A 131,170-nucleotide genomic window follows, 5' to 3' on the forward strand; every position below is an offset into this window, starting at 1 on the left:
CAATGATCTATATATGTCTGTTAGGTCTAATTCGTTTATGAAGTTATTTAACTTCTCTGTTTTCTTATTGATCTTCTGTCTGGTTGTTCTATCTATGGAGGAGAGTGGTGTACTGAAGTCTCTTACTATTATTGTTGAAACATCTATCACTCCCTTCAGTTTTGCCAATGTCTGTCTCATGTACTTTGGAGCACCTTGATTGGGAGCATATCCATTTATGATTGTTATACCTTCTTGGTGTCTTGTTCCTTAATATATACTGTCCTTCTTTGTCTCTTATAATGTCTTTACATTTAAAGTCTGTTTTGTCTGATATTAATATAGCTACTCCTGCTTTCTTTTGTTTGGAAACTCTTTTTCCCTTTCACTTTCAATCTATTTGTATCGTTGTGTCTAAGATGAGTCTTTTATAAGCAGCACATAGTTGGATTATATTTCTTAATCCATTCTGTCAATCTGTATCTTTTAATTGGCATGTTTACTCTATTAACATTCAAAGTTATTACTGAAAAGGCATTTCTTGAATCCACCATCTTATCATTTTTATTTTATTTGTCAGATCTATATATTCTTTTCCCTCTTTCTCTTTTTATCCTTTAAGTTGCCCTTACTGGTACTCTTCAGTTCTCTGCCCTCTTCCCCGACCTGCCTTTCCTGTTTTTTTTTAACTGGAAGAACCCCCTTAAGTATTTTTTATAAGGCTGGTTTCTTTCCGACACATTCTTTCAGGATGTGTTTGTCAGTGAATATTTTAATCTCCCCCTCAGTTTTGAAGGACAATTTGGCTGGGTACAGAATTCTTGGCTGGAAGTCTTTCTCTTTCAGGATCTTAAATATATAATACCATTGCCTTCTTGCCTCCATGATCCCAGGTGAGTAGTTGAACTCAGTCTTAAGTGGTTTCCCTTGTATGTAATAGATTGCTTTTCTCTTGCTTCTTTCAGAATTTTCTGCTTTTCTTCAGCATTTGACAGATTGATTAGTATGTGTCTTAGGGAAGGCCTATTTGGATTTATTCTGTTTGGGGTTTCTTGGGATTCTTTGACTTATGTATTTATGTCTTTATAAGGGTTGGGAAGTTCTCCCCCATTAGATCCTCAACTACTCTTCCTAGGCCTTTACTCCTCTCTTCTCTTTCTGGGACACCAATGAATCTTATATTTGTGTGCTTTGTTTTGTCTACCATGTCCCTGAGAACCAATTCAAATTTTTCCATCTTTTTTGCTATTTTGCTGTTTTGAGTGTTCAAAATAAGCTATCCTGTCCTCTATATCATTTATTCTTCCTTCTTTCTCTTCAAATCTGCTGTTTTGTGCCTTTAGTGTGTTTTTTATTTGATCAGCAGTATCTTTAATCTCTGTGATATCTGCTATTTTTCTATTGTTTCAAATTCCTCTTTATGCTCTTCTACTGTCTTCTTGATATTCTTTATGTCATTAGCCATCCCACTTATTTTATTAAGTAAAGTTATCTGAACATCTTTGATTATTTGTTCCAGCATCTGTGTCTCCTCTGGTGTTTTATTTTCATTGTTAGGCTGGGCTGTATCTGTCTGATTGTGATATGCTTAGTGATCTTCTGTTGTTTTCATCACATGTAAATTTCTTGATTGATTTACTCTAGGAGTTGATTTCCTTCAGTAGTCTAAAGCCTTCTGTTTGCAGCATGGGTATATAGCTGAAATCAGGGTATGGGGCATGGCACAACAGTGCAGTGATGAGTAACAGCACAGTTATAGGCACATGTTGGGGATGTTACATGGGTACATGTGAATATGGATGCCCAGTGGCCAAGGAGTATGTAGCTGTGTAAGTGCACAGGTCTGGGGGGCATAACCCTGGTGTGTACTGTTCTAGGGCATGGGGCCCTTAGTGCAAATGTGCAGAGCTATGGCAGCAGGTCAGTGTCATGCTTTCCTGGGTTGGGGTGGATGTGACCCGGCTGCACAGGTCAGTGCTTTCTCAGAGCTAGGAATGCACATGGTAGTCTCTTCTAGATTCTCTGGCTGCTCCCTGTGGCTTTTTCTCTGAGACCTTCAGTAGTAGGATTAAGACCCATTGTTAGACATTTGGGTCACACCCTGACGGAAGTAACCTCAGAATGTCCTATTTACAATGGGAATGGATTAAGTTTAAAAACATGCTTTTCTGGAGTACACAGATCCAAGTCACTACAATGTCCTCAAGATGTTCCTCCATATTTTTTTCTAAGTGATTCATAGTTTTAGGTCATGTATTTAGGTTTAGACCTATTTGAGTTAACTTTTGTGTAAGGTGTTTGAGGTATGGGCCCATATTCGTTCTTTTGCATATAAATATCCAGTTTTCCCAACACCTTTTGTTGAATAAATTATTATTTTCCTCATCAAAAAAATCAATTGGGTATAAATTGTAGATTTATTTCTCAACCTTCAATTCTATTCTGTTGACTATATATCTGTCCTTGTGTCAGTACCAATCAATTGGGTATAAATTGTAGATTTATTTCTCAACCTTCAATTCTATTCTGTTGACTATATATCTGTCCTTGTGTCAGTACCACACTCTTTTGATTATGTAGCTTTGTAATGAGTTTTGAAAGTGGGAAGTATGAGCCTACAAGCTTTGTTCTTTTTCTTCAAGATGGTTTTAGCTATTGTGGGCCCTTTGCCCTTGCACATGAATTTTATGATTAAGTTTTTCATTTCTTAAAAGAAGACTTTTAGAATTTTAACTGGATTGCATTGAAACCGAAGATTGCTTTGGGTAGTATTAGCATCTTAATGATATTAAGTCTGCCAAAATATATGAAGTAAATATTGACATATTTAGTGGAGAAATACATGGTTATTTATTAATAGCAGGAGCTTCAATATACCACTTTCAATAATGGGTAGATAATTTAGTGAGATGATCAATAAAAAGATTTAAATTATACTATAAACCAACTGGACCTATCATTAGCATGTATAACATTTTACCCAAACAGTAGCACAAGACATATCTACTCTAGCACACATGGGTTAATACTCAGAGTAGACCATAAGTTAGGTAACAAAACAAATTTCAGTAAATTTAAAAAATTGAAATTATGCTATATATCTTCTCCAGCCACAACAAAATGAAGCTAGAAATCAATAACAGATGGAAACTGGGAAATTCACAAATATGTGGAAATGAAACAATACACTATTAAAAACCAATGAATTGAAAAAGAAATCACAAGGGAAATTAGTTAATACCACAAGGTGAATGAAAATGAAAACAAAATATACCAAAACTTATGGGATGCATCAAAGGCAGTTCTGAGAAGGACGTTTATAATCCCAAATGCTCACATTAAAGAAAAAGAATGACCTAATCTGACAACCGGAGTATCTAGGAAAAGAAGAGCAAACAAAACCCAAAGGGAGCATAGAGAAGGAAATAAAGATTGGAGTGGAGATAAATGAAATACAGAAAAGAAAAACAATAGAGAGAATCAATAAAACCAAAAGTTTGTTCTGTGAAAAAATGAATATAATTGATGAATCTTTTGTAAGACTGACCAAAAAAAAAGCGAGAGTACATGAATAATTAAAATCAGTAATGAGAGAGGTTTATTGCTACCTACCCTACATAAATAAAAATAACAATTTAAGAAAGTACTATGAAAACCTTGATGAAATGGACAATTACTAGATGCGTGCAAACTATCTACACTTACACAAGAATACATAAATCTCAGTAGATCATTACATTAACAAATAAAGTGTTTGAAATCACTAATCAAAAACTTCCCAAGAAAGAAAGCCCAAGGACCAGATAACTTCACTTGTGAATTTTACCAAACATCCCAACAAGAATTAACACCAATTCTGATCAAAATCTTCCAAAAAAATTGAAGAGGCAGGAACACTTCCCAACTCATTCTATCAGTCCAACATCATCCTAACACCAAAGCCAGATAAAGATGCTGTAAGAAAAGAAAAGTAGCAACCAATAGCTCTTATGAATATAGATACAAAAATCCTCAGCAAAATCTTAACAGACAGAATCCAGCTGCACATAGAAGAATTATACAACATGATCAGTTGGGATTTATCTCAGATATGCAAGGGTGGTTTAACAAATGAAAATCAATTAAGTAAAACCCCACATTAATAAAATGAAGGAAGAAAGCCAACAGAATCATCTCAATTGATGCAAAAAAGTCATTTAAAAAATTCCTGCACCCTTCCTGATTAAAACACTCAGAAAACTAGGAATAGAAGGAAACATCCTCAACTTGATAAAGGGAATATATGAAAAACCCAGAGCTAATATCATTCTCAATGGTGAAAGAATGAAAACTTTTCCTCTAAGACCAGAAAAGATAAGGATGCCCACTATCACCACTGTTGTACAATATTGGACTGGAAGTTCTAGCCAGAACAATTAGACAAGAAAAAGACATAAAATTCATCCAAATTGGAAAAGAAGAAGTAAAACTCTTCCTATTTACAGATGATGTGATCCTATATATAGAATATCCAGAAAAATCAAATAAAGCTATTAGAACGAATGAACAAATTCAGTGAAGTACAAAGTTAAAAGATAAAAATGCAAAAATCAGTATTGTTTTTGTACATCAGTAATGAACAATTTGAATAGGATATCAAGAAAAATTCCATTTACAATATTAACTAAAAGAGTTAAATATCTAACCAAAGACGTAAGGAATCTGTAACAGAGAACTACAAAATGTTGCTAAAATATATCAAAGAAGATCTAAATAAATGTAACAATATTACATGATCATAGCTTGGAGACTAAATATTGTAAAGGTATCAGTTCTACCCAAAGTTACAGAGTCAGTGCAATCCCAATAAAAATTTCAGCAGCCTTCTTTACATAAATGGAGAAGTCAACCATCAAACTTACATGGAAGAATAAAGGGTCTCATCTAGCCAAAATGACCTTGAGAAAGGGAGGACATTAGAGAATTCACACTTCCTGTTTTTAAAAGTTATTACAAAGCTACAGACATCAAAACAACATGGTACTGGCACAAACAACTGTATATAGAACAATGGAATAAAATTAAAAGTTCATAAATAAACCCTCATATCTATGGCCAATTGTAATTTTTTAAAATTAATAATCTATTTTATTTAACCCAATATTATCATTTTAGTATGTTTTATATTCTTATTTTCCTGCTTTTGAAATCCTTTGGTATGCTTAGAGATGGCTCAGATTTGACCATCTACATTGCCAATGCTTAGATGGCACAAGATATCATTGGTGCTGACATGATTATTACTGTCATATTGGACACCACAGAGTTATATAGGACTGGATTTGAGCAAGATCATCTGGAAATCATGGGCTGTATCATTAAGTTACTTGTAAGACATGGCTTTGAGTAAGTCACCTTTGGTGGTCTAATGAGGTTTGGCCAAATACTTACCATTTTTTTTTCTTTCTTAGAGCAGTTATAAGTTTACAGAAACATTATGCAGAAATTACAGAGTTCTTATATACCCCACTCTAACACACACAGTTTTCCCTATTATTAACATTTTTCATTATTGTGGTACCTCTGTTAAAATTCATGAAACAATGTAATTATTATCATACTATATTGCTTATCAGAAGAAGCAAATTTATAGCATCAGAAACTAGAATTCAGGATACCAGGGGTCAGGGTAAGGATAGGGAATGGGGAGTTAATGCCTAATTGGAGAGGAATTTCTGTTTGTGGTGATGGAAAAGTTTGTAAATGTATGCTGGTGATAATAGCTCAACATTGAGAATGTAATTAGCAGCAATGAATTATATATTTGAATGTGGTTAAAAGGAGACATTTTAGGATGTATATATGTTAGTAGAAAACAAAATTTTTTTAAAGCCATAGGACTGTACAACACAAACGGTGAACCCTAATATAAACTATTTGACTACAATTAATAACAAAATACATCATATTGCTTTGTCAATTGTAACAAAAGTCAGAAACTAATGCAAAATGCTAATAATAGAGAAAACGGCATGTAAGGGGTTATAACAGAATTGTATTTTTACATGATTTTTCTGTGAACATACAATTTATCCAATAATAATAAAATAACAAAAAGTAAACATTCTGGATTTTATCAAATGCCTTTTTTTGTGTATGTCAGTTGATATGGTCACGTGGTTTATCCTTCCTTCTATGAATGTGGTGTATTACACTGATTGATTTTCTTATGCTAAACCACACTTGCATTCCTAGGATGCATCCCACTTTATCATGGTGCATAATTCTTTTAAAGTGCTGCTGAATTTGGTTTGATAGTATTTTCTTAGGCTTTTTAATCCATATTCATAAAGGTTATTTGTCTGTAATTTTCTTTTCCTTTGATATTGTCATTCTTGTATAAGGTGATGCAGCCCTCCTAGAATGAGTTATGAAATATTCCTTCCTCTTTAGTATTTGGATGAGTTGCAAATTCCTCTGGAATGTTTGGTAAAATTCATCAGAGGTTTTTGATTACTGAGTCAGTCTATTTCCTTGTTTTCATTGAAGTCTTCTGTTTCTTGTTGCCAAAGTAGATATTTGTATATTTCTAATAATTTGTCCTTTGATCTAGGCTATTTAATTTGTTGGCATACAGTTATTCATAGATTCCTATTTTAATCCTTTTTATTTCTGTATAGTCTGTAGTAATGTATTCTTCATTTCTGATTTAAGTTACACATGGCCTTGCTCTTTTTTTCTTTGCTAGTTAAAAAAAGTTTTGTCAGTATTATTCATCTTTTCAAAGAACCTACTTTTGGTCTTATTGATTCCTGAATTATTTTTCTTTTTCTGTAAATATTTTTATTAATAAAACAATATACAGACACACACATTCTTAACATACAAATATTCCATACATGGTATACAATCAATGCTTACAATAATCATCACATAGTTGTGTATTCATTGCCATGATCATTTTAAAAAAATATTTGCATCACTCCAGAAAAAGAAGTAAAAAAGTAAAAAGAAAAAACTCATACATTTCATACCCTTCACTCCTCCCTCTCATTGACCACTAATATTTCCATCTACCCAATTTATTTTAACCTTTGTTCCCCCTATTGTTTGTTTTTTTATCCATATATTTTACTTATCTGTCCATATTCTAGTTAAAAGGAGCATCAGACACAAGGTTTTCACAGTCACACAGTCACATTGTTAATGCTGTATCATTATACAATCATCTTCAAGAAACAAGGCTATTGAAAGACAGCTCTACAGTTCAGGTACTTCTCTCCAATACACCAGTACACTCCAATATACCATAAACTAAAAAGGGAATATTGATATAATGTATAAGAATAATATCCAGAATAACCTCTCACACTAACCTGGACCAACCAATAAAATCCCATGCCCTAACCAATATTCCATGTACTCATGGTATTAACTAAACTGACCATACAAGTTAAATTAGGAAATACACTACCTCAAATATAAATTTGTGCCAAATAAACATCTCTCCTTTTAGTCTCACGCAGAAGTTGAAGTTCTAAAACATGAATGATATCATACTTTACCCAGTCTTCTGATATACCTTAGTCCTACCTAGATCAGCTTCATTCATGTCTCTACTTGATGTCTGATCACTTTTGCACCTTTTAAAAGTTCCTGTATGGGGTAGTGCTGACTTTTGTAGCTTTAGAGCTCCAACTTTGAGTCTCAGGTGTCACATAAATACCCGAAGTTTTTGGGAAATATCATGTTGTATACAAACATCTCGGTATCTCAGAATTTAGAATTAACAGTTACGCCTCTTGAATATATGTGACTGCTATAAGAGCTTACAATCTAGGACTCTGCAATAAGCCCCAGCCTGATGACTCATGCTTTCAACTTTAGTTCACCAAATTTTGTTTGTCCATATGATTGAGGCATGATAATATTTGTCTTTTTGTTCCTGACATTTCATTCAATACGTGTCTTAAGGGTCATTCATCTAGTTGCATGCTTCATAACTTCATTTCTTCTCGTAGCCACTCAGTAGTCCATTGTATGTGTACACCATAGTTCTCCCTTCTAGTCCTCAGTCGTTGTACACTTAGGCTACCTCCATTCATTGTGGATCATGAACACTGCTGCCAAAACATTAGTGTGCAAATTTCCATTTGTGTCCTCACACTCAGTTTCTCCAGGTATACACCGAGCAACCGGTTTCAGGATCACATGGCAATCCCACCCCTAACCTCCTGTGGAACCACCGCATACCCTCCAAGGGGCTAGAACTCTTATTTTCCTACCGACAGTCAATCTCTCTCTCTCTTTTTCTCTCCAGCACTTGTTTCTCTCTGTTCATTTTTAAATAGTTTTATCCACACATCATACAATCCAGCCTAATTGTATAAACATGTCTTTGCTACCATATTCTATCTGCAGACGTTTCTTTTTCTTCCACACAGAATCCATACCCCTTTCCCAACCCCCCACCTGTTGACATTCAGTTTTTGCATAATGCCTTTGTTACATTCAGTGGAAGCAGTTACTGATGACACCACACCCTAGCTCACATTGATTTTACTTTTTTCTCATATACTCAACACCCTGCAGTACTGACATTCATTTGTTCTCACTCACGCAAAAATATTTTTTAATTTGTATATTTAATCACCATCATTGTACACTCTAGGTTTTCATGTGTTATACCATGTCAGTCTTTATCCTCTATCTTTCCGTTTGGTTTCATATATGCCCCCCGCCCTTCTCCTTCTATCATACTCACACTCAGCTTCCTTCATGTGCTTATGTTATTGTGCTATAATCAGGTAGTATTGTGCTATCCATTTCTGAATTTTTAGAAATCAGCCCTGTTTCACAATCTGTATTCCCTCAGCACCAATTGCCCAATCTCTACCCTATTTCTATCTGCTGATAATCTGTGTCCATAACTTGAATTCTCCAAGGTCACTTATTAATATTGGTTCATATTAGTGAGACAATACAGTATTTGTCCTTTTGTTTCTGGCGAATTTCACTCAGCATAAGATCCTCAAGGTTCATCCACATTGTTACATGCTTCATGACTTTCTTCTGTCTTACAGCTGCATAATATTCCGTTTTATATATATACCACAGCTTGTTTAGCCACTAATCCACTGATGAACATTTGGGCTGTTTCCATCTCTTGGCATAAACAATGCTATTATAAACATTGGCGTGCAAGTGTCTGTTTGTGTCCTTGCCCCCACGTCCTGTGAATAAATACTTAGCAATGGTATTGCTGGATCATATGGCAATTCTTTACTTGGCTTCCTGAGGAACTGCCAAACTGCCTTCCATAGCAGTTGTACCATTTTACATTCCCACCAACAGTGAATAAATGTGCCTCTTTCTTCACATCCTTTCCAGCACATGCCGTTTTCTGTTTTTTGATAATGGCCATTCTAGTGGGTGTCAGATGATATCTCATTGTTTTAATTTGCATTTTCCTAATAGCCAGTGAAGTAAAGCATCTTTTCATGTGCCTTTTATCATTTGTATTTCCTCTTCTGAGAAGTGTCTGCTCATGTCTTTTGCTCATTTTTTAATTGGATTGTTTGTCTTTTTGTTGTTGAGTTGAAGAATCTCTTTATATATTCTGGATACTAAACCCTTATCTGACATGTGGTTTCCAAATATTTTCTCCCTTTGTGTAGGCTGCCTTTTTACTTTCTTGACAAAGTTCTTTGATGTTCAAAAGTGTTTAATTTTGAGGAGTTCCCATTTATCTATTTCTTTCTTTAATGCTTGTGCTTTGGGTGTAAGATCTAGGAAACCACCTCCTATTACAAGTTTTATAAGAAATTTCCCTACATTTTCTTCTAAAAGTTTTATGGCCTTCGCTCTAATGTTTAGGTCTTTGATCCATTTTCAATTCATTTTTGTATAAGATGTGAGACATGGATCCTGTTTCATTCTATTGCATATGAATAGCCAGTTCTCCAAGCACCATTTATTGAAGAGGCCGTTCTGCCCAGGTGCGTTGGCTTGACTGCCTTAACAAAGATGAGTCATCCATAGATGAGAAGGTCTATATCTGAACACTCTATTCGATTCCATTGGTCAGTGTATCTGTCCTTATGCCAGTGCCATGCTGTTTTGACCATTGTAGCCTTGTGATATGCCTTAAAGTCAGGCTGTGTGAGACCTCCCACTTCGTTTTTCTTTCTGAAGGTATTTTAGCTATTCGGGGCACCCCGCCCTTCCAAATAAATTTGGTTATTGGTTTTTCTATTTCTGCAAAGTGAGTTTTTGGGATTTTAATTGGTATTGCATTGAATCTACAAATCAAATTTGAGTAGAATTGACATCTTAACTATATTTAGTCTTCCAATTCACGAACGTGGTATTCCCTTCCATTTATTCAGATCTCCCATGATTTCTTTTAGCAATTTATTATAGCTTTCTGTGTACAGGTTTTTTGTGTCCTTAGTTAAATTTATCCCTAAATATTTGATTTTTTGTTTGCTATTGTAATTGGAATATTTTTCTTAATTTCCTCCTCAGATTGGTCATTTCTAGAATATAGAAACCCTACTGATTTTTGGATGTTAATCTTGTATCTTGTCTTGTATCTTTGCTGTGCTTGTTTACCAGCTCTAGTAGTTCTGCTGTGGATTTTTTGACATATAGTATCATATCATTTCTGATCTTAGGGGGGAAGGCTTTCAGTCTTTCCCCATTGAGGATGATGTTAGCTGTGGGTTTCTCATATATTCCTTTTATCATGTTGAGAAAATTCCTTCGAAGTGTTTTCATCCAAAAAGGATGTTGAATTTTGTCAAATACCTTTTCTGCATCAATCGAGATGATCATGTGGTTTTTCTGCTTCGATTTGTTGATATGGTGTATTACATTAATCGATTGCCTTTTGTTGAACCATCCTAACATACCTGGAATAAATCCCACTTGGTCATGGTGTATAATTCTTTTAATGTGCTGCTGGATTCGATTTGCAAGTATTTTGCTGACGATTTTTGCATTTCTGTTCATTAGAGAGATTGGTTTGTGATTTTCTTTTCTTGTAGTATCTTTGTCTCGCTTTGGTATGAAGGTGATGTTGGCTTCATAGAATGAGTGAGGTAGCTTTCCCTCCTTCAAGTTTTTTGAAGAGTTTGAGGAGGATAGGTACTAATTCTTCTTGAATGCTTGGCAGAATTCACAGGCTGTATTGTTTTTCTATTCTTTATTTCACTTATCTATGTTGTAATCTTTGTTATTTATTTCCTTCTGTTCATTTTGGGTTTTAGTTTTCTTGTATTTTTCTAGATCCTCCAGTTTTAAGATAAGGTCTCTAATTTGAAATTGTTCTTCTTTTCACTTGTTAAATTGTTTCTTCTCTGTTATACTCATCCTTCTCTTTATACACAAAAGCAATACATTTCAAAGTACATCACAACAATTAGTTGTAGAACAGATTTCAGAGTTGGTAAGGGTTATAGTTCCATAATTTTAGGTTTTTCTTTCTAGCTGCTCTAAGGTACAGGAGGCTAAAAGAAATATCAGTATAATGATTCAGCACCTCTCTGTATAATTCCACCATTTCCTTTGATCTTTCTCCCACTCTTTAGGGGTATTTGTGTTATACCCATTCTAGCTTTTTCATGTTGGAAGGGGCTGTCAATCATATGGTATGGGGGATGGAAAAAATTGATATTCTGGAGAGGCTGGCCTCTCTGCCTTTCAGGACTTTTCTGGTCCAGGGACCCATCTGGAGGTTGTAGGTTTTGGAAAGTTATCCTAGTGCATGGAACCCTTGTAGAATCTTATATAATGCCCTAGGTATTCTTTAAGATTGGCAGGAATGGTTTTGGTTGGGGGTTAGCAAATTATGATAGTAGTAAAGTCTAACTGAAGCATGCAGAAGAGTGGCCTCCAGTATAGCCTCTCATCTCTATTTGAGCTCTCTCAGCCACTGTTACCTTGTTTGTTACACTTCTTTTCTCCCTTTTTATCAAAATGGCATTACTAATCCCACAGTGCCAGGGCCAGGCTTATCCCTGAGGGTTGTTCTTCTTTTTAATGTAAGCAATAAGAGCTGTACATTTCCATCTCAGGCCTCCCTTTGCTGCATCACATAAGTTTTAGGATATTTTGTTTTCATTTTCACACACCTAAACATAATTTCTAATTTCCTTCATAATTTTTTTTGACCAATTGGTTCTTTAATAGTGAATTGTTTAATTTCCATATATATGTGAATGTTTAATTTCTTCTCTGTTATCGATTTCTAGCTTCATTCCTTTGTGGTTGGAGAAGACGCACTGTATGATTTCAATATTTAAAAAATTTTGAGACTTTGTTATGACTTAACATATGATCGCTCCTGGAGCATAACTCATGCACATTAGAGAAGAATATGGATTCTGTTGTTGGATGTGCAAAATTTTATTGTATTATTTGAATGGTTTCAAGATAGTCTATAAGACTTTATTCACAAAAATTTCCATCTTTGTTTAAAGGGAGGAAATTTGGGGTTGTACTAAAATTAATTTTAAAAATTTCTATCCTTAGAATTTTATTCCACTTCATTTTTCTTTCTCCAAATTTTTATCATCCAGGCCAGGTTAGGCTCCCTTCACTATGAAATTAACATGAGCATCTCATCTTTCAGGAAATTCATCCTTCTCTAAACTTGCAGGCAAATCAAAGTTTGCATCACTTATTTGATCCATACCATTTATTTTCTTATAACATCCCTTGCTTTACCATGTCATTCTGCTATTAATCATTAAATGTTAGTCTCCTTATTGAATTTGCAAGTTTCCTATGGTCAAATATTCAATGCTATGTTTCTTTGAATTTTCTTAACTGTGTGACTGATTTTGATAGTTAGAATGAATGAGTAACTGAAGAATCTAGGAGAATAAAAATATATCAAATGGATTTATATTATGGAGAAAGAGGTTTGTACACAGTTCACGAAAAAGGCAGTTAAGTTCTCAAGTTAAGAAAGGAAAAATTATTTTTATCTTCAGTACCTTATTGAATTGGGCAATTCAAGTTGGACTATTCTCTTCAGCAGTCTGTGCTCCACTATTCTTAGTGAAATATCAATGGGGAACTTCAAAATTGCCCGAAGGACTGGAATGGTTAGACTATGGAAGTCATTAATTTTCTCTACTGGTGTTAAGTGCTCTTCTCCAAAAGCTCTAAGAAGGTGCTCCCATATCTGTTCATATGACGTTTATTCATGTAACTTGCAAGAATTCATAATGGGAAATGGTATACAGTGAAATAAGGGTTATTTATTCTCCTGTCTGGAGAAGTGTGTGTGTTTTGGTTAATGAGGGAGGTGGTGTACCATCTTAAATTGTTTTACTTATTTTAAAAATGAGGGGAAATACCATATTCCCAAGGAAAATTATTATGCATGTTTGCATGCAGGCCCATATGCATGCTGTGCTGATTTGAAACTGTTGTGTACCCCAAAAAAGACATGCTCTTTAATCCTGATTCACTATTGTTGGGTAGGGTCTTTTTAATTAAGTTGTTTCCATGGAGATGTGGACCCACCTGATTGTGTGGGAACTTTTGGTTAGGTAGGGTATTATCAGGGTTCTCTAGAAAAGCAGAAACAACTGGAAATATCTGTAAATATGAGATTTATAAAATATCTCACACAACCATGGGAAAAAAATCCATAGGGCAGGCTGTGAAGCTGGCATTTCTGATGAAAGGTCTGGACAAACTCCACAGGAGAGCTTGTTGGCTGAAAAAGTTATAGAAATTCTCTCTTCTCCCTTAAAAGTCTTCAACTGATTGGATCAAATCCAGCTGTTTGGATTATCTTATTTGTGGGAGACATGCTCTTATTGATAGTAGATGTAATCAGCCACAGTGGCAATCAGCTGACAGATGATGTAATACACCAGCCTTCTAGTTTATTAACCAGCCTGAAATATCTTTGCAGTAATAGTTAGGCCACTGCTTGTCTGACCAGACAACTGGGCACCATCACATGGCCAAGTTGACACCAGAAGCTAACCATCACTGCTTGTTGACTTGGCAGCTATACACATCAACTTAAAACATGCTTAATTTCTAAACAGAATACAATAACAGACATTTGTTTCACCTAACAATACTCAACTGTCCTGCGTACAACTAGAAATGCACTAAATCTCTCCAGAATAAGATGCAAGTCTTTAGATAACATTCACTCTTAAAATTGAGATCCTATAATTTAAATACTTTAACATGAACAATACTGCTTATGTCATATGATAAGAACAAAAGATATTTGCTTTATGTACAAACATAAGCGCTATACATAACAAAACAAGGGGGAAGTATTCATATTATCACAGTCGTAATTTCTGTAACTGGTCATATGGTCATAGTTCATATATATCACTACCTTCTTCCACTACTCATTCCATGTTTCCTATACCTTTAGCAAGCAGTTCAGCTGGCCATGGTTCTTTGCCATTAGGGTGACCCAAACTTTCATTGCTGAAGTTCCTGGGCCATTAATAGTCAAGCCCGGATTGGGTTGTTGCAGTTTTTCATGATGCCCTAGGAGATTCAGTATTCCAGGAAAACTCTCTATCTCAATTGTGTAGTTATAGTCCTATTTCCCCTTGATAGTCAGGATCAACCACCCCAGCCAGTACAGTAACCCCCTTCCTTGCCTCTTGATTCAGAAGCATGAGAAACCCAAAATGGCCAGGTGGTAATCTTAACTTCCAGTTCATTGGAGTCATTGTTGTATCTCCTGGTAGGAGTATTCCTCCTTTTGGAACTGGAACCTATAATCGAGCAGAGCTTAAGGTTTCAATCTAGCAGAGCTTAAGGTTTCAGGATCAGGAAGCAAAAATTTTTCTGGTGGATAACTAGGGGTGATAGTGAGTGGTGCCACCCCTATTTCAACTTGATTTCTGGACCCGGGAATCCTTACTATGGGAGAACAGCCCAATAAAGTGAACACTGATCAGAGCAAAAATAGCCACTTGAAGATCATTGCCCCAGCCTTGCAAGGTATTGCCACCTGGTTGACACAATCATTGGGTTTTCAAAAGCCTGTTTCCTTATTCTGTCAATCCAGCTGACTCTGGATGATAGGGAACATGGTAAGACCAGAGAATTCCATAAGCTTTTGCCCATTCCCACACTTTATTTGCTATGAAGTGTGTTCCTTGATCAGAATCAATGCTGTGTGGAATACCATGACAGTGTATATGGTATTCCATAAGTCCACAGATGGTAGTTTTGGTGGAAGTATCATGTGCAAGGAAAGCAAACTGATATCCAGTGTTTGTGTTCATTCCAGTAAGAACAAATCATTGCCCCTTCCATGATGGAAGTGGTCCAATGTAATCAACCTACCAACAGGTAGCAGGTTAATTACCTGGGGGAATGGTGCCATATCAGGGACTGAGTGTGGGTCTCTGCTGCTAGCAGATTGGGTACTCAGCAGTGACTTTAGCCAGGTTGGACCTAGTGAGTGGAAGTCCATGTTGCTGAGCCCAAGCACAACCTCCATCCCTACCAATATGCCCACTTTCTTCATGAGCTGTATTATTCAGGGATCACTAGAGAAACAGAACCAACAGGAGATATTTGTAAATGTGAGATTTATCAAAGTGTGTCACACAACTGGTAGGGATGGAAGAGTCCAAAATCCACAGGGCAGGCTGTGAAGCTGGTAGCTTTGAAGAACGGTCTGGACAAACTCTTCAGAAGAGGCTCACTGGCTGTAAAAGCAGTGAAAAAGTCTCTCTTCTTCCTTCAGTCACACATTGCAATCAACTGACTGATGGTTTAACACACCAGCCTTCCAGTTCGTCAACCAGCCACAAAATATCCTTGCAGCAATGGGCAGGCCAGTGCTTCCCTGACCAGACAACTGGGCATCAACACTTGGCCAAGCTGACACCAGAACCTAACCATTACATGAGCCCAATGGGCAATGGCAGGAGTGGCTAGGGAAAGACGATGACTTGTACCTACAAAATGGATCATCTTATCCACTTGATTATTAAAACTTTCCCCTACTAAAGTCACCCTCTGGTGAGAATTTATATGGGACACAAAGATCTTCATTTTTTTCCCACTCAGAAATATCTATCCACATACCTCTTCTCCAGACTATTTGTCACCAATTTTCCAATCATGCTCCTTCCAAGTCCCTGATGATCCAGCCAAACCATTAGCAACAGCTCATGAGTTAGTATACAAATGTACCTCTGACCAGTTCTGCTTCCATGCAAAGTGAACCACCAGGTACACTGCTCAAAGTTCCACCTACTGGGAGGATTTTCCCTCACCACTGTCCTTCAAGGACATCCCAGAAAGAGGCTATGGTGCTGCAGCTGTCCATATCTTGCAGAACCATCTGTAAATCAGGCCCAAGTTTTCTCTTCCTCAGTCAACTAACCATAAGGAACTCCCCAAGAGGTCATAGCTCTGGTTTGGGAAAGAGAAGGTAATGTGGTAGAAGTGGGAGCCATGGGCATTTGGGCCATTTCCTGGCATAATTTACTTGTGCCTTCAGGACCTGCTTGAGCCCTCTCTCTTATACACCATTTCCATTTTATGATAGAGTCCTGCTGTGCATGCCCAGTTTTATGGCTTGGTGGGTCAGACAACACACAGCTCATGATAGGCAACTCAGGTGTCATGGTAACCTGGTGACCCATGGCTAAGTAGTTAGTCTCTTTAAGGCTCAGTAGCAGGCTAAAAGCTGTTTCTCAAAAGGAGAGTAGTTATCTGCAGAGGATAAGGCTTTACTCCAAAACCCTAAGGACCTGCATTGTGATCTTCCTATAGAGGTCTGCCAAAGTCTCCAGACATCATCTTTATTTGCCACTGACACTTCCAGCACCATGAGATCTGTTGGATCATATGGCCCAAATGGCAAAGCACCTTTCATAGAAGCCTGGACCTGTCGAAGGCCTCCTCTTGTTCTGGTCCCCACTCAAAACTAGCAGTTTTTCTGGTCACTCAGTAAATGACCTGGAGTAGCAAATCCACATGAGGAATATGATGTTTCCAAAATCCAAAGATTTTGTGCCTCTTTTTCGGTTGTAGGAGGGGCATTGTGCCTCTTTTTTTCATCATAGGAGGGGCAAGATACAACAGCCTATTCTTCACCTTAGAAGGGATATCCAAACATGCCCCACACAACCGGACATCTAGAAATTTCACTGAGGTGAAATGCATTTGTATTTATGTAGCATATATCTCCCATCCTCTGATACACAAATGTTTCACCAATGAGTAGTTGCTATTTCTTGCTCACTAGGTCCAATAACCATGACATCATCACTGTAATGGGCCAGGATGATGTCTTTTTGGGGAGAGAAATGATCATGGTCTCTTCTATCAAGATTATGACATAGGGCTGGAGAGTTGATAAACTCCTGAGGTAGAACAGTGAAGGTATACTTCTGGCTTTGTCAGCTGAATGTAAACTGTTTCTGGTGGTTCTTACTAACAGCTAGTGAGAAAAAAGCATTTGCCAGATCTACCAGGTGCCAGGCAATGTGTTGATTTGCCCAAGAAATGATACCATAACTGGAACAGCAGTTGCAATTGGATTCACCACCTGGTTAAATTTATGATAATCCACTGTCATCCTACAAGACCCATCTGTTTTCTGCATAGGCCAAATAGGAGAGTTGAAAGGAGATGTGGTAGGACTCACTACCCCTGCATCCAGTGACCCAATCTCTGCAATCCCTCTGGGAATCCAGTATTGTTTCTGATTTACTATTTTGCTGAGTAGGGGCAGTTCTAGGGACTTCCACTTGGACTTTCCTACCAATATAGCCCTCACGCCACAAGTCAGGGAACTAACGTAGGGAAACTGCCAGCTTCTGAATATGTTGATTCCAATTATACATTCTGGAACTGAGAAATAACCACAGAATGCATCCAGGAACCCACTGGACTGACTAAGAGATGGGTATGAGCTAAAACTTCATCAATCACCTGATGTCCATAAACCCCTGGTGTGCCAGAGTGATGTTTTGGGTCTCCTAGAATTAGTGTCATTTCTGACCCAGTGTCTGATAATCCCCCAAATATCTGATCATTTCCTTTTCCCCAATGCATAGTCACCTGGTAAAAGACTATTGGTCTCCTTGGGGAAGGCTGGTAGGAAGGTTAATTGTAAATTTTGGGCAGTGAATATGGCTTTTCCCTCATTCAAGGAGCTCTGGGTCTATAAACTGTCTCAAGTCTGGGAATTAATTTAGGGGCCATGACTTTCTGTATTTGTAATTCAAGTTAGACTTCTGTTCAAAGGACCTAGAATTCTTCTGCGTATACAGCTCAAACAAGAATGTAGTTGACTGCCCATCTATTTTACTTCTAGGTACCCCATAATCTACCAGCTAACACCACAAGTTTCTGTGAGTCAGATTATTTTGACTGCTGCTTTGAGTCTGCTGTCCATTATGGTGGCCAAACTCACCTTGTTTATGTGATTAACTGTTGCCACATGGCTTCTGTCAACTTGGGATCCAAACATCCCCATTGTGTTTAAGGATTCCAGCTCAGTGATAGTAGTTCTTCCAGTAATATCTGACCTGCAGAGAAGGGCCACTTCAGAGCTCTTTAGGAATGATGGAGCTAATTTCACAAATTTATTCCTCAAATTACTGGTGAAAGGTGTATCTCTGGACATTCCTGGGGTATGTGAGTGGGTCTTCCATGATAAATCTACCCTAAAATTCCCATCTCTCTAAGCCTCTGGATTCCCTCATCTACATTATACCAGGGCAGTTCTGGTATTTCAACCAGGTAATGTTGCCAACTTTTGATACATGTTTCAGCCAACTATTCAAACTGTCAGTGCCCTTTCTAACCCCTTGAGCCACAACACTGAATGCAAAATCTCTGCTTAGTGGTCCATATCAATCAGCTTGACACAACTTTATATTCGCTCCACCATTACCCCACACCATTAATATCCATTCTCACACATATTCCCTTGATTTGTCTATATAGTTTGGAAAACTCATGCAGTTCTTTTGGAGTATAGTTATACCTCATCATGGGTCATATTTTACACCTCACCTTTCAGGGCCTGTTGGGACTTTATTCTAGTTATAGGTCTTGAAGAAAAGACAGGTGGTGGGGGTGGGTCACAAAAAGAATTAGAAGTGTCTTTCAAGTCAATTACCTCAGAGCATTCTGTTACAGTGTCATCTGGTGAAACAAGATCAATGACTCCAGACAGAGGAGTGTGGACTTTTTCTCCAATGGAGATGGTTACAGATTTAGCAGGCACTGAAGGGTTAATCCCTTTAGGTGGAGGTAGGATAGCAGACTCCTCTGGGCAGACTGGAGTCTGGGAAGCTCTTTCCTTGGGGCAGACTGGAAATTGGGTGGCTGCTTCCTCAGGGCAGGCTGCAGGTAGGGCAGCTGTTTCCCTGCAGGTAGGACAGACCATTGCAGGTCTATCTAGTAAAGACTCACCAGAATCCAGGCTTTCCATGTCCCCATTGCCATCATTATCAACCCATACGTCCCCATCCTATGTTTTAGGATCCCATTCTTATCTATAATCAAAGCCCTTACTTTGACAGCAGACACACTGCAAATTTGAGATTTTAGTTTATGTTATAAATCTGTTACTTGTACAATGAGGTTCTGTGTCTGGTTTTCAGAAATCCCAAGTCTGCTACCACAGGAAATAAGATTTCCTTTCATGGGACACTTGAAAACTTTTGCATCTTTCATAGGGCATTTAAGTTGCAAATATGAAGTCTTTAACTCATCCCTTTCCCTCATAATTGTATCCAGCATATTTAACAAAAAATCAGCCAACATCATTATACCTCTTAACTGCACAAAACTTGATTAAGGTGTCAAAAACACTCTCACCCAGAACCTTGCCACATATAAGCAAACAATTAGAGAGTCAAGTGGTGATATTTTACCTATCTGTATTGCTACCTTACACCATGGACTGTCAGTGCCATCTTGCTTATTGGAAAAAGAATCATTAGTGGCTTTGAGTCTAATTAGAGTAGAAAACCAGCTATAAACACCCTTCTTTAAGATTCTGTTTCTTAAGAAACACTCCAGATACTAAGCTTTATTAGTCAGGGTTCTCTAGAGAAACAGAACCAAAAGGAGATATGTAAATATGAGATTTATAAAAGTGTCTCACAGAACTATGGAAATTCAAGGGTCCACAATCCTTAGGGCAGACTATGAATCTGGCAACTCCGTTGAAGAATCTTGGTGAACTCCTCAGAAGAGGCTCAGTGGCTGAAGAAGAAATGAAAATTCTCTCTTCTCCCCTAAAAAACAGTATTCAACTGATTGGATCAGGTTCAACTGGTTAGATCATCTCATTTGTAGGGGGCACGCCCTTAACTGATAATAGATGTAATCAGCCATAGCTGCAATCAGTTGATTGAAGATTTAATAAACTAGCCTTCTGGATTATCAACTAGCCATGAAATATCCTTGCAGTGATGGTTAGGCTAGTGCTTGTCTGACCAGACAACTGGACACCATCACCTGGCCAAGCTAACACCAGAACCCAACCATCACAAGTGGTGATTTCCATGGAGATGTGTCTCCACCCATTTACAGTTTGGTTGCTTACTGAAGTCCTTTAAGGGGGAACCATTCGGGGAAAATCTTTGAACAGACACAGAGAAGAGACCTTTGGAGATACAGAAGGAAATTGCTCCTGGAGAAGACTTTTGAAATGAGAAGCTGGGAAAGAAAGCTAGCAGACTTCGCCATGTGCTTCCCAGCTGACATCGAAACCCTGTACATCATTGGTCTTTTCTTGAGTCAAGATATCTTTCTATGGATACCTTAGTTTGGACATTTTTATGGCCTTAGAACTGTAAATTTGTAACTTAACAAATTCCCTTTATTAAGCCAACCCATTTCTGTTATATTGCATTCTGGCAGCATTTAACAAATTAAAACACATGCTTACAGGCATCATGGAGATGGGAACTTGATATACTAAAATTCTAACTTAATTTCCTCCCTCACATTCCATCCTTTCAACTCTATGTATCCTGTGTCTGGCTCGTTCTCCTAGTAATGTTTCTTAAATTTTTAATTATTATGAAATATTGGGCAGGCCACAGTGGTTCAGCAGGCAGAGTTCTCGCCTTCCATGCCAGAGATTTGGGTTCGATTCCCGGTGCCTGCCCATGCAAAAAAAAAAAATTATGATTAAATACTTCAGTCATAGAAAATACATAAATGTTAATAATGAAATATTTAATTAAGAAATATTTTTAGGTATATAAAGGGTAAAATATTAAAAGTTATAAAAATAATTTAATTAACCCCTATCTACCACTCAGTTGAAGACCTCTGTGTATTCTTCCTCAATCCTGGATGTACCCCACAAACCCCTTCCTTGAATTTGGAGTGTATCATCCCTATGTATTTCTTAAAGTTTTATTTCCTATGTATGAATACCTAAACAGGATGATGTTGTTTTGCATACTTTAATCTTTGTATACATGGTATAATCTTTTTGTATTCTATAGCTACCTGATTTTTTCACTCCACATTATATTTGTGAAATTTATCCATGTTGATACAATAGGCCCAGTTCATTTTTCTTCACTGCTTTTAGAATTTCCTTATTTGACCATACCATAATTTCTTTTTGTATTCTAATATTGATTAATTATTTTCTATTTTTTGTAATTAAAATATAAGGCTGACTTTAATAATTTAAACTTTTCCCTATGTGCCATGTGCAAGATTTTTTTACCTAGAAGTGGAATTTATGAACTCATAGGAGGGCCACATCTTCAACTCCACTAGATTGCTTCTCAAGTGATTGTGACAATTTATACTCCCACCAACAGTTTATAAGATTTCTCCTGATTCTACATCTTTGCCAATACTCAGAATGATTAGATTTTGGCCAATAGGAGAGGTGAGGAGTTTGATTTTAATTTGGATTTCACTGTTTACTCATGATAGTGGGTGCCTTTTTATGTGATTTTGGATCTTTTGGGTTTGTTCTTCTTTGAAATACCTGTTAAAGTCTTTTGCTTACCTGAAATCCTTCATGTTTTTCATATCCTACATAGAAGAAAAATCTTTAGGTCCATTCTGGAATCTGACAGGGTATCTTGTGTGTGTGTGTGTGTGTGTGTGTGTGTGTGTGTGTGGTCCCCTATGAGAAAATTCATTCTGTCTTAATCATGCCCAGACCAGTTGAAGGAGAAAGAATGTGGTCTTGGCCTATAGCCTTGTGTACATTTTGAATAATCTGTCACCTCTCATAAGGCTGGATTGAGGTGACAGCTAAAGAAAATTTCACCATGATCCAAGGACTCTGAACAAGGCTGATAGAACTGGAATGGGCACTGTCTCTTAGGAGTGAAACCCAGGTGAAATGCTTCAATCTCCAGGATAAAACTAGATACTTAAGAAGACTCTGTACATTTTTACCTAGCACTTTTCAATTGAAAACCTCAAGGCATTCAGGAAAAATTAATTAATTAAGCTTTACAATAGCCTTCTGAAATGTGTAAGGCTATACAGGAATGTATCTCTAGGGAAAAAACATGGCAACTGTTTAACAACATACAGGAATACTAAGCAGCAGACAGTAAGGAGCTACAGACATATGCAATTAAAAAAATAACAAGAGCACTCAGAGGTTGGGTTCTATCTTGGAATCTGGCCTAGATGACAGCTCTAATGCTAGGAAAAGGGCTGATCCACAATTGAAAAAACACCTCATATAAATAAGATCCAGACAGTGAGTGCTACTGAAAGCCCAGGGAAGTCTGACTGAATCTAAGTGTAGTACCACAGTATTTCCTTAGGTGAGTTTATATTAGCTGCTCTTGCCTCAAAGAGCTAATGTAGAAAAACCAATAAAATACTGTTTTAGTTTGCTAAAGCTGATGAAATGCAATATACCAGAAATAGACTGACTTTTAACAATATGGATTTACTAGCGTACAATTATATAGTTCTGAGGCTGTGAAAATGTCCAAATCATGGCATCAGTAGGATGATACCTTCTTCCTGAAGAAAGGCTGCCGGTGATCCGGGACTCCTCCGTCTCATGGCAAGCCATGTAGTGGTGTCTGCTGGTCCTTCTTTCTTGGGTTCCACTGCTTTCAGCTTTTGGTTGCTCTGTTTGTGACTTTCTTTCTGAGCTTCACTGTTTTTCTCTTTTTTAGCTTCTGTCTCTTTTAGCTTCTCTGTGTGCGTCTCTGAATTTCATCTCTTACATAGGTTTTGAACAAGAGGATTAAGAACCACTTGGCACATGACTCAACTGAAATAACCTAATCTAAGTTTAAGTCTATACCACAGGAGGTCTGCACCCACGGGAATGGATCAGCTTTGGTGTACATACAGCTCCGAACCATCACAAATATGAACCCTTCTGAGAGAAAATTTCTATTTTGAAAATAAAAGGATTTCCCCTGAGGGTTTTTTTTTTTTTGTATCAAGATAGCTTAAGGGAGAAAAACCAATAAGAAATAAAAATCATAACAATACCATTATTTAGGATTAAAAGGAAAAATTTTAAATGTTTAAAAATCTAAAATTTAAATGTTAGTTCTAGTTAGTTAAGAAAAACTGTAGGTAGGATGACTTAATTGTCCTGACACTGAGTATTATGGCATTTAATTCCCCTAGAAAATTTCCATTTTAAGACCTTGAGTTATTCTTTTTCATCTGAAAACCTCAAGGCTTTGAGGAATTTTCCATTTTAAGACCCTGAGTTCACTTTTATGTCCACAAAGAACCAAAATTATGAGCTTAAATGAAATAGAATTTTGGTAGGAATTGTTTGGGAAGAATTATTGCCTCTCAGTATATGGGAAAATATGGAAAAATATAATATAAAAAGTAAAATATCTCCTCCCTCGTCTACTCTCTCTGCATTGCATATACTTCCAGAAAAAAAATTTTATGCATATACCTTTATTATGGAAATATATATACAGTGTGTTTTTGTGTGTGCATATATGTGTGTATAGATACATACTTTATACATATTATTAAAAAATGTGATTATATGTAACTTTAATTTGCATGAATGTGATCATATTATGCACACCATTGTCCACCTAGCTTTTCAAATGTGATAATATATATAAGAGCTCTTTGAATATAAATGCATATAAATCCACCTCACTATTTTTGTTGCCATTGTATTCTGTTGTATGAATGTACCAGAATATATTAACTTGTTCCTGTTGATAGATATTTAGATAGCCATGTTTCTGTTTAGATAGATGTTTCTGTACTTCAAATAGTTATAAGGTTGTATATATCTTTGCATACATATTTTTGAATGTACATGTTCATAGAAAAATTTCTAACAATGGGATTGTTGAGTGAAAGGATATGAGCATTTAAAATTTTGATTGATATGGGCAAATTGCTATCAAAACATAATACGTAAATTTAAACTTTTTCACCAATAGTGGATGTTTCAACAAGAGCTTTAAAGGTTGTTACTACCACACTGTATTGTGGCTTTTAAATTTTTTTGCCAAGTAGGTGAACAGTGGTATCTTCATTATTTTTATTTATATTTCTTTAAATTTGAGAGCGAACATATTTTCTTATGTCTACTGGCCCTTTGTATTAGTTTTCCTGTGAATTGCTTGTTTACACTTTGATCAATTTTCTATCGCATTGTCTTTTTAAACTTGATTTATATGAGGTTTTTTTAATTATGAAATTCGCTTTTGACATCCATACTGTACATGCTTTTTCCAAAATATTTTGACTTTTGAATTTATGAATTATTTTCTGTAAAGAAATGTGTATTCCTATGTAGACAATTTATCTTTTTTATATTGCTTCTGTGTTCTGCTTACAAAGATATTTCCAATTCCAAGGTCATCTGTGCTCCTTCTAGTGCTTTAATAGTTTATATTTTTATAGTTTTTTGGCTCATCTGGATTTCTTTTTGGCTTAAGAGGTGATAAAATCACCCATCTTTTTTCTCTCTCTTCACCCCTTCTCCTTCTATCTCTCCCTTCCTTCTCAGCAGCTAGCTAGATGTCTTTTGGCAACAGTGAATGATGCTTCTATGAACATTCGTGTGCAAATATTTGTTTGAGTCCCTGCTTTCAATTCTTCTGTGTGTATGTTTGTGTATATATACACACACACAGGGGTTGCCAGGTCATATGGTAATTCTGTACTCAGCTTTCTGATAACCACCAAGCTGTCTTCCACGGTGGCCATACTGTTTTACATTGCCACCAGCAATAAATAAGTGTTCTTATTTCTCCACATCCTCTCTAATACTTATTATTTTCCTTTTTTAAAAATCAGTCCTCCTGTATGTAACCAATCTCTTATTTTTGCTGCAGCTCTCTCTCTGTCTCACAGACACCTTTCTTACCCTGCTTTGACTATGACTCCCCATGACAGGTTGTCCCCTCCCTCTTTGGACAGCTACCTCACTCTGCTTGGGCTCTTCCACCCTGTGGTAGTTATGCTAAGGTATCAACTTGGCCAGGTGATGATAACCCATTGTTCTCTTGTTGTGGACTTAAATCATCAGTATGTGAAATTCATTTATGGCTGATTACATTTGTGGTCGTGTAAGGGGAGTGCATTCCACAATGAGTTAAATTTAATTTAATTAGCTGGAGGCTTAAAAAAGAGAAGTCAGAAGAGAGCTCAGCAGCTCAGCATACCTCATCTCAGCACTCACAGCCCAGCCCAGATGTTTGAAAATGCAGAAAGGAATCACCCCAGGGAAAGCCATTTGAACCCAGAAGCCAGCAGATATCACTTGCATGTGACAGAGAAACTCAGGTGAGAGCTAGCTGCCTTTCCTCTGAAGAACTATAAATTTTTAACTAATTAACCTCCCTATTAAAAGCTGATCTATCTCTGGTGTATTGGCTGCATTCTGGCAGCTTTGGCAAACTAAACACACCCTATGTCACAAGACCTCTATGTGAATCTTTAGGGAAGGAAAGGATAGGTAAGGGAAATGAAGGAAAGAGGAAATGGAAGACTGTATTAGACATTTAAAAATTCTCATAAACTAGCTGTGGTGTGGGACCCACACCTGTGTTCAGGTATTTAGCACAGCTTTCTGGGTGGCAAGAAGTAGTTGAGGTTGATGGCTGTTGTAGTGGCTTCCCAATCACTGGATTACCATTATGGTGGTATGTTCTTGAATTCAGAAGTTCCAGTGGCAGATTCTTGACCTATGCCTTGAAGCCCTTTCATTATTAGGTCCCTGTATTAAATTGCTTTCTGATGAATAAATCTGTCATGGTCAGGTTCATGTGTCAACTTGGCCAAGTTGTGGTACTTGTTTGTCTGGTTGGGCAAGTGCTGGCCTGTCTGTTGCAATGAGGACATTTCATAGAATTAGATCATGATCACGTCAGCTGCGTCCACAGCTGATTCCATTTGTAATCAACCAGGAGGGAGTGTCTTCTGCAATGAGTGATGCTTAATCTAATCACGGGAAGCCTTTTAAGGAGAATTCAGAAGAGACAGGCTCTCTTCCTGCTTTGTCTGGTGAGCCTCCCCTGCGGAGTTCGTCCAGACCCTCCATCGGAGTCGTTGGCTTCACAGCCTGCCCTGCAGATTTTGGATCTGCATTCCCGCGGTCACGTGAGACACTTTTATAAATTTTATATTTGCAAGTGTTCCCTGTTGATTCTGTTTCTCTAGAGAACCCTAACTAATACAATATCTATAGTGAATTTTTGTCTGGATCAGTTAGCCCTTGCCACAGTAATGACATATATTGGCGGCTTAAAACAATAATCATTTAATCTTACACTCAGGTTTTTGAGTTGTGTGTAATTATACTGGGCCAGACTAGGCTTCAGGTTTGCTTAGAGCTCTAGACTCCAGGCTGCAAATATGTTTCTCTGTATCTCATTCACTTTGGACAAGTAGCTTCCCAGGGCATGTCTTTTCTGGGGCCAGGATTGAAAGAGAAGCAGGTGGCTGGGTAATATTTGTTTATTGTTGGTGGATTACTAAAGTGGAAAAGGGTAGACTGAACCTTGCAAGCACATGTCAAATATTTTTCTAGTGTCATATCTATTAACATCCCTTTGGCCAAAGCAAGTTATATGGCCAAGGCCATAGTCAAGAGGCAGAGAAGTGTGCTTTTCCCACCCTGAGGCAGTGGCAAACGTGTGGATATATAATTTTATTTTAGGGAAGCAAAAAATAGGATCAATTGGTTAATCTCCACAGTTGTTCTGCATGAAACTGACAAATGCAGATATTAGACATCTGAAGTTTAGTTTAACTCCCACTATCATCCATGCATATTACCAAAGAATTATGGATATTGCCATGTGCTGTCCAGCCTTATCATGTAGTTGGGTCTGTGTTTTTTTAATCCAAGTTGACAATATTTATATTTTAATTGGTGTGTTTCATCCATGTACTTTTTTTTTTTTTTTTTTTACTTTTTAAAGCAGTTTTATTGAGATATATTCACATACTGTTCTAGTTTGCTAGCTGCTGATGCAATATACCAGAAATGGAGTGGCTTTTAAAAAGGGGAATTTAACAGGTTGCTAGTTTACAGTTCTAAGGCTGAGAAAATGTCCCAGTTACAACAAGTCTATAGAAATGTCCAATCAAAGGCATCCAGAGAAAGTCACCTTGGTTTGAGAAGGCTGATGAAGTTCACGGTTTCTTTCTCAAGTGGAAGGGCATATGGTGAACACAGTCAGGGTTCTTCTCTCATCTGGAAGGGCACATGGTGAACACGGTGTCATCTGCTAGCTTCTTCTCCTGGCTTCCTGTTTCATGAAGCTCCCCAGGAGGCGTTTTCCTTCTTCATCTCCAAAGGTTAGTAGCTGGTAAACAATCTGTTTCTTGTGGATATGTTGTTCTCTGCTCTCTTAGAACTCTCTAGCTTTCTCCAAAATGTTTCCTCTTTTATAGGACTTCAGAAACTAATCAAGACCCACCCAAATGGGTGGAGACACATCTCCCCTAATCCAGTTTAACAACCACGCTTGATTAGGTTACATCTCCAGGGAGATTATCTACTTACATACAGTATTGAATAGGGATTATTCTGCCTCTACGAAATGGGATTTTGATTAAAACATGGGTTTTCTAGGGTACATACATCCTTTCAAACCAGCACACATACCAAACAATCCATCTAAAGTGAACAATGTTTCATAGTATCATCACATAGTTGTGCATTCATCACCAACAATCCATTTTAGAACATTTTCATTACTCAAAAAAAAAAACTACACACAAAAACAAAACATCCCATACCTGTTCCACCCCACCCCCACCCCTGTTATTGACCCTTAGCATTGTTGTGGTACATTTGTTATTGTTAATGAAAGAATATTTCTGTTAACCATAGTCCGTAGTTAGCATGCCAGGGCCAGGCTCATCCCTAGGAGTTGAGTTCCACATTGCCAGAGAGAGATACAGCCCTGGGAGTCATATCCCATGTACGGGAAGGGGCACTGAGTTTACCTGAAGAATAAACTTCGAGAAAAAGGCCATATCTGAGCAACAAAAGAGGTTCTCTGGCTCAGTTATAAGGAGGCTCAGCTCCTCTTTTGCAGGAATAAGTTTCATAAGGACAAGCCCCAAGATCAAGGCTAAGCCTATTAAATTGATTGTCTCCAATGCTTGAAAGAATATCAGGAATTCCCCAGGTGGGGTAATGTAATATTTCCACATTTTCCCAGTCCCTTTAGGAGGCTTTGCTAATACTTTTTAAAATTCTGCTTAGAGTACTCTGGAATGTACTGGGGTATCACACTAACCTGTACAAACCAACAAGATCTAACTCCCTATTCAAGGTTCCATGTAATTATGGTGTCCAAATAAAATGACCATATAGGTTCAATTAATGTGCTACCAAAAAATACAAATTTTGCACCGAATAAACATCTCTTCCTTTGGTCTCACACAGAAATTGAAGTTTTCTCTTTTTCAGAGTAAGTAGGTAGAAAATTTATTGAGTACACATTCAAAGAGAAGGATCATGTGGGCACTCTCACAAAAGGATAGAGGCAAGAGGTCCCCAACATTGGGACCACCTGCTTTTATTGCTTCACTAACTTCCCTCTTCCTTCTTTGTTTGAGGTCATACCTCCTGCCCTTGCTTCTCTCCAGGGCAGTGCCTGGTGGTAGATAGTGCATCTGAGTGGCTTGGTTGGTTTACCCTTCTCTGTGGATGACTCACTTGCATGGGGGTCCTTTGGCTCCAGATAGTTTGGTTGCTGCCAGGTGTTTCCCATAAGTGGGTAGCCCCCAAGCAGGATGTCAGTGCCAGACACAGGTCCTCCTGACCTCAGTTAACTTTCTTCATCCAAGAGCTCCTTCACTTCTTTCCCTCTCTCCTCTCTCCCTCATCTAGCCTGCCTCAAATTCCCCTTCAGAGAGTTCTTGCCTTTTCATCATACGGGGTGCTGAGGGATAAGGCTCTGTCTTCTGTAGCTGCTTCTGGCTTGGTAAGGGGTATAGGCCCTGCCTGATGGGGTGTGGAATTTTCTGGCTATTTTAAGTTGACAGGAGAGGAGTTCGGAGGGGTGGTTGGAATAGTTGAAAATTCTCACATTAGCACTGGTCTGGTGTGAAAGGCTTTTAGTTTGGAAGAGATTAACTTGGTGAGCAGTTTAAAAAGGCAAGAGCTGATTAATAGCAAAGGGACGATAGAAGTGAGTGGGCTTGGAAGAGGCATTAGCCAAGAGAGACTGGGAAGAGGGAAGGGGACGACTGTTTTTTAGGTTTAAGAGTGAATTCTAGCTAGGAGGTTTATTTTTGCTTAATTGGAGGATAAAAGGACCAAGTTAAGAGCTGTGCTGAGTGAGGTTTGGAAGGGGTTTGATTGGGCTGCAGCTTTGGCTGCTGTGTCGGTATAGTTATTCCCCTGAGAAATGTTAGAATACTGTCTGATGGCCAGGACAATGACTTACCATTTTGTTGTTGTTGTTGTTGTTGGTAAGAGCGTGGCATTTAAGAAATTGAATATCTCTTGGTAGTGTTTAACTGGGAGTCAGCTTCATTCCTTTTACACTGCTGCACGGGCATGCACGACTAGAAAGGTGCAGCCTTTTCCTTTTGCCTGGTTTTAGAGCTCAGGTGAGGGAAATTCGTTTTGCTGCATGGCTAAAGTCCTTGGGGACAGAGCTTTTGCTTATTAAATTGGGAGCCCTTATTGCTTAAGAGAATAGAAGGAATTACCCATGTGGGGACATTTGATAGTTATTTTGTTTGTTTTTCAGTTTAAAGGTTTTTGCAAATATATATTATTTCATTTTTTATTTTTTCCTAAACGACTCTGGCTCCTCTTTGGTCTCACACAGAAGTTGCAGTTATAGAATACAGACAATATTATATTTATTTTTTACGTGTTGCTGTATGGAGTAATGCTGGCTGTCAGGGCTGGAGAACTTTAACTTTGGATCTTGGATGTTCCTTAAATATTTAACGTTTTAGGGAATTACTAGGTTATAAAAAGAGCAAAGCATTTCAGAATTTAGACATAACAGTTAATACCTAGGAGTCAGTGTGATTGCTATATGAGCTTACACTTTCAGCTTTAATTTTTTATAAGCATTTTTAATGAATACACTTTTAGAAATAAAAACACTTGATATTTGTTTTATATTGGGGCTATTAATTATTAATTATTACTGAAATTTTGTCTTGTTTTACCTTTACACACTTACTAGCATTAGGTTAACAGGTAGAAAATAGCAATCCCCCCCCCCCCCCTTTTTTTGTATGGTCAGGCACCAGGAATCGAACCTGGGTCTCTGGCATGGCAGGTGAGATCTCTGCTACTGAGCCACTGTTGCCTGCCCAGTATTTTCCCCCTTTTTTAAGAGTTCTTTTTATTGAGGATTCAATTCTGATTTATAGCTGACTACCTGTATTTTCCAGCCCAGCACAATCCTGAGACCAAAGAACATGCCAGACAGAAGATTAGCCATGGACTTTACTTGGGGGATTGCAAGCAGGAGGAAGACCCTTCCCAATGGCAGTTGGTTGGGAAATGAAAGCCAGCTTAGGACCAAGAGGGAAAAGGGAAGGAGCATGCCAAGATGGCAGCTTAAGAGTTTAAGAGTCCCGTGATATTTGGCTGCAATGAGGTTTCATCCGACTCTCATGAGATTTGGTTCAGCAGAGTCTCATGACAGTTGGTGAGCAGGGGACAGAGTTTTACAATCTTTGACCTTTAACATCTATCCTCAACATATAGACAGATGTGTGCAGTGACTTAATCTCAAAATGGGGGAGGGGGCAAGGCCTGGCCCCTGGGTCTTTACACTGCACTTTTAGAGAAGCCTTAGACTAAAATAGTGTAACTGATAAGCAAACTTCGTTGTTTATTATTATACAGGTTAGTGTGTATAGTGAGAATGTTATTAAGCTTTTAGGAATTTTATACTGTTTAAAAGTGTGTATGTAGCATTTTATTTATACAAATTTAATTTAACAGAAGAGTAGAAGTTGCAATATTTAATATGTTAAATTAATTTAGAACCTCCCTTTTACAAGGTGAGAGAACAAATCTTTTGTAATTGCTTTCCATTAAGAGTGAGAAGACTTGCTTTTTCAAATAAAGGATGGTAAAGTTAATATAAATATTAACAAGGATATTATTTTTGGTATGATATAAATGTTTTATCTTTTAGACAGAATACCAAGATGGTTAAGAAATTTTTTTTCATAACTTTTCATTAAGAGCAATTTAACAGAGAGCAGCATGGATAGGACAGACAGAATTTACTTTTATATACCATAACTTCTTGTAGTCAGCAGTGATTATGAATAAAATTTAAGTTTTAAAAATTTCCACAACTTTCAATATCCGTTCATAACTGTAGCCAATAATGACTGCAAAATTAACTTTCTTTATTTTTTTAACTTTTATTGTGGAAAATAACATATACACAAAAAAGCAATAAATTTCCAAGTACATTTTAACAAGTAGTTATAATAAACTGATTTTAAAGTTTGGTATGGGTTACATTTCCACAATTTTTCATTTTTTCTTCTAGCTACTCCAAGACACTGGAGACCAAAAGAAATATCAATATATTGATTCATCTGTCATATTCATTTGTTAAATCCTAACTTCTCTTATACTCTTCCTTCCCTTTTTTCTTTTGAAAAATGATATATATATATATAGAAAAAAGCAATAAATTTCAAAGTACATTGCAGCAATTAATTGTAGAACAGATTTCAGAGTTTGATATGGGGTCCAATCACAATTTTAGGTTTTTATTTCTAGCTGCTCTAAGGTACTAGAGACTAAACGAAACATCAATATACTGATTCAGCATTCATACGCATTTGTTAAACTTGACCTTCTCTGTGTAACTCCACCATCACCTTTGGTCTTTCTCCCACTCTTTAGGGGTATTTGGACTACTCCCATTCCAACTTTTTCATGTTAGAAGCAGCTGTTGATAATATAGGATAGGGGGATGGAACTAGCTGATGTTCTGGAAGGGCTGGCCCCTCTGCATTTCAGGACTTACCTGGTCCAGTGGCCCATCTGGAGGGTATAGGTTTTGGAAAGTTACCCTAGTGCATGGAACCTTTGTAGAATCTTATATAATGCCGTAGGCATTCTTTAGGATTGACAGGAATGGTTTTGGTTGGAGTTTGGCAAGTGGTGATAGTTGTAATGTCTAACTGAAGCTTGCATAAGAATGACCTCCATGGTAGCCTCTTGGTGCTATCGGAACTCTTTCAGCCACTGATACCTTATCTGTTACACTTCTTTTACTCCTTTTGGTCAGGATGGCATTTTTTGTTTTTTTCACATGGGCAGGCACCAGGAATTGAACCCGGGTCCTCTTGGCATGGCAGGCAAGCATTCTTGCCTGCTGAGCCACTGTGGCCCACCCTGGTCAGGATGGCATTTTATTGTTGATTGCATGGTGATCCCATGGTGCTAGGGCCAGGCTCATCGCTGGGAGTCATCTCCCACATTGCCAGGGAGACTTTCACCCCTGGATGTCATGTCCCACATAGGGGATAGGGCAATGATTTCAATTGCAGAGTTGGGCTTAGAGAAAGAAAGAGTCCACATCTGAGCAACACAAGAGGTCATCCTGAGGTGACTTTCAGACATACCTATAGATAAGCTAAGCTTCTCAACTACATACATAAGCTTTATAAGAGCAAACCTCAAGATCAACGGTTTGGTCTATTGATTTGAGTGTCCCTAATGTTTGACATAGCACCCGGGGTTTCCTTGGTGGTAAAGAGCTCTATATTGTTTCTCCCATCCCTCAAGGGACTTTGCCAATACTTTTTATCTGCTTCATATATGCTGGGGTGTATCCAGGCATTGGATTAAGCTATATGGGATTAAAGGCTCTCATTCTAATTCTGGGCTCCCTGTATTTGAATTGTTTAAATGATCTATCCAAACAGGGTGAGTTAGATTATGGGCTACTCAAAATTTAGGTTCTGGATAAAATAAACCTTTTTTCCTTTGGTCTCAAAGAGTAGATGAAGTTTTAAAATACAGGCATTGTCTTCTTTTACCCCTGCATTCTGAATTACCATAATCCTGACCTGATTGGCTTTGCTCTTATATCTAAATACCAGGTTATACGTATATAATACAGCCCCTCAAAATCCAGAAATAACAATTACCACTCCAGACTAGATGTTACTGCCAGAAGAGCTTATGGTCTAGGCCCCAGTTTTCTTCTAAGTGTTTTTGAAATGAGATCGTAGAGTATTTGCTCTTTTGTTTCTGTCCCACAGGTTCATTCACACCATTGCATGGCTCACAACTTCATTTTATTTTGTTGCAACACCATGTTCAATATGTTTACACCATTGTTCACCAATTTAATTTTCATTTAGTGCATCTTTCAGCCCCCTCCATCTATTGGGCCTTATGTGTAAAGTCCATAGTCAACAGTCCATCAACACTCTCAATTTTAGATAATTTCATTGTCCCCAAGAGAAGCACACCCTAACCAAGTAGAAAGTCCAAACCTTCCCCGTACTCTTGTCCCTCCCCTAATTGTGTACCCCTGGTATTGCCATGGTACTGTTGATGTCTTCCTGTTAAACATGGCCCATAGCGTGCAGTAACATTCTCCTCCTACACCAGGAAATTATGCTTTCTTTGTACACAATTCATACATTTGCAGTAGTTCATGCAAGAACTTATTTATATTTGTAGTGTTAATTGGTGAAAACACATGAACCTATACAACCCCTTTCAATCATGTTCACCTCCAACATGGTAATGTTACTTTTAGACCCACTAGTGAACTGCCTTCACTTCTATGTATTCCCTTACAATTAAGTTCAACCTCATTAGCGAACTGTTCACCCATCTTTTGTGTATCTATAGGTCCCCTATATTCTGTGTTATAAGCCTCTGATTTTACCTTTACCATGGTCATAAAAGTGGAATCATACAGTATTTATCCTTTTATGTCTAGCTTATTTCTTTCAGTGTTATGTCCTCAAAGGCTTATCCATCTTGTCATGTGGTTCAGGAAGGACATCATTTCATCTTATTGCTGCATAATATTCCATCATATTCATATACAGCATGTTGTTAATCCACTCACCTGTTGATGTGTACCTTGGATTGTTTCCATCTTTTGGCAATTACGAATAGTGTTGCTATGAACAATGGTGTGCAAATGTCTGTCTGTGTCACTGCTTTCAGCTCTTCTGGATATATACTGAGTACTGGTATTGCTGGGTCATAGGGCAACTTGGTATTTAGTTTTCTGAGGAACCACGAGACTGTCTTTCATAGTGGCTGTACCATTATACATTCCCACCAGTAGTGCATAAGTGTCCCAATTTCACCACATCCTCGCCAATATTTGTAGTTTCCTGTTTTTTTTTTAATCACTCTCATTCTTATAGGTGTGAGGTTGTATCTCATTATAGTCTTAATCTGCACTTCCCTTATAGCTAATGAGAATGAGCATCTCTTCATGTGCTTTTTAGCCATCTGTATTTGCTCTTCAGGAAAATGTCTATTCATATTTTTAGCCTGCTTTATAATTCAGTTGTTTGTTCTTTTGATGTTGAGTTGTGTGATTTCTTTATGTATGCAGGATATCAAGACTTAAACCAATGTGTAATTTCCAAATATTTTCTCACATTGAGTTGGCACCCTGTTCACCTTTTTGACAAAGTCTTTTGAGGTACAAAAGCATATGAGGAAAAAGCATTTTGAGGAATTCCCATTTATCTAATTTTATTTTTTTTGCTTCTGCTTTGCATGTAAAGTGTATGAAGCTACCTCCTATTGCTACGTCTTGAAGATGTTTCCCTACATTTTCCCTACATAGGAGACTTATGGTATTGGTTTTATATTTAGGTGTTTGATTCACTTCGAGTTAGTTTTTGTATAAGGTGTAGGGCAAGGGTCTTCTTTCATTAATCTAGCTCTTGATACCCAGTTCTCCCATGCCCATTTATTGAAAAGAATATTCTGTCCCAGTTCAGTGGATTTGGAGGCCTTGTTGAAGAGTGGTTTACCGTAGATTTGGTGATCTATTTCTGTACTCTTGATTTGATTCCATTGGTCAATACTTCTATCTCTGTGCAAGTATCATGCTGTTTTGACCATTGTGACTTTATAATGTTTTAAAATTAGGGAGTGTTAATCCTTCTATTTCATTTTTTTTTTTTAGGATGCTCTTTAGCTATTCGGGTTCTCTTTCCCTTCCAGATGAATTTCATAACTAGCTTTTCCAAGTCTTCAAATAGGTTGTTGGAATTTTGATTGGTACTGCATTGAATCCATAGATCAATTTGGATAGAATTGACATCTTAACTGCATTTAACCTTGCTATCCATGAGCAGGGAATGTCTTTTCACCTACTTAGATCTTGTTTGATTTCTTTTCACAAAGTTATGTAATTCTGTGTACAAGTCCTCTGCATCCTACTTAAGTTCATTCCTAGATACTTGATTCTTTCAGTTGCTATTTGAATAGAATTTTTCCATTCATTGCTTGCATAGAGAAACATTACTGATTTTTGCATTTTAATTTTATAACCTGCCAACTTGCTGAATTTGTTTATTAATGTAGGTAACTTTCTCAGGATTTTCCAAGTATAGTATCATGTCGTCTACAAATAATGAAAGTTTTACTTCTTCTTTTCCAATTCGGATGCCTTTTATTTGTTTTTCCTGTCTGATTACTCTAGCTAGAACTTCTAGTACAATGTTGAATAATAGTGGTGACAGAGGGCATCCTTGTCTCATTCCCAATCTTAGGGGGAAAGCTTTCAGCCTCTCATCATTGTGTATGATGCTGGCTATGGGTTTTTCAATATGGTTTTTATCATGTTGAGGAAGTTACCTTTGATTTTTACCTTTTGAAGTGTTTTCATCAGAAAAGGATGTTGAATTTTGTTGGATGCTTTTTCAGCATCAACCAAGATGATTATATAATTTCCCCCTTTCAATTTGTTAATATGCTGTATGACATTAACTGATTTTCTTGTGTTGAACCATCCTTGTGTTCCTGGTATAAACCCGAGTTGGTCATGGTATATAATTCTTTTAATATGCTGTTGGATTTGATTTGCTGATATTTTGTTGAGAATTTTTGCATCTATGTTCCTTAAGGAGATTGGTCTGTAGTTTTTCTTTCTTATAGCATCTTTGCCCAGTTTTGGTATTAAAATGATGTTAGCATCATAAAATGAATTAGGTAGTATTCCTTTTTCTTCAGTTTTTTTTTTTTGGGAAAAGTTTGAGCAGGATTGGTGTTTATTCTATATGAAATGTTTGAAAATTCCCCTGTGAAGCCATATGGCCCTGGGCTTTTCTTAGTAGGAAGATTTTTGTTGGCTGATTGAATCTCTTTACTTGTGATTGGTTTGTTGAGATTTTCCATTTCTTCCTGAGTCAATGTAGTTTATTTATGTGTTTCCAGTAATTCATCCATTTCATGTAAGTTGTCTAGTTTTTTGGGTAATAGTTGTTCATGGTATCTTCTTGTTACTTGCTTTTTATTTCTTCAGGGTCTGTGGTGATGACCCCCCCCCCATTTCTAATTTTATTTACTTGCATCCTCTCTCTTTTTTTCTTTGACAGCCTTCCTAGTGGCCCATCAATCTTATTGATTTTCTCAAAGAACCAACTTTTGGTTTTATTGATTCCTTCTATTGTTCTTTTGTTTTCCCTTTCATTTGACTCTGTTTAATCTATATCTCTCTTCTATTTGCTTTGGGGTTAGTTTGCTATTCTTTCTCAAGTTCCTCCAGGTGAGCAGTTAAGTCCTCAATTTTTTCTCTTTCTTCTTTTTTTAATATAGACATTTAGGGCAATAAATTTCCCTCTCAGCACAGCCTTTGCCACATCCCATAAGTTCTGACATATTGCATTCTACTTTTCATTTGTCTTCACATAGCTGCTGATTTCTCTAGCAATTTCTTCTTTGACCTACTCATTTTTTAAGAGTGTGTTATTTAATCTCCATACATTTGTGAAAGTTCTTGTTCTTTGTTGGTTATTGACATCCAGTTTCATTCCAGTGGACTGAGAGAAACTGCTTTAAATAATTTCAATGTTTTTAAATTTATATCGACTTGTTTTGTGCCCCAGAATATGGTCTATCCTGAGGAATGTTCCGTGAGCACTAGAGAAGAATATATATCTTGGTGTTTGGGGGGTGTTATAGGTATTAGACCTAGAAATATCTAGGTCTAATTCATTTATCAAATTGTTTAAGTTCTCTATTTCCTTGTTGATCCTCTGTCTGGTTTTTCTGCCTATAGAGGAGAGTGGTGTTTTGAAGACTCCTACTATTATTATTGAAACATCTATTACTCCCTTCAGTTTTTCTAATATCTGTCTCATGTGCTTTGGAGCTCCTTGATTGGGAGCATAAACATTTATAATTGATATTTCCTCTTGGTCAATTGTCTCTTTTATTAATATATAGTATCCTCCTTTGTCTCTTATAATGTCTTTACATTTAAAGTCTATTTTGTCTGATATTAGTATGGCTACTCCTGTTTTCTTTTGGTTACAACTTGTGTGTAATATCTTTTTCCATCTTTCACTTTCAATCTATTTGTATCTTTGTGTCTTAGATGAGTCTCTTATAAGCAGCTTATTGCTGGATTATATTTCTTAATCCATTTTGCCAATCTGTATCTTTTAATTGGTAAGTTTAGTCCATTAACACTCAAAGTTATTACTGTAAAGGTATTTCTTGAATCCACTGTCTTATTTTTTACTTCATGTAATTTGAAGCTCTGTTTTAGGTGCATGAATGTTTAGGATTTTTATTCTTAATGAATGCCCCTTTAATTATTATAAAAGAATCTTTTATACTCTTGGTCATATTCTTTCCTCTGAACTATACTTTGATATTAATGTAACACTTCAGTTTTTTGTTGATTAATGTTAACATGTTACATATATTTCCCCATTTTTCTGTTTTTAAACAATGAAGTTTTTATATTTGAAGTGATTTTCTTGTAAGCAGAATATAGCTAGGGCTAACTTTTCTTTTTTTACCTAATCTGACAACATCTGTCTTCTAATTTGGGATATTTAGATCATTTACATATAATGTGATTATGGTTATGGTTGGATTAAAATCTATTATCTTGCTACTAGTTTTTTTCTTCCATTTTTCCTCTTTTCGGCCTTTGTTTGGATTGAGTATTTTTTTATGATTTGATTTTATTCCCCTTTTTGGCTTGTGAATAATAATTTTGTTGTTTTATTTCAATGATTGCTTTAGAGATCCATCTTTAACTAATCAAAGTACACATTCAAGTAACATTGTACCACTTCACATATAGTATAAGACTAAAAAAAGTAAACTTCCATTTCTATGGTCCTAACCTTTAGGTTATGATTATTATACGTTACTACTGTAGTTGTTATAAGTTCCACAATGGGTTGTTATTATATTTGCTTTAAAAAATCATTTATATTTTAAGTGATTTTTAAAAATAAGAAAATATTTTCTATTACCCACATAGCCACCATTTATGGTGTTCTTTATTTCTTTGTGTAGCTTTAGGTTTCTATCTGCTATCATTTTACTTCTACATAAAGGACTTTCTTTAATAGTTCTTACAGTGCTGCTGGTGGTAAAATTCAACTTTTGTCTGTCTGAGAAAAATCCATTATTTCATGTTTTTTTTCGAATGATATTTTCAATTGGTATAGAATTCTAGGTTGAAATTTTTTAAATTTCAGTACTTTAAAAAAACTCTATTGTACTTTTGCTTACATTGTTTCTGATAAGAAGTCTGCTGTTATTTTATTTTTTTTCCTGTATTTTCCTCCCGGCTATAAAGACATTTTCTTTAATTTAATTTCTTTTAATTTAATTTAACTGGCTTTAACAGTTTGATTTTGATATGCCAGTATAATTTTCTTCATGTTTCTTGTGCTTGGGGTTTGCTGTGTTTCTTGGATCGCTGCATTTATAGTGTTCATCTAGTTAGAAAAATATTCAGCCATTGTTTCTTCAAGTAAATTTTTGTGTCCCTATCCCTCATACCTTTTAATGATTCCAATTACAACTAAATTAGGGTCAGTTGGAGTTGTCTCTTTTTATCCCTATATGTTTTTAAAAATATTTTCTATCGTTATATCTTCAAATACACTATTTTCTGCAATATTTGAACAGCTCTTATCCCATTCTGTGTATTTTTCATCTCAGAGGTTGTAATTTCTATTGCCAGAAGTTTGATTTGTTTTAAAAAAAATACTGCCATATCTCTACTTAATGTGCTCAATCTTTTTCTAGCTTTAAAAACATTTGAAATATAGTGATAGTAACTTTTTTTATCTACTAGCTCTGCCATCTGTGTCATTTCTTGGTTTTGATCAATTGCCTCTGCTCATTATGGGTCACATTTTCCTTCCTCTTTGAATGCCTAATAATGTGTGATTTGATGCCAAACTTTGTGACTTTTACCTTGCTCTGTGCTGAATATTTTTCTGTTCCTATAATAAATAATTAATCCTGCTTTTAATATGTGTGTGGCAAGATCAAAGCAGTGTATATTTGAAAGTACAATGTTACTACTTCTGAAGCAAAAGCCTTCTAAATACTGTACATAATGCTCTGTGAATTATTTGGTTTTTAGTCTGTCTAATGGAAACATGAACCATACCTGGCCTTGTGTGAGAACTGATTCCCTTTCATCTTTTTGAGTGGTTCTTTCTGCTGCCTTAGATGCTACCCTTACAACCATGCACTGATCAGTACTTAACTGATACCCAAGCAGTACCCTTTACAAACCTTCAGTCTCTCTGAAGATGTCTCTTTCTGCTTCTCTGTTTTGTTCTAGCCACTTGTATGCTCCCAAACTCCCAATTATTTCTCCTCAATTCAGGATGGTTTTGGGCTCTACCTAAATCCCTTTTCCTATACTACAGTCTGAAAATGTTCTTGAAGCGGTAAGTTGGAACAACCACAGCAACTCCTTTGTTGCTTGGTGTCCAGGATTTTGAAAACCATTGTTTCATACATTTCTTTCCAGCTTTAGTTTGTTTCTGGTGGGAGGGCAAATCCAGTCCCTATTTCTTCATCTTGATCAGAAGTAGAACTTTAATCACCCTCTATTAATTCACTAATTTTTTTTCCCTATAAATATCATGCATAAAATGGATGGTTTCTTCCACTATGTCTTCTGGCTAATTGTTTTTTTTGATATGTGAAAATCGTTTTATGTTTAATTTTGATTGCTGCTTCTTATTGAATTCTCTTATTGTTTGTTTAGTTTTTCAGTTGATCCCACTTGCCCTGAATGTGACATAAAAGTGAGAAATAAACTTCTGTGTATGAGGCCATTGAGATTTTGGGCTTGCTGTTAGTGAAGTTTTAAGTAGGTATCCTGATTGGTATACATGATCAATATGGGGCTCTCAACATTCAAGTATATTAGGGTAAAATTATTTGGGGGCTGTGGAAGATAAATATAAGGTAAAAAGAGAAAGAAACAATGATATTCTGTACTGTTATAGAACTTGTTCATGCGTTTTTCACATTAATGTTTGCATGGAATTTTTTTCAGCTTTTTATTTTCTCTCTATATTTATATGTTTTATATATATACATATAATTGATTGTTTTAGTTTCCTAGGCTGCTGAAAGCAAATACCATAAAAAGGGTTGACTTTAACAATGGGAATTTATTAGGTTACACTTTTGAGAACATGAAAATGCCCAAATCAAGGCATCATCAGGGTGATGCTTTCTTTCTAAAGACCGGCTACTGACAATCATTGGTTCTTCTGTTACATGGTGTCATGGTCGGGTTCATGTGTCAACTTGGTCAAGTGATGGTACCTGTTTGTCTGGTTGGGCAAGTGCTGGCCTGTCTGGTGCAATGAGGACATTTCATAGAATTAAATCATGATCACATCAGCTTCATCCACAGTTGATTCCATTTGTAATCAGCCAAGGGGAGTGTCTTCTGCAATGAGTGATGCTCAATCTAATCACTGGAAGCCTTTTAAGGAGGATTCAGAAGAGACAGGCTCTCTTCCTACTTCGGCTGGTGAGCCTCTCCTGTGGAGTTCGTCCAGACCCTTCATCGGAATCATCGGCCTCACAGCCTGCCCTGCAGATTTTAGACTCTGTATGTTCCCATATACATGTGAGACACTTTTATAAATTTTATATTTGTGAGTGTTCCCTGTTGATTCTGTTTCTTTAGAGAACCCTAATACACATGGCAAGACACATGGTAGCATTTGCTGTTCTCTCTTCTCTTCTGGGTTTCATTGCTTTTTTCAGTTCTTGCTTCTGTGGTTTTCTCTTCTCTGTATGAATTTTATTCTTTTTCTTTTTTTTGCTTGGGCAGGCACCGGGAATCGAACCTGGGTCACTGGCATGGCAGGCGAGAACTCTATCTCCTGAACCACTATGGTTCAGAATTCCATTCTTATTTAAAGGCCTCCAGTAATAGGATTAATACTCATTCTCAATGAGGTGGGTCAGTACTGAAGTAGCCTCATCAAAAGGTCCTCCTTACAATAGGTTTAACACCCACAAGAAAGGATTAGAATTAAGAACACGTTTTTCTGGTGCTTCATACAGATCCAAACCAAAACATTGATTTTTTTTTTCATTTTTTTCTACAATACTAATTTTAAAGTGAGTTTTTTAGTCACTGCATTTGCTTTTAAGTAATTACTGATACTTTAGAGTTTAAGTCTGCCATTTTATTATTTGTTTTTTGCTCGTTTCTTCTGTTTCTTTTTTTAAATTCTATCCTTATCTTTTTCATTTGATTTTTAAAAATCTTTTAATTAGACAAGTTGTGGGATTACAGAAAAATCATGTAAAAAATGCATGATTCCCATATACCCACCTCCCTATTAATAACACTTTGCATTAGTGTTACCTTTGTTACAATTGATGAAAGAATATTACAATTTTACTGTTAAATATAGTTTATAGTCTATATTATAGTGTGTTTTCCCCAATGTACTACCATATTATTAACACACTGCATTAGTATGGTAAATTTCTTATAATTCCTGAAAGAACGTTTTTATAACTCTACTATTAACTGTAGTTCATGATTTACAATAGGGTTCATGGTGTGTGTTAGGGTTCTCTAGAGAAACAGAACCAACAGGAGAGATCTGTAAATATGAGATTTATAAAGGTGTCTCATGCAACCGTGGGAATGGAAGAGTCCAAAATCCACAGAGCAGGTTTTGAAGCTGGTGGTTCTGATGAAGGGTCTGGATGAACTTCATAGGAGAGCCTTCCTGGCTGAAGAAACAGTGAAAGAGTCTCTCTTCTCCCTTAAGAGCCTTGAGTTTATTGGATTATCTCATTGTGAGAGACATGCCTTAGTTGATCGCAGATGTAATCAGCCACAGATGCAATCAACTGACTGATGATTTAATACACTAGCCTTCCTGTTTATCAGCCAGCCCCAAAATATCTTTGCTGCAATGGTCAGGTTAGTGCTTGCCTAACCAGACAACTGGGCATAATCACTTGGTCAAGTTGACACCAGAACCCAACCATCACTCTGTGTTATACAGTCCCATGTTTTATCTTCTGATTTTGTTCTAGTTATAGATATATCACTTAAAATTTCCCCCATATGTATATTTGGTGCTGTTAATTATACTAACAATGTTGTGCCACCATCACCACTATCCATTGCCAAAACTTTACAATCAACCCAAATAAAGATTCTGTACAAATTAAGCCTTAACTTGCCATATCTTACCTCCAACCCAGCCCCTAGAAACCTATTGTTTTAGTTTGCTAAAGCTGCCAGAATGAAATATACAAGAAACAGAATGGCTTTAAAAAGAGGAATTTATTAAGTTGCAAGCTTATAGTTCTAAGGCCAGGAAAATGTCCAAACTAAGGCATCCAGATAAAGATATCTTAATTCAAGAAAGGCCGATGGATCCAGAACACCTTTGTCAGCTGGTAAGGCACATGGCAAAGTCTTAGCTTTCTCTTCTCATTTCGTAAGGCTTCCTTGGGGACATTTTCTTTGGGCATCTCCAAAGATCTCTGGCTATATGGGCTCTGTTGGCTCTTAAACTTTTTCAAAAAAATGGTTCCTTTTTAAAGGGCTCCAGTCAGCAACCCTACCTTGAGTGAGTGGAGACATATTTCCATGAAATCTATCTAATCAAAAGTCACTACCCATAATTGGGTGGGTCACAGCTCCATGGAAACAATAAAAAGATCTCACTTGCAATATTTAATGAGGATAAAAGGACATGGCTTTTCTGGGGTACATAATAACTTCAAATCAGCACACCTATATTCTAGATTCTAACTCCATGAGTTTGCTTAACCTAATTATTTCATCTCAGTGAGATCTTACAATATTTGTCCTTTTGTGTGCTGCTTACTTCATTTAACATAATGGGTTCAAGGCTCCTTCATGTTGTTGCATGAACCAGAATTTCATTCCATTGTAATGCCAAATAATATTCCATTGCATGTATATACCACACTTTATTATCCATTCATCAGTTGATAGACACTTGAGTTACTTCCATCTTTTGGCAATTGTGATTAATACAGCAGTGAATATCAGTGTGCAAGTATCTGTTTAAGTCCCTCCTTTCAGTTCTTTTGGGTATATATACAGTAGTGGAATTGTGGGTTATATGGTAATTCTATACTTAGCTTTCTGAGGAAATGTCAAACTGTCTTCTACAGCAGCTGCACCATTTTACATAATCACCAGCAATGAATGAGAGTTCCTATTTCTCCACATCCTTTCCAACTCTTATAATTTTCCATTCTTTAATAGTAACCATTTTAGTGCATGTGAGGTGGTATCTCATTGTGGTTTTGATTTGCATTTCCCTGATGGCTAATGATGTTGAGCATCTTTTCATTTGCTTCTTGGTTAACTGTATATCTTTTGTGGAAAAGTGTCTATTTAATATTTTTGCCCATTTTCAAATCGGGTTGTTTGTATTTTATTGTTGATGTGTAGGATTTCTTTATATACTCTGGATTTTAAGCTCTTATTGGATATTTGGTTTCCAAATATGTTCTACCGTTGTATATTTTGTCATTTTATTTTTGTGATAAAGTCTTTTGAGGCACAAAGTTTTAAATTTTGGTGAATTTCCATTTGTCTATTTTTTCTTTTGTTGCTTATGCTTTGGGTATAAAGTCTAGGAAATCATTTTCTAAACAAGGTCCTAAAGATGCTTCCCTATATTTCTTCTAAGAGTTTTAAAATCCTGGTTCTTAGATTTAGATCTTTGATCCATTTTGAGTTTATTTTTGTGTTTAGTGTCAAGTAGGGGTCCTCCTTCATTCTTTTGTAAATGGAGATCCAGTTTTCTCAGCACTATATATTGAAAAGACTATTCTTTCTCAATTCAGTGGTCTTTGCCCTTTTGTCAAAAATCAGATAACCATAATTGTGGAGGCTGATTTTTTTTTTAAATTTTTTTATTAATCAAAAAAAAAGAAAAGAAATTAACACAACATTTAGAAATCATTCCATTCTACACATGCACTCAGTAATTCTTAGTATCATCACATAGATGTATGATCATCATTTCTTAGTACATTTGCATCAATTTAGGAAAAGAACTAGCAAAACAGCAGAAAAAGATATAGAATGTTAATATAGAGAAGAGAATTAAAATAATAATACTAATAAAAAATATATATAAAGGAAAAAGAAAAAAAACAAAAACAAAAGATACAAACACACAAACAAACAAACAAAAAACCATATTTCAGGTGCAGCTTCATTCAGTGTTCCAACCTAGTTACATTACACTTAGGTATTATTGTGCTGTCCATTTTTGAGTTTTTGTATCTAGTCCTGTTGCACAGTCTGTATCCCTTCAGCTCCAATTACCCATTATCTTACCCTGTTTCTAACTCCTGCTGGTCTCTGTTACCAATGATATATTCCAAGCTGATTCTCGAATGTCGATTCACATCAGTGGGACCATACAGTATTTGTCCTTTAGTTTTTGGCTAGACTCACTCAGCATAATGTTCTCCAGGTCCATCCATGTTATTACATGCTTCATAAGTTTAGTCTGTCTTAAAGCTGCATAATATTCCATCGTAGGTATACGCCACAGTTTGTTTAGCCACTCGTCTGTTGATGGACATTTTGGCTGTTTCCATCTCTTTGCAATTGTAGATAATGCTGTTATAAACACTGGTGTGCAAATGTCCGTCTGTGTCTTTGCCCTTAAGTCCTTTGAGTAGATACCTAGCAGTGGTATTGCTGGGTCGTAATCCATTCTGCCATTCTATGTCTTTTGATTGGGAAATTCAGTCCATTAACTTTTAGTATTATTACTGTTTGGATAATATTTTCCTCTACCATTTTGGCTTTTGTATTATATATATCATATCTGATTTTCCTTCTTTCTACACTTTACTCCATACCTCTCTCTTCTGTCTTTTCGTATCTGACTCTAGTGCTCCCTTTAGTATTTCTTGCAGAGCTGGTCTCTTGGTCACAAATTCTCTCAGTGACTTTTTGTCTATAAATGTTTTAATTTCTCCTTCATTTTTGAAGGACAATTTTGCTGGATATAGGAGTCTTGGTTGGCAGTTTTTCTCTTTTAGTAACTTAAATATATCATCCCACTGTCTTCTAGCTTCCATGGTTTCTGCTGAGAAATCTACACATAGTCTTATTGGGTTTCCCTTGTATGCGACAGATTGTTTTTCTCTTGCTGCTTTCAAGATCCTCTCTTTCTCTTTGACCTCTGACATTCTAACTAGTAAATGTCTTGGAGAACGCCTATTTGGGTCTATTCTCTTTGGGGTGCGCTGCACTTCTTGGATCTGTATATTTAGGTCTTTCATAAGAGTTGGGAAATTTTCAGTGATAATTTCTTCCATTAGTTTTTCTCCTCCTTTTCCCTTCTCTTCTCCTTCTGGGACACCCACAACACGTATATTTGTGCGCTTCATATTGTCATTCAGTTCCCTGATTCCCTGCTCAAGTTTTTCCATTCTTTTCCCTATAGTTTCTGTTTCTTTTTGGAATTCAGATGTTCCATCCTCCAGTTCACTATTTCTAGCTTCTGTCTCTTTAGATCTACCATTGTAGGTATCCATTGTTTTTTCCATTTTTTCTTCTTTGTCCTTCACTCCCATAAGTTCTGTGATTTGTTTTTTCAGATTTTCTATTTCTTCTTTTTGTTCAGTCCATGTCTTCTTCATGTCCTCCCTCAATTTATTGATTTGGTTTTTGAAGAGTTTTTCCATTTCTGTTCATATATTCAGCATTAGTTGTCTCAGCTCCTGTATCTCATTTGAACTATTGGTTTGTTCCTTTGACTGGGCCATATCTTCAATTTTCTGAGTGTCATCCATTATTTTCTGCTGGTATCTGGGCATTTGATCAGATTTCCCTGGGTGTGGGACCCAGCTGGTTGAAAGCTTTTTCTGTGAAATCTCTGGGCTCTGTTTTTCTTTTCCTGCCCAGTAGGTGGCGCTCGTGGCGCTCGTCTGTCTTCGGGGCAGTCGGCCTGGGAAACCGCGCGTGGAGGTGGGGGTCGCTGGCCGCCGCGGCTTCGGGGAGTGCCGGTCCTAATTGCCCAGCTGGCCCAAGACGCCAAGCGTGATGGGAGGGCCCTGCTATCCAACGTTCCCAGTCAGACCCGGGAGCCACGTGCATGGAGGGGACCCCAGTCGCCAGCCGCCCCGGCCGGGAAAACGCGCGCCCCTCGGGTATCTCACCGCAGCGGATTCTCCCTGCCCGTTCAGTTGTTCCAGAATGGGGTACGCTGTCTTTTTGGTCTCTGTTGTGACTCCGGGAGATGTTTTGTATTGTTTCTGTTTCTTTAGTTGCTTTTCTAGAGGAGGAACTAAGACCTGCGCGTCTTACTAAGCCGCCATCTTCTCCGGAACTGAGGCTGATTTCTTAGAGCTCAATTCAAATCCATTTTTCTGTATGTTTCTTTCTATACCAATACCATTCTGTTTTGATAACTGTGGATTTGTAATAAATTTGAAAAGTGTGACTCTTCTAATTTTGTTCTTTTTCAAGACAGCTTTGGCGATTCAGGGCCCCTAAATGTTCCATATAAATATGATGATTGGCTTTCCCATTTCTGCAAAGAAGGTTGTTGGAGTTTTGATTATTATTGGGTTGAATCTGTAAATTGCTTTGGGTGGATCTGAAATCTTTACAATAGTTAGTCTTCTAATCCACGCACATGGAATGCCCTTCCCTTGTGGATTTTTCAGGATTTTCTGTATATAGGATCATATCATCTGCAAATAAGGAAAGTTTTATGTCTTCTTTTCAGTTTGGAAGTTTTTTCTTAACTGCTTCATAACCAACCAAGCTTTTAAACAACCCATTACTTTCCAACCAACTTTTAACCTTTTAATTGGGATTTACATGTTGCTTCTAATTCCTAAGCTTGGTTAGGATAGAATCAATTTTCTTTTTCTTTTTTTTTTTGGTGTAGGTGCTTAGATTTCAATTTTTTCTGCCCTGCTAAACTAGTTATCATTCATCCATCTTTTTTTCATCTGAATTTTCTAGTTGTCATTTCTCTCTTGTTCTGTTTGGAAGAGCAAAGTGCAGGCTGAGATGTTTTATACGAAGCCATTAACTTAACATTATAATGTTAGCACATCCATAGTACAAAAGCCTGGAAAAGACTAATGCCTAACAAATAAGACTATGGGCCAATTTTATGTGCATAGGGGTAAACATTCCAAAAATAATTCAGCAAGTTTAATCCAGGGCTGTATCACACAAGAACACCTAAATTAAGTAGTGTTATTTCAGGAATGCAATTTAAAAGCAAAATGGATTTTTGCAATATTATTGACAAATTAAAAAAAGCAAAAGTCCGTAACTAAATAAATACATGGTGAAGAAGCATCTGATAAAATTCAGCAGCCATTCTCAATAAACATTCTAAGCCAAATAGGAATAGCTGAAAACTACTTAAACATTCTAAGGACTATTTAACAAGTCTCTGCAGCAAGCGTCAAACTTATAGCTGGGGGCCAAATCCAGCCTGACACCTGTTTTTATAAATAAAGTTTATTTGGAACTCAACACCATTTATTCATGCTGTTGTGCTTCAATGGTAGAGTTAAGTAGTTGTGACAGAGAACATATAAATCATAAAGTCTAATACTTACTGTCTGGACTTTCTTCACTGCCTGGTGTTCTCTGCCCCCTATTTTCTCTTGGCTAGTTCCTCATCTTCTGGTAGATCTTACTTAAATTTCACCTTCTTAGAAATGTCTTGTCTGACCACCTAAATACTCTCTCCATGTAATTTTCCATCTCATTCTATTTTTCTTTCCTTTGTAGATTTTTGTACAATGCACAGTTGCTTTTGTCTGTTCACATGTTTTTTGTTTGTCTTCCCCTCTGGAATATAAGTTCCATGAAGGTAGGAACTGAGTCAGTCTAGTTCATTGCTACATCACGTCATTGTGCTAGTTATTGAATAGATGAAGATGTAAGTTTAGTAACCTTTTCGAGCTACATCAGCAAAATGTGGCTAGGCTTTTAAACCCATGCATCCATAATGATCTCTCCAGCCACAAGTCTATTTATTGCCATGCAAACTCTGTCAGAGTAATTCATTCATTTGATAAATTGTATTGCTCACATGCCAAATGCCAGATGTAGGGATGGGGATAATGGAAATAGAAATGGAAGACACAGTCTCTGACTTTTAGAAGTTCATAGTCTGGTAGGAGACATTATCAGTAAATAACCGATTATAGTGGAGTGTGATAAGCTCCATAATAGAGGAAAGTACCATTAAGGGAAAGTTCACTGACTTTTGAAAGGTAAGAAGTTAGGATGGTTTCTGGAGAAACTTCTGCCTGCACTGGATGTTTGAAGGCACATCTTATTTGCATCTATTACATTAATACCTTATACAATGCTGGGAGTACTTGAGGCCCTAAAACATTTGGATATTGTACTTAGTGGTAGGAGTTAACAAGAAAATTGAAGGAAGGGGTGTGTTTGTAAATATGTTCCAAGGAGAAGGAATAGCATGGGAAAATGAACAGAGATTAGATTGAAGATTTGCAAAAATGCAAGGAGATCAGTTTGGCAAAAGTAGAGGGTAAATGTTGGGGGGTGGGTAGTGTGTGGCAAGAAATGAAACTGGTCAGGTGGGTAGGGGCCACATCATTATATGCTGTACATATGGGGGAGCCATAGTGGGACAGAGGTATTAGAGAATGTAGCTGAAATGAGAGGCAGCAACCAGAGAAAACATGCTCTGTTTTCTCATCATCTGGGAGTAAGAGTTGTACCAGAAGATTGGATTCGTCCTTAGATCAAACTTCTTTTGAAAAGCTCAGACTTGCTGATTTTACAATTGCTCTTTTTTCCTGAGAGAAATTTACTTCAGTATGAGGCAATCTATGGCATCTACATATTTAACCACTTTTAGAATACCTTAGATACTGCCTGCTACCTCTCTACAGGTCTAGGAAGAATGAATTGCTCTGTAACTTGCTTAGTGAAATCTTCCGTGTGCATGATTTCCCTTAGGTAGAGGCCTGGGGCACACGGGATAAACTTTGTAGACCTTGAATATATCTTTGCTTCCTTCTTTGGAGCCAAGGACAGTCTGGAAATAAATATCTTTTTATGTTGAGTCGAGTTCAAAACAACCTGCAAGTCACCCAATTTACACCTGTGGGAAAAAGAAGAAACTTCAATGAGAGCTAATTGAATAGCTCTGCCCTTGTCGCAGGCACTTGTGTTTCTGCTAGTGGAAAGGCGGCCCCTGGAGAACTGAGGATCACATGACTCAAATTTTCCTGGGAGCCCTTGTATTCTGCTTGAGAAGTGCAGGATTTCAGAGGAAATTTCTGTTTTCTGAATATGTGGAGTGTGTTGCAGGATAAGTGATCTGTTACTTCCCTGAAGCAGTCCTCTCTGAGGCTTTTGTAGCAGTCACAGAGAGCAGTCACTGGGTGGAGGCTACTGGAAGGGGCTCCCAAAGTAGAATTCAGGACTCTATCCTGAAAGAACTGACCATCTGTTGGATTCACAAACACTGCTGTTGGAGGTCTATAGGACTGTTCCAAACCAGTAACCCGTGAATCTTGATAGAGCTAACCAGACTTGTTGAGGGAATGCAGAGAAAAAGAACATTCTATTACTTTACTAGGGCTGCTGTGACAAATCACAAATTTTGTGACTTAACACAACAGGAATTCATTCTATCACCATCTTTAAGGCCAAAAGTCTGAAATCAGGGTGTCAGTAGGATGCATTCTCTCTAGAAGCTCTAAGGCGACAATCCATGCTTGACACTTCTAGCTTCTGGTAGCGGTCAACATTCCTTGGATTGTGGCTGCAGACCTCCAGTCTCTGCCTCCATAGTTACATACCCATTCTCCTCCTCTCTGTCAAATCTCCTCTGTGTGTCTCTTTTAAGGACACTTGGACACTTGGCATTGGAATTAGGGCCCACCTGATAATCCAGAATGATCCCTTTATCTCAAGATCCTTAACTTAATTATGGACAAAGACCTTTTTTACTAAATAAGGTAAACAATCACACTTGGAAATTAGGATATGGCCATATCTTTTTGGGGGGCCACATTTAGTCTACTGCAAGTACCCAGAGATAGGGGAGCCAGACAAGATTTTCTAATGGTGATGAATTCTGAGCAGGACCTTGAAAATAATTTGCAATTTGGCTTGGAGAAAATGAATTGTAAGTGTAATTCCAGTATTTCTTGCCTGCATATTTTTGCATCTGTTCTTTCCATTTATGAAATGCCTTTATTGCCCTGTCAGCCAGGCAAAATCTAATTCATCCTTCACAGCTCTTTTAGAACCTCATTATTCCTCAAGGTCACACACGAGAGAAGGAGGACTGAACCAGAGTCTCTACTCTCAACCATTATGCCATGCTATCTAGAAGGAAGACTCCATTATTCACAACAATTTATGCTGCTCAGAGTTAGTTTTGGAAGGCAAGCTCAGTGCTCTGGGAAGAGAAGTAGCCTGGATTCCTACCCACTGTGTCACTTTGGGCAAGTAATATTTCATCTTTGGATTTTATTGTTCTCAATAATGGCAACCCTGGTCTCGTTTATCTATAGATTTTTTCACTCTGTCAATATATTCCTTTTTTCCCAATATTCCAGGAATATTGGCAAAATTTAGCTCATGGACAGAATTGTACCTAAAAGAATGACTCCTCCTTTTTAAATGGAAAAGCTTAATTTACTGATAGGATATGGTTGAATGTTGATATAGAGATTTAATAAAAAGAATTAAAAACAAAATAGGACTTGTCTTTATAAAAAATTGGAGGAAAGAGCAAAAAAGAGTCAAAAGATTCTACTACTTACTGACCATATAACCTGTGGCTAGATTATCCTCTGTAATTCTCAGTTTTCTCCTCTGAAAATGAGAATGATGATATAACCCACTCCATCATGTTGTCATAAGGATTAGATAATGTCATGTGTATAAAGATTCAAGAATAGTGTCTGATGTAATAAATAACTCAGTGTTTTAGTTTATTAAAGCTGCTGAAATGTAATAAACAAAAATGGATTAGCTTTTATAAAGGGGGTTTCTTACGTTACAATTTTACAGTTCTAAGGCCATGAAAATGTCCAAACTAAAGCACCCAAAAAAGTGTCTTTGACTCTAAAGAAAGGCCATCGTCTACATGGGAAGGCATGTGGCTGGTGTCTGTTGGCCCTTTTACCCTGTTCTGTTGCTTCCAGCTTCTGATTGCAGGGTCTTCCTCCCTAAGCATCCGTGAGCCATCATTTAGGTGCTCTGGGACAAAACTCTGGGTTTCCTCTCTTAGTTTAGCACCTCTTGGGGCTGAAGATTTCTTCTCTTCCGGTTCTGGCTATTTCTGTGAGTCCTTGCTTAGCATCCAGACTTTTTCTGTCTGGGTCTCCGAAGGTCTGTGTCTTTGTTAGCTTTCAAAGCATCTCCAAATGTCTGCATCTGAGCTTTCTCCAAAATATTTCGCTTTTTAAAGGACTCTAGTAAATTAATTAAGACACACCCTGAGTGGGTGGAGTCACATTTCCATGTAATCAAAAGATGACACACCCAATTGGATGTGTCACATCACCATGGAAATAATTTAATTAAGAGGTCCTACCCTACAATATTGGATCAGGACTAAAAGAGTATGGCTTTTCTGGGGTACATAACAGTTTCAACCCAGCACATCCAGTAACAATTAGCCATGGATTGTGACATAGTCTCATGGGGTTGGAAGGGGTATGAATAGTTAGATGAATGTTTAGGAGCCCTCAATCTGTCTTATCTAACTAATATTCCAGATACTGAATATGCCAAAACTCAGATTTAGCTTTTGAGGGGGAGGGAGCTGATGAAACCTCATGATATGCTAGATAGTGGCTGGAATTGGTATAAGCTGGGGAAATCCTGAATCTTAAAAAAATACAATGGCAGTGACAACAGCAGCTGCAATAATATAATAACCATAATTTTCAGAGTGCTGTGGGCCGAATTGTGTTCCACAAAATGTTATATTGAAGTTCTAAATCCCGGTACATGTGAACATGATCTTACTTTGAAATAGGGCCTTTGCACATGTAATAAAGTTAAGATGACCATATGTAGGGCTCTAAATCCAATGATTGGTGTGCTCATAAGGAGAGGGAAATTTGGAGAGACATAAACATACAGAAGGAATTTGGCCATATGAAGATGGAGGCAAAAATTGGAGTGATAAAGCTACCAGCCAAAGAATGTCAAGGATTGTCAGCAACCACCGGAAACTAGGAAGAGGCAAAGAAGGATTCTTTCTAGGGTCTTCAGAGGGAGTATGGCCCGACGGACACTTTGATTTTATACTTCTGGCCTTCAGAACTGTGAGAGAATAAATTTCCGTTGTTTTCAGCAACACAATATGTGATTTTTTTGTTATGACAGCTCTAGGAAACTAATTCACAGAACTTTCTAACTCTAGAGACTGTGGGCTGTTGACCATTTTGCTTTCTGAGATGCCTGCAGCCATCCCTTAAGGGAAGGGAGCTCAGTATTGTTATTCCATGGCCCGAGACCCTTGGTTGGGTGTCGTGGTTCTGGGGTGGTCCCTGACCTGATAGCGTGAAAGCCTCTGTGCTGGGATCTGGTGGGCAATGACAAGTCCTCATGAGCTACCTGCCAGGACACCTGAGCATTCCAGTCTGCACACTGTTGGAGACAGAGGCCTTGGATCCTCTATTAAAATGCAAATGAAATCTGGGACACATTGTCTATCAGTCCTTTACCATCCTTTCTGAAATGATAAGTCAGCAAGTCTCTTATTTAGGCAGGAGCCAGGGAAGATTTGGATCATAGAGTATTCTCTTACCTCTAAAAATAGTTCATTGCTAAATTGTGTTCACGTCTTGTCTACATCCAAAGCTGGGCAATGTTAATTTCTTTTCGCTGGTTTTATAGTGAGTAAAAATAACTCATGCCCTCTTCTCTATAGCATTTCATATTTTATAATTCAAGAAAAAAATGTTCTCTAAATAAAAGATACTTTTGGAAAGTAGTAAGGTTCGGTTCAAGCTCAACCTTTCCATTTTACTTAAATTTCCTAATATTCATTGCAACCTTTCTGTTTGTATGCATGCAGATCTCCCATCTTATTTATTGTTTTATTGACAGCATATAACTCATATTCTCAAGTAAGTGAATAAGTTGAGCACCTCCCTGTGAAAGGTTTTGAAGAAAACATGAAAGTTGGTAAATAGAGGAACTCTGCCTCAAAAACCTTATAACACAGCAGGGAGACCAGTTATAAAGTTACAACACAACGAGAGCCTGAGCTAGGCTAATAGCTATGGAGACGCAAAGGAGGAGATGGATAAATAAAAGGGGGATGTGAGGGTGAGGAAGGGTGGAGAAACAAAAATTACTATAAGATTTTGAGTTTGGATTACTAGCAGAACACAATGCCATTAACAAAAAGGAGGAAGTCAGGGAGAGGAGGATAGAAGGGAGATTGGGATAGAAGGAGGAGATGTGATGAGTTCGCTTCCAAACATGTTGGGTTTGCACGAGAAAGACCAGCATGCCAGTGAAGATGTCACCTCTGATGAGTTCATTGCTGGGTTCTAGGTCAAGCTCAGGCTGCTGTGCCTTCCTTCTGGTCTTTATTCAGCAGGACTCTGTGCTAGGCAACGAAAAGAGATGAAAAAGATGTAAAAGCCATGATCTTTACCCTTCCAGCGTTCCAGTTGAGTAGGGGAAGACAGTAAGACACTAAATAGCAATGTGAGTGGGGATGCACAGAAGGACAGGGGAAGGTGCATTTCAGAGTGACAAGCTGGAACTTGCAAGCAGTTGTCAGAGGGTGTTCTGAGAGTCTAAAGGGCAGCATGCCCTTGATGACCTTATTGAGGAAGCCATCTAAAACAGAAAGATATTATTTTGCATGACCTGTTTTGTTAAAAAAGAATGAACAAAACCACTGTAGCAGGTATAAATTTTGCGGTAATCATATTAACATATGTGGATTAAGCAATCTCACTAATTTTTGTCTTTTCTTGAGGAAAGCATTTGTTTTTTGAATCCAAATGAAGGGGACTCAGTGACCTGACCTCTAGGGATAATGACCCCTGCTGTGGGTGGGGGAAGCCAGGGAGATTGTCCTCCTCCTTGTCTGCCACTTTCCTGGGTCACTTTTGTCAGGGACACGTTTTGGGTTCGCGCTCTCCTGGGGCCTGCTGGTGCTGTGTGAATCACACCCAGTGTCAGACAGCCCATTTCTTCCACAAAGTCTTGTTCTTATTGACAATGGTGACAAAGGCCTAGGCGTGCAAACTTCGATGCTGTAGGACAGGTGGCTGGCTGCTTATGTCATTATTCTCTGTGGTTGACTCTGTCCACAGGGGTGTCAGTTTAAGCATGTATGTGAGGAGAATTGATCATTAAGGAAGATACCTATAAGGATAACTAATCACAACAAGAGACATTGTCCAGGCTTACAGGGGATGTGTTGAAAGGATTTAATTTTCTAATGGTGTTTTATGTGGCAGCACCATTGGGATTGGGGAGAGGTTAGAGAATTTATTGTAAAGTACATTCTTTTTTTGACAATGCAAATATTGGAGTACTGCGGAAATTTGAAAGAAATTCCGGTGTTAGAAAATTCCACTTTTGGAGTAATAATTTGATACTTTGATTGAAAACATATACCTCTACAGAATAGTAAGGATGTCAGAGCAAGGGCTTTAGTACCTAATTAAAATAGTGCCATCTAGTGGTTAATATTGAAAATTGTAGCCAGATACCCAGAGAGTTGTCCAAATCCTTAGGCAGCTTGGCTTAAAGATCAGCAGCATTCATAATTCCCTTGTTCATTTATTCATCTTTTCTTTTATTTGCTTAATTATCACGAACTACGTGCTGGGCATCTTGATGGGTCTGGGTATGAAGGGTTGAGGGTACAAATGCTGACCTCAAGACATTCGTAGTCTAGCAGAAGAGATTAATTGTAAACCAGTGATGGTAATCTAGTGATAATAACAATGGGAGAAGAACAATGGGGGGCCAGGCGACGCAGACGTCACAAGGGTTTGGGGGGATGTTATCGGAAAGCCCTGCCATACGTGCATGATTTGCAGTGTGGAGGCAAGGAGAAGCAAGATGTTGAGGATATCATCCATTTGCTCCATTGTGGGATTCCTGACCGTGCTGAACCTTTCTTTTGGGTTCTAGCTCTGGCCCTGCTTCTAAATCAGGTAGCTGAATGAGCTTTCAGTTTGCTACTGAGTGGAACTCTTTCTCTTTCATTGGCTTGAATCTTGATCACCCTAGAATATAGCTTATTGGACACAAGGTAGTATGTTTAAAGCCCTGTGCATTTGGGGGAAAACTATTTATAAATCTTTATATGCCTTATCTCCCATTTTCTCTTTCATGTTCTCCTTTTTTTCTGCCCTAAGAGGTTTCTCATTTTCTCCTTTTCTTTACATATCTCTGTCTTTGTGTAATAAAACCCACTTTTTTTTTTTTGAGAAACACACTCATTATGTGATTCTCTTGAGTCATGTAATCTTTTTAGCCCAGGGGTTGTTTTCCATTATTAAACAGGGCAATAATATTGACCTACCTACCTTAATTAGTGTTGGCAAAGTGCTTTAATTATGATTTAGTATTTTGTACCATCTAAAAGCAAACAAAAGACTTGTTATACGTTTTCTTCACTTGTTTTAAGTTTCACTGTGTGAAATTTTCCCTTCATACTGTTTTTGGGTAGAGTTTAACACTTAAAAAATTTCCACTTCATTTACTTCTTAGCACCATACTCTTTGAATAAGTCTTTTCACTATTCTTCTAATTGGTTTTCATTAGTTTCCTTAGTTTTCTGCTTCTTCCTTCCCTTCTCTTTTTTCTATGAACAGCACTTTTCCGTCTCTTTTTCTTTTTCTCTTGGGAAACTCTTTTTTACTATTATGATTCTTACTTTGTTTTGTTTTTCTTTCTTCTATTTGCCTATCCAAACTCTTTTAATATACTATTTCTATAATCTCTTCTTGTTTTTCACATCTAGCCCTTCTCTTTCTCTTCCTCCTCCTCTCTAATTCTCTCTCTTTCCACTTCTCCACATATCTCTCATGTTTCTTTTGCTGTTGTGATCTTTCAGTTTTACCTCCCAGAAGTTTGTAGGGAGCCACCGTTTAAGGGTTCTATGTTTATTTTTCCCCAGTAACCATGGTGATGATAGCACTTTGTGGGTATCAAGAAGGAGCAATGAATTCATTCACTTATTAACTATGTACTAACTATGTCAGTCATTGTGCCAACGGCTAGATGGTGACAGATAAAAGGAAGAATGAGATGGTCCTAGCTTTCAAGGAGCTCAAAGTCTAACCAGAAACGAATAGGTCAACAAATGATTATGATATAATTATAATGGGGCTGAAGTAGAGATAGGTTAAATAAATTTTATAAGAGTGGAGAGGCCTGAAATAATCTGAAAGAGATGGGAGAGAATCCACAGTACATGAGGCATTTATTTGGACTGGGACTTGAAGAATTGTTTGGATATTATCAGTTAGAAGTTGGGCTGCTGAAGGGCATTCCAGGCAGAGAGATGATTTATGAAAGAATGGAGGTGGGTCCAGGGAAATGCAGATGGGAAATGAAGCATATATATTGGTAAGAGATAAGATTAGAGAGTTGGTAGAGAGAACTGGTGATTAATTGGCTATGAGACAGAGGGAGAGTAAGCATTTAGCATTAGTTTCATTGCTTTCATTGGGATATTTGTTCCCTAGGATTTCAAATTCTTATAAGTTGTTATTATTTTCAATCTCTTAGAGTTATTATTCTTTATCAGTGGGATATCTTATTAAAGAATTAAAAATTTGAAGTTTCTACTTATCTATTCAGAGAAACTGAATTTTGGAAATAAAATTTCTGTTTTCTTACCTTTCCTAAGTTGGTCTGACTTGTTTGCCCGTCACTGGTAGCTCTGAGGATAATGAAAAGTTTTACTCTCAAGCTCCTGAAGAAGGCAGATGATGCAGGCCAGTGTGCTGTGGTGTACATGATTGAGTGGGAAGCTAAAGAGCACTTTACCTACTCAGCTTACACATCAGGTACCCTGTGGACATGTGTTGGCGGGACAGAGGAATAAATCCAAATGATGGGTAACTTAAAAAGTATTTCTATTTCTTATTCTATTTCTTAAATTAAATTATGGTATGGGAGGAGGAGGACTTGAAGGAGAGACTGAGGGTCAGCTGGCTGTCCTTCTTGTGTGCTTTCATTAGACCATATTGAAATTGTTTTATATTTCTCAAATTCAAATAATAGAGTCGGAGAAGGAGATGTCCACTGTGATATAATGCATAGTGACTGGTGACCAGGCTGGGATTCTTCTTTCTCAGAAGGATTTGCTATTGGATAATTGTACTAAATTTCCATCAAGATTTGAAAAATGGCAAACATCACATTTAGGATCTAGCAGTCCTTCCACTTCCTCAACTTGAAGTTTTGAACATTACACGTTTCTTATTCCTCTTTGGATGTCCCATCAAACTCACTAACTCTTCGGATTCATCATTTACCCTACCTTTCTCCAAAGTCTTGGGTGAGTAAACGCATTATTTCCTCAGATGTAGCCAATTTTTTTCTGGAGGCAACAATGCCCCTGTCATGAGTCTCCATCTTCATTTGGGTATGTTAGATTGATTTCACTTAAGTTCCAATTCCACTTCATTCCTGTTTCCATGATCTTTGGCATGTGACTTTAATTCATCAGTGGAGTTGATTTCTCTGTCCTTTGATTTTGAGTTTGTCTGGCTATGTGAATAGCCAATATGTTATGCCAATATTATAATAAAGAATCTGACGCTATTTTTTTTGTATTTGACCGCTGACAGCATTTAGACTTCCATGGTCTCTTTGCCACCACGGTGTATCTGGTTCTTCAGACAAGGAAACTTACATGCACTTCCTGAGCTCTTGGCATTTGTGGGAAGTTTGAGTTTCCTAGCTTGCATGACAACCCTTCTCCAAGCACGTCCCCTAGCCACTATAAAGGTCCAATCTACTTTCTGTCCTCTTGCCTTCTAGATTGATTTGTGCCTACCCTGATCCCTCCAGAAGTCCCTTGTATGAGCAATAAACTTACTTTCATGTTCTCTTGTATATGAGCAGTCATCAGTCTCAACATCTGACTTATTTACTGGGGACTGGGAGGAGGTTTTTCTTGCCTTTGTAGGGTATCTGACAAGCAAAGGTGATACTTGAAGATGGTTGAAAAAGTTTCTCCTTCAACTGTTGCTCCTTTGTTATGGCCATGAGAACACGCCTGGACTAGCCTGTTGAAGGAAGAAGCACATGAAACAGAACCCAGTTGCCCAGTCATCCCAGTCAGGACAGCTAATCGCATATCTGTGAGTGAGCTCAGCTAAGATCAGCAGAGCCCACTAGTCAATTCACAGCTAACTTCAGATGCATGAATGGGCCAGCCAAGATCAGCCAGGGCCAGACAAGATCAGCCGAGGCCAGATGAGATCAACTGACATCCCAAACTTATGAACTAAATAAAAGTTTATTGTTGTATACCACTTGAGGTCATGGGATATTTTTTATGCAGCACTATTGTGGAAAGAGATAATGCTGATAAAAATTGTCTGGAGACTTCTATACTGACCTGGAGTAAATAATACAGTCTCTAAATTTTAACAGCTCTTTCTGAAACAAAAAAGTGCAAATATGAAGCAGAGAATTATAGAATAGCTCATGTTTAGCCTTTTTCCCCCTATTTTAAGAGTTTATTTTGTGTAATTTTTTTTTTGTGCTAGAGCTCTTAATAAGCAATTTAAAAAAAAAGCCTTAAGTAAGATTAGCAATTTGCACCTTTTTAAAAATTAACAGCGCTCTGTTGTTTTGATATTGAGCTCCATTATCAATTTGCATCTTTAAAGAGGTGTAACCTTTCTCAGATATTTTGCTCCGTGTTCTTATATTTAACTAGCAAGACTTGATTTTTACATTGCTTATGCTGCATTTACTTCTACACAATTAAATCTAGGGGAGAAGGAAAAAAATCCAAGGCTCAAGAATTAGGAATGTGATGTAGATTTCTGTAACCTCAGTTATTCAGAACTGATGGGGATCCTGACAAGAAGCAAAACTGTATGTTAATAAAGGGGAAAATGTCCTAGTATTCCAGGAAAATATATCAACAAAAATTTCTGCATGCTTGAGTGACTGAATACTCATACCTTCTTATTTGTTAAACTGGCTTCATCAAGAAGCAGCACAACCTTCAGCCTTCAACGGAGTTCTGAACTCTGTCTGTTATATGGCAGGAGCAATCTTGGCTGATTAGATCTCATCTTTCACAGCAACTTGTTCTGTCTGTCCAAAGTCCCTCTTTCCCAGCCAGACTACCAACAGGGTATGTGCTGAGGTACTTCATGATCAGGAGAGGTAATTTACCTCAGGACTACCCTTTACTTTCTATTCACACCTTGTTTAGAAAAAGGATTTAGGTTGGTAGAAGTAAAATCTCTCATTGCTAGGCAAAAATACACCAATTATAACCTTTTTTATTAGAAAAAAATCTTAACCATATTGCCCAGTAGGAGGAAAAATATTTAAAAGCAGGATTCTTACCTGTATTCTTTTTTCAGTTACTTACACTAAACCATGAACCATTTTTTCATCTCTTGGACTTCAGTTTGAACCCAATTAATGTATTATGTCAAACCATAAACCAAACCAAAGTACCTTTTTTTTTCAACAATGGACCATTTGTAATGCATGTAAAACTGGAACTTAACCTATATATTTTCTTAGTCTTATGTGCTGAAAAGAAAACAGAACATCAAAATTTCCTTCAACTGTTCTGATATTGTACTGTTATTGCAGTAACTCTTGATCACTTTTTAGAGTTGTGTGGAAATCTAAAAACTTTGATATTTTGCTGATTAAAGTCACTTTCACCAAAAATTAATTGTTCCTTTTAATATCATAAGTGAAAAAGATGATGTCACTCATTGTAGAGGAGAGACAAACATGTTTGCCTCCACCCTGTAATTTAAATCATGTGTTAAATCTTGCTTTTGGTCTCAATTGGAGCTGCTGCCAAGGGATATGTGGATGTGTCAGTGTTCTTTAACTATATATTGTGCTTTCTTTGGAGATCCTGATCCTGGGAATCTCTAAGAGGCATTCTTTAATTTCTAACTTCTCATTAGAGTATAGTCAAATGGCTATCAAAATTTTTAGTGCATACATTTCTGTAATCCAAATTACCAATGGAACAAACAATGCCATATCAGTTAGAATTTGAAGATATTTTAGCTACCTTGATTAAATGGATATGATTAACTAACTGAATAAAGGTTCATTTGATATTTATTTAATTCCTTCTTTACTGTACCAAGGACAATGCAGAGAGGTCTTTCTCACATAAATTGAAAAATTCAAAGACTGAGTATGTAACATGCCAAAGGTATGTAAATGTTGATATTTGAAGTGGGCTGCACTTGAAACACAGGAGGGAAAACAAAAGATTCGTGAACAGATAAAGTGTAAAATGAGACAGGGTAACGGTGATTAGGGTTTCCAAAAATAGCAGCCTGAGGAACCATTAGCAAAACACCCTTCTGCTGATCAGGGAGAAATAGGGTGTTTGAAAGAAAAGATGTGGTGGTCTCCCTGATGAGGGGCTGGCTGCTGCAGCTGAATTTGAACTTCAGGGGACCACTACACTGATTATTTTCATTTATCTATCTATCTATCTATCATCTATCTATCTATCTATTTTCTAAGCTACAAAGTAATTCTTTCTTGTTGTTACAAATGAAACTATATAAAAATGCATAAAGAAAACACCAACTATCACTGCCCCTTCTATTTCCAATCTGATGCTCCTGAAGAATTCAGTGTTAGACTGGGTGTGGGTTTTCCACACACTACTCCTTTCTTTTACATACACATACAAACAAATATTCTTTAAACATTTATACTGAAATAGGATCCTACTATGCATGGTAATCAGGATTTTGCTTTTTTCATTTGAGAGTATAATCTCTCAAGTGAAAATCCTGAGAAAGAATAGACACAGATCGAATTCTATTTCTTCATTTTTCTACTTCCTTTATGCATACGCACATACACACAGAGATTTTGCAGAAATGTGATGGTTTAATAGAAGTTATTCTTACATGTTGATTTTTTCTTTTTTTGCCCCCTTCCTTCCTCCTCTCTTTTTCTCTTTCCTCCTTTCCTAACCATAGCCAAGCAAATATTGATATTCTAGCACCATGGAGAGAGCGCACGCACACTCCCCTCCATCTCCCTATACTCCCACCCACTCCCCTTCCTGCTCTATGCTGGTCCCTTCTTTTGACTAGTTCTTGCTTTCATATCTGTTCTCCTGCAGCCAGAGTGAGCTATATAAACCACAAATGTGATCTTTGGATCACTCTTAGGCGCTAGAAGCATGGCGGTAATTAATGAAGGTGGCTGTCTTTAAAGGCTGAGGACTGTTCAAGCTTGATCTGGCAGAAGAACTGATAAGACAAGGACTTTGAGTGATGGAGAAAAGTTACCCTCAGAAGGCCACTGGGTTCATCTTGTGGATGATGGAGAATAAACTGACAAGACTGCCCTCAGCTCTTTCGAGGTGTCATACCAAATCACCTGTGTGAATGCATTCATTCCAGATTGTGTTGCTGGTTAGTGTGCCTTGTCTGTGTTCTCCCTTGGCCACTAAAAGAGAGAATGATTGTAATATATTGTTCCCTGAGGTTCTGTTAGATACCTATCTATGGGGGGGGCAGGGCAATAAAAGCTTATGAAGTAGGATCTAGAAAATATTGAGAGTGTATGACTATAGAGTGGAACAAAGTGATTGGAATAGGGTGTAGGGGGCAGTGTTGTAATAAAATTAGTAATTAGAAGGAAATGAAACCTATAGTTCTGATGATGGGCATTGTTTCAGTGAAAATGCTATTTTATTTTCTTATTAATTAAACTTTTAAAACCTCTGAAGAATTTTTCAGGAATAGGGCGATATTATAAAAACCCTGGTTATCATTTGTAATGGACACTCAACCTCCTTAAAGTCTGCTTTGGTAGGTTTGGCAGTTCTTATGGAAATGAACCCTGTGTCATCTGAATTTTAATATTTCAATATGGCAACAAGACACAACAAGGTGGCGAGGTCATTATGAAGTTCAGTAACATTATTGACCAAGGAAACTGTAGGGTACTGAAGGCTCTCTTTGAGTCCTATAGTTATCTCTTTGCTGTAAACTTCATACTTAACAAGGAATTAGGAGTACAGTACTGCACATAATTCTGAGCACCAATTACCAAAAGTTCCATGTTACTTTGTGCAACTTTAAAAGGCATTTCATTAGCCCGGAGACAGTTCACAGCACAGAGCTATTTTATCTGGTTTAGGTCTGCCTATATAGATCTTCTGGGTGTAGGAGACTGAGTGCGGGCAGTATTAAATAAAGCTTAAATAGTTAGGTGTTTGAAGGTTGCATTTTGATGAGGGGAACTGGATCCAAGCAGCAATGAGAAGTGGTTTGGCTCTCAGTATCTCCAGAGAGGGCCCATCACCAAGAAAGTTCTGGAAGTTAATCAGTCAATATTGATGCTACATATTGGTAGGATTCAGATGGCTTGGAACTTAAAATGGAAAAAAAATCAAACATTATTCTTTCTGCCTCTGACTAGGTTCTTTGGTCAGCAGCATATGTATGCATCATAATTTCATAAGTCTTGGCCCCAAGTGTGTCCAATAAAACAAATGAGTCATATCCAAAAATCTTTGCAATGGTCACATCACTGGAAGCTGATTGCAGTGTCTGATTTTCTGGCTGTTCTGGGCTAATGCTTAAATGTGGAAGTATAGCTGAAGATACAACAAGATAGGTCCAAAAGTGTTTTCCCTGATCTTTTCCTGAAAGCCAGTGTATCAAAATCATGTTCCCATTGACCAATGAAAAAATGAGTAGATTTTCTAATGATGTTCTTGCATGGCAGGCGAAAGATTGGAGATGAAGCTGCTCCCCCACCCCCTTGGAAAATTCTCACTTTTTTGCTTCCTCTGTAGGAAGTACAAGTGTTTAAGATGAGATGGCCAGATTTAGGAGGTCACTGCAATTTAATCAACGAGAGTGGATTAGTTTTAACTGAGGAGCATGTTTGTTATTTAATCTAGACTGGAGAAAAAGAGAGAGGAAAAGGGCCGAGAATGCCTGGGACTTCCCAAGCCCCAATAACTGTGATCTCAGAGAAAGGAGAGGGAGGGTGGAGACTGAGTTCCATGGAATTATGTTTACCTAAATGTGGATTTTAATGGCAACATCTGGAGAATGTCAGACTTTTGGTCCAAGAGTAGAGGGGCTCCAGTGACATCTGTTGGGGTGATGAGAAATGTTGCCTTCTGAAGTTTTACTTTGAGGATCCAGAAAGTTAAAGTATATCCATATCAAGCTCATATGGAAAGCACAATTTTACCCAATGTCTAAGTTCTTCTTTGCAGCTCTGTCACATCTAGGGAAATTTCTCTTAGTTCCTCTTTATTCTCAACCTCTTCTTTAAGTGCGCTCATTGTTTTGGCTTCCTGCTTTCTGCAGGGCAGGAGTTTATGACCCAGTGGACAATAAACATATTGCTCTGGAGTTGAATTTCAAATGTTGAATCTTCCAACAAATTTGAAATCTTAGCCAAGTAATTTTCTTCTGTTCCTACTTCTTATTTCTGAGAAACATTCCTGCTAGCAGACTTCTCAGACAGTGACAAACTGAATCCTCATTAAAGCAAAGAAAGGTTAAGGAGAAAAATAACCTATTTAAAATAAGGTAACTCACCAGTCTTTCAGATGTAAATTGACAACAGGATTTTATAATTCCATAATTGTATCTCTTTTACCTGTAGTTAGGCTAGTTAACGATGAAAAAAGTATACAGCTATTCATATGGCTTTAATGAGAATTCTTTTTAGAAAGTTAAAAAAAACCCATCAAATTAAATTCTTCCAATTTACTCCATTGCAAATTGAGCACCACCCTGTGAGAAAAAAAAAAAGGAAAAAAATCATCAAGTAGCTTAAATCAGTTACAGCTAAATGTGTAAGTCAGCATGTGCTTTAGCCTTTAGTCATGAAGAATATATTAGATTTTAAAAATAAATGGGTTTCTGCTGAGTCTTCATTGCAATGGCTTTCTGACTTTTAATTAAATTTTCAGTACTTGTGGCTGCTTCCTCATGTACTCCGGCCACAGAGCTCATATTGCCTCCATCATTAAGTGGAGTGGAAAACCAAATTGGAGATTATTAAGCTTGTTCATTTCTTTGTTATCAGTAACTGGTGACTCTCTCCTTTTTACTTGTTAAATAAGGATGGAGCTTTCTACCAGGATATTTTCCAAGAATGAAACAAGCTCTCGTAAACAGAACATGATTAGCCCTAATGCGGGAGCTTGTTAAATGTTCCTCATTATACATTTCTGGTCTGTTTCACCAGTGTTAAATGTACTTAATGTAAATTAATAAAAACAGGTTTGCATTATTTGTAACAGGATTGAGAGTAAAGAAGAAAACTGTAAGCAACACTAAACTTGGTAACCAATGTTGAAGTTTGCACTTTTCCTCTGCTGCCCTTTCTGTTCTATGGAATTGAATAAATTATTCCAAAGCCTTAATATTTAATTTTTTGGACTGGAACTTTACAAGTTTAGGTCTTACATTACAGACTTTAATTGCTAATTTGGTGCTTTTCTGTAAATTTGGTTTTGTTCCTTTTGAACTTCTAGAAATAAAGAGATTTATGAACATATCTTGTTTAAGGGCCAGTCTTCAACAAAGGAATTTGAATTTTGAATACTAGCAGGGTCAAGAAAAACATATTTTTGGCTAGGAAACTTAATAGATGGTTGGTTTTAAATTCATACTTGTTTTGATTTATAAAAATGAGTACATTGGAGATGCTTCAAGGCAAATGTGTTATGTAAAATTCACGTTGTTTTAAACAGTGATAGTCTTAAAATACAACAAGCCTTCTTCCCCTAATTAAGAAGAAACCAAACTGAAAAGACACTTAAACATGCACAAAAGGTCAAAAAACTAAGGGCTACTAATCTAAATGATAAAATGATTTCTCTCAGATGCTCCAGAGCAAAGAAGAATGATTAGGATCCCAGCATTTAAAATTTCAGGGTTTTCATTAACTAAAGCAGGATGTGCCTAGATTGTGAATTCCTTTAGAGTATATTGTCAGGAAAGTGAGGCTCTATAAACTTCTACTTCGTGGTTGTGGATGGAGTTATTGAAATATCTGTGTGTGGTAATTAATGGTTGTCTGGTTATGTTCACAGATTTTACTAATGCCCATCAGGGTTGAGCTACTGCTCAAACTTTAGTGAAATCAGGATAAAAGTCATTAAACTATGAAAAATGCCTTATGCACCTGTGTATGTGGTCTTGTTTTAAGTAAGCGCTTTCTGAAACTTTCTTGTAGCTCCTCAGGCGAATAATGGATTTTAACTGTTTGGTTAACATTAGCTATAACAATATAGTACAACCTCAATTTTAACTAGAATTCCCAGAGGATGGCATTTGCACAGTCCGAAATAGTGAAAATGCAGACTCTGTACCTCAACTATTTCCCACGACAGGCATAACTAATTGTTCACAGAACTCTTTTCTGCTGAACATTGATATGGACTTAGACTCCTTTTCAATACAGTGATCCAGGCAGGCACTATGAATAGATTGAAGATGGTATGTGAAATAAGGCTTTTGTGCCATCCCTATTCTAATTTCAAATTAGTGAAATTTGGATTATTTTAATTCCGTACGAAAACCTTTTCATTTTAATCTTTTGTGGCTGAAATGTTTTAGATCACTTTCTGCTTTAGTAGGGTATGGTGAACACATTTTAACCTTCCCATCATGATTCATTTTGATATTCACTTTCTGAAGATCTGATGATTCAGTGCCATCATTATGAAAATTAGTTCTATTTTCATTATGAATTATTTTCATTATTCAGATTAGACTGAAATTGTACCCAACTCAGGATTTGGGCTGGAATACTTTCCTCCATCCCTCCTTTCCTACCTTCCTTCCTTCCTAATAAATTCTTGATTCTCTGGAATTTAGTCAAATGACTGAGAAATAATTTAAGTTTTCCAAAGCTCAGGCCTTCTGAAATGGCCAGTCAATGTTAGAATGTTGTCCAACTGACTCTGTCACGGGACCATCTGCTTTGAACCCCAGCCCTATTCTGCTTTGTCTAGTCTCTATTTATCGTCTGTCCTAGTTCAGCTTTGACTTTACCCTCTGATAGTTCCATGGTGGCTTCCTTTCCCACTGTCCTTCCATTGGGCTAAGATACGTTTAGCTCTCTCCTTTTCCATTGCCCAAATTCAGCATTAAATATAGGTGATGGTTGACAGCTTTTATTCACAGAACTTTATTTAACAATTTACTAAATATATTAAGTAAAAAAAAAAAGAAACCACAATTCATCCTACCTGGCATGCAATAAGGACCATCAATAATTGTATGTGTGTGAGTATGAAGCACATAGGGAAAAATTGGGACACTTCAGGAAATAAAAATCTGTTACTTTAGTATAAAGAAAACAAACTTAGAGATTTGAAGTATGGCCTATATGTGAAATACATATGATAACAATAAATGGCTCTGGATTATCACAAAAAAGAGCCACAAAATAAATTTGTGATACACTAAAGAGTGACAACAAAATACCATTAAAATATGAAGAAAAAGGAAAGAATAATTATGTCTGTAAAATAATAATATTAATAACAATATAATAGAAAATATTAATTGAACACTTATTATGTGCTAGGCACTATTTTAAGAGCTTTAGTCATATTAACACAGACATTTGGATAACCCTGGATTAAATGTAGAATGATTTCTCATTACAAACTTTCCTTATTTCATTTATGATTCATTAATGGGGGAAGGAATGAGGTTGCTAATTACTTTATTGTACAGTTTACAAAATTTTGCAGACACTGTGGTAGTTAGATTCAGGTGTCAACTTGGCTAGATGAAGGTACCCAGTTCTATTGCTGTGGTCATGAGCCAATGGCATGTGAACCTCATCTGTTGCTGAGTACATCTGCAGTCAGCTAGCTGGCATGCCTGCTGTAAGAATGATGTTTGACTTAATTGGCTGGTGCTTAAATGAGAGACTCAACATAGCACAGCCCAAGCAGCTTGGCATACCTCATCTCAGCACTCACAGTGCAGCCCAGGCCTTTGGAAATGCAGAAAGAAATCACCCCGGGGAAAGTTGTAGGAACCCAGAGGCCTGGAAATAAGGCCAGCAGAGATTGCCTTGTGCCTTCCCACATAAGAAAGAACCTCAGTTGAAAGTTAGCTGCCTTTCCTCTGAAGAACTATATATTAACTAAATAAATCTTTTATTGAAAGCCAGTCCATCTCTGGTGTGCTGCATTTTGGCAGCTAGCAAACTAGAACAAATTTGGTACCTAAGAAGTGGGGTGCTGCTACGATTTGCAAATATCAGATATATTGGAATGGTTTTTTGGATGGATAAGGTGAAGATATTGGAGGAACTGAGAAGAGAATGATGGAGAAGTCCTGGAGTGCTTGAAGAGACTGTTGGTATAAATGGAACCACTGCCAGTGTGGACAAAGGCGGACACAAAAGGGACAAATTGGAGTTTGCAGAGTGAGAACCATGGAAGCTCAGGTCTGAAGCCAGGAAACCTCAGCCAGGAGAGTGGACTCACCCATATACATGGAGAGGATGAGTCTTCCACCTCATTGCAGTGGAAGAATTATGCCACCTCAGGCCTTGGAAAAGGTACAGCATGCTCCTTGGGGACTGGGGAGAGCCTGGCTGCCACCACATGGAGGGGTTGAGCGTGTGCCCTGGAAATGGCAGTGAGCCTAGGTATGGCCCCGATGCCTGGAGAGGGTGGAGCTGAGAAAAAGGTGGTCTCCTCATTGTCTCCCGAGGTTGATTTGAAAAGAGGCGGGCCACTGCATAGGCCCTTGGAAAGGGTGGGACTGCCACTTTCTAAAGCCAAAGGATAGATGATTTTCAGACTTTAAAATCCAATGGTATTTGCCCTGCAGGCTTTCAGAACTGCTTGGGTCTTGTAAAGCCTGTGTTCCTTCCAATTTCTCCCTATGGAAATGAAAACCTGTATCCCGTGAATGTCTTCCTTTGCATATTGGCATCAGATAACTTGTTTTGAGATTCATAGGTCCACAGCTAGAAGAGAATTTTTCACACTTTAATATTGTTTAAGGTGATGTGGGTAGTTGCCGAGTTGACAAGGGATAGACATGTGGTAGTTAGATGCAGGTGTCAACTTGGCTAGGTGGAGGTACTTAGTTCTATTGCTATGGACATACGCCAATGGCATGTGAACCTCATCTGTTGCTGATTACATCCACAGTCAGCTAGGAGGTATGCCTGCTGCAATGAATGATGTTTAATTTAATTGGCTGATGCTTAAATGAGAGGCCTCAATGTAGCACAGCCCAAGCAACTTGGCATACCTCATCACAGCACTCACAGCTCAGCCCAGGCCTTTGGAGATACAGAAAGGAATCACCCTGGGGAAAGTTGTTGGAACCCAGAGGCCTGGAGAAAAGGTCTGCAGAGATCACCCTGTTCCTTCCCACATAAGAAAGAACCTCAGTTGAAAGTTAGCTGTCTTTCCTCTGAAGAACTGTATATTAACTAAATAAATCCCCTTTTATTGAAAGTCATTCTGTCTCTGGTGTGTTGCATTCCGGCAGCTAGCAAACGAGAACAGACACCAAAAGAGTTGAATCACCAAAGCCCAAAATTAATAAAAATAAAGTAAAGGTTGGCACAAGCCAAGAGGGGGAGCTGGGTCAAAATCTACTCCTTGGTTAGGTAGGAGTTGTGGAAGAAGTAGAGCAAATGAAACGTACACGTAAGGCATTTCAAAGAATGTTGCATGGTGGTGGCCATTCATTGCCAATGCCAATCATCTGACAAGGGTGATTTCCACTTACCCTGATATAAAAAGTTGCTTTCAAGGGATTTCATTGTGTTTTGGATTGATTTTTAAGAAATTAACTTTTAGAAACAGAGCATTACCCTTTTCATACTTATTGAACACCTAATATGTAGGAGGCTTTGTGTGGAATCATAGGATGAACTCAATGGTCTTTTTAGGTAGGTTTTAAAAATTCCAGACAGTTATGTTTTCCATTAGCCCTACTCATCCCTTATAATATTAGCAATGCTGATATATTTGAGGGTCACCTGAAAAAGTGCCATAAGCCATTTATTTAATTTTCATTAAAATCCTTTCTTCTCTGCTTCCTTTCAGGCATCTTCTGAGAGGGCCTAGGTAGGTGCTAATTTGCACATTTAGAAAATAATCTCCACCATTCATCATTCTGCTCACTGGCTCCTTATCAAATAAGTGTTCGTGATATTTTAGACCCTAAAATTACAGCACAGAAACTTGAAAAAAATTAATAAGTGAAATGAGAATCTATAATTCTGACTTCTGAGATATACCTCCCATTTATTTCACTAAAAAAAAAGAAAGGCAAAGGTAGTGACATTTCTTACTAATATAAACTTAGGGAAATCTTAACAGGTGGTGAGATTTCTTTCTAGAATGCTATATAATTTCATCATTTGAAAGTAATTCTTGTGATATTTAGCAGAAATAAGGTTTGCTACAGAGACTGCTCTCCTGGGCTTCCTTTGAAGGGGTCTTAGAAGAACTTTGAGTAGTTTTCATTCATGTTTGTCAATTTCATAAACTTCCCTAAATGTAAAATTGAGAAGGCAAAAGGAAGCCATTTTTAAAATGGCTATATATGTCTTTTTTTTTTTCAAAAAATTTCTTTACTCATTTGTAACTCTGAAAGGATAAAAGACCCCTAGTACAACCATTCGTTCTCCCTCATTCTTCCCTTCTCTCATTTGACCCTGCAAAACAACTCATGATCAACTGGAAACATTCAGCAGTTACGCAATAACCGCAGAATGATGTAATAATAATAGCTACAATTCATTAAATGCCCAAACTATGCCAGGTCTTCCAAGTGCATTATTTCTTTTAATCCCCATGACAACCCTGCAAGGCAGGTGCTATTCCTATTAGTTGAATGAAGAAACCGCGGCTTGGAAAAGTTCAGGTATCTGCTAAGTGAGACATGGAGCTGGGATTCATAAAAAGGTTTGATGATTCTAAAACCCATACTTCCTACGTTACACCATCTTGTTCTGTATATTACATGCTTTAAATTTTTCCCATCACCTAATTCATGCCAGAAGCAAAGAGACAGGCATTGCCATACATTCGGTTAAATACTACAAGGACTCATCAGCTGCACATGGGTATTTCCGACTGCTGTTTGAAAACTAATGCTTTGGATGCAAGCTTAAAAAACGAGGCTCCCCCAGCCAGGCAGGTGGGTTGGCTGGATAGGATTAAGTCACAGGGACTCTTTGCTGAGCAAGGTGCTCCTTCCTGTCAGAACACATTTCCGTAGAGCTCTGCAGTCTGCAAGCTGGTAGCACCTCCTCCTGCTTCTGCCTCCTAGTGGGCTGACTGAGGGAGGCTATACATATGTATTAAGTTATTAAGCGGTGGTATGGGTTCTCACAAGTTCAAACACAAAGCATGCTGTGTCTCTGCTCGAGCATCTCCAGGAGGGCCTGGATTAATAGAAATGCAAATGGAGCATCTGCACAAGGCCATATGATTAGAGCCTCCCCCTCACACCTCAAAGTCAAGAGCAGAAAAACACTGCATGTGAAATACAACAAAAAATGGTGATATAATATGCAAAGTCTGTTACCCATTTCAACAGCAGTCAGCAAAACATTTCTACTCACACCACTGAGAACAATTCTGCCCCAACTTTATTATGTAAGCTAATGTTTTTCATCGGGATAAAATTGTTGTTGGTATGTTAGAGTCCCTACTGACTCCTTTATTTTTGAAAACTCTGCACACTGCTGTCTGGGCCACTCTTGAAATACGTTGCTAAAAGGAGAAATGAGACTTCATTTTTTAACTCCACTGTCTTCCTTTCTCTCCAGGGATAGATACGCAATGGTCAAAAAAGCACTTGGCCCAGTGTTAATTTTTTTGTTTTAGGAAAGGGGTGGTGATCTGAACTTGCCCAGACGAGGCTTCCGTCCTCAGTCTGGTGTGACCAATGAGGTTTAGCAAGGTGGTTCCAGCTACCAGGCCAAATCAAAGGTTTTCTCTTCACTTGGGTCTGTTAGCCTCACTCTGTTTTGTGGCTCAATTTGTACACTGGCAGATATCATTTTGTGGCTTCTTAGGGCAAGGAGCAAATCCCAGTATGTAGCCACAGTTTTGTTCCATATTTGTTTGCAGGGTGACTAAATGTATGAACAAATTAAAAAAAAAAGTCTGCTTGCTTTTCAGTGCATGCTATTGGCAGGAGGGCATCAATGAGAGGGAGTGGGGATGTTGGAGAAACAACATCCACTGGATGTTTCTCCAGTTTTTCCACTGGAGAAACAACTCAAAGCCTGCATGTAACTCTCCCTTCTTTATCTCTTTTCTTTCTACTGGTGTTCTCCCTCCCAAAACCTATTTTTTCCTTTACTTTAGTTGGCTGAGTGGGTCCTGAGTACGCCTACATAGCTTAAAATTTTTTCCCCAATGATGACTCTGGGAGGTTATGTAATTGAGTGAGAAGATCACTGATCTCAGAGCAGGAGGGGGCACCAGTGTGGCTGAGAGTGAACCAAATCTACAAATACATTCTGAGGTGACTCTGAAGCCTGGATATTTGGAATTTTCTATAATCAGGCAGCTTCCTCTTTTGAGTGGCCACTGTGTTGCTGAAGATATCACAGAGAGACTCATCAAAAGGGATTCTTATGTTTATACTTAGTTGCATTTCTAGAGAATTTTATTAGTAAGAGGACATTGCTTATAAATGGTTTCAGCAGATTTTCTTACTATATTCAGATAAGATGCCTATCTTTCTCCTTTTTTTTTTTTTTTTTTCCAGTTTACTGTCTGTGCTGGTTTGAAAGGATGTATGGACCCTAAAGCCATGCTTTAATCCTAATCCCATTTTGTAAAGGCAGCCGCTTCTTCTAATCCCTGTTCAGTATTGTATGTTTGAAACTGTAATCAGATCATCTCCCTGGAGATGTGATTTAATCAAGAGTAGTTGTTAAACTGGATTAGGTGATGACATGTCTCCACCCATTCAGGTGGGTCTTGATAAGTTTCTGGAGTCCTATAAAAGGAGGAACATTTTGGAGAATGGGAGATTTGGAGAGAGCAGAGAATGCTGCAGCACCACGAATCAGAGAGTCCACAAGCCAGCGACCTTTGGAGATGGAAGAAGGAAAATAGTCCCGGGGAGCTTCATGAAACTGGAAACCAGGAGAGAAAGCTAGCAGATGATGCCATGTTCGCCATGTGCCCTTCCAGTGGAGAGAGAAACCGTGAACTTCGTCGGCCTTCTTGAACCAAGGGATCTTTCCCTGGATGGATGTCTTTGACTGGACATTTCTATAGACTTGTTTTAATTGGGACATTTTCTTGGCCTTAGAACTGTAAACTAGCAATTTATTAAATTCCCCTTTTAAAAAGCCATTCTGTTTCTGGTATAGTGCATTTCGGCAGCTAGTAAACTAGAATACCATCATAGCCCCACTTCCATTCTTTACCTCTCATCTGGCCATGGACATGGTCTTCTGGTTTCTAGGTGCTTTCTCAACAGTTGTATACATATATAACTTCTTTTGGATTTTTCATTCTAAAGCACAGTTCTGAGTAAGTAACTCCTTAGCTTAATGCCTTCAATGATTTTTCATTGCCTACTAAATAAAATGCAAAACCTCTTATTCTGACATTTAAGACTCTAAAATCTACCCCCAACCTGCATTTTTAAATGTCTTAGTTTGCCTCCACCCTATTCACACCATACAATTCATAGTTTCCTCTATAAACCTCATAAATACCCTTCCCTTCACTTAACTTGAAACTGACCCCTTGCTCCATCTCCACTTGCTGACCTGTCCACAGAAAGTATCTTAACTGTCACCTTCTGTTTAAAGCCAACTCAAATTCGTTCTGGTGATTTCTTCTGTGACTGCCTATAACACTTTATTCCTCTTGTTGGCCGGCATCCCAATTACCCTTGTATTCAGGTACTGCTTGTCATTTGGGTTGGTATTTGTTGAACAAATAAATGAGGTAGATATTTATTGAACAAATAAATGAACGTTCAAAGAAAGTACATTCTGTCTTCTCTCCATTTGGAGTTTTGAGTTCCCTAAGGAAGCAGCAGTATGAGGCAGCAGAAAGGGCCTGGACTTCAGGGTCAGTGAGACCAAGCTGGAACTCTGCTCAGCCATCTAATAACTGTGGGACCTTGGGCAGGATACCTAACTTCTTTGAGCCTCACTCAGCTCTATAATGCTTGCTGCATGAATTTTTATAGTGAATTTTTTATTGTTGTTCACATGCATATTCTTTTCACCCAAATATTGCAAAGGATTGCTTGCCTCACTGACACTGAACATTCTTTTCACATATATATAATGACATGAATTTACATCATTGTATGTACTATAGCCCTGGTAAGATTTCACTTGAAAAATAATGTCAGCTAAGTATTAAACTATCAAGTAGCAGCTACCCTCTTTGAAACTAACTGTGAACAATGGAAACAATATGCTTGCTTTTAAACATAAGACATTTTGATAGTTTAACTAATTTGGGGACCCAGTGATAGAAATGGCACAGTGCTGCTAACCCAACTGTCTACAATGAGGAATTTCATGAAAAAAAAAAAAACAGAAAGAAAAGGAGGGAAAAGTTTCCACAGTGATTTCTTGCATCTGCAATCCTAAATCTAATTTAGTATTAGTGCTCCTGACAGGAAAAGAAATTTCAGGGCAGTTACTCACACTTTTGAAGGTTTTATTTGGTTTAACCTCAGAAATAACTGTACTGATGGTGCTGAGTGCTCTCTGATGCAGGTTTTCTTTCTGAAATAATGGACTCTTGAGTTTCCTCTCTTCCTAAAATTAGGTCTGAGGAACTGTCAGGGCTTCCTGAAGAGTGGCTTTAACTACTAGTGATATTAAAACAAACAAAAAATAACCCCCATCCACTTAGCGGTTATTTTTTGAGAACATGTAAGAAACCAGGAAGCCTCACTGACCACAGGATAGAATATAATGGGACGGACAGGGGGCCTCACTCCTGCCTTCCTGTGGCCAAGCCTGGCCCCTGTGAGCCAGGGCTGCTCCATGTGCCGCGGTCGCTGAGTTATGCTGCGAGTTCCACTCGTGTCTCAGACATTCCCTGGGAGTCATTTCCATGTGATTTACAGGACTGTCTCCCTTTTCATGGCATCCGTCCTTTTCGTTCAAAACTTCCCTCTGGCCTCTTGTCAAACTACAGTAGTGCCCATAAAAGTGGAAAACACACGGTTGTTCTTCTGTTGGGCATGAGATAAGAAACAGTCCGTCTTATCATGAGCACTACAGGTATGCTATTACATTATGTCATAGCCCCGGCAAAAGAAGCAGTTCTAGTTTCGGTATGGGATGTAATTCATGACAGGGCTATGGTTTTTGGGTTTGTTTGTTCATTTCCCTCCCCACCTCCCTTTTTTGGGTATAGTCTCATGGGAACTCTCTGAAAAAAAAAACTCACATTTGTATGGTTCTTCATAATTTACAAAGCACTTCCTCTTGAATGTTTAATTTGTAAACAGAGCAGCCCTGTGATATGGACGTTATTTCTGTTATCTATAGTTTTCTAATGATGAATCTGAAGAGGAGGAGCTCTCACAAGTCAAGTAACAGGGCCCATGGGGCATCTTTTAATGGGTGCAACCCTGCCCATAGTGGTTCTCAGAAGCATCAGGGTGTTGCACTCCACTCCCAAACAAATGAGAACCTAGGGCACTAGACAGGGTTGGTTTGCAGATTCTGGAGTAGAACTGGCCCAAGCATTCCAGACCACAGAATCCAGGGAGATTGGAGGCTCCTCGCCCCCCAAAGCCAGGCCGGCGGTCTGGTGGAAGTGTCAATCTGAGGGGGCCAGCGGAAGAGGCAGATCCCGGGAAGAGGTAGCAGGACTGAACCTGAGCCTCTCCATTGGACTCTGAGGGTTTGGAATGAAGATAGGGAGTTGGAGTTTGGCAGGAAACTCTGAGTCATTGGAAATAGCTCTAGGTGCTTTTCCAAGGTAATTGTGACCTTGACCAAGTAAGGAGGAGCTGACTCAGATGTCAGATCTTGAATTTGGGAATGTTAAGTCTTAAGAACAATAATACTCAGGAGATTTAGTAAATAATTTAATGAAACATTTGAACACATATTATGGAGAAAGATAGAAATATTGCTATATCTAGGAATGCTCAGGCCATCTCTTTCTTCCTCAGCTCTTCCCTATTTTCTTCCTTCAGTTCCTTTTCTATATCCTTCCTCCGCACCTCCCTACCTCCCTTCTTATAGTAAAAGCTACTTGGCAATGTGCTAGAGACTCTTAGGTTCTCAGGATGGAAATATGACTGAGAAAAACATTTACAATTTTTTTTTCACAATGAGGAAAACTATGTGGCTATCTTTGGAGTTTTTTTTCTTTTTTTTGTCTAAGATTTTTAACTTTTCAGTTTAATAGATGAATTAATGGATTGAAAATTAAAAAAAAAAAGAAAGATTTGGATGCCCATACTAAGTGTCTATGATTGTGTATGTATGTGTGTGCAATTAAATATATTGCCTCTTGATTGGGGTGTCCAAATGCAATAAGGAATTCCTTTTTTTGAGCTCATAAATTTCACTTTTCATATTTTTGTATATTTTGTATTACTTGGCCCATTTTAGTAGACTTAGCATGCAGTCAATAAATACTTGCTGATTTATTTTCTTTGTTGTCTAATAACTCCAAGCTTTCTATAATCTCTGATCTTGAAAATTATGAGTCGTATTTCTGTATTTTAAAACTCTCCTGCTATGTGATAAATAACCCTTTTTCAGTCTTCACCATGAATTCACTTTTGGACTAGGCACTTACACAAAACAGTTGAATAGAATGAGGATGAATTAAGGTAACTGGGTAATTTGTGGACTCCTAAACTCTCTGCTATGGAAAAAAAATGTTTAAAGTTTGAATAATGGCATGTGGCTTTCTTTGTGGACAACATTTAGCTTGGATACTGTGCCAGTTTGAAAGGATTTATGTATCCTAGAAAAGCCATGATTTAATCCTAATCAATCTTGTGAAAGCAATGGTTTTTTCTAAGCCCTATTCAGTACTATCAGTGGAAAATGATTAGGTTGTCTCCATGGAGATGTGCCTCAATCAATTGTGGATATTAAACTTGATTGAATGGAGATGTGTCTCCACCCAATCTATGTGGATCTTGATTAGTTTACTGGAATCCTGTAAAAGAGGAAGCATTTTGGAAAATCTGGAGATTCTGAAAGAGCAGAGAATGCCGCAGAACCACGAAACAGAGTCCACCAGCCAGTGACCTTTGGAGATGAAGAAGGAAAGTGCCTTCCGGGGAGCTTCATGAAACAAGAGGCCTGGAGAGAAAGCCTGCAGGCGCTGCCATGTACCTCTTCCAGAGATGAGAGAGAAACACTGAATGTCATCGGCCTTCTGGAACCAGGGTATCTTTCCTTGGATGCCTTAGATTGGACATTTCTGTAGACTTGTTTTAATTTGGATGATTTCACAGCTTTAGAACTGTAAACTAGCAACTTATTAAATTCCCTTTTTTAAAAAGGCATTCCATTTCTGGTATATTGCATTCCAGCAGCTAGCAAACTAGAACAGATAGCAATATATATTTTAAATTGATGCTTTTAATACACTTTTTTGTTTATAGAACATATTACTATACAAAAGCTCTGCAAGAAGAAAGTGGGGGAGTTGAAGGAAAACACAAGTTTACCCTAACGCAACTATTCACGTCTCCCATTCTTTCCAGAGAATTTATGTATTAATGGTCCTGAAAGGACTGTGGACAAAATATAGCACTAAATCAATGAAGGCATTATTATCATTATTATTTAGCATTCAATAGTCATCAGGATTCATGTCCCCTGGCCTAAGATACCAATATTCAAAGATTTAATAGATTTATCTTTTATTAAATAGATTTATTAAATATTTAAGATAAAATAATTTTATTAATTATTTTATTAAATGATATTAAATATTTATTTTAAATAGATTTAAGCTTTATCCTCCTGAATTTGTCACTGAGATTTGAGTACAGATTTTACTTCTGGAAATACTACCTATTGTTCTAATTATGTATGTCTACTTCATTTGAACTCAGAAATTTCAAAATCCTCTGTGCATAGTTTTTTTTTTTTTTTTCCAATGATTACCCATATAAAAATTAACGGTGAAAAGGAGGACTAACTAGCAAAACCGAGAAGCTATACTTGGGGCTCATATTGTCCATGCTAATCACTTATCTTGGTAGCCCATTCTAGGTAGCTGTCAGGAAGGGGATTTTCAGTCTATGTACACCTACATGCTAATCACTTATCTTGGTAGCCCATTCTAGGTAGCTGTCAGGAAGTGGATTTTCAGTCTATGTACACCTACATGTAGGGCTTTGCCAGTGACTGTAGATGAAGTGATTGGCACCTGCGATCCCAGAAAATCACCACCTCAAGTGAAATGGAAATAGAGCAGTCCCCCCTACCTGTTGAAGTGACTCTCACCTAAGATTCTCCAGAGATTCCAATTTATTGTATCTCTTGACCATTTCATGAAAGAGGGAGAGGAGCTAAGGTTTATTCTCCCATTTCACAGATAGGCTCAATAAAGTTATTTGTCCCAGGTAGGAGTTAAGGCACAAAAGTGATTCCTTACTTTGAGTTTATCCTATAAGTTATTTACCATCCTAAGTTAAAAAAAAAAATCTGTTAGTACTAAAAGAACAAATAAAGAAAATAGAAAGTATTTATACTGGCAATGGAATATGCAGAGGACCTCTCACTTTTGTTAGCCCCCTACCTCCCAAGTAAATATCTGGCTAGTAAGTACCTATTTTTTTTTTTTTTTTGGTGGAGACAAATTTATTTCGGATTAACATCAGGGAAGAGATCATGGAAGAGACGTGAAGCTAGGTCTGAAAAGATGGACTGAGCCAATCACATTCTTTTAAGGAATCGAACAAATTGCCAGTGTGGAGGTAGAACCAAAAAGGATGCACTAAGAGATGTCTTGAGGTGGAGTCAGGACCGAAAAGCCACTCTGGGCCAAACACAGGCAGAGGAAGCCAAGGGAGCTGGCCAATAGAGGGAGGGAGCAGAGCAGCCCCCAGTGTGAATTTGAGACTGACCATGAAGATGCTCAGGAGAGCTGGAAAGGTGAGGTGCTCCCAAGGTTCTCAGGAACTAAAACGACCCACAGCGAATCTGCGTCCAATTCTTAGACTCCTTTAAGACCACCATTTTTGTTATTGTTCCAGTATATCCTTACAGTAAGTTATTTGTCATATTCCCAACATTACCCTGAGCAAGTGTGAGTATGGTACTGCTCATTAAAATCAAATTGATCAATGTAAAATTGCTTTTGCAATTCCTCCTAAGGAAATAATCAGCATTCCACAGCACCTATTACAAAACTGATGACATTGATTTCTACAGTGAGAGAAAACATTTGTGGTTAGCAGGAGCCATCTTTTTTTTTGGTTTTGCTCTTTGCCTTTGCCTTTGCTTTTGGTAACTCTGGTGCCTGAGCTCAGAGTCCTCAACTAGTTTTATTCAAGTGAGTAATCTGCAAATCCTTTGAAAGTGGAGATTGCACTGACAATATTGTTTGGGGTCTTAGTGATTTCTAATAATCCTGTCAAGACTCCTTGTAGAAGTAGGAGAACTTTGCTGATTAGGCCCTGCTCCAGCCCAAAGTCCCTTCCTCTGTAGAAGGGCAGGAAGATGGGAAGGGAAAGGGCAAAAGAAGGGCAGAGAGAGGAAAAAGGGGGAGAGAGTGGACAGAGAACAATTGAGTTATGGCATTTCTTATCCCTGAGTTATCAGGTAAAATTCCTTGCTAATCAAAATTTCTGGTTAACAGGCAGATTGTCACACATAGCCATGCCCTCCTTCACTCCCTTGGGGAGCTGAAGTGCTGATTCAGGGATTTCCTATATCCCCACATAAATGTCACTCCATCAACAATGCTTCTGTTGCTTGCTGAGACTCTCTTAGGCCCTGCTGTGTTGCATCTCTCCAAAGTGGTAGGAGAGAGAGGCACCTGCACTCATTCGTATTTCTTGAGAAAAGTTCTAAGTTCATTGTTATATTTGAGAGCAGTATAAAATGGGGGGAGCAGGAGGGGCACTACAGATATCCCTAGATCTGAAACAGAAATATCTTCCTTCACCCCGAGTTTGTACACAGTGGTGTTCTCGTGCTGTGTTCCTGAAATCAGCGTCTGGTATCTGTGGTCTCATTGCCAAGTGATGGATCCCGGGCATTTTAGGTAACAAGCTACCTGCTGTCTGAGTGGAAGTATTTAAATGCCTGCTGTTTTTCATCATTCAAGTTGTTTTCCCCTATGTTTCTCCTGCTAGGGAGCAGGGCTGCCATATGTACAGGGCCACCTGGCTGACAAAACATGAAGCTCATGTTTGGTGTTCAATTTATTTTGATGGCGTAATATTCCTGGCAGCTGGGCTTGCTTTGGCAATTCTGGGGGCGGGGAGGGGGGGGAAAGGCATCACTAATGTGTTCTAACCATAAGATATACATTGGTTCTAATCAGAGCTGAAAGGTTAAGGACATATTAGCATGATTAACATTGCTAACAGCTAAGATAGAATCATAATAAATACTTTGGATGTTGGCTTAAAACCTTAGAGTCATTCAGTTTTAACAATTGGTTAAAGTTTGGGTTCTGGAGTAGATGGGCCTGGCTTTAGATCCGTCTTCACTTCCATTCCTGGAATAAATCACTGAGGCTCTCTGATTCTCTGTTTCCTCCTTTGTAACATCTCACCACATTGCACTGAGGATTAATTGAGATAATATATGTGAAGCCCTTGGCCTTATGTCTGTCACACAATGAACATTCAATAAATATTACCTCTGTTAGCTTGTGTCAGATGTGGGCAGTGGGTCACTTCTTATCCTTTTGTGTCTGGTTATTTAACTCAATAAGATGTCTTTAAGGTTGAACCATGTTGTTGCATGTATCAGAACTTCATTCCCTTTTTCTTTGTACATGGGCAGGCACTGGGAATCGAACCTGGGTCTCTGGCATGGCAGGCGAGAATTCTGTCACTGAGCCACCATCACATCGCCCTTCATTCCGTTTTATGGCTGAATAATATTCCACTGTACATATATAGACCACATTTTATTAATCCATTCATTGTCTGGGTTGCTTACATCTTTTGGCAATAGTGAATGATGTCTCTATGAACGTTTGTGTTATATCTGTTTGAGTCCCTACTTTTATATCTTTGGGATATATAGTTAGTAGCGGGGTTGCCAGTTAGCTTGTGTTGGATGCGGGCCATGGGTCATTTCTTATCCTTCTGTTGTATGTCCCTTAACCCAGTTTGTAATGCTCAAAGTGTTAGGTAGCTTGTAGAAAAGATGTAAAATTTATTTTCTACTTTTTTCCTTTAAATATTTTAGGAAGCTGAGCTTTGCAAGATTCATGCCAAATGCAAAGCATTTCAAAGGATTATAAATGCTGGTCTTTGTAGGTGGTCCTGCCTTTAAGAAAGTACCATAGGTACGTGAGACATGAAGGCAATATGATAATAATTCTCCTTGTCATAAGTGTCTCATTTGGGGTAATCCTCAGTTTCTGTTGGTGAATTTAATTTTAACATTTTTTTCATCTCTTCTTTGCTATTGCCACTGGCTACAGCTCTAGTTCAAGCTCTAGGCATGTAAATGGAATAAAAAAAACCTAGGCCCTTGGTTGAAAAAAATCTTAGGTCCTTGGTTGAATAAATGATAGGCTATTTATTTTTGTTGCAGGTGGTTTGTTCTTTTCGTTTTCTTTTCTTTTCTTTTCTTTTCTTTTCTTTCTTTCTTTTCTTTCTTTCTTTCTTTCTTTCTTTCTTTCTTTCTTTCTTTCTTTCTTTCTTTCTTTCTTTCTTTCTTTCTTTCTTTCTTTCTTTTCTTTCTTTTCTTTCTTTCTTTTCTTTCTTTCACATGTTTTGAGTAAACTCATAGGAGAAGTGTTAGGAAGAATTTAAAACTGTTTATTTAGTGGCATAAGAAAGTCTATGGAATCTTCATGAAGGACTGGAGAAAAAAATGATAGGCAAAGAAAAATGTAAAGGAAGTATAATATATGGGAAATGAGAATATAGAAGAATGAAGTTTATATTCAAATTAGACTGTGACAGGAAGTTTTGTGGAGGCTTCACTGATGGGTATTTTAATATTACCATGTTTTATTTTGAAGATAGCTTAAGCAGCCTCTGCTTTCTAGAATGTCCAGACCAGGAGCACTTACCTTCCAGGGAACTGTTAATTTTGTGATTATGATCAAAACTTTATTTATTTATTTATTTTCACATGAGCAGGCGCCGGGAACCAAACCCACATCTCCGGCATGGTAAGCAAGAACACTGCCATTGAGCCTCTGTTGCCCAAAGCTTTATTTTTGAAACCATAACTTTTTCATTAGAGAAGTTGTAGGCTTACAGAAAAATCAAGCATGAAATAAAATACAGAGCTACTATATAACATCCTATTATTGACTCCTTATGTTAATGTGTTCCATTTGTTACAGTTCATGAAAGAACATTTTTGTAATTGTATTATTCACTACAGTTCGTCATTTACAATACAATGTTTGTATTGTACAGTCCTGTTTATTTTTTAATTTTTATTTTAGTAACATATATACAATCTAACCTGTATTCTAGATTCTGACTCAATGTGTTTATTCTAATCATTTCATATTGGTGACGTCATACAATATTTGTCCTTTTTTGCCTGGTTTATTTAACTCAATATGATGTCTTTAAGGTTGAACCATGTTGTTGCATATATCAGAATTTCATCCCTTTGTTTTTCACATGGGCAGGCACTGGGAAATCGGGTCTCTAGCATGGCAGGTGAGAATTCTGCCACTGAGCCACCATTGCACCACCCTTCCTTCCTTTTTATGGCTGAATAATATTCCACTGTACATTTATAGACCATATTTTATTAATCCATTCATTGTCTGGGTTGCTTACATCTTTTGGCAATTGTGAATGATGTCTCTATGAGTGTTTGTGTTATATCTGTTTGAGTCCCTGCTTTCATAACTTTGGGATATATAGCTACTAGTGGGATTGCCAGGTCATATGGTAATTCTACACTTTCTGAGGAAATGCTGAATTGTTTTCCACAGCGACTGATCATTTTACATTTCTAGCAACAATGTTCCCTTTTCTCTGCATTCTCTCTAACACTTGTAATTTTCCATTTTTTTAAATAGCAGCGTTTTAATGGGTATGAGATGGTTTTGATTTGCATTTCTCTGATGGCATCTTTTCATGTGCTTGTTGGCCATTTGTGTATCTTCTTTGCACACACTATTCATGTCTTTTATTCATTCTTAAAATGAGCTGTTTGTCTTTTTATTGCTGAGTTGTAGGATTTCTCTATATTTTCTGGATGTTAAACCTTTATCGGATATTTGGTTTCCAAATATATTTTCTCCCATTGAATAGGTTATCTTAATTTTCATGATTAAGTCCTTTGAGGCTCAAATGTTTTAAATTTTGATGAGGTCTCATTTATCTATTTTTCTCTTGTTCCTTGTGCTTTGGATGTAAAGTCTAAGAAATCATTGCCTAACACAATGCCCTGAAGGTGCTTCCTTTTATGTTTCTTTAGGAGTTTTATAATTCTGATTCTTATATTTAGATCTTTTATCCATTTAGAGTTGATTTTTGTATATGGTATGATGTAGGAGTTCACCGTTGTTCTTTTGCATATGGATATCCAGTTCTCCTAGCACCATTTGTTGAAGATATTATTCCTTCCCCATGGAGTGAACTTTGATACCCTTGTCAAAAATCAACTGGCCATAAATCTGTGCGGTGATTTTTGAACTTTAAATTCAGTTCTATTGGTGTACATGTCTTCCCTGTGACAGTACCATGCTGTTTTGATTACTATGACTTTGTAATAAGTTTGAAGATTGGGAAGCGTGAGTCTTCCAAATTCATTCTTCTTTTTCAAGATGGCTTTGGCTATTTGGAACTCCTTACTCTTCCACATAAATTTGATGATTGGCTTTTCCATTTCTGCAAAGAAGGTTGTTGAAATTTTGAGTGGGATTGTACTGGATCTGTAAATTGCTTTGGGTAGAATTGACATTTTAATAAGAATTTTCCAATCCAAGACCATGGAATGCCTCTCCATTTATTTAGGTCTTTGATTTCTTTTAGCATTGTTTTGTAATTTTCTTTGTACAAGCCCTTTACATACTTAGTTAAATTTATTCCTAGATATCTGATTATTTTAGTTACTATTATTAACAGATATTTTTTTCTTGATTTATTCTACAGATTGTTCATTACTAGGTTATAGGAACACTACTGATTTTTGCGTGTTGGTCCTATACACCACTTTGCTGGATACATTTATTCATTCTACTAGTGTTGTGGATTTTAAAGGATTTTCTATATATAGGATTATGCCATCTGCAAATAGGGAACGTTTTCTCCCTTTCTAATTTGGATGCTTTGAATTTTTTTCACTTTCCTAATAGCTCTGGATAGAACTTCCAATACAGTGTTGAATAATAGTGGTGAGAGTGAACATCCTTTTCTTGTTCCTGATCTTAGAGAGAAAGCTGTCAGTCATTCACCATTGAGTATAACGTTAGTTGTGGATTTTTTGTAGGTGCCCTTTTCATGTTGAGGAAGTTTACTTCTTGTCCTAGTTTTTAAACTGATTTTATCAAGAAAGGTCCTTGATTTTGTCAAATGCCTTTCCTGCATCACTTGAGATGATCACATAATCTTTTTTTCCCCTCTTTTCTGTCATTGTGGTGTACTACATTTATTGAGTTTCTTATATTGAACCACTCTGACATACCTGGGATGAATCCCACTTGATCATGGTGTATAATTATTTTAATACGCTGTTGAATTTAGTTTGTTGGTATTTTGTTGAGAATTTTTGCATCCGTATTTATAAAGGAAATTGGTCTGTAGTTTCTTTTCTCTTGTAATGTCTTCATTGACTTTGGTATGAGGGTGATGTTGTTCTCATAGAATGTATTAGGTTATGCTCCCTCATCTTCAATTTTTTTGGAAGAGTTTGAGCAGAATTGGTGTTAATTCTTCATAGAATGCTTGTTAAAATTCCTGCTGAAGCCCTCTGGTTCTAAGCTGTTCTTTGTTGGGAGGTTTTTGATTACTGATTAAAATTCTTTACTAGTTATTAATTTCTTGAGATCTTCTATTTCTTCTCGAGTCAGTGTAGATACTTTCTGACGTTTCTAGGTATTTGTCCATTTCATGTGGGTTATCCAATTTGTTGGCATGCATTTTTTCATAGTACCCTTTTATTTCTGTGGGGCAGTAATAATGCCCCCCTTTACATGTATGATTTTAGTTATTTGTGTCCACTTTTTTTTTCTTTGTCAGTCTAGCTAAAGGTTTCTTAATTTTGAGGTTTTCAAAGAACCAACTTTTGATTTTGTTGATTCTCTCTGTTGTTTTTTAATTCTCTATCTCATTTATCTCAGCTCTAATCTTTGTTATTTCCTTCTTTCTATTCAGTTTGGGTTTAGTTTGTTCTTCTTTTTCTAGTTCTTCCAGTTTTGAGTTTAGGTATCTGACTTGAGATCTTTCTTCCCATTTTTAACGTAAATATTTAGAGGTATAAATTTCTCTCTCAGCATGCCTTGGTGAGAAGCCATAAATTTTGGTATGTTGCACTTTCATATTCCTTTCCTTCAAGATATTTCCTAATATCCCTTGTGATTTCCTCTTTAATCCATAGGTTGCTTAAGAGTAAATTATTTAATTTTCACATATTTGTGAATTTTCCATTTCTCCCTCTGTTATTGATTTCTAACTTCATTCTACTGTGGTCAGCGAAGACATATTGTATGATTTCCATATTTTTTAATTTATTGAGACTTGTTCTGTGACCTAACATATGGTCTGTCCTGGAAAATGAGCCATGTGCACTAGAGAAGAATGTGTATTCTGTTGCTGTTAGATGAATTGTTCTATATATGTCTGTTAGATCTAGCTGGTTCAGAGTATTAATCAAATCTTGTATTTCCTTATTGATCTTCTGTCTAGATGTGCTGTCCATCATTGAGAAAGATGTTGTGCTCATTTGAAATGATGTATGTACCCTAGAAAAGCCATGTTTTAATCCTAATCTCATTTTGTAAAGGCAGCCATTTCTTCTAATCCCTATTCAGTACTGTATGTTTGAAACTGTAATTAGATCATCTCCCCGGAGATGTGATTTAATCAAGAGCAGTTGTTAAACTGGATTAGGTAAAGGTGTGTCTTCACCCATTTGGGTGGGTCTTGATTAGTTTCTGAAGTCCTGTAAAAGAGGAAACATTTTGGAGAGTTAGAGATTCAGAGAGAGCCAGAGAAGAACGTCAGAGCCACAAGAGCCCACCAGCCAGTGACCTTTGGAGATGAAGAAGGAAAATGCCTCCCGGAGAGCTTCATGAGACAGAAAGCCAGGACGGAAAGCTAGCAGATGATGCCTTGCTCACCATGTGCCCTTCCAGCCAAGAGAGAAACCATGACTGTATTCACCCTGTGCCTTCTCAGGTGAGAGAAAGATCCTGAACTTCATTGGCCTTCTTGAACCAAGGTGTCTTTCCCTGGATACCTAAGATTGGACATTTCTATAGACTTGCTTTAATTGGGACATTTTCTCAGCCTTAGAACTGTAAACTAGCAACTTATTAAATTCCCCTTTTTAAAAGTCATTCCGTTTCTGGTTTATTTCATTCTGGCAGCTAGCAAACTAGAACAGGTGTATTGAATTGGCTTACTATTAATATAGAGCCATTAATTTCCCCCTTCAAATCTGTCAATGTTTGGTTCTGCTGTCTTTGGGGCTCTGCTGTTAGGTGCATATATATTTATAGTTTCCAGCTATTTACTTTCAACCTACTTATGTCTTTAAAGGTAAGGTGAGTCTCTTATAAACAGCATATAATTGGGTCGTACTTTCTTATCTATTCTGCCAATCTTTGCCTTTGATTGGGGAGTTTAGTTCATTTACATTTAAAGTAACTACTGATAATGCTGGACTTTCTTCTGCTATTTGTTATTTTGCCTTTCATCTTATACCTTTTATAACCCTCAATTCTTCCAATAATGCCTACTGCTATATTTATTTGCCTTTGTGTATTTTATCATTTTGAGGCCCTTCTCATATCTTCTAAAATATATTTTTCATGTATTTTCTTTGTGGTTACCATGGGATTAAAATTTGAGATCCTAAATCTATAATAATCATATTTGAATGATAACAATTTATCTTCCATAACATACACATACTCTTATATTATTCCTATTCCTATACTCATCTGTCCTCCCACTTTTTTGTACTTATTATAAAGTATATCTTTGTACATTATATGTCCAAAACCATCAATGTATCATACTTTAAATGCATTTTAATTTTGCACCTCTATGAAGTAAGAAGTAGAGTTACATACCATACAATATAATACAATAATAGTGACATTTACAATTTCCCAAATGGTTACCTTTACCAGAGGTCTTTGTTTCTTTATACTGCTTTGATCCACTGCTGAGTATCCTTTCCTTTTTGTGATGAATTCCTTCAGTTTTTGTTTATCATCTGGGAATATCTTTTTTTGTCTCCTGTTTTTGAAAGAAAATCTTGCTTCATATAAAAATCTCAGTTAACAATTGTTTTTTACAGAACTTTAAAGATTTCATACCACTGTCTTCTTGCCTCCATGGTTTCTGATGTGAAATCAGCATGCAATCTCATTGGGGATCCTTTATACGTAACTCATTGCTTTTCTCTTACAGCTTTTAGCACCCTCTTCTTGTCCTTAGCATTGGATAATTTTATTACTATGTATCTTAGTAATAAAGATACATTATTCATGTATTCTTCTCATGAATTTATCTTATTTGAGTTCTGTAGGAAGTCTTGAATATGACTATTCATGTCTTTAGTTAAACTTGGGAAATTTTATGCCATTATGAAAATATCATGCAAGGATTTCCTTAAGCAGTAGCAATTTATGGTCTCGTATTTTTGAGGCTGGAAGTCTGAAATCAAGGTTTCAGCAGGATCATGGTTTCTCTGAATTCCATAGCATTCTGTTGATTACTCACCAAATTCATAACTCAATTTCTACGTCTATCACATAGGTGTCTCTTTCCCCATATTTCTCTACTGCTGTGCCCAAATTTCCTCTGCTTATAAGGACTATAGTCATTGATTTAAAGCCTACTCTGATTCAGTTTATCCGCATCTTAACTCATAACATCTTTAAAATTCCTATTTACAAATAAATTCATATTTGTGGGACTAGAGGTTAGGGTTTGAACATGGCTTTCTAGGGAACAAGATTCAATCCATAACTTCCAGTTACATGTGTATATATATTTATATTTTTTGCTAAGCAAGAGGTTTGTCTCCAAGTTGTGAGAGCCATAATGGTAAGTGAGCATGTAAAGAGCTGAACAGTAGATATTGTTCAGCCATGAAACCATTAATACCCAGCAATGATCCTGAGATGGACTAGTAACACAAAGTAAAGTCTTTCATTTGTATTTTCATTTCAAGTCTCAAAATTGGGGAGTTGAAAAATTAGCTTGTTCACTTTATTTTTCTGAAAAAATGAAAAGGAAGGCAGACTTCATTCTAGTCTTTGCAGTCAAAGGTAGCCAGATAAAATGGTAAATTAATGAACATACTGGCAGCTGTAAACAAGTTAATCCTTTTATTTATTAGAGCAATAGTGCATGTGTCATATATGGGACTCTTGTTCTCTACAGAGATTTGCTCAGTGATAGAGGCAGTACTAGGGGAAGAATATTTACATGACAGAAAATCTATGTGTATACGAAAGAAGACATTAATTTACTAGAAAATTAAAAATGTTATTGAGGAAATTGTTGACTTGAGCCAGCTGAATTATTTACCATTAATTACTTTAAATGCAGCAGGTAGCTTTAAAGTAATGCTACTATTCCAACCTAGAAAGCTTCCTAATTATGATTGTTTGATTTATTAGTTGAAGATAAGGCCCAAAGAAGGGAATGGGGTCATAATTAGGGATCCTGAAGGGAAAAGTCCATAATAGAAGCCATTTGACAGAATTAAATCAGATCACTAGTGGTGATAATTTTGCCAAAATATTTATTTTTAAATAAGCAGGAGTGTATAAATAAAGATACAGCTTTCAGAAATAGCCATATAACAAATTTAAATCTAGATTCTTGTTTCAAATACTCATAAAATTCAAGATTTAAGTTATCTAAGGGAAAAACCTTCATGTATTCATACCGTTAAGTGGACATTTCAGCAAGTGTCATGTATGTAACCACTTAGAGAACTTGTACGAATATTATTTGAGAAGAGTGAGGGAGTGGAGTTGGCAGATAAGCATTTTCTATTCTTGAACCCCTACTTTACGCTTTCAAATATGGTAGTCACATGGTTTTTGGAAGTTCCTCAAAGGTAAAGTAATCAACTGATTAAAGATGGGGGAAAAGCTGAGGCTCAGTCTGAAGAAATTTATTTATAAATGAAAGTTGACTAAGTCTTCCCAGTGACAGTGGAGGACCCCAAAAAGCTCCAACATTTGAAGGCAAGAATTCAGATGTTGATAGGCAGAACTCAGGAAATAAAGATCTTTAGATTTTGCAATAAAGATACGGTTATCTTTTCTTGCATCCAACTGCAGCCTGGCAGGATATCTTCTTTGATTGCCAAGGCTTAGTCAGTTCTACCCATGCTTGGAAAAAGCATTTTCTGAGAATCTTACTTGTGTAGTAGATCCCTGTTTCTATCATTTCTTTCTTTCTTTTAGCAGACCTACAAGGTAGATAGCCCCCACCCCCATTTACAGATGAGGAAACTGGGTCTTAGTGAAGCTTCACTTGTAGTAAAGGGTTATAGTAGAATCTGAACCTAGGGCTCTTGATTTTGAAGCTGACAGTCTTATCTGGCCTATCATATTGCCTCCTCAAGTCTGGGTAATGTCCCTTTCAGGAATGTTGCATTTTGGTGCATGGGTGGCGGGTGGGGTTGTTGCATTTGTACTACAGAATGTAAGGGCTTTGATTTTGTTAAAAGAATTTTTAGCATGATTGAACAGATGATTGCACATATCACTAGTCTCCTCCTAACCTCCCTGAAGTCACATATTTTATGTTTTAATTAACAAATAGGCCCTACTTCCCGGAATTTGAGCTCATGATTGTGTTGGTGTTAGCAGGGTTTTTTAAAAATTAGAGATATTGTAATTAACATTTACAGAAAAATCATGCAGAAAATGCAGAGTCCCCATATTTCTCCCTTGCATTCATAGTTTTCTCTATTATGAATACTTTGCATTAGTGTAATATTTTTATTACAATTGATGAAATAACATTATTATAATTACGCTAATAATTATAGTCTATAGTTTACATTAGGGTCACTGTGTTATATGGTCTTACGTTTTTTCTTGAATATTTATTCTAGTAATATATTCAACCTAAAATTTCACCCTTTTAATTATATTCAAATATGTAATTCAGTGCTGTTAATTATATTCACAGTGTTCTGCTATTATCATCACCATCCATCACCAAAACTTTACAATCAACCCAAACAGAAATGCTGTACCAATTAAGCATCGACTCAATTTTCTATACCCATCCCAGACCCTGGCAAATTATATTCCAGTCCCCGACACCATGAATTTTCTTATTCTAAGGATTTCATATCAGCAGAAAATACAATATTTGTCCTTTTGTGTCTAGCTTATTTAACCGAATATGCTGTCTTCAAGGATTTTCCATGCTGTCACAAATATTAGAACTTAATTTCTTTTTATGGCTGAATAATCTATAATACGCCATATTTTGTTTATCCATTCATTGGTTGATGGATACTAGGGTTGCTTCTACCTTTTGGTAATGCTGTTATGAATAATGGTTTGTAAATATCTGTTCAAGTCCATGCTTTCAGTTCTTTGGGTATATACCTAGTAATGGGATTGCTGGGTCATATGGTAATTCTATACTTAATTTTCTGAGGAAATGCCAATCTGTCTTCCGCAGCAGCTGCACCTTTCACATTGCCACCAGCAATGAATGTGTGTCCTATTTACTGCATCCTCTCCAACAATTGCAATTTTCTGTTTGTTCTTTTTTTTTTTTTGAATAATAGGATGTGAAATAGCTCATTGTGGTTTTGATTTGCATTTTTTCTGATAGCTAAAGATATTGAGCACCTTTTCCTGTGCTTTTTAGCTATTTGTATTTCTTCTTTGGAGAGATGTCTATTCAACACTTTTGCCCATTTTTAAAACAGGTTGTCTGTCTTTTTATTGTTAAGACGTAGGAACTCTTTATATTTTCTGGATATGCTTTAAACCTTTATCGGATATGCTGTTCACAAATATTTTTTTCCCCATTGAATAGGTTATCTTTTACTTTCATGATAAAGTCTTTTGAGGCACAAAATTTTTAAATTTTGATGAGTTCCCATTTATCCATTTTTTCTTTTGTTACTTGTGCTCTAGTAAAGTAAATAAGACCCAGAAATGGGCAGGGTCATATCTCCATGGAAACAAACTAATCAAAAGGTCCCACCCAAATGTGGGTCACATTTCCATGAAAACTATTTAATCAAGAAGTCCCATACAGCATTAGGTCTGCCCCCACAAGGCTGGATTAGAATATGACTTTTCTGGAGTACGTAACAGTTTCAAACCAGCACATCCATCCTTCATTTTCAACCCACTTGTGTCTTGGAATTTAATGTGAGTCTCTTGCAGACAGTATATAGTTGGGTCATACTTTTTTATCCTGCCAATCTCTGCCTTTTGACTGGAAAGTTAAATCCATTTACATTAAAAATTACTATGATAATGCAGAATTCTCTTCTGCTATTTTGCTATTTGGTCTTTTTAAGTCCTATACCTTTTTTTTTATCCCCTAATTCTTCCATTAATACCTACTTTTATATTTATTTGTTTTTTGTGCGTGTTGTATCATATTGAATGCCTTCTCATTTCCTTCTGGATGTAGTTTTTTTCATATATTTTTCTCATGTTAACATTAGCATCCTAAATATATAGCAGTTACATTTGGTTTGATTCCAACTTGACTTCAATAGCATTTGCATACACTTTTCCTAAACACCACCATCCCCCACCTTTTTCTGTACTTGTTACCAATTACGTCTTTATGCATTGTACAGTGTATGTTCAAAATGATTGAATGTACACTTTTTTTTTATGCAATTGAATTTCAGCACCTGTGGAAAGTAAGAAGTGGAATTACATCCCCCAAAAAACACTACAATAGTACTGGCATTTATAATTACCCAAATGGTTACTTTTTTCTGAAATCTTTATTTCTTTATGCCACTTTGAATCACTATCTAGTGTTCTTTCCTTTTAACATTGTGTATAGGGAAGGTCAAGTGGTGATGAACTCCCTCAGCATTTGTTTATCTGGAAATGTCTTAATCTCTCCTTCATTTTTTCCCCCTCACTTTTTAAAGAAAGTCTCATCAGATATAAAATTCTTGGTTGGCAGTTGTTTTCTTTCATTTCTGTAAATATTTCAACCCTCTGTTTCTTGCCTCCATGGTTTCTCATTAGAAATTGACACTTCATATCTTTGGGCTCCCTTGTACATAACACATTGCTTTACTCTTGCAGCTTTCAGAACTTTCCCCTTGTCCTTTGCATTCAACAGTGTGCTCAGTGTAGTATGGGGTGTATTTTTCTTCATTTTAATCCTGTTTGGTGTTTTCTGGGTTTCATGGATGTGCATATTCACATCTTTTGCTAAATTTAGGAAGTTCTATGTCAGTTTCTTTGAATATTCCTTCTGCCCTTTTTTCCTTCTCCTCCTGGGATTCTCAAGATTCGTGTATTTGTTATCTTAATGGTGTTCCAGTGGTCTCTTAGGCTATTTTTGCTTTTTGTAATTCTTTTTTCTTTCTGTTGCCCAGCCTGACTCATTTCAATTTTCCTATCTCTAAGTTTGCTGATTATTTCTTCTATCAACTCCCAATCTGCTGTAGAAACCCTCCTGGGATTTTTTCATTTCAATTATTGTGGCCTTCAACTCCATGGTTTCGTTTGGTTCCTTTTTAAAAATTTCTTTCTCTTTATTAAGATTTTCGTATGCTCATTCATTGTTTTCCTGATATCCTTTACTGCTTTCTCTGTATTTTCCTTCATCTCCTTTACCATTTTTAAGAAATTTTTAAATATCTTTCTTCAATATGTTTACATTCTTATCTTCTTCATTGGTGTTTTCAGGACTTTCAGTCTCTTTGGATGGTCCATCATTTCCTGTCTTTTTTTTGTCTTGTACTCTTTTTTAAACACTATACATTTTAATATTTTAAAATGCTAACTCTGGAATTTGTTTTCTGAGATGTTGAAATCATGTGATGATAAAACAGATTTTTTTCAGTGCTAGCTCTCTTATCAGGAAGGTCTGCCCAAGGCGAATGTAAAGTGTAAGTTTCTCCATGTCTTCCGGCCTGTGTCTTGTCCTGGGCTTGTGCTTGTTAGTTCTTTTGGGGTTCCTCTGTTTACAAGACTTTGAGTGCCCCTTCTATTTCCCAGAAGACAAACCTCCCTTTCTTGGGTGTTTAAAGCAGGCAAGCCTGTGACACAGACTGTCCACCTCAACAGTTTCTTACAGTCCTTTCTTGTCTCAAGGTGCTTTCTCCTGGAGGGCAAATTCTGCAAGAGGGGGCACACCAGAGAGGAGTGTCACCAAGTCAGTCTTTCCCAGCTGGAAAAAGGCTAGGGACCCATGAAAGGAACATAGACTGGCTCCAAACTGCCCTGGGGCAGGGATCACGAAGGGCATTGAAGCTTCTTTGGGAGCTCCTCAAGCAGTGCTTTCTTGACTTGCCCAGCAAAAGCAGCCCTGAGGAAGCATAGTGTGGTTAAGTCTAATTATCCACCTTTGTCCAGGGCTGGTTGGAACAATGGCCACCCTTAGAGCTATCCCCCAGCAATCTGAAGTCATTCATCGAAAGCTGTCAATGGCAATTGTCTGTGCCCATCTCTGGTCTTGGGAGGAGGATTGTTAGGTCCCATTCCATCTCAGCCAGCTAGCCAAGGATCAAATCTCACAGTGCCTACTACAAGATTGGGGGCTAGGTGCCTTAACCGCTGCCCAGACAGAGCAGTTTACTAATCTTTAAGGTAATTTGCCAACCTCTTTCTCCCAGTCTTTCCTGTATGCTGTACGGTGTTCTGCTGGACCTCAGAGTTTCTAGTTGGTTCAGGTAGTACCTGAGTGTTTAATAGTTGTTTCAGTGGAAGAACTGAATCCTGGAGTGTCATACTCTACCATCTTCCCACAGTCCTCTTCTTTTTTTTTTTTTCACATAAGCATTGAGAGTCATGATTTCCTATTCTCTTTTTTCTTTTTTTTTTTTTTTTTGACATGGGCAGGCACCGGGAATCGAACCCGGGTCCTCGGTCATGGCAGGCAAGCACTCTTACCTGCTGAGCCACCATGGCCTGCCCAATGATTTCCTATTCTGAACTGCCTTTGCTGTATCCCATACATTTTTTTTTCTTACATGGGCAGGCACCAGGAATCGAACCTGGGTCTCCGGCATGGCAGGTAAGAACTCTGCCACTGAGTCACTGTTGCCTGCCCTCCCATACATTTTGATATGTTGTATTTCTTTTTTCTTTCACCTCAAGATATTTCCTGATTTCCCTTGCATTTCTTATTTGACCTATTGGTTGTTTAAGAGTGTATTGTTTAATTTGCACATATTTGTGAATTTCCCAATTCTACTTCTTTTATTGATTTCTAGCTTAATTCCATTGTGGTCAGGGAAGATACTTTGTACGATTTCAATATTTTCTTTTAATTTATTGAGTTTTTTTGTGACTTAACATATGGTACATCCTGGAGAATGATTCACGTACCCTAGTGAAGAAAGTGTATTCTGCTGCTGTTGAATGAATTGTTCTATATATGTCTGTTAGGTCTATTGGTTATTATATAGTATTATTCAAATTTCTATTTCCTTATTGATCTTCTGTTTAGATGTTCTATTCTTTCTTTTGCTTGGGCAGGTTCTGGGAACTGAACCTGGGTCTCCAGCATAGCAGGCGAGAATTCTATCAGTGAGCCATCATTGCCCACCTTCTATTCATTTTTTAATTTTATTTATTTATTTTTGTTTGTTTGTTTGTTTGTTTTTGCATAGACAGGAACTGGGAATCGAATCCGGGTCTCTGGCATAACAGGCAAGAACTCTGCCTGCTGAGCCTCTGTGACCTGCCCCCTCTATTCATTTTTGAAAGTCGTATATTGAAGTTTTCTACTATTGAAGTAAATCTTTCAATTTCTCCCTTCAAATCTGTCAGTATTTGTTTCTTATATTTTGGGGCTCTACTGTCAGGTGCATAAATATTCATAATTGTTAAGTCTTTTGTTTTTGAATTGACCCTTTTATCAGTATATAAGTGACTTTCTTCATCTCTCAACAATTTTCACTTAATGTCAATTTTATCAGATGTTAGTGTATCTACCCCAACTGTTTTTTATTTACTTTTTGCATGGTATATATTTTTTCCATCCTTTCACTTCTAACCTATCTGTGCCTTTTAATCTAAGATAAAAAATTACCTTTATAAGTCTCTTATAAACAGCTTATACTTAGGTCATGTTTTTTTTTCCATTCTGCCAATTTCTGCATTTTTACTGGAGAGTTCAAACTATTTACATTTAAAATACCTACTGATAATGCAGGACTTTCTTCTGTCATTTTGATATTTAATCTTCATAAATCTTATACATCTTTTGTCCCTCCAATTCTTTGATTCATGCCTATTTTCGTTTTTATTTGGCTTTTAGTACTGTATCATTTTGATTACCTTCCATTTCTTTTCTGTATATATTTTATTTGTGGATACTATGGTGTTTATATTAAACATCCTACATTTATAGCAATCATGTTCTTTTTTCTTTCTGCTTCTCTTCCTGAATCATTTCAATTGTCTTATCTTCAGTTTCACTAATTCCCTCTTCTGCCATTTCCAATCAACTGTTGAAACCCCTGTAGGGAATTTTTGGTTCCAATTATTATAGTCTTCACCTCCAGTAATTCTGTTTGGTTCCTGTTTTAGTTTCCTAGGCTCCTCTAAGCAAATACTATGAAATGGGTTGGATTAAACAGTGGGAATTGATTTGCTTATGGTTGGATTAAACAGTGGGAATTGGTTTGCTTATGGTTTTGAAGTTGGGAAAATGTCCAAATCCAGGCGTCATCACAGATAGGCTTTCTTCCCGGAGACTAGCTACCAGCAATCCTCAGGTCTTCCATCAGTGGTAAGGCACAGGGTGGAATCTGTTGGTCTCTCCCTTCTCTCCTGGGTTTCATTTATTTCAGCCTCTTGCTTCTGTGATTTTTTCTCTCTCTGAATTTCATCCTCTTATACAGGATTCCAATAATAGGATTAAGACCCATCCTGATGGAAGCGAGACATACCTTAACTAAAGTAACCTCATCAGAATTTTCTACTTACAATGGACTTACATGCACAGGAATGGATTATATTTAAGAGCATGTTTTTTTTTCTTCTTCTGGAAACACATACAACTTCACACCACCACGCTCCACCCTCTGGGCCCCTCAAAAGACAAATTCTTTCTATATGCAAAATAGATTCATTCCATTACAATAGCCTCAAAGCCTTAAATCATTTCAGAAACAATGTTTAGTACGAAGTCTCATCAAAATTAGTTATGGATGTGATCTGTCCTGGGTCATAATTCCCCTCTGTCTGTGGGCCTGTGAAACCTACAGAACAAGTTATCTGCTTCCAATATACAAAGGAGGGACAAGCATAGGATAAACATTTCCATACCAGAAGGAGAAATTGGAAGGGAAACCAGGGTTATGTGTCTCAGACAACTATGAAATCCTTCAGAGTATACTCCACTAGATTTCAAAGTCTGAGAGTTTTTTATGGAATAATGTTCTGTCTTCTGAGCCTGATGAAGTGGCAGCACCACTTCTAAGTGTTTTACACAGTGGCCATGTATTCTCTCTGAACACTGCAGTGAAGGCTCCACCCTCTCCAAGCATTGAGGTGGTAGTCAGGCTCTTTGCAAATGCCTGGACACAAGTTTTACACTCTCAGAAGACTAGGGTGGCAGCCAAACTCTCCACAATCCCTGAAGCACAAACTCTACCCTCAGAACATTGGAGTGGCAGCAACTTCCTGACAGTGAGGTAGGAGGCACATCCTCTCCATGCACTGAGGGAGACTCACCGTTTTCACCCACATGGGTGGGCCTGCTGTCTTGGTCAGAAAAGATGTCTCTGGTCCAGACCTCAATTTCCATGGTTTTGACCTTGAAGTGCTTTTTTTCCTTCAATCTGTTCCTTTTCTGTTGCTTTATTCTAGGCAGGCAGTGGTACCATTCATACAAATCTCACAAAAATATAAAAAATAAAAAACTCATTGGTTTTGCATATATAAACAGGTATTCAAACAATCAGACAAAAGAATTTCCCACATATCCTCCCAGGGTAACTGCATTTCCAATCCTAACTTCCACAGAAATTTCTGAATGTTTTTTTTTTTCTGTCAATCTTTCCCATGGAGCATGATTCTCTGGGGAATCACTTTTCAGAAGGTCAGAATTTTCTAAGCCATCAATTTTGGTTACTTTGTGCCCAGGAGTTCAGTTCTCATCTTATTCCTTCCCTCGCTCCCTCATTTCACTACAAGCTGCAATGAGAAACCAGGCTATACTTTTCACACTTAGCTTGGAAATTTCCTCGGTTAAATGTCCAGATTTACCAGTCTCAAATTCTGCCTTCTGTCCAACATCAGAACTCAATTTTTCCAAGTTCTCTGACACTTTAAAACAGGAGTTGCCTTTCCTACAGTTTTCAATAACACATTCACCATTTCTGTCTAAGGTCTCAATGGCCTTGGCACCCATATTTCTACCAACAGTTTCTACAAGGCAATCTAGCTAGGCCTTTTCTATCAAGAGCGTCATAATTCTTCCAGCCTCAAGCCATTACCCTATTCCAAACCCATTTCCATAATTTTGGTATTTGTAATAGCAACACCCCACTCCTGAACCAAAATCTATTTAGTTTCCCTAGATTGCTCAAAGCAAATCATGAAATTGTCCAGGTCAAGCAATGATAATTTATTTCCTCATGGTTCTGAGACTGGGAAAATGTCCAAATCAAGGCATCATCAAGGTGATGCTTTCTTTCTGAAAACCGGTTGCCAGCTATCCTTAGCTCCTCTGTAATGTGGCAAGGCACGTGGTGGTATCTTCTGGTTGCTCCCTCCTTTTCTGGGTTTTGTTTATTTCAGCTTCTTGCTTCCATGGCTTTCTCTGTGTGTGTCTTAGTTAGTAAGAGCTGCTGGAATGCAGTAAACCAGAAATGGAATGGCTTTTAAAAACGGGGTATTTATTAAGTTACAAGTTTATAGTTCTAAGGCTGTGAAAATGTCCAAATTAAGGCACAGCTATAAAAATGTTCAAATGAAAGCATCTAGGGAAAGTTACCTTGGTTCATGATGGCTGGTAAAGTTCAGGATTTCCCTCTCAGCTGCAAAGGCACATTGCAATGTCTGCTAGCTTTCTCTCCAGGCTTCTTTAATGGCTTCCTGGGGCTCTGTCCATTTTGTTGGCTCTGTCCGTCCTGGTGGCTGTAAAGCTTTTTCCGAAATGGTTCCCTCTTAAAGTGCTCTAGTAAGTAACCCCACCTTGAATGGGTGGAGGCACATCTCCATGGAAACGATCAGAAAGATACCACCCACAATATTGAATGAAGATTAAAGGACATGACTTTTCTGGGATACATAATGGCTTCAAACTGACACAGTGTCTGAATTTCTTTCTTTTATAAAGGACTCCAGAAATAAGATTAGGATGCATCCTAATCTTAACTGAAGTAACCTCATGAAAAGGAGCTACTCAGAAAGTGTTCACACCCTCAGAATGGATTAGATTTAAGAACATGCTTTTCTGGGGTACATACAGCTTCAAACCACCACAGTTCCTTTTAAAAATTTCTATCTCTTTATTGAGATTCACATATTGTTCAAGTAATTGTTTTCCTGATATCCTTCAGTGTATTCTCTGTTTCATTTCCTTTAACTAGTGAACTATAGAGGATCATTTTTTAAAAAACCTCTTCTAGTGTGTCCAATACTGGCATTCCTCATTGATGGCTTCTGAATTTTTATTTTATTTCTTTGGATAGGTCATAATATCTTCATTTGTCATGTAAACTTTTGTTGCACACTGCACATTTTAACATTTTGAACTGTTAACTTAGTTTTAGTCTCTGAGCTGTGTGTTCCTTAAGTTTGTATCCAGTTAGTGGTATGTCAGGGATTCCACTGGGTGCCAGGAGCTATCAAAAATAAATAAACCAATGCAAAAAAAGTACCTTTCACTATCTTTGCAAATCGATTCTTCCTTGACTGATACTTTCCTTCAGAGTTTACCCTCCTATTAAGTAGATCTTACCGAAGCAAAATTGAAGTGCAAGTTTTTCTGAGGCTAAATTTTCTTCTGCACTTGTGTTTGCTCATGGTCTTAGAAATTCTGCTGTTTACAGGAATTTGAATTTCTCCTCTGTTCTCTATGAAATAGACTTTTGCCCCCTCTTGGGAGGTCTATTGCATGTCCTAAAGCTGGTAATAAGCCTTTGCCCCAGGCTGCTTTGACTTAATTGTTTCTTACACTATGTAAGCTGTCCTCAAGCTGCTTCTGTCTGTGGGTTACGTTCTGGAGGGTGAGCCAGATACAAGCTACTTGTTTCAGCCTTTCAGGCTGTCACCTGACAGATTGGTACTCACAGAAGGCACTGCAGTATGTCCATAGGGTTTACTCTGCTCCCTCTGGAACAGAGCCGGAAGCCTACAATGGGAGCACAGGCTGGCTCTACAGAGACAGGGCACCAGCAATTTGTTCCACTATTTTTTTAAAAGTGTATGGTCTGGGAATTGAACCCAGTCTCCTGCATGGAAGGCAAGCGTTCTACCACTGGACCACCCATGCACCCTATTCCACCATTTTTAGAGCTGCATTTTCTTGATTCATTACTCACCTCATTACTTCAATCATTTAACTCCTTTCCAGGGCTCAGAGGAAGATGGTTCTGCCAGTTTTTTCTTGTTGTTTAAAGATTCTATGAGGAAACAGAACCCTGGAGCATCTTACACCACCATCTTGGACTATTAGCGAATTTTCAAATTATGTGAGCAGATGAGGTATAGCAGGCAGAGAAAAGAATTAAGTTCCCAGTTTCCATTTCTAATGAGGAAATGGAAAGTGAGGAAAAAAAATCAGTCTTGACACAGGTGGTGTCAAAATAACAGAGTTAAAGCAGAAGCCCAGATTTTGGCCCTCCCCATCAGTGGTCTTTCCACCAGATCCTGAAACCATCATCCGCTTTTTATAAACCCAGAGAACTTTATTTGCTAATATAGAAAACCTCCTGCTAAGCCCAACTCACTGTGTGGTTAACAAAGAAAACTCCTTCAAAATGGCTTTTTTCTTACTCAGTGTTCCTGGCATCAAGTATAGTTATTTATATGTTTTCCATTTGCTACTTGATTTATTTTAGAGACTGACACATTTACAAGCTGACATCTCACAATACAGACACTTTTTTTATTCCACAGAATTCAGTTGATGCTACTTAGATGATGCCATGCTGAGCAAAACCTAGTTAAAGGTTTCTCTTTGTGCTGCAATCCATCACTCTTTTTACATTTTTTTCTTCCAGAAGAGTGTAAACTGCCTCCTAATTTTGGCATCTGCTACCTGCCTTTCTGGCTGCTCCCTGTTGCTTCCTAATATCACTCTGTCAGGTAGACACTTGAGGATTTCTTAGCTAGCCAGGAATGTAGAAAATTTGAAATTATTTTATAGTAGTTTTTGAAAAAGCTCCAGTTGGTATAATTATGATGGATGAGTGATTAATAAGAAAGTTAGGTATTAAAATAGAAAATTCAACAGCTATTATCAGTTGTTTATTCATTCATTTATTCTATTATTTGAAAAATCATGATATCCTTACAATGCACCAAGAAAATTTAGGGGAAAAAAGTACCACTCAACTCAAGAATGTATCAGTGTAGAGAACAATTGCATGGCCATGTTTTGATAAAACTCTAGACTAAGTCACCTCACTTATACCCAACATCTCCATGCTCGCTGCTGTTTTTCTCCCATGTGTTTATCTGAAAGTACCCTACACAGGACCCCATTATTCTGGGCTTTTTATTTTTCTTTCTAGCTTCAAAATATAGCTGTTCTACATTCCATTCCTTTGGGATTTGTTATCTTCTTTGGGAATATTGACTTCTCTGGTTAATAGATGCACCCGGTGTGTTCATGCCCTATGCTTCTAGGTTACAGTGGTACCCAAATACGTAGGGGTGTTTATTAGGTCGGATCCTGGTTAAACTGTTTTACCAGAGACTGAAAGAATGAATGCTTAAAGAAAATAATAAATTTATTTCTCCCCTGTGTGAAAGTTTGAGCTGGTATCTGTTCTGGGGTCTGGGGTAACTTGCTTCATGAGGTTGTCCATACACCTAGATTCTTTCTCTTATTCTATACCATTGTCCTCTAGCATGTTGACCTCATCTGCCACCATCATGATACCAGTGTCTCATCCTATAGGGCATAGGAAAGAAACATGGATGGCAAGCAGTTTCCTGGAAAGGGCATAAACTTTAAGTTGTGAAAATCTTTTTTGCTCAAATAATATTAGTCAGAATTAATTTCAAGGCCATACTACTTTAAAGAAATGTGAAAAATGTAGTCCCTCGCTTGGCATTCATATACCTTGCTAAAACTCCAGAAGGGGGCTTCATCAATAAAAATAAAGGGAGATTGGCTATTGGGGAAAACTAGCTGCCTGTGTTAGTCAGAGCTTTCAGGGAAACAGAACCAACAGGAGACATCTGTGAGTATGAGATTTATACAGTGTTTCACACAACCATGGGGATATAAAAGTTCAAAATCTGTAGGGCAGGTCAAACGCTGGCAGCTCCAATGAAGGTGTGTTCCTTCATTGAATTTCCCAGGAGAGGATGGCTAGCTGAAGTGGAAGGACAGATTCTCTCTTCTGAATTCTCCTTAAAAGCCTTCAGATGATTAGATCAATTGCAACTCATTGCAAAAGGCACTCCCCTTAGCTGACTGTAGATGTGATCAGCCATAGATGCAATCAATGTGCTGATAATTTAAGCCCATGAAATGTCCTCACAGCAACTGACAGGTCAGTGTTTGCTTGACCAGACCTCTGGGCACCATCACCTGACCAAGAAGACACATGAACCTAACCATCACAGGCCACTCCTTGTCAACTTGGCAGCTTTACACATCACCTTAAACCATGCTTAATCTAAATAGAAAACAATAGCAAACATATATTTTTTTCACCTGACAGTATGTAACTGTACTGGATACAACTAGAAATGTACTAAATCTCTCCAGAATGGGGTACAAGTCCTGGGGTAGTATTCACTCTTAAACATGATATCCTATAGCATAAATACCATAACATGAGCAATACAACTTATATGATAAAGGAGATAAGTTAGAAAGGAAAATAAAGATATTTGCTTTATGCACAAGTACAAACATACTCATTACATACCAAGGAAGAACTATGCATGCCATTAAAGTTCTTGTATCTTTAACTGGTTATGTGGTCATAGTTTATATTTATCACCACTTTCTTCCACTAACCATTCCATGTTCCGTTTTGCCTCAGCAAGTAAAGAAGTGAGGTGCTGCTGAATTTGCAAATACCAAACATGTTGGACTGGCTTTTTAAATGGATAAGGGGGAGATCTGGAAGAATAATGAGCAGCTTGATAGAGAAGGCCTAAAATGCTTTGAAGAGACTGTTAGTAAAATATGGATGCTAAAGATGCTGCCAATGAGCCTTAGAAAGAAATGAGGAATGTGTTATTGCAAACTGGGTGGAAGGTGAGCTTTGCTTTAAAGTAGCACATAATCTGGCAAAATTAAGTACTGATGTTGGATAGAAGGCAGAATTTAAGGATGATGAACTTGGATGTTTAGCAGACAAGATTTCCAGACTAAATGTGGAAAATGCAGCCTGGCTTTTCCTTGCAAGTTAAGTAAAATGTAATAGGAAAAAGATAAGCCAAAAACTGAATTCTTGGGTACAAAGAAACCAGAAATTGCTGGTCTGGAAAGTTCTGGGCTTCTAGAAAGTGAGGCCCTAGAGAATAGAGCCCCAAGTGAAGATTAACCAAACGTGAAATCAGTCAGTCATTTCAGAAAAAGCTGGATATAGAGTTATCCAGGAAGGATTTATGGGAGATCCTATTAGCTGATGAGTGTGATCTGCATATACTGCATATACTGCACAGAAAACCAACAAGTTTCTTGCAAGACCTGTATAAACAGAACCACTGCCAGAGTGGACTAAAAGGGACAGAAAAGGAAAAATTGAAGGAACAGTGATCTCAAAGACAAAAAAACATGGATGCTAAGGTCTGAAGCCAAGAACTCTCAGGTCAGAAGAGCAGACCCACCCATCCACATGGAAACAGTGAATTTGCCTTGGAGGCAGAGGGCAGGTGGAAGAGTGTTGCCACTTTGGGTCTCAAAGGGGGTGGATCACATTCCTTGGGGACTGGGGAAAGCCTTGCTGCCACTCTGCTGTTTTGAGGGGGTTAAGCAGAGAGAAATGGCAGAGAGCCCAGGTGCTGCCCTGATGCTTGGAGAGGGTGGACCTGAGAAAAAGCTGCTCTCCCAAAAGTTTCCCAAGATTGCAACCCTCACTCTAGCATTTGGAGGGAACAGAGCGGCTGCATAAGCCCTTGGAAAGGGTGGGACTGTCCCTCTTCCAAGCCCAGAGGATGATAAATGACTCTCAGACTTTGAAATCTCATGGAGTTTGCCCTGCAGATATTTGCAACTGTTTGGGAATGGTGACCCCTGTTTTCCTTCAATTTCTTCCTATGGCAGTGGGGATATTTATCTAATGACTGTCCCTCCTTTATATATTGACAGCAGATAACTGTTCTGAGTTTTTACAGGTCCACAGTCAGAGGAGAATTTTACCCTAGAACAGACCATATCTGTAACTGACTTTGATGAGATTTTGTACTGTTTTTGATTTTGTATTATATTTGCATTGCTGCTGAAATAGTTCAAGGCTTTTGTGATATTGTGATGGAATGAATGTATTTTTTATATGGAAAGAACATGTCCTTTTGGGATCCAGAGAGTATAATGTGCTGGTTTGAAAATGTTATGTACCCCAGAAAAGCCATGTTCTTTACTTTATCTAATCTTGTAGGGGCAGATCAATGTTTTCGGTGGAATATTTTTTATTGAGTTGTTTCCGTGGAGATTTGACCCACCCAGTTGTGGGTGGGGCCTTTAGATTAGGTGGCTTCCATGGAGATGTGTTTCCACCCATTCAAGGTGGGTCTCAATACACTTACTGGGGTCGTTTAAGAGGGAACCATTTTGGAAAAAGCTTCAGAGCTGATACAGAGAGAAGCATTTGGAGATGCAGAAAGAAAATGCCCCTAGGGGGGCTGTTTGAAACCAGAAGCCAAAGGACCAGTATACACCAGCCATGCGCCTTCCAGCTGACAGAGGTGTTCTGATGCCATTGGCCATTCTTGAGTCATGGCATCTTTCTCTGGATGCCTCAGTTAGATATTTTTATGGCCTTAGAACTATAAACTTCTAACTTAATAAATTCTCTTTATAAAAGCCAACCCATTTCTGGAACATTGCATTCTGGCAGCATTTGCAAACCAAAACACTGTCTCAATGTATGTGTAGCATCTTTTTGTAAGGGAAAACCTATTTCAAATCTTAACTGTCTAAAGCAGAGAGAAACAATGATCCTATTTGTAATACAACTTACAAGCATAAGTTAAAAACTGATTTTGTTTCAGTTGGCCACTGAGACATTACTTCTATTCCTTTCTCCAGTCCTTTCTGAAGAATATGTGGTTGCTAAAATATCTATTCCAGCTGAAATTTGGCAAATGAACTTTTTATGTATTGCATTATTTATTTAAGGGCACCTGTAGTTTCTTACTATTACCTCTATAGTTCTTGAATTTATCCATATATGTGTACTTGGGTATCTCTGATTAGCCTTGTAGGAACTGCTTTTGTGCTAATGATGATTGCTTGCCACCCTGTTACAAATTCCATTTTGAACGAAAGTCTTCCTGTCTAATTTCCCATAAGTCAGTTTTACAAATAAGTAAATAAAAATGCCTACTATGTGTCTAGTACAGAGTGCTGAGAAGTTATAAAAAGATACAATCTCTGTTTTTCAGTGTCTCGCAGTGTAGGAGGTCAGACTGACAAAATCATACCAGGCTTTGAATACAGGGTAGGCTGTTGTAAGTGCTATGTTAGAAATACAAATGAAGTGCTTTAAGAGTACAGGAAGAGAAGAGAATTCTGAATGTGAGGGTCAGGAGAGATTTCATGGAGGTTGTGGGATTTAAGGTGGAAAAATGGCAAGTATCACATTTGATATATATGGGCAAAGGCTCTTCTCAGCAAGAAAGAACTTCCTTGCAGGTCTTAAGTAAATTGCTGTTGCTGGAACTTAGAGTGCAAAGGCTGGGAGAGGGAGGAGAGTACTATTATTGTGAAATAAAACTGAGAACATTGGTTTTGGAATGAAATTGTGGAGGTCTTTGCATATTAAAGTAAGACGCTAACCCTGGCTGATGGCAGGGTGTGGGATATCTTGGATTGCTGTATACTAGAGCATAGTGTTTATGTATGTGTGTGGGGAGGTGCTCCGTGAGATAAAGAGACTGGTAGAGAGGTGATTTTATCAGTCTCAGTGAATAGAATTAAGAGTCTAAGCTTGGATGGAAGAATTAAGAGCCCAAACTAAGACTAAGCACCGAAGTAGAAGTACTGATAACAATTGGCTTTGAAAGAGGGAGAGGGAGAGAGGTAGATGACTTAATTTTTAAGTCTTAACTATGGAGAAGATGATGCCATCAATTAAAATGAGAAACCCGAACCAATTTGTGGAGATAATTGGAGCTACTAATACTAACTATATCCCAGGCTTAATGTGCAAAGGTGATATTAAAATGCCTTGGGGTAAAAAGTGCTAACTAAAATGCAAGATGACTTTTTTAAAGAGGTTTTATTGAGATGAATTCACATGCCATACAATCCATCCAAAGCATACGATGAAGGTCTTCTAGTATATTCACAGAGTTGTGCATTCATCACCACAATCAATTCAAGAACATTTTCACCACTCCAAAAAAGAAGGAATCCCAGAAGCTAAGAAGAATCTGATAGTGGAGTGTGGGATATCCTGGACTGCTTTGTACTAGAGCAGAGTGTATATATATATGTGTGTGGGCTGCTCCCTGAGATAAAGGTGTAGTCAACAGTAACCTCTCAATCCCTCACTCCTTCTCTAGCCCTATATAACCACCAATCTATTTCTGTCAATGCAAACACTTTTTTTCCGATCAGCTTATTTATATTTACCTTCTATATTAGCGGAATCAAGCAGCATGTAATACTTTGTGACTGGTTTCTTTAACTTACATACAGTTCTGTTTTGTTTTCTTTTGCAATCAATGGAAGAATGTTCATATATTGCTGTTCAGTACAGTCCATACTTTGCTTTAGGTGCATTTTTACCCAAGATGGCATTTTAACCTACACATTCTAGTGGATTGTCTGGAATGCTCTCCGTGAAGACAGGGACCATGGCTGTTTCATTCTCCAGTGAATAGCCAGTGTCTAGTTGGAGGCCAGTAAATATGAGCACAAAAGGCTCTAAAAGGTCCTCACAGAAACATCTTGGACATTGTTTGACCCTGCATTTCATTTGGCAATGGATCCTTTTTGATGAAGATAGCCTATAAATATGTCACAGAGGATTCTCCAGAATACACTTTACACTTTGAGAAACACTGCTTTAGGATAATGTATGATTAAGGGTCAAATTAATAATATAAAACCCTAAAGAGAAAAGGGAATTGGGGTCTATGTCTGTCTCTCTGTTGCTTGGCTGTCTCTGTATCCATCTACAGAAGTAAAGGCAGTGAGATCTTGGGAAGGAGTGGGGTGTTCCTTGGTAAAGGCATGGCTACAAAAAGGAATGAACGGCTGACCTTTTCTCCCCTCACCTGATCACAGGTTTTAAAAAACTCACCATCAATTTAAAATGTGTCTTTAAAGCTCTAAATATGGCCCTAGGACTTACTCTTTAGACTTGCATTCATGGTGATGGTCACAAGCATGTCCCTGAGGCAATTTTGAGCACTTTAAAAGCTTTATTTAGTTTTCAAATGTATATCAGTGCTTCCAGCACCACAAAGGTCAAGAGAGACTCTCAGAATTTAAAAGAAGCACAAGAAAGGGATGGGGCCCAGGACCCTAATTATAGTTTCTATACAATATTCGTTCCAACATGGGGGGAAATTGTACCCATCTACACACGCATTCCAGGATTTATACTTTCTCTGCTCTATGGAACTTCTTTGAGGGATGGACAATAAGAAGTGAAAGAATGGCAATGCAGCAAAATCAGTGACAGTTATCCCTTTATAGGTAAGATTTTACAGAAGGAAAACAATAATTTTTCTCAATTGATTTCAGCATAGTTTTTTTAAAAAGTAATCCCTATTGAACAATCCCAAGATATTTTACCCATCTCTGTGTTATATATGTCAATCGGTATTATAACTGTAGGCTGTGCTTTACAGTGATCAAGACAGAAGTTGATGCCTTGGATGTTTCATGGTTACATGGAAATATGTTATGTTACTGCTTTATTTAATAACCAGTGGCTATGTTTGCGTCTTGTCAAAAAATTATCTCATATATGATTAAAGTGCTAGAAACCCAAGATTCATGGCCCTCTTGCTCAAAACGCTCACATGGCTCTTGTCTGATTAAAGGCACCTATCACTGAATGTATTTCATTTACAGTGTAATTCTTGGGTTACCAAGGTAACATCCAGGTTAATCAGCTGCACCACTCTTTGCCTAATTGAGGGAGAGCACTTCAGCTCCCACTTCAGTCCCTGAGAGATAACAATCTTTTTCTTTCATTTTTTTCAGTCTGACATTTGGAGGCTATTTCAGATGCTCTTGACTTCAGAACTATTTCCCTCTCTGTCTCTGGCACATGGTACTATGCCTTCATATCAGCTGTACTTGAATAACTGGGTTTTACAAAGGCCATTTCCTTATTTGTTATAGGTAAATAAGATCGCACTTATTATAGTAACTATAGTAACATGGTTGCACTCTGATTTTGTATATTAATATCAGCACGGCAGAATATGTTTCCTATTTCCTTTTCTTGATTTTCCGAATGAGTGACTGCTTGAGTGAATGTGATTGAGAAATCTTATTTGAAGTGGGAGTTATGGAGACTCAGCTGACCCTCTAAAAACTTTATGGGCAAAAGTCTCGCAATGCCAAGCTGTTAAATAAAATGTCCAAATGCCATTTTAATACATTCCCTTTCTCCTAACCCTATCCCCCTCTGAAAAAGTGCAAAAAATTATCCCATTAACCAGCTGCTGATTGTTAGTTACACTTTTTAGGAGTCAGATATTAATTATCCTGGACCAAAGTTAGAAATGAAAAGCTGAGGACAAATGCCCTTGAACTGTTGAAAACAGATATAGGTATAATGTGGCATACAGCATAGGTGACTATTGTCTGGCTTCATAGATCGTCTATGAGATCATATGAAAACAAGGCCCCTCAAAATTACTCTATATTAGCTAATGGTGCTGATACTCAATTGGGTGAGTTTTGGCCTTGAGTATAGAGAACTCTGAGTAAAAATTAAATGCAAAAACCTTAGATTTTCTGAGCATTCAAGTGTGTTTCTACATGAAATTCTTATCTTAAGATTGATTTTTGCACTCCTTGCTCTTTCTTTATTGTTAGATTTGGGGGAAATAATGGCTAACACCTTGATTTGGTTTGCTCTGTTACCATAAACTATTATTTATAAGCTTTTTAACACAACAAGTGAATTGTTAAATACCAGGCACCAAAATCACTCTTTGCCAAAACCCCTGAATTAAAGATTAAAAGCTTTTTCTTTTTGGCAAATATTTGAAAGAGTTTAAAGATGCTGGAAGAATTAATTTATTACACACCATTCTCTAAGATTTTTAGTTCCTCAAGAGTATAATGAAGCATCCCCTTTGTGTGAATTCTCTGACCACTATTTGCTACATGTGTAACCTAAGGTATCTAATCCCTTTGAGATTTATTTTTCCCTTCTACATAATGGGAATAAGAATACTTAATATTGCATAGTTGTTGTGAAGATTAAATGAGACATGGTATTCAAAGCACTGACACTGTGCTGGGAACATTGCAAGTGATAAATATAATATATTGGAAGGATGGTTAATGTAATGACTGGTTTGTAACTTTTTTTGTCCTACATCTGCTGTAAGCTCAAGGAATAGCTAAACATTTCATCTGATTTCATTTTCATTTTCTGTGGCCTATAAAAATTCTCAAAACTTATCATTTTAGATTTCATAATTCTTTTTTAAGAGCTCTCTCATCTGGACTTCATTTTACTTAATTGAAATTCACCTAAATTCAAATAGTTCGTATTTTGCAATTCTAAATTCCACTCAGGTTGCCAAACTCTCAGTAAAAATCACTGAATTCCATTAATGTGACTTCCATTTTAGATGCTGTAGGTACCTGTTTGTTGGGAAAGACCTAAAATTGTTAACTGACATAAAATAGTATTATTGTAGTGATGAGGTGGGATTGTTTCTCCATAGAGAAGTGCTAAAGAAAGACTAAATTAGTAATACCACCTTTACATAAAGTGGGTACTCAGTGACTATTATAGACTTATTTTAGAAATCCACGATCTAAAATTTTCCATACCACAATTGTACATACCATGAATATCTGAAAATAACAGAAATCTATAGTAAGATTCTTTTGTTTCCTAACATAGGTTGCTGAGAGAAGCATTAATGATGCATCTGTTTTGTTTTGTTTTGCCATGTAAAGCCGTGCTAGTTATTGAAGACAGTTATTTGGAAATTAGCAGATCTGGACATATCATTTTTTTTTTTTTTTTTAAAGGAAAGACAGAGAGAAGGAAGGAAGGATAGAAGGAAGGAAGGAAGAAAGGGAAACATTTTTAAACATTTTCTTGTTTTATTGTATTCTGTTTCTCCGTTTTTGTTACATGGGCTGGGGCCGGGAATCGAACCGAGGTCCTCCGGCATAGCAGGCAAGCACTTTGCCCGCTGAGCCACCGCGGCCCGCCCAGGACATATCATTTTTGACTGTGTATCATCATCGTTAATTCCTGGTGCCCCAGGTTGTGCAAAATGGGGAAGTTCACTATGAAGATAAATTGGACCAATACACACATTCTCTTGACTGATTCCAAGTGGTTTGCCCTCCTTCCTGACCCTTCAAGTTCTCAGATCCCAGACTTAGAAACACCCTAGAGATAGCTCCTTGAGCCAACCAAACTGGATAAAATTAGAGAGCTGAAAACTGATATCACTATCTTGTGTTCTATAGGAGGTTATATTTTTTTCATGCCAATGGTTAAACTATTAGTCCTTTGCTATAAATAATTTTCCAAATTTGTTCCTTACCTTTCAATTCTAGTTCTCTAGAGTAGGTTTGAATGCATACGTAGACAAATCATACACTTTTGATTTGTAGTTTCTTTCCCTGTTTTAGGATTAGAATGTCCTCTCTCTAAAACTTTGATATTTGATCTATTTCCTTCTAAAGTTTGATAGATTAATTTTTTTTTTGGCATGGGTAGGCTCGGGAAATCGAACTAATAGATTAATTTTTAAAAGTAATTGAGCACTTTCATTTACCTGGAATTTATTTGAGTACGTGGTCTAAGATAATGGCTAAACTGACTTCTTTTCGTAATGAGAAATATCACTATTTGAGTCAATATTCTTCATCATATATCACATATTTATGCAATATATTTCAGAGCCATCTATTCTGTTCACTTTACTTGTCAGTCAGTTAATGTGCTAGAACCATGCCAGTTTTACTTGGCATTAGTACTTGGATTAATTAGCATCCAGCAGGGCTACTATTCCAATAAGAATAAGGATCTTCTGTATCTTCAGTTACTGTATAGCTAAGTGTCTTAACTATAATTTTATTACTAACTTATGAAATGTTATCATATTAATCCATTTGGATTTAAACATATATGTAGGATCAAGAAGTATAATCAAAGTATATTCATCCAGTCAGTTTTAGATGGACTTTCTTACGTATTTTAAGGGCTGCTTTTGTTGGTTTGTTTCAAAACTTCTCAAAGCGATTTTCATACATATTATATGTCTATGGCATGAAACACAGTTTTAGAGAATTAGCCCTAGGAGCTATGTGTCATTAAATTTAGACAAAAAACAAAGTGGGGAAGAATAAATCATGGGAAAGGCTACCATTTTATATGCATGTACTAATAATCATTAATAAGTATAATAAGCATGCATGCTTGAGCAATAAAATTATTTTGACCTCCTTGCTCTGTCTACTCTCCTTGCTCTTATCCTCTTTTAAATATATGTTTATTATTTGTATACAAGTAAGGCAGTTTTAGATGATACTTTCAGTTACTCAAGAGAAAAGTTATATGTCTTTCTAATAGCCAAAATGCTTCCAACAATTATTATGAGATCTGGAATGTTGATCTCCTCTTTCCTGTAGCCTAAAAATATCTGAATTCTTGTTTGAGTTAATATTTCCCTTGTATGTTTATTGTGCAAAAATGTTGTAGGAGACATAAACAACCTATTTTATTCTAAAGAGCACAATGTATTCTAGATTGATTATTCTCTAGCTAGCCTTTAGCTATTTTCAAATAAGGACTTTTGGCCAGATGTAATCTATGCAACTTTTTCATGTTCTACGAATTAGCATTTAATCTCTGTTCAACTGAAATTTAGTTAGCAATGTTGACACCTCTGCATTTTAACACTGGGATTTCTTTGTGGGACACAATTCCTTTCAATCAACCTAATATCCCATCTTGGTCTCTAGGGGACAATAATTGCGTTTAGGCTAGTTTTAAATAGCGATAAGGACAGGGAACACAGATGGGCATTTCATTGATTAACGCTAACCCTGGCCTAAGGCCTCAGTGTCAGGCATTAGATTAGGACATTACGAAGAGAATGACAGAGTTTTGGTACTTTATTCCTCTCAATAACATTCTTTCACATATTAAGTTTATCCCCCCCTAGGTAGCTACTTTATCATGCAGAAGCCCTTAATCCACTGATGTGACTCTCTCTGCTCTCACTTTGATGCAGCCTCTGTTTACAAGAGTAAAGCAGCCTGTGTAAGACAAAGTACTCGTGACAAGGACAACTGAATAAGGCTTTTAGATGCACAGTGATCCGACCTAAAAACAAAACAAAACAAAACCCACATTGCACACACATACCCACGCAAACACAGACACAAACCCACAAAGAGACACACATGCACACACAAACTCCAACAAAACTGAAGCTTTTTTGAAATGAAGTCATGATGTTTGCATCCTGAAGACTCAGACATTAGGATTTCATCAAGAAGACCCTACATTACTGATTTCCTTGTTTGGCACTTTATCTTTTCTTCACCTTTGACCTTCCTTTCAGGCTCTCCTCAAGGCATCATAGGCGTAAGCTCTTGTGGTGTTCTTTTAGAAGTAGGATTGCTGCCATGCCCTCTGGTGAATTTAAGCAGCTGCTGGAGTCAGTGACAAGGTTGGATACAGATTTGGTATCCTGGCTGGGAAAGAGATTATGGGTCAGTCCCCAGTGCTGGGATACAAAAGATTCAAGCAGTTCAGGATTTTTTGGATATCCGAAAAAGATTTCATGAAATTTGTAAAGATCTAACAGTGCACTGCAGATTTCATGTGGTTTAAATAGCTTATACTAAGTTAAACTCTCGGTTAGTAAGTAAATGGTGTTTTCACAGCTATACCATTTTTCTAAGATTGAACGGTTCTAGAATGGGTTTAATTCTAATAAATTGCATGGTTACTGGATGAAACAGGTGGTCTTTTGCATTTTGATGCCTTAGCTGTTAAAGGGTGTCCTGACTTTTAGATTTACTAGTTTACTCTGGTAAATTTAGATGATTCTGCAATTCCTTTTTTATTCCTTAGAGTACCAGCAAGTGGCAAGGTTAGATACTACAGAAAGTCTGAATTTAATATAATATTTTATATATATATATAGGTAAGATGACAATATTTTTCCCATGAAAGGAACAAGCAATACATTAGAAGATTCTACTTTCTCCTTTGCCATCATTTCATCTCTCACTGAAGTTTCAAGGAAAAAAATCTTCCTTGGAATTTACCCAGGATTGAGAGGTTTTTATTTGTAAATTATCATATTCTTGTCCAAAATGTAAGTATGCAAAAAGATGTATTATAATTACATGCAAATTGTAAATTTCTGAAAATCTGAAATGCAATTTACCAGAATCTTAAGCATTTTAATGGGAGATAATTCTGCACATTCGTCATAGCTTTTCTCTTTATCAAACTCTTTCACCTATATCCTCCAAAAACTTTTCATAAGAACCCACAGGTTGATTGTTTGGCATTGTAAAACTATCCCTGTTTGTTATAGATAATAACAAATAAACAAAAATCAGGAAAGGCCAGTTTTTAAGACAGAACATTTGGTATAACCAGCATATGTCCCACCTTGAGACTGTTGGGGTGGACAAAGGGGCAAACCCTCTGACATTGACTTAGTGCTCTCACTGCAGTAAGGGCACACAGACCCATTTCTCACATCGCTGTTCCAAACCAGGCTCATTCATTGTCGCAGGAGTTAAGTAAGGAAAGTGGCATTTTTAGCTCTGGTAGTATGTTTTGGAGGCAAACAGTGCTAGTTCATACAATGCCTTTCCCAACTAATTGGACCCCTGCTAACTCATTTGTTTGAATAACTTCAACAAAAATTCATTGAGAGCACAGTAATTGCCAAACAGTACATACTAACCTAACTGCATGTGGATCACTAAATCATGAGCTTCATACGGAGAACGCTACCTCATCGGGGCTGGGATACTCCTCAGGTCATAGAATTACAAAGCTGCAAGAGATTTGAAGGATCCTCTTGTTTTGTGGCTCCCCAAATTCATCTCTCAGAACTTCTTTTATTATTTTATCTCTATGGTATACTTTGAAAGTTTTCACCCATGAGTCTACATAGGTCTATTTGAGCTTGATTTTTATTAGATTAAGAAATAATTACAAATAATTCAGGAGTTACTATTACTATTTTAGGGGAATTCCTGGAGGTTTTTGAGGCTCCAGTTTAGTGATCTGTGCATTTCACCTTGTTATATCAATGAAGAATCTGAGCTTACTTGACTTTTCTGTCCAAGATTATAGTTGGTTTGATGCAGAATAGAAATCCGGGTTCTGATCAAGTTGATCTAGTTAAGTCTAACCAAATTTTTTAGGGAGCAAGTGAAATCTGTGGCACTAGCTCTTCACCTCTAGAGTAGTGAAATTTGTCTGAAGGAAAATGTTTTTACATACAATTAATCTTTCCTTGTTAGGCAATGTTGTTAGGCAAATCTTAATGACTAAATTCTCATACCTACAATTACAGCAAACAGAAGCATTATGGGCTCCTTTCACAGGACTTTCATCAGTTATGAGGACTGACTTTTATGATATTCGTATGAGTTTGACCTGAGCCAACAAAAGCCTGGGAAATCGATTAGAGGAGAAAATTCAACCTTAAATCCTACCTTCCCGTGGGGACAGCCTATAGCCTCTGGGCAGGTAAGAGCTTGCATGTGGCTGATTTCTGACACATCTGAAATAAAATTAGGTGGATGCTGAAGCTCAATCCTTCAAAAAAAAAAGAGAAAAGTATCCCTTTGGTCCATTTAAGTTACCACCTAAGCTAGTGCTTTCATGCCATTTAAATCTTGAAGGAAAGCTAGATTATAATAAGGCAAAAATATGATATGAAAAAACAGGCAGTTGGCCTGAATTCCTAGTTTAGTTTTTTTTTTTTTTTAAATAATAAACTGCTCATCTCATGTTGGTGGTTTTGGTCTCTTACACTCTCTGAAAGTAAAGGAAAAGTTAGCTCAAGTTTTGCTCCCTCTGCCATTAACAGATGGCACGCAGATCTAAGCATAAGCTGTGGCTCCCGGGCCACAGGCATAGGGTGAGGGCCGCTCCCCTGTGGACACCCTCAAAAGGCCCTAAGCTTGAGTTGCACAAATGAAAAGGTCTAGTGCTGGTGTTAATTACGCAGAAACCACACAGAAAGTGCTGGCTGTTACTGAGTTGAGAGGTTGGGCATCTCTTCTTCTGCAGATAAAAGGCTTGATATGAAAACATTTTGCAAAGGACAATGGAGAGAAGATTAGCATAATCTTTTGCAGTATCCTCAGTAAGCTATCCATGAGTGAGTTGCTTTTTTCTCCTTCCTTTGGCTCTAATGTCTGGATTTAAGGAATGGTATTGTTAAGAATGGGCTTTGTCCTTGGAGCCTGACAGTTGTGTTTTTCCCGCCTTCATGTGATCCTCCCAGATTCTGGTCTCCTGCTCTTCAACTAAGTAGACAATGGAAGGAAAAATGAAGTGTTCGTTCATTGACAAAACCTCTCTGTGCTATGTTATTCTTAATCCAAACTCCTCAGGTTTCTTTTCTTTTCTTTTTTTTTTTAAACATCCCCTTATCCATGCCCACAGTTTGAATAAGGGATATTCCCTTTAATATGACTGAAGAAAATGAAGAGCAAGGAGCAGTAAACTTTGGAGCTTTAGGCGGCTTTACATAAAAATAAATTCAAATTATGTTGTTTTCTCTGTACTTCAGTCAGAACATTAAACTACCCTTCTTACATTTTATATCAAAACGTGGATAGCTGTTAAAATAGATATTCAGATGTATGTAACAAAAGGCCTTGAGTGTTGAGGTTTTTTCATGAGAAGAATTTAACCACTTGCACAGTATAAGCTTCATATGGTCCTCTCGGGGCTGGTCCAGTGGCTAATGCACTAACTTGTTGGCCACTTTGATCCTGGCTACCCTGTTTCAAGTCTTGCTATGACTGGTTAAGTTAGTGCTCTGTAACCCCGGGGATAACTCGAGGGTTCTGAAAGTGGTGAGGTATGGTCCCCAAGATCAAAATATAAAAGTAGGTCTGGGGTCAGAGAACTCGGCAGACCCCCGGAAGCTCTTCGCTTTTACAGCTGGAGACTGTCTCTTAAGTATTTAGAATTCATCATTAGAATTCTGACAAAGAAGTGCAGAATGGGATTGCTGCAGGGCAGGCTCTTTGAATTTTATTCTTGATAAATAAAATCCAACTTCTGGCTGCTGACAGGAGACAAGGCGAGTACAAGGAAAGCATTACAAAGCAGCTTATGTCTACTGATGGCAAGAAGGTTTAGAATGACTGAGTTTTGAATTTGGGTGGAAACCCCGGAGTTTGTTATACTGGTGGAGTCTGGGCAGTCCATGTGTATGGATATCTTAAAAGCCTGTTTCAGATAAGTGACTGACCCTTTTAAAGTTCTGCTGAGCCCAACTTTGACATGGCTTGCACTCTGGACCCGCAAGAGTGTACCGCCTAGGCCACATGGAAACTTGATATTTTACCCATCAGACGTAGTTAAGGTTTTCTTTCTGAATATGAATCACTTAATTAGATATGATTTTCTTCTATTGAAATAGCTTGTTCCTCTTTAGTCTGTGATTTAATCAAGATCAGTCATTTGACCCAGCCGGGATCAACTGGTCTTGGCTCAGCGGTCTGAGGGTATCATGTTGCCTCAGTGTGACACTGAAGGAGGAAAGGACTTTATGTGTCCCCTGAAAAGTATTTCATATGATAGGTGTCTGGAGCCAATGGCCAAACCAAACCATTCCACCATAAGATTTAGTGATTTTGTGATAGAGTAGAAAGAGCACTTGATATGGAGCTCTATATACCTGATAGATCCCAACTCTGCCTTAGCTGCTTGGTGATAAAGGGTAAGTCACTGAGCGTCTATGAGCATTTATTCCATTATCTGTGCAATGGTCATCTCAGTGGTAGTTCCACAGGTCTGCAGAAAGGGTTGAATATATCATGAATTTTAGAGTAATTTATAAGCTGTTGTAAATCTCTACTTTCGCGTAAGATATCATTATGATACTTTTAGAAAGACTTCCAATAAGCATTTATTCATTCAGGAAACATATATTGAGCACCAATTATTGTACAAAGATTGATAAGACACAGTTCCTGCCTCCAAGGAATCCACTATCTAGTGAGAGGCAGGCAAAAAAAAAAAAAAAAAAAACCCTGCAAAGGAGACTTTTATGAATTTAAGAAACTCAATCCCTTTCAAAATAGTTTCATACATTTTGGATCTTAGTGTCTATAGAATGTGTTAACTAGAGATTCTAAGTTCTTAGAAGGCAGTTGACAGGACCATGCAATTCACTTGTGATAGCAAAAATCCAATGCTTGGTACAGTTAAAAACTTAATACATGCTATTTTAAAATAACAAAATGAGTCCTTTTATAATTTCTTCCTGAAAATTCTTGGGGATGTTAAACTAATGATATATTGCTATGGACTGAAAAGTTGGATATTTCTGTCTTTTTCCTTTTATTTTGCATGAAACCTACTATGCATTAGCAGTATGGACAATTATCCGTGCTATGTTATTCTTCTTAAATACCTCTTCAGTGAATGGGAATGGAAAATTGCTGTATTATGCGAGGTGTGGATGACATCCTAATGGCATGGTATCTTCTAGAAATATTGAAATTGTTTGCTGAGATGGTTATTATCTCCTTATTTGTTTGCTTCTTTAGGTTACTCCATATGGCCAACCTAAAGTAGGACAACAGGCTGGGAAAGACTAATGTAAACAACTCATGCCAGTCAACGGCCAGCGGTGGCTGTTCACTTGGATCTTAGTAAACACTTTTCTTTGAGTGCCACCGTTAGAGCAGAGTCTGTTCCAACTGAGTCTTTGTTATTCAAATAATATAAAAATGTTTCTCTTTGTATTTCTGTTTGTTTTATTTCTATTCGTATTTTTGTTGCCTTGTGTCTAGGACACCATAGTCCATCAGATTTTATTGTTTATTTTTTCTAAAAATATTCTAATTTACCAGTACTATACGGATTACTGGTAATTAATACCAATGCTAAATAGTGCTCACTGCATGATGGTAAAGTCTAAAGTAGTGAAATTTTATTTTTTGATTTTTTTACCTGGTCTACTGCTTCTGAATTCCCTGGCTGGTTTTAAGAACCATTAAGCCATGATGGAGACCCCTAGAGTTATTCTGTGATACCAGGTCCCACCTCATGGACTCACTGCAGGACAAGTGAACAGCTGTTCTGAGGTCTAAATAGGATGGCAGGATGATGTTTTGTTGTGGGTTAAAGAAAAGGGAAAAGAAATAATGCTGCAAATGGGGGGAGTGGAGGGGCGGAGAGTACTTAAACACTTGTGAAGTATCTTCATAGACTTATTTTTTATTGAGATATGTTCACGTACCATACAATCCATCCAAAGTGTGCAATCAATGGTTTTAGTATGATCACAGAATTGTGCATTCATCACCATAATCCATTTTATAACATTTTCATTACTCCAAAAAGAAAAGCCACACACTCCTGAGCTGTCACCTACATAACCACTAATCTAATTCTGTCTCTATAAATTTATTTATATTTACATTTTGTATAAATGGAATCATACAATAGGTAGTACTTTGTGTCTGGTTTCTTTCATGCATCATAATATTTTTTTCCTTTTTTAAAAGTTATTATTTTTTAATTAAAGAGATTGTAGGTGTACAGAAAAGTCATACAAAAAATGCTGTATTAGTGTGTTGCCTTTGTTACAGATGAAAGAATATTAGAATATCACCTGTTAACTATAGTCCATAGCTTGTGTTAGGTGCATATTTCCCATTTACTATCCTATTATTAACACCTTGTAATAGCGTCATACATTTGTTGTCATTCATGAAAGAACATTCTTATATTTGTACTATTAACCACAGACAATCATTCACAACAGGGTTCACTGTGTGATACAGCCTCATGTTTCATCTTAACTTTCCTTCTAGTAACATACACAATCCAAGACTTCACCTTTTAATCACGTTCACCAGTATAATTCAGTGTTGTTAATTACACTCACAATAATGTACTACCACTACCACTATCCATTTCCAAACATCGACAATCAACCTAAATAGAAATTAAGTATCAGTACCCCTTTTTCTACCTCCAATCTATTGCCTGGTAACCTGTATTCTCGAGTCTAACCCTATCAATTTGCTTTTTCTAATTAGTTCATATCAGTGAGATCATAAAATCCTTTTGTATCTGGCTTATATCACACAACATAATGTCCTCGAGGTTCATCCATGTTGTCACATGCATTAAGACTTCATTCCTTCTTACAGCCGAATAATATTCCATCATATGTATATACTCTATTTTGTTAATCCACTCATCAGTTGATGGGCATTTGGATTGCTTCCATCTTTTAGCAATTACGAATAATACTGCTATGAACATCAATGTGCAAATGTATGTTTGAGTCCCTGTTTTCAGTTCTTCTGAGTATATACTTAGCAGGATGGTTGCTGGATCATATGGCAGTTCTTTGCTTTGCTTCCTGAGGAACTGCCAAACTTTCACAGTGGCTGCACAATTTTCCATTCTTAGCAGACAGTGAATACGTGTTCCTATTTCTCCACATCCTCTCCAACACTTGTAGTTTCATCAACTCATTATTGATGCAGGTAATTAAGAATGTAACGTCTTTGTTGTTACTATGGGACTACTGTTTTGGACTTCAGGCAATGGGGACAGGCTCACAGGAATTTTGGATACAGTTAAAGAGAAATGAAATTCAGCAAGATCAAAACAATACTCTATAATGGTTGATATGCAATTTCTACTTATTATGACATTTAATTCTTTTTTAATTTAGATAATGTAGAAATCTGGTTTCTTGGGACTGCTCAGGGAAAAGATAGTATAAAGCTGTGCACATCATCAGCTGCACTTTTTCCACACACTATCCCTTGGGTTTATATTCAGAAGTGGACAGGTTTATTAACTTGATTGAGATTATAGAGGTCAAAGGAAATTTATGGCAGTGGTAAGTATGATTTTCTTATTTTCTATAAGTAAATCAAACCCTATGTTAACTTAAAAAATACTTATAGGTCCATTAAGGGACCAGGATAAGTGAGTAACTCCAAACATTGATCTCATTGAGAGCAGGGGCCAGATCCATTTTTGTACTCTTAGCATGGAGCCTAGGGCACACAAGATGCTCAATAACTGCCCAGTGATTTAAAATGCATTTGCCTGCCTTTACTTTTATTTTTTGGTATGCTGTATGGCGGGGGTCACATTTCATTCTTTTTCCATGTGAAGATCCCATTATTGTAGCACCATTTGTTGAATTTTTGTTTGATTTTTTGTTTGTTTGTTTGCTTGTTTGGAAGTGCATGGCCAGAAATCAAACCCAGTTCTCCCACATGGAGACGAGAATTCTACCACTAAATGACCCTTGCCACCCCCTGTCTGCTTTTATGTTTTTTGGCATTGGCAGGCTCCAGGAATTGAACTCAGGTCTCTGGCATGGCAAACGAGAACTCTGCCACTGAACCACCATTGCACTGCCCTACCTTTACTTTTAAACAGAAAATTGCACAGAGGAAAAAAATTATATGACTACCCATTTGACCTGAAGTGACTATTAGCATTTGATTAATTTGAAATTTATGGCCTGTATCTGTGGAAGAGGCAGTTGCCTTGAAAACATGATGTAAAGGGAGGCTCTCTTGCCCCATTGTTTGAAATTTTCACCATTAAATCCATGCCCTTGAGTTAAGGCATAAATTCTAGGAAACGTTTGTGAAAATGCACACAGTTACCTAGAATGGGCACTCAATTAACCTGTGCATACCTTGTACACAAAAAATACCATAGTGTTTTTCATATTAAGTAGCAGAGAACAATTCCCTGGGAAGGTGGGATCCAGAAGAGATAGCATTTGGAGGCTAAGGATGAGGGAAGGAGATGTGAAACGTGTGGTACCACCCACACGGTGGACCTTGTAAGCCATTACATTAGGCAACTATGATGTAGAAATAAGCACCAAAACTAAATAGGCTTTGAATGTTACATATCTCATATTCTGTCTCTTCTTTCTGATGCTGCACACCTGTGACTATCTGATGTTAGCCTTGGGTGCCAGTTTGAAACTATTATGTACCCCAGAAAAGACATGTTTTAAATCTGATCCAATCTTATGGGGGCAGCTGCTTCTTTCAATCTTGATTCAATATTGTAGGTTGGAAACTTTTGATTAGACTATCCCCAGGGAAATTGCATGTGGCCTTTGATTCAATGGAGATGTGACTCTACCCATTCAAGGTGAGTCTTGATTTGTTTACTAGAGTCCTGTAAAAGGGGAGATATTTTGGAGAAATCTCAGATGCAGACGCAGACACATATGCTGAATAACAGTTATTTCAGAGCTGACAAAGAGACGGATGTTTGGAGAAGCTTGGAGTGCCAACAGAGAGACAGATGCCTAGACAGGGCCAGAGCCCAGCAAACCAGAACCCAGAGTTGTGTCCTGGAGAAACTAAGTGAAGGTTCACAGACGCTTAGAGAGGAAACCACTGCCATCAGAAGCTGGAAGCAATAGAGCTGAGAACAAGGACCAGCAGATGCCAACCACATACCTTCCCAGATCAGCCTTCCTTGAGCCAAGGTACCTTTTACTGGATGCCTTAGTTTGGACATTTTTATAGCTTTAGAACTGTTACTTGTAATGTAATACATTCCCTTTATAAAAGCTGCTCCATTTCTGGTATATTACATTCTGGCAGCTTTAACAAACAAATACACCTTTTAACAGGTTCTCAGAACCTAATTGAGTTATCCTTACAGATATTCCAGCACTTTTGCTCTTGTTTGTGTTGAATTCAATCATTTTGACTTATAAGACAGAGGAAGGGTGGATGAGTCAGACCAATGGCCAGCCAATATTAATCCAGTCAGGTTGATCGTGGGTTGTTCTCAGTGACTATATGTCTTTTTGTTTGGGTGAACTGCCATGGAAACAAGCTGTTATAACACTATTACAATATTTCCAGAGTGAACCAGTAGGAGGAAAAACGTTCAGGAGAGAGAGATTGCTGTAGAGAGATAAAATAGTTGGGTCTAGGAAATGTTGCAGAAAAATGGGAGGAACAAGAGCCAAATGTTTCAATTATATAACAGACCATAGTGCCTGTATTTCCTGCTCTTGATGGATTATCAGTATTTAGTGGTCTACCGATATGTGTAAGCAGGCAGCACAGAAGGATATTGTTTAAATCTGACATGAGAACAATTAAGATAGTATACTATTTGAAGAGTTAAAGAATTCTGAATAATCATAATATTGCCTGAAAGCTGAAAGATTATGTTTTCTTCCAATTCTCATTTGAGTGTCTAGTGAAATCTCATAGCATAGTTTAAAATGTGTACTTTCTCTGCCACAAATTGCTTTGCCCATGGAGGAGTAGAGATAGGAGTCAAATCAGCAAATATTTATTTAGCATCTGTCTGCTTCTGCGTTAGGAGGAAAAGCAGAAGTTACCATACTCTTGAGAAAAGATGGTATAACATCAGGAAAAAAAGCACCAGATCTGGGACCTAAAGATTAGTTTAAATCCCCAGCTCTCCTCTTATGAATAATGTTGCATAAATAACATCTCCAGTCTTGATTTCCTTAACCTTTCTCAATGGTTCATTATGAAGATAATGTCAGATATCTTCTTTCAGTGTATGAAAGTGCTGAAAGATCATACAACTATCATATTGTTGTTATTTATAAGGCTGATGTGCATGAAAACAGAGGCTAACGTTTTTTATAAAGTGTGTATAATTAAATATTAGATGTAGTTGGGTGTTATAAGTGTGGTAGGAGGTCAGAGTAGAGAGAAGTAGGTGTGGATTGCAATGGTCAGTGAAATTTTTGGTTTATTTCCATTGTGCTACCCGCACTTATTCTTGTCTCATTCTTCTGAATGTCTTCTTACCCTTGGACAAAGCAGACTTAGTTAGCTCTGGTTCCCTTTGTTCCCTGACAGTAGTGAAAGCTTCAATTAGGCTTGTAGCCATTGAAAGTTGACATACCCATTTCTTTTTACGTATTTGTACAGACATAGAAGCAAGTCTGTATTTGGGTTGTGCTTTGGCAGGGTTTGAAGTCGTGTTCAAAGACCTTACAGAATTGAATGACTGAGGACACAGACTAGAATTCTAACCTTCAGTTTATGTGCAGAATCAAAAACATGCAAAGTTTGTGGTATCTGAGCTTCGGCTGATTGTTCATACATGAAAGTATAAAAAGAAGGCCCAGAAATAGGAGACTTGTCAGTTTGAATGTTAGTTAAATAAGTACATAAGATAAACAGTTCATGGAAGGTTATGCAGCTGAATTTTCGATCGGGATGCACATGAGACTACTGCAGTGATGTCTCCTATTAATCAGAACTATTAGATTTGTTGCTTACCCTATTTATGTAGACAAGGTTGTGAGTTTTAATGATGTGAGCTTTAATCTGGCTCTCTTTGAAATTTTGTCAAGTCTGCTAGGTCGTATCTCACTTTCCCCACCTTAACGTTATTTAGGTAGTGGTTAGCAATATTTAATGTAGCCACCTTCTTCCCCGCATATCATCTCTGTGTCATAGATTCCTCTTCGAATGCTGGAATTGGGTTGGTTTCTTGGACATCTTTTGTCTTCTTAGAAGAGGGATTAAATCCTGAGATGAAGATTCATGGTTGGCATGAAGTAGAATAGGAAATTGGATGCTGGGGCAATACAGACAAAATGTAGGTTTTCCTTAGAATTGTCCCAAATAAGTTTGTTTCTTATCTGACGTTCTCCACATTAAGGGCAAGGATGTAGTTAAGACCATTGAGTTTTTTGGCAGTAGGTCCCTTATTTATTTTTGTGGAGTGAGGCAAGATGTTTAGCATGTAGAATCAAGGGCTTGGGTTTGAATTCTGCTTTTACTATTTGCTTGTTGTTTGATATTGGGAAAGTTATTTCACCTCTGTGAGTTATCATTTCCATTTTATAGATAAAGCAAGTTTTTGTCTACTATTTCTGGTTGTTGTCAGAGTAAAATAATATGATGTTGGTAAAGGGCCTTGAAGAGTCACTGCTTGTCACAGAATTGGCGCTCAATAAATGGCAACTCATCTGTATCATCTTTACCATCATAATCATGAATGAATGGGTAATTCTTGCCCTCTGGGTATTCTTAATCTTAAATTGAGCTTTCTGCTTTTGCCCTACTGTAATTCCCAGGGACACCAATCCTTGGAAATCACTCTGGGTTGATTTCGGAAGGTTGGGGCTAAGGTCACCCCTGCCTGCAGCCCTTGCTTCAGCCTGACAGCTGCCATGCTGTCAGGTTGATTCCTCTTCCGACCTTGGCCTTTTCCATTCTTTCATTTTATTTTTCTTTCTGTCACCTGTTTTCACCTATCCTTTCCACCTTTTCCTTTTCTTTACTTAGACGCTTTATCAACTCAGATGCTCCTATTATGATGACAGAAAAATGCATACAAAATAAAATATATTGAAATAACCATAATAAAGCAAAACTTTCTCAAACACAAATATGCTAAATAAAAAAATGGCTTAACTCATCTGGTGCTTATTTTTCTTTCCTGTGTTAGGGTCTTTTGAACATTTGAGATTAGATGGTGCACATTTACTTAAAAAATTTCTGTACCATGGTTATGTTCCAAATATCCAAAGTAGTTTGTTATTATTATACATATCCATAAATATGCATAAAATATTTACCTTTTTTTTAAACCAATGATGAAAGAACAGCACACAAAAATGTTGAATTGCAGCTACACTTAATATGTGCCACCAATTGCTTCTAATTGTGCCCCAAATGTGAAGTGATCCTCCAACTCCAAGGCATGTGTAGAGATCCAAAAATTGGTAGGACATCTGATTGAATATTAAATTCTTCAGATAATGGTTTTTTTAAGGTTTAATAAATATATGTGTGGTTTCGGTTGCAAATATTGGACTTAACTATTGTAGAATATCAAAATTGAAAAAGACCTTAGAGATTATTTAGTCTAATTACCTGTTCTATGCTTGAATCACTATTATGACATTTTTGCCATTGGCTGGTTAGCCCATGCTGGCACATCTTCAGTGATGGGAATTCGCTACCTAACAAGAAAGCTCATTCCATTCTCAGACAAATGATAACCATTAGAAATTTCTTCCTTACATACTGAGTCAACAGTTATTTCTCCAGAGCTTTTTTTCCTACTAACCTAAGCACGAATGTTTATCTTTCCCACTTCATTGAGGGATAATTTATAAACCACTAAATTTGACCATTGTGTTTCAATTTAATGACTTTTAGTAAATATACACAGTTGTGCAACCATCAGCACAATCCAGTTTTTAGAAAGATACCATCATATAAAAAATTGTGCCTTTTGACATCGGTCTCTCTTCCAACCCACAACCCCAAGCAACCAATGATCGGCTTCTGATCTCTATTGTTTTGCTGCCACTGAACATTTTTATAAATGGATAAATGAAATCATACAATTTCTCATCTTCTATGTCTGGCTTCTTTTTCACTCAGCATGTTTTTGAGGTTCATGCATTTGTCAGTAGCTCAATCCTTTTCATTGCCAAAATGTAGTCCACTGTATGAATATGCCACATTTTGTTTATTCATTCACCAACTGGTGGACATTTGGGTTCTTTCCAGTGTTTGACTATAATAAATAATGCTGCTATGAGCATTCATGTCAGAAGCTTTGTGTATGCATACATTTATATTTCTCTGTGGTATATTCCTAGGAATGGAATTGCTGGGTCATATAGTAGATTTATGTTTAAATATTTTAAAAACTGTCAAACTGTTTTCCAAAGTGGCTGGATATTTTTACACTCCCAGTTGCAGTGTATAAGGGTTCCAGTTTCTTCACTTCCTGGTTGTGAGGCTTAATTGCATGTGTCAGCTTGGCTAGGTTATAATGTCCATTTGTTTGGTCAAGCAAGCATTGTCCAGATAGAAATATGAGGATATTTCATAGATGGATTTACATAATTAGCCAGTTGATTGTATCTAAGGCTGATATCTACAATCCACAAAGGAGATTGCCTTTAGCAATGAGAAATTTCCTTATCTGATCAGTTGGAGGCCTTAAAACCAGAACTAAGGATTTCAGAAGTCATAAAAGAAGAATTTCTGCCTCTTCAGCCAGCCAGCTTCCCTTGGATGTACAACTTCATCTTCATAGGAAAGTCCATCTTGTTGCCTTTCCTACAGAATTCAGACTCATCAATTCCCATGGTCACATGAGCCAATTCCTATAATAAATCTCTCCATATCTCTTTATCTCTATCTCATCTTTGTTTATAACTAAATCTATGTCTATCTACCTATCTATCTATCTTTTATCTCTCTATCTAATCTATTTATATCATCTATATCTATGTATCTATTCTGTCAGCTCTGTTTCTCTGGAGAACCTGACTAATACACTAGCCAACATTTGGTGTTGTCAGACTTTTTGATTTACAGCCATTCTAAAGATGTGTGGTGGTATGTCATTGTGTTTTAAATAAATATTTGTATAATGGTTAATGATACTGAGCACCTTTTCATGCACTTATTAGCCATTTATATATCTTATTCAAATCTTTTCCCCATTTTAAATTGGGTGCTTGTCTTATTATTTAATTGCTAGAATTCTTTATATAATCTAGATGTGTTTTATTGTGTATATTTTGCCAGTCTGTGACTTGACTTTTCATTTTATTAATGATGCCTTTTGAAAAGAAAACAATATTCAATTTTGATGATGCCTCTATTATTGATATTTTCTTGGGTGGGTTTTGCTTTTGGTGTTATGGTTATGAAAATTTTGCCTACCTCAAGATCACGGAGATTTTTCTTTTATGTTTTCTTTGAAAAGTTTCATAGTTTTAGTTCTTATATTTAAGTCTGAGATTCAGCTTAAAATTAATTTTTGTATATGGTGTGAGGTAAAGATCTAAGTTCTTCTCCTTCTCTTCTTTCCTTTTATCTCTTCCTCCTTCTCCTCTTCCCCCTCTTTCTATATGGATTTACGATTATTTCGAGCCATTTGTTGAAAAGACTGTCCTTTCCCCATTGAATTGCCTGGGCATTTTTTGTAGAAAATCAGCTGACTATGAATGTGAAGATCTATTTCTGGATACTCTGCTCCACTGATGTTTGTGTTTATCCTTATGCCAATATTATACTGTCTTGGTCATTGCAACTTTATGGTAAGGTTTGATATCAGTTAGTGTAATTACCCTAGCTTCTGTTTTGTCAAAGCTGTTTTGTCCGATCTATGTTTTTCATATTTGCATATAAATTAAGCTTATCAATTAGAACAAACATTCCTACTGGGATTTTGATTGGAATTACATGGAATCTACAGATATCTTTGGGGGAACAGTTGCTATCTTAGTAATATTGGGTCTTGAACATGGTATCACTCTTCATTTGTTTTGAACTTTTAAAATTTCTGTTAGCGATTTTTTTTATTTTTCAGTGTTCAGGTCTTGTGTGTCTTATGTTAAGTTTGTCTTTAAGTATTTTTTATTTTTGATGATATTGTGAATGAAATTGTTTGCTGAAGTTTCTTTTCAAATAGTTCATTTCTATTATATAAGGATACAATTATTTTTGCATATGATTTTGTATCCTGTGACCTTGAAAAACTAGTTTATTAGTTCTAGTAAAATTTTTGGTAAATTCCTTAGGATTTTCTATACACAAAATCATGCTATCCATTCTATATACAAGATCAGGTGATTTTACTTCTTTTTTTTTTTCTAATTTTCCTTTTGTTTCCTTTAATTTATTTTCCTTGTCTGATTTCACTGGTTCAAACTCCACTATAAGGTTATATAGAATTGGAAAGAGCAAACCTCCATGTCTTGTTGCTGATCTTAGGAGGAAAGCATTCAGTGTCTCATTCTTAAGTGTGATTTAACTGTAGAATTTTCATAGAGACATTTATCCAACTGTGTAAATTCCCTTCTATTCCTAGTTTGTTAAGACTTTTTTTTTTAGTTATGAATGGATGTTGTATTTTGTCAAATTCTGTTTCTGTACCAAATGTGATGATCATGTGGTTTTTTTTGTCATCTATTCTATGAATGCAGTATATAACTTTAATTGATTTTTGGATGTTAAACCAATCTTGCATTCCTTGGCTATATCCTACTTGATCATAGTATATAATCTTTTTTTGTGTGTTGCTGGATTAGGTTTGTTAATATTTTGTGAATAATTTATACATTTTTATTCATAGGAATATTGATCTGTAGTTTTTTTTCTCAAGATGATTTTGATAAAAAGGTAATACTGACATCATAAAATGAAAAGTGTTTCCTCCTCCTCTATTTTCTGAAAGTTTTTGTAAGATTAATAAGATTTTTCCTTAAATGCTTGGTTGAACTCAACTGGTGAAGCCAGTTAGGCTTTCTTTTTGTGGAAAGAGTTTTTTGTAAGAAATCTTTTGGCTTATTCTTTGACTCTTTGATCATTTAAAAATGTGTTGGTAAGTTTCAAAATTGTTTCGAATTTCTTTGTATTATTTATTTCTATCTTGATTCCACTGAGGTCTAGGAATATGTTTTATATAATTTTAATCCTTCTAAATTTATTTTGATTTGTTTTCTAGTCCATCCTAGAGAATATTCCATGCATGCTTAAAAAGAATTTGTATTTTGTTGTTATTGAGTGACGTGTTCTATATATGTCAGCTATGTTAACTTACTTGGGAGTTATGGTTAAGTCTTTTATATACTTATTTTCTGTTTAGTTGTTCTATCAATTACTGAGAAAGGATAATTAAACATTGAACTGAAATTATTGAAGTTCTCATTTCTTCTTTCATTTATGCTTGTTTTCCTTCATGTATTTTGGGACACCACTGTTAGTGCATATATATTTATAACAGTTATATCTTCCTAATACATTAATACTTTTAACATTATGAAATATTTTTTCTTCCTAGGTAATATTCTTTGTCTTTGGTCTATTTTTATTAAAATTATTATAGTCACCACCTCTTATTATTACCCTTTGTATAGTATATATTTTTTCGACCTTTTCTTTTCACCCTATTTTGCTTTTTAATACAAAGTGTCTCTTGTAGACACCATATCAACTTTGTTTTTTATCCAGTCTGACAATGTCTGCCTTGACAATTGGTACAAACATTCCTGCTGGGATTTTGATTGGGATTACATGGAATCTACAGATATATTTGGGGGGAGCAGTTGCTATTTTAGTAATATTGGGTCTTGAACATGGTATGCTCTTCATTCATTTTGAACTTCAAAAATTTCTGTTAGCAATATTTTTAAATTTTTCAGTGTGCAGATCTATTCACCATGAATGTAGTTATTAATATATTTAGAGTTTTACTTCAATTTTGCTATTTCTTTTCTATGTCATATATCTTTTATTTCTCGTTGTTTTCCTCTTTTACTGTTTTGCATTAAATATTCTTTATGGTGCCATTTTTATTCCTCTGTTGTTCTATTAATCTATACTTTTTGAACTTTTTTTCTTAGTGGTTTTCTTTATCACAACCGCTTCAAGTTAATACTCATTTAATTCTGGTCAAATATATCAATTTTTCTATTATATAACTCCATTTCTTCCCCTTTTTGGGTGCATTGGGTGTCATATATATTACATCTCTTTATGATATAAATCCAGCAATTATATTTACCCAAAAAATATCCGCTCTCTGTGGCTGAAATCTCACTGTTACATAATATGGCTTAAAGGCAGAGGAAGATTACACACAGACTATATGCAGAGGAGAAGGTGATGTGAAGATGGACCAAAAGGGAATTTGAAAATGGTGGCCTTGAATCAGAATGATGCAGCCAAGGAATGCATGCAGCTACCAGAAAATGGAAGAGATAAGAAACAGATTCTTGCTTAGAATCTTTGGTGGGAGTGTGGCCCCACCAATGCCTTGATTTTAGTGCGGTGCTAGTTTGAAAAGATTGTGTACCCTAGAAAAGCCATGTCTTAATCCTGCTCCAATCTTGTGGGAACAACTTTTCTTTAAATTCCTATTCAATAATGTAGGTTGGAAACCTGATTAGGTTATCTCTAAGGAAATGTGGCTTACCCAATTGTGGATATTAACCTTTCATTAGAGGAAGGTGTGTCTTGATTAGACATTCCAGGCGTGTCTTGATTAGTTTACTAGAATGCTTTAAGAGAGGAAGCATTTTGGAGAAAGTTTTAGAACAAGAGGAGAGCAGCAGAGCAGAGTCATGAGAACCATGAGAGTCCATTCAGCCAGAGACCTTTGAAGGTGAAGAAGGAAAATGCCTCTGGGGAAGCTTCAGGAAACAAGATGCCTGGTGTGAAAGCTAGCAGACATCACCATGTTCGCCACATTGCTTTCCAGTTGAGAGAGAAACCCTGGACTTCATTGGCCTTTCTTTAGTGAAGGTAACCTCTTGATGGTGCCTTAATTTGGACATTTTTATAGACTTGCTTTAATTAGAGATATGAACAGCCTTAAATCTGTAAACTTGTAACTTATGAAATTCCCCTTTTAAAAAGCCATTCCGTTTCTGGTATATTGCATTCCGGCAGCTAGCAAACTAGAACAAGTGCAGTGAAACTGCTTTTGGATTTCTGGCCTCTAGATACTGAGAGAATAAATTGCTGTGGTTTGAAGCTTCCAAGTTTGTGGCAACTTGTTACAATAGCTACAGGAAATTAAGACACCCATATATTTACCATTTTTTATTCCCTTCATTCTTTTCTGTGATTTCAGTTACTTTCTGTTGTTATTTATTTTCAGCCTGAAAGACTTATTCTAACATTTCTTATAGGGTATGTTTGTTATTCATAGGTATGTAT

At 37.2% G+C, this 131,170-nt stretch overlaps 2 long non-coding RNA genes across 2 annotated transcripts; both read left to right on the top strand.

Annotated features, from left to right (window-relative positions):
* The first annotated feature begins 55,984 nt into the window (after positions 1-55,984).
* Positions 55,985-118,157, top strand: LOC143649462 (uncharacterized). The gene is made up of 3 exons (XR_013159009.1): positions 55,985-56,110; positions 114,821-114,965; positions 118,010-118,157. It is a non-coding gene; the product is annotated as an uncharacterized LOC143649462 (long non-coding RNA).
* On the top strand, positions 57,159-58,268 carry LOC143649463 (uncharacterized). Its single transcript, XR_013159010.1, has 3 exons — positions 57,159-57,256; positions 57,814-58,024; positions 58,191-58,268. It is a non-coding gene; the product is annotated as an uncharacterized LOC143649463 (long non-coding RNA).
* Positions 118,158-131,170: the final 13,013 nt, after the last annotated feature.

The sequence above is a fragment of the Tamandua tetradactyla genome, chromosome 11 (genome assembly GCF_023851605.1).
Source record: "Tamandua tetradactyla isolate mTamTet1 chromosome 11, mTamTet1.pri, whole genome shotgun sequence".
Classification (NCBI taxonomy): domain Eukaryota; kingdom Metazoa; phylum Chordata; class Mammalia; order Pilosa; family Myrmecophagidae; genus Tamandua; species Tamandua tetradactyla.